Source organism: Coregonus lavaretus, assembly GCF_964263955.1.
Source record: "Coregonus lavaretus genome assembly, chromosome: 20".
Taxonomy (NCBI): Eukaryota; Metazoa; Chordata; class Actinopteri; order Salmoniformes; family Salmonidae; genus Coregonus; species Coregonus lavaretus.
The window spans coordinates 11,410,931-11,555,109 of NC_140007.1; the positions used below are offsets into that span (position 1 = coordinate 11,410,931).

At 44.2% G+C, this 144,179-nt stretch overlaps 6 protein-coding genes and 1 pseudogene across 10 annotated transcripts; 1 reads left to right on the forward strand and 6 right to left on the reverse strand.

Annotated features, from left to right (window-relative positions):
• Nucleotides 1–4,715: 4,715 nt before the first annotated feature.
• Nucleotides 4,716–23,986, reverse strand: LOC311147328 (acylamino-acid-releasing enzyme). Of its 2 annotated transcripts, none has more exons than XM_084184016.1 (21): nucleotides 23,511–23,986; nucleotides 21,713–21,845; nucleotides 21,443–21,530; nucleotides 21,252–21,327; nucleotides 20,894–21,045; nucleotides 20,529–20,666; nucleotides 20,216–20,307; nucleotides 20,044–20,081; nucleotides 19,773–19,894; nucleotides 19,435–19,495; nucleotides 19,139–19,233; nucleotides 19,004–19,055; nucleotides 18,815–18,903; nucleotides 12,696–12,831; nucleotides 12,504–12,587; nucleotides 12,207–12,287; nucleotides 12,028–12,116; nucleotides 11,660–11,868; nucleotides 11,340–11,442; nucleotides 11,082–11,188; nucleotides 4,716–5,014 (listed from the first exon to the last, which is right to left on the reverse strand). In XM_084184016.1, exons 1-21 carry the CDS (start codon nucleotides 23,635–23,637, stop codon nucleotides 4,906–4,908), a joined length of 2,181 nt encoding a protein of 726 aa, XP_084040142.1. In that variant the 5' UTR covers nucleotides 23,638–23,986; the 3' UTR covers nucleotides 4,716–4,905. The 2 variants fall into 2 exon arrangements, with proteins under 2 accessions (XP_084040142.1, XP_084040143.1); XM_084184017.1 differs by having other exon boundaries at nucleotides 20,529–20,663; nucleotides 23,511–23,711.
• Nucleotides 23,987–24,303: 317 nt separating this feature from the next.
• ifrd2 (interferon-related developmental regulator 2) lies at nucleotides 24,304–43,061 on the reverse strand. Of its 2 annotated transcripts, XM_084184159.1 has the most exons (13): nucleotides 42,621–43,051; nucleotides 41,214–41,276; nucleotides 37,829–37,945; nucleotides 36,014–36,104; nucleotides 28,614–28,738; nucleotides 28,087–28,244; nucleotides 27,921–27,974; nucleotides 27,601–27,779; nucleotides 27,234–27,342; nucleotides 26,816–26,950; nucleotides 26,519–26,647; nucleotides 26,218–26,310; nucleotides 24,304–25,095 (listed from the first exon to the last, which is right to left on the reverse strand). In XM_084184159.1, exons 1-13 carry the CDS (start codon nucleotides 42,658–42,660, stop codon nucleotides 25,015–25,017), a joined length of 1,374 nt encoding a protein of 457 aa, XP_084040285.1. In that variant the 5' UTR covers nucleotides 42,661–43,051; the 3' UTR covers nucleotides 24,304–25,014. The 2 variants fall into 2 exon arrangements, with proteins under 2 accessions (XP_084040285.1, XP_084040286.1); XM_084184160.1 differs by lacking the exon at nucleotides 41,214–41,276 and having other exon boundaries at nucleotides 42,621–43,061.
• A 217-nt stretch (nucleotides 43,062–43,278) lies between these two features.
• LOC311147295 (aminomethyltransferase, mitochondrial-like) lies at nucleotides 43,279–57,342 on the reverse strand. The gene is made up of 9 exons (XM_084183981.1): nucleotides 57,135–57,342; nucleotides 55,260–55,427; nucleotides 55,086–55,166; nucleotides 54,852–54,983; nucleotides 54,666–54,744; nucleotides 51,594–51,739; nucleotides 51,233–51,413; nucleotides 47,597–47,752; nucleotides 43,279–44,879 (listed from the first exon to the last, which is right to left on the reverse strand). The coding sequence occupies exons 1-9, from the start codon at nucleotides 57,258–57,260 to the stop codon at nucleotides 44,701–44,703; spliced, it is 1,248 nt and encodes a 415-aa protein (XP_084040107.1). The 5' UTR covers nucleotides 57,261–57,342; the 3' UTR covers nucleotides 43,279–44,700.
• Nucleotides 57,343–59,418: 2,076 nt separating this feature from the next.
• Nucleotides 59,419–64,996, forward strand: LOC311147434 (uncharacterized protein). 2 transcript variants are annotated; one of them, XM_084184133.1, is made up of 4 exons: nucleotides 59,419–59,963; nucleotides 63,121–63,285; nucleotides 63,416–63,619; nucleotides 63,720–64,996. In XM_084184133.1, exons 2-4 carry the CDS (start codon nucleotides 63,126–63,128, stop codon nucleotides 63,854–63,856), a joined length of 501 nt encoding a protein of 166 aa, XP_084040259.1. In that variant the 5' UTR covers nucleotides 59,419–59,963; nucleotides 63,121–63,125; the 3' UTR covers nucleotides 63,857–64,996. The 2 variants fall into 2 exon arrangements, with proteins under 2 accessions (XP_084040259.1, XP_084040260.1); XM_084184134.1 differs by lacking the exon at nucleotides 59,419–59,963 and adding an exon at nucleotides 60,947–61,033.
• Nucleotides 64,181–68,609, reverse strand: LOC311147612 (hyaluronidase-3-like; annotated as a pseudogene). Its single transcript has 3 exons — nucleotides 67,980–68,609; nucleotides 67,580–67,725; nucleotides 64,181–64,252 (listed from the first exon to the last, which is right to left on the reverse strand). The product of its transcript is annotated as a hyaluronidase-3-like (transcript).
• Nucleotides 68,610–68,821: 212 nt separating this feature from the next.
• Nucleotides 68,822–76,480, reverse strand: LOC311147743 (N-alpha-acetyltransferase 80-like). Its single transcript, XM_084184514.1, has 2 exons — nucleotides 76,430–76,480; nucleotides 68,822–70,143 (listed from the first exon to the last, which is right to left on the reverse strand). Coding segments are annotated over exons 1-2 (873 nt in total). The 5' UTR covers nucleotides 76,432–76,480; the 3' UTR covers nucleotides 68,822–69,272.
• Nucleotides 76,481–76,981: 501 nt separating this feature from the next.
• Nucleotides 76,982–109,281, reverse strand: LOC311147777 (cAMP-dependent protein kinase type II-alpha regulatory subunit-like). The gene is made up of 10 exons (XM_084184554.1): nucleotides 107,851–109,281; nucleotides 87,118–87,153; nucleotides 86,554–86,690; nucleotides 83,298–83,404; nucleotides 81,804–81,957; nucleotides 80,470–80,571; nucleotides 80,298–80,372; nucleotides 80,114–80,179; nucleotides 78,645–78,783; nucleotides 76,982–77,977 (listed from the first exon to the last, which is right to left on the reverse strand). Exons 1-10 carry the CDS (start codon nucleotides 108,095–108,097, stop codon nucleotides 77,853–77,855), a joined length of 1,188 nt encoding a protein of 395 aa, XP_084040680.1. The 5' UTR covers nucleotides 108,098–109,281; the 3' UTR covers nucleotides 76,982–77,852.
• Between the last annotated feature and the right edge of the window lie 34,898 nt (nucleotides 109,282–144,179).

Below are 144,179 nucleotides of genomic sequence, written 5' to 3' on the forward strand. Positions count from 1 at the left end.
TAGCATCACCTTGAGGGCTGAAGTGGCCCTAGCTAGCACAAACTCCATATGGCCCCAGTGAGAGAGAGAGAGAGAGAGTGAGAGAGTGAGAGAGAGAGAGAGAGAGAGAGAGAGAGAGAGAGAGAGAGAGAGAGAGAGAGAGAGAGAGAGAGAGAGAGAGCGTGAGAGAGAGAGAGAGAGAGAGAGAGAGAGAGAGAGAGAGAGAGAGAGAGAGAGAGAGAGAGAGCGTGAGAGTGAGACAGAAGTATGTGACCCATTATTGACCTATTGAACACAAAGCTGAGAATCTCTCATTCTCCGACTGGGAATTCTTAACACATGCATCTCTCTTGCTGTTAAAAACCTTATATTACCCACCCATCCTCTATGTCCCTCAGATGAAAGATGCTACATTCAGGTCAGAGGAAACACAACTATCGTGAGGCTGGCACTCACTGGTTCCCCTCGGGTCCTCTCTGTATTACAGGTGGTCTTGCTGACCGCCTGGTGACCCTGGTCAGCTGGTCCAAAGGCAGTATGGGTTCACAGGCATCCTGTTATGTATAACTTCTGACCTCACAGTGGGTTGGGCCTCAGATGTGTGGACGAGCTACAGGGAGCTGGTCAAAGGTCCAGTCTTCACAGAGCAGTGCTGTGAACCTGAATCAAACTAGGTAGCTGCTGCCCAGTTCCCATCACACTGGCCTTCAAGGCTTTATTGTCACACAGCCCCTTTGGAGAAGCCCACTCTCCCAGCCACACACACAGGAGTGTCTGACTCTACAGTATCTCTGACAGTGCGGTTGGTGTATAAGTAGAGAATACAATGGAACAGATTACTGTGGTGTGGAGTTGTGTAGAGAGACCCTGTGGTCATTTCCACAGATTTCTGCCCAGCTAGCGCATAACGTTCTGAGAACCATATGTTTCTTAGAGCTTGGTGAGAGTGTGGTTGTCCTATGGTTATTTTGCACACAATCTTCCCACAAGTTCTGGGAATGGTGCCGCATACCCAGCTAGCACATAACATTCTGAGAACCATATGTTTCTTTGGTGGGTCATGTTCTCAAATTGTTCCGAGAACATTAAGAATCAACGTTTTCTGCAGGATTCCTCATGGTTCTATTTAAAGTCATGTTCTCAGAACATTGTGAATTTCAGAGCTTCAGCATAGTGTTTTCTGCAGGTTTCCCCATGATTCTATTTAAAGTCATGTTCTCAGAACATTATGAAACCTTTCCATACAAACCACAAGAAAATATTAGTAACGTTCAAAGAACGTTCTAAGAATGTTATTTAAAAACATATACATTCCGTTCTCAGCGTCAACAAAACTCTATCCTCTATCTTGTAAAATGTGTTCAGGTGTGTTTGCAGTGCCCACTAATTGGCCACACCTAATATTAATGATTAATCAACCTAAAAATGTACGTTCCCAGAACAGGATAAATGTTCACTTCCGTTCCAGAAAAAAAAAATGTAAGTTCCGTTTTACCGGTCAGGAAACTTATGTCTTCATTCGCAGAACCAATAGGACACCAAAAACATACTTTCCCACAATTTCCAAGGACATGTGCTAGCTGGGTACAGACTAAGATTCTGATAAACAATGAGTAACAGGCAGGGAGGTATACAAAAAGACACTATGACATCAACACATGTACATGACACACAATACACCACAGCAGAAACAACCCTCACACAGGCCACCACTGAAATACAGAACAGTAACACAAAGGCCAGCATAAAACAGCCATATTTCTACAGATCGGCCCACTTCTCTCGCTCTTTGCCACTCCTGTCCCCCTACAGTGCTTGTGTTTCCTTCTGCCTGCCTCTCTCTCTCTCTCTACTGGGTTCTGATCTTATGTTTTAGCCATCAGGGTACTACTGCTACCTCTCTGCCTCCCCTCGCTCTCAGCATGGACACCAGCCAACGTCAACAGCAGAGGTGAGGACACGATGATGATTTAGCCATGCTGCCATCAGCACCACCACCCAGTACTGCTCTCTGGTGGTGGATACCAGAACTGCACTGTATTCCACAGGATGGTAAATTGATATCCGGTTGGATAGATCAGATTATTAACCAGAACCACATGTTTACAGACGACCATGAAATATGGTTAAGCGATGGCGGCTTGGGTTCAACCCATCTTAAATGATAGTAATCTAGAAGTATTGTTGTTTTAGCCCAACAGTAACATTAAAATTCATATTCAATTAAATTTGTCATGAGGAAAATTTTAAACAGGAGTACATTTTTAAAACAGCTTTTTTCCCCCTCCTCAGATTCTGTGACACATTGTTTTGAGTTCTTTCAATCTCACAAAAGGAGGGCTGAAGTATTTGATTCTACACCATCTGCCTGAAACAGACTACTTTACCATGAAGAGAGAGTGTCAGTTCTACCTTTATACCGAGTGTGAATGGTATCTATGAAGGTGTGGTTGTGTCACATGTGTATGTTACATTATCTGTTGAGGTGCCACTGTTCCCTTGTGGGAGTGAGTGTTGTCTGAACACAGCAGGTATATGTTTTTGTCTGCAGTTGACTATGGTGTTTTGCAGTGTTGGGGAGTAGTGAACTAAATTCAAATCTAGGTAGTGTTTTAAGTAGTTAATTCCTTTTTTTTGCCATGTAGCTAACTACTGAAACGACACTACTTTTTTTCACACAAAAATTAATATATATATATATATATATATATATATATAGGTGAAGTAGGCAATCATTTCCTTTCTTGTTCGGCATCAGACCTGCAGGTAACACTTTACTTGACACCCAGCGTCATAACACGTTATGACACAGTCATAACTATGTCATTATGTCATAACAGCAGACATAACTTGTCAAAAGCTGTTATAATATGGTCATAACACTGTCATGACACATATATTTAGACCTGTTATTGCACCTACATAGAGTGTCAAACCCACAAAACCCTACCACACAAGGCAAAACATTCCATTACATCATTTTTTTTTATTGACCGTATGAAATTATCATTGCAATTGTGCACATTAATGTCAGACATGCACCTACCCCAATGCTCTGTTGCTGATGACCGGGATGAATGCAGGAGCAGATTTCAGGAGACACCCTCTTTGTGACTGATGACTGACATAAGGGCATGTATGTGATAGGCCTATCTGGCTTATATGATTATATGATGGTCATAATGCTTCATGACAGTGTCATAAAGTGTATTTTCTTAGTCCAAGTAAAGTGACACAGGATGGTCAAAATGCTTCATGACAGTGTCATAAAGTGTATTTTCTACAAGCTATTTAGAATATGACGTAAAAAAACATGACCGTAAAGAATTCATTACAACAACAACAAAGGATTTAAGAAACAAACTTTCATACAAAAGGACAATTCTTGGCGGGGAAAAAACTAATTTGAATAAATGTGGGTTTTGACACTCTTATGTAGGTGTCATAGCCAGCCATAAAATAATGCAATATATGGCACAACAGGTCTAAATATATGGGTCCTGACAGTATTATGACCATATTATGACAGGTTATGATAAGTTATGTCAGCTGTTAGGAAATATTATGACATGGTTATGACCGTGTCATAAAGTGTTATGACACTGGGTATCAAGTAAAGTAATAATAATAATAATAATATGCCATTTAGCAGACGCTTTTATCCAAAGCGACTTACAGTCATGTGTGCATACATTTTTGTGTATGGGTGGTCCCGGGGATCGAACCCACTACCCTGGCGTTACAAGCGCCGTGCTCTACCAGCTGAGCTACAGAGGACCAAAGTGTTACCGACCTGCCTAATTCTCACTTGAAACATTGTTGTTGTGTTTAATAAGATCAATTACACATTATTTTAACATATGACCACAAAGTGGTCTGTTCTTGCAATTTGTATATGACATTTCAGATTTTCATATGATAATTTTCACGAAGTAGTTTGGATATAGCGAACTACCCAGCTAGCACATAACGTTAACGTTCTGAGAACCATATGTTTCTTAGCGCTTGGTGAGAGTGTGGTTGTCCTATGGTTATTTTGCACACAACCTTCCCACAACTTTCTGTGAATGGTGCATTTACAAACATACATTACGTTCTCAGAACGTTAATACAACTTTCCATAAAAACCACAAGGAAACATTAGTAACATTGAGAGAACGTTCTAAGAATGTTACAAAACGTTCTCTATCCTTCATCTTGTTAAGTGTGTTCAGGTGTGTTGGCTGTGCCCACTAATTGGCCACACCTCATCTTAATGAGTGTTTGTTTCCTTTGAAATGGGGTCTGTTTGAATAGACTAAAATGAACAGCCTTGCATGAGTTAAAAAACATGGCACGCTAGCTCCATTCTGGAGATGCAGTGGACTAATTCCATGGATAGGGAACAGAAGATCATAGGTTTGAATCTCACTGACGCCATGTCACAATAAATAAATACATGTGTTTGCATGATTAATGCCTAAGCAAATTAATTTCCATGTGTCCCATCTGTGCTTGGAGTTCAAAACAGTTAAGTAAACTATGTTTTGCTTTAGTGTAGCTTAACTTCTTCCAGTGTGAAGTAATGGGTAGCTTGGAAAACTATATTTTTAGAGTAGCTTCCCCAACACTGGCGTTTTGGATGCTTCCCAGACAAATCCACAGGAATCCACATCTGCAGTTAAGTAAATCATCCACTGCCTCATGGAGCTCACAGAGGGTTGTGCACAATTTACAATCAACGCAAAAGGTTGTCATATATTCAACAAAACATTTATTGTTGGCATGATAACATGATGCAACCATAGAAAAAGAACACACCGGAAGAACCTGGTAACAATGACGTTCTCAACTGAACTGTACAACGTGAGTACACTACACAAGTGTGGATGTCTTAATTCCACAGTTCACTTCTTTGTGTGTGTGTCCAGTCATACCAGTAGAGGCTCAGTGCAGGTGGAGGTGCTGCTGGAACCACAGCACCAGGTTGAGAAAGCAGTCAGCCTGAGTGTCCACACGGGCCAGAGAGTGGCCGTCCTCCGCAAACCACAGCAACCTGCAGGGGGCAACACAGTTCTATTGATTAGTGCACACCGTAGCAAAACGTTTTGCCACGGAACACAAAAACAAGCATTTCTTATTGTTCAGGTCCCTCCCTGTTTCAGTTTGTTTTGCTTCCATTTGGTGCCTAATGAATATGGAGTTCACACAGGTCCACGAACCATCTAATAACATTGCTAAACTAGGATGGCGCTGAAGTGGATGGCTTCCATCTTACGGGCTCCTGACCAATTCTGCTATTTTGTGTGAATTTTTTTCCCGCTGATCTTAAACTTTTTGTGTACATAATGTTTCCCCCATAATTTTCTTTAACCGAAAACAGCTTCTGGACATCAGAACAGCAAATCACTAACATCCATTTGGATGAAGATTTCTACTTCAACGAGTCGGCAGTTCTGGATGTTTACCCCGGACCTGGCCCTGATCCCCAGGACTCGAAAGAGGAAGCAGCGGCGAAAGAGAGGCAAGCGAGGCGTCTTCATGATTAGACTATGTCGGCGCGCATCTAGACCGCCATTGCCGTCTGTTTTGTTGGCGAACGTTGGAGACTATCCTATCAACGGGACCTGAAGAACTGTAATATCCTATATTTTTCTCTGAGTCTTGGCTGAACAAGGACAATACACCTCGCTGGCAAGATCGGACAGCAGTCTCGGGTAAACTGAGAGGGGCAGGAGTGCGTCTCTTTGTTAACAACAGCTTGTGCGCAAAGTCTAATTTTAAGGAAGTCTCGAGTTTTTGGTTGCCTGAGATAGAATACCTCATGATAAGCTGCAGACCATACTATGTACCAAGAGAGTTTTCATCTATATTTTTCGTAGCTGTCTATTTACCACCATAAACCAATGCTGGCACTAAGACCGTACTCAATGAGCTGTATAGGGCCATAAGCAAACAAGAAAATGCACATACAGAGGCTTCTCGTGGCCGGTGATTTTAATGCAGGGAAAATTACCTAATTTCTACCAGCATATCACCTGTGCAATTTGAGGCAACAACACTCTAGATCACCTTTACTCCACACACAGGAACGCATACAAGGCCCTCCCTTGCCCTCCCTTTGGCAAATCTGACCATAACTTGATCCTCTTGATTGCTGCTTACAATCAAAAACTCAAACAGGAGGTACCAGTGAGGCGCTCAATATGGAAGTGGTCCAATGAAGCGGATGCTAAGCAACAGGACAGTTTCGCTAGCACAGACATCATCCCCACAGTGACCGTACATATCCCAACCAAAAGCCATGGATTACAGGCAACATCTGCATAGAGCAAAACATATAGAGCTGCTGCTTTCAAGGAGCGGGACACTAATTCGGACATCCCGCTATGGCCTCCAATGAGCCATCAAACAGGAAAAGCGTCAATACAGGTAACAACATATCCGCCAAGCTGACCCTCAAAACGGGGGCCCCTCGGGGGTGCGTGCTTAGTCCCCTCCTGTACTCCCTGTTCACCCATGATTGCATGGCCGCGCACAACTCCAAAACCAGTAGGTTTGCTGATGACACAACAGTGGTAGGCCTGATCACCGACGACGATAAGACCGCCTATAGAGAGGAGGTCAGTGACCTGGCAGTGTGGTGCCAGGACAACAACCTCTCCCTCAACGTCAGCAAGACAAGAAAGCTGACCACGGACTACAGGAAACAGAGCGCCAAGCACGCCCTAATCCACATTGACAGGGCTGCAGTGGAGCAGGTCGAGAGCTTCTAGTTTCTCGGTGTCCACATCACTAGGGAATTAATATGGTCCACACACACCAACAAAGTCATGAAGAAGGCACGACAACGCCTCTTCCCCTTCAGGAGGCTGAAAAGATTTGGCATGGTCCCTCAGATCCTCAAAAAGTTCTACAGCTGCACCATTGAGAGCATCTTGACTGGCTGCATCACCGCTTGGTATGGCAACTGCTTGGCATCGGACCGCAAGGTGCTACAGAGGGTAGTGTGTACGGCCCAGTACATCACTGGGGCTGAGCTCCCTGCCATTCAGGACCTCAACACCAGGCGGTGTCAGAGGAAAGCCCGAAAAATTGGCAAGACTCCAGCCACCCAGGTAACAGACTGTTCTCTCTGCTACCGCACGGCAAGCGATACCGATGCACCAAGTCTGGAACCAACAGGACCCTGAACAGCTTCTACCCCCAAGCCATAAGTCTACTAAATAGTTAACCAAATAGCTACCCGGACTATCTGCATTGACCCTCTTTGCACTAACTATTTTTACTCATTGCATACGCTGCTGCTACTGTTTATTATCTATCCTGTTGCCTAGTTACTTTACCCTTACCTACGGTGCATTCGTAAAGTATTCAGACCCCTTGACTTTTACGTTACAGCCTTATTCTAAAATTGATGAAATTCTTATTTTTGTCTCATCAATCTACACACAATACCCCATAATGACAAAGGAAAAACAGGTTTGTAGACATTTTTGCAAGTTATATATTTTTTAACTGAAATATCACATTTACATAAGTATTCAGACCCTCTAGGAAAAGTATTGGTGGTTCTAAACTTCTTACATTTAAGAATGATGGAGGCCACTGTGTTCTTGGGGACCTTCAATGCTGCAGAAATCTTTTGGTACCCTTCCCCAGATCTGCGCCTCGACACAATCCTGTCTTGGAGCTCTAAGTACAATTCCTTCGACCTCATGGCTTGGTTTTTGCTCTGACATGCACTGTCGACATGGGACCTTATATAGACAGGTGTGTGCCTTTCCAAATCATGTCCAATCAATTGCATTTACCACAGGTGGACTCCAATCAAGTTGTAGAAACAACTCAAGGATGATCATGGAAACAGGATGCACCTGAGCTCAATTTCGAGTCTCATAGCAAATGTAAATAAGGTATTTCTGTTTTTTATTTATAATACTTTTGCAAAAGATTCTAAAAACCTGTTTTCACTTTGTCATTATGGGGTATTGTGTGTAGATTGATGAGGAAAAAAAGTAATTTAATCGATTTTAGAATAAGGCTGTAACGTAACAAAATGTGGAAAAAGTCTAGGGGTCTGAATAAATTCCAAATGCACTGTATATGTACATATCTACCTCAATTACCTCGTACCCCTGCACAGCGACTCGGTACTGGTACCCCGTGTATATAACAAAGTTATCATTACTCACTGAGTATTTATTCCTTTTGTTATATATATATATTTTTTTTGTTGTACTTTTACCCCTTTTTCTCCCCAATTTCGTGATATCCAATTGGTAGTTACAGTCTTGTCCCGTCGCTGCAACTCCCCTACGGACTCGGGAGAGGCCATGCGTCCTCCGAAACAAGACCCTGCCTAGCCGCACTGCTTCTTGATGCATCGCTTAACCCGGAAGCCAGCCGCACCAATGTGTCTGAGGAAACACCATCCAGCTGGCGACCGAAGTCAGCTTGCAGGGTCCCGGCCCGCCACAAGGAGTCGTTAGAGCGTGATGGGACAAGGAAATCCCGGCCTGCCAAACCCTCCCCCAACGACGCTGGACCAATTGTGCGTGTGGCAAATACAATTTGATTTGATGATTTGATTAGTAGGGCAATCAGTGCAGTATTGGAATTTAAAAGAAAAATTAATTCCATTCACCCACATGAAAAAAATACTATAATATATTATGGTATAAACTATAGTATTTACTGTAGTGACTGAAGTCTGCTAAAACACTACAGTGAATACTGTAGTATTTACCGTAGTATACTGTAGTATTTACAGTTAACTATAGTTTAAATACTGCAGTCAAAGAAAACTGTAGTATATACTATAGCAATTAATGTAGTGTTTTTACAGACTTTAGTATACTGTAGTGTTTACTGTGTCTTTGCGGGCATTACTGTAGTATTTACTATGGTGTTTTAGTTTTATTTTCTTTGACATAGAAGTGGAGGCTTTCTCTTTGAGGAAATCTACTTGAGAAATACCAAAAGAGCAAATTTTCCATAACCTGTAAGTACAGTTGAAGTCGGAAGTTTACATAGACCTTAGCCAAATACATTTCAACTCAGTTTTTCACAATTCCTGACATTTTATCCTAGTAAAATTCCCTGTTTTAGGTCAGTTGGATCATCACTTTATTTTAAGAATGTGAAATATCAGAATAATAGTAGAGAGAATGATTTATTTCAGCTTTTATTTATTTCATCACATTCCCAGTGGGTCAGAAGTTTACATACACTCAATTAGTATTTGGTAGCATTGCCTTTAAATTGTTTAACTTGGGTCAAACGTTTCGGGTAGCCTTCCACAAGCTTTACACAATAAGTTGGGGGAATTTTGTCCCATTCCACCTGACAGAGCTGGTGTAACTGAGTCAGGTTTGTAGGCCTCCTTGCTCGCACACACCTTTTCAGTTCTGCTCACACATTTTCTATAGGATTGAGGTCAGGGATTTGTGATGGCCACTCCAATACCTTGACTTTGTTGTCCTTTTTGCCACAACTTTGGAAGTATGGTTGGGGTCATTGTCCATTTGGAAGACCCATTTGCAACCAAACTTCTTGACTGATGTCTTGAGATGTTGCTTCAATATATCCACATAATTTTCCATCCTCATGATGCCATCTATTTTGTGAAGTGCACCAGTCCCTCCTGCAGCAAAGCACCCCCACAGCATGATGCTGCCACCCCCGTGCTTCACGGTTGGAATGGTGTTCTTCGGCTTGCAAGCATCCCCCTTTTAATTCCAAACATAACAATGGTCATTATGGCCAAACAGTTATATTTTTGTTTCATCAGACCAGAGGACATTTCTCCAAAAAGTACGATCTTTGTCCCCATGTGCAGTTGTAAACTGTAGTCTGGCTTTTTTATGGCGGTTTTGGAGCAGTGGCTTCTTCCTTGCTGAGCGGCCTTTCAGGTTATGTCGATATAGGACTCATTTTACTGTGGATATAGATACTTTTGTACCTGTTTCCTCCAGCATCTTCACAAGGTCCTTTGCTGTTGTTCTGGGATTGATTTGCACTTTTCGCACCAAAGTACATTCATCTCTAGGAGACAGAACGCGTCTCCTTCCTGAGCGGTATGACAACTGCGTGGTCCCATGGTGTTTATACTTGCATACTATTGTTTGTACAGATAAACGTGGTACCTTCAGGCGTTTGGAAATTGCTCCCAAGGATGAACCAGACTTGTGGAGGTCTACAATTTTCTTTCTGAGGTCTTGGCTGATTTCTTTTGATTTTACCATGATGTCAAGCAAAGAGGCACTGCGTTTGAAGGTAGGCCTTGAAATACATCCACAGGTACACCTCCAATTGACTCAAATTATGTCAATTAGCCTATCAGAAGCTTCTAAAGCCATGACATCATTTTCTGGAATTTTCCAAGCTGTTTAAAGGCACAGTCAACTTAGTGTATGTAAACTTCTGACCCACTAGAATTGTGATACATTGAATTGTAAGTGAAATAATCTGTCTGTAAACAATTGTTGGAAATATTACTTGTGTCATGCACAAGTAGATGTCCTAACCGACTTGCCAAAACTATAGTTTGTTAACAAGAAATTTGTGGAGTGGTTGAAAAACTAGTTTTAATTACTCCAACCCAAATGTACGTAAACTTCTGACTTCAACTGTAGGTAGGACTGGGATCTGAACAGATAGTTCAAAGCTTCTGCTCTTTTCTATAACCAGTAGGGAACACATTATATGGTCTATACTTTGCATGTAGGTTTCTCACTTATGGGTGGCACAAATTGGGATATAGGGAGGGGAATGGGTAGGGTATATGCAAATTAGATACTGTCGTTTTTACAATAGTTAAAAAACTGTAGTGTTTTTGCAGACTGTAGTGTTTTTGCGGACATTACTGGAGTATTTACTACAGTGTTTTGTTTTGCGGATAATACTGGAGTATTTACTATAGTATTCTACAGTATACTACAAAATTCTACAGTAAGTAATACACATGATCGAGGGATACTACAGTGTGTAGTATAGTGTTCTACAGTATACAACAGTTTACTACAGAATGCTATGGTAAGTACTGTAGTATTCTATAGTAATCTGAAGTATTTTTTCATGTGGGCTGGATGATGATGGATAACATAACAAGCGGTTGTCACCTGACGGGGGAGCCCCTGCTCTTCAGAGAGCGGTACAGCTCCAGACCTTGGTGAGGGGACACTCTCCTGTCTTTACCCCCCAGCATCAGGAGCACTGGGGCCTTGATCTGGACACACACAGAGGAAACTAAATGATATGGTTGTCTCATTGACAGCTATAGGGGAGCCCTTTAAACACACTCGGTCAATCTACTGCAAGGTGCACAGTCAGTGTATGTGTGTGTATTTGTGTGCATGAATGTGTGCGTGCGCTCAAACCTGAGGTGCGTGGGTGATGGGGGATTTCTGGAGCATGGTAGTGAGAGCCTCTGGGGTGGGCAGCTGGTCATAAGAGTACTGCATCCCCACACTGGAATAACGCCTAGGTAGAGGGAGACACAGGATAACTATCCATCAACTAATCACATTGTATTTGCATAGTACTTGTATTTTTTAACATCTTTTATTTTTTACAGTCTCTTAAATATACAGTGCGCACACTTTCCGTCCCCCAACTAGTGCACTTCAATTAGTGTTTTAAAGTCTCCACTCTCCAGTCCTATACACTGATAGACAGAGACAGACAGAGTCAGTCTCACCAGTCCACGATGTCACTGGTTCCCAGTAAGGTGGCAGCGTTGATGACTGGGTTCCTGACAGCACACGCCTTGTAGAAGTCTGGGTACTGGCCAATCAGGTGGCAGGCCAGGAAGCCCCCGTGGGACCCACCCATCACCACCACTTTATCAGGGTCAAGGGTCACGAGCTTCTCAGCAGTTTGGTCAGCGAGGGCAGTTAGCACAGCCCTCTGGGAATGATATTTAGGAAGAGGTTAGTTGAACCAGATGTGTTAGTAGTATTGAGCTAGAACAAAAATTAGCAACCTGACTGGCACCCTGGGTTGAGAAACACTGTTGTATTGAAGGTTCTGGCTGTAGTTATTTTCAGCTGAGAGCTCACTCGGTACCTGTACATCCTTGACGTCTTGGCTGCCGATGTTACCGGCCAGAGAGAGGATGCTGTCCTGGCCAAAGCCAGTGGAACCCCGGTAATTCACTACAAAACACAGAGAGAGAAACAATATTATATCAGTGGATGATAACAGTGTGTGTGGGTGTGAGCCAAGGAGGAAGTCCACAATCTTACCCATGAGTACAGCAAAGCCAAGTTTGACCAGGACTGCTGTGGTGACATTCCACTCTGTAAAGAACTGGGAGTGCGGCCCACCTGGGAAAGAACACAAATAAGCTTCAGTGAGTCTTCACTGATCTCTTTCATAGATCAGGGCCCATATACATAAAGCGTCTAAGAATAGGAGTGCTGATCTTTTATACAAATTAAATGATATATACAGTGAGGATATGATCCTAGACCAGCACTCCTACTATGAGACGATTTATGAATACGGGCCGAGGAGCTAGATTCTCCAGAGGTTTCTCTCACCATGGACAAACACCACCAGAGGGACCTTGGTGCCTGAAGGAAGGTGGTCTGATGTAACCAGCAGGGCCCCGAAGTCTAGACCAGCTGCATAAGAGACACACAATTTACTTCATCAGCATACATTTATTGTTTTCTCAAAGACAAACAGATATGATGACCAGACAAGTTCTGAACCACCATTGACTGACTTACAGTACTCTGGGTTCTCCTCCTGGGGCGTAGGGCTGATGTCCAGATTATCTACGATAGCACCATGCAGACACGACTCGTCCAGAGGGTCCCAGGACACCTCCCCCTCCCCCCCGGCCGACGGAAGAAAAGCCACTGCCTGCAATGAACCAATGCCTATATGGTAATGTACTGTAACTGTAGATGATAGGACATGACCAGGTAACCTGAATGACCAGAGCGTTGTATAGGGGTAACCTGACTGACCAGAGCGTTGTATAGGGGTAACCTGAATGACCAGAGCGTTGTATAGGGGTAACCTGAATGACCAGAGCGTTGTATAGGGGTAACCTGAATGACCAGAGCGTTGTATAGGGGTAACCTGAATGACCAGAGCGTTGTATAGGGGTAACCTGAATGACCAGAGCGTTGTATAGGGGTAACCTGAATGACCAGAGCGTTGTATAGGGGTAACCTGAATGACCAGAACATTGTATAGGGGTAAACTAAATGACCACAGTGTTGTATAGAGGTAACCACAGTGTTTTCCACAAGCACATGGAGTAGCCAGCCAAATGTAAAAGTAGCCAGCCAGGATCCCCCGTTTAAGTGGTTAAGAATTTTCTGCCAAATAAGCTCTATTTTGGTGGCCTATAGTACATTCTAACGCCTTGATTCCATTCTAAATACTCAGCGAAATTATTGAATACATTATTGAGTTTACCTCCCAGTTTGGAAACATTTGTTGTGGTATTGTGTTTAACATTTTAATTACTGAAAATGTATGAATTCAGTGCATTGTTAGTTTTTTGGGATATTGTCTAGGCCTAGGTCTATATGATCAGGACTATTTTCTAAATTAGAGAACATTAAACCTTTAACATTTATCCTCTTCTCTTGAGATTTGTCACGATCGTCTGAAGGAGCGGACCAATACGCAGCGCGTGGAGTGAACATGATGACTTTATTAATAAAGCAACCACGAAGAAAACAACAAATGACGATACGTGAAGTTCAAAATACTGATACAGACTAACAGAAACAATAACCCACAAAACAAAGGTGAAAACACACAGAATATATATGGCTCCCAATCAGAGATAACGAGCCGACAGCTGACACTCGTTACCTCCGATTGGGAGTCATTAACCAATCACCACTAAATACAAACAAAATGAAACTCACCCATCCCCAACACCACCAAATGAGATACACCCTGGCTCACATATACAAGTCCTAGAGCCAGAGTGTCACAGTACCCCCCCCTAAAGGTGCGAACTCCGGGCGCACCAACATCAGGACTAGGGGAGGGTCTGGGTGGGCGTCTGTCCATGGTGGCGGTTCTGGCCCCGGTCGTGATCCCCACCCCACCACAGTCACAACCTGCTTCGGTAGCCTCCTCCCAATGACCACCCTCCAACTAACCCCACCTGGACTAAGGGGCAACACCGGACTAAGGGGCAGCATCGGGATAAGGGGCAGCACCGGGATAAGGGGCAGCACCGGAACAAGGGGCAGCACCGGACTAAGGGGCAGCACCGGACTAAGGGGCAGCACCGGGCTAAGGGGCAGCACCGGGCTAAGGGGCAGCACCGGGCTAAGGGGCAGCACCTGCCTAGATGGCGGATCCTGGCTGGCTGGCTCTCGCGGATCCTGGCGGGACGGCTCTCGCGGATCCTGGCGGGACGGCTCTGGCGGATCCTGGCGGGACGGCTCTGGCGGATCCTGGCGGGACGGCTCTGGCGGATCCTGGCGGGACGGCTCTGGCGGATCCTGGCGGGACGGCTCTGGCGGATCCTGGCGGGACGGCTCTGGCGGATCCTGGCGGGACGGCTCTGGCGGATCCAGGCGGGACGGCTCTGGCGGATCCCGGCGGGACGGCTCTGGCGGATCCCGGCGGGACGGCTCTGGCGGATCCCGGCTGGACGGCTCTGGCGGATCCCGGCTGGACGGCTCTGGCGGATCCCGGCTGGACGGCTCTGGCGGATCCCGGCTGGACGGCTCTGGCGGATCCCGGCTGGACGGCTCTGGCGGATCCCGGCTGGACGGCTCTGGCTAGACGGCTCTGGCGGATCCTGGCTAGACGGCTCTGGCGGATCCTGGCTAGACGGCTCTGGCGGATCCTGGCTGGACGGCTCTGGCGGATCCTGGCTGGACGGCTCTGGCGGATCCTGGCTGGACGGCTCTGGCGGATCCTGGCTGGCTGACGGATCTGGCTGCTCATGGCTGGCTGACGGATCTGGCTGCTCATGGCTGGCTGACGGATCTGGCTGCTCATGGCTGGCTGACGGGTCTGGCTGCTCATGGCTGGCTGACGGGTCTGGCTGCTCATGGCTGGCTGACGGATCTGGCTGCTCATGGCTGGCTGACGGATCTGGCTGCTCATGGCTGGCTGACGGATCTGGCTGCTCATGGCTGGCTGACGGATCTGGCTGCTCATGGCTGGCTGACGGATCTGGCTGCTCATGGCTGGCTGACGGATCTGGCTGCTCATGGCTGGCTGACGGATCTGGCTGCTCATGGCTGGCTGACGGATCTGGCTGCTCATGGCTGGCTGACGGATCTGGCTGCTCATGGCTGGCTGACGGATCTGGCTGCTCATGGCTGGCTGACGGATCTGGCTGCTCATGGCTGGCTGACGGATCTGGCTGCTCATGGCTGGCTGACGGGTCTGGCTGCTCATGGCTGGCTGACGGATCTGGCTGCTCATGGCTGGCTGACGGATCTGGCTGCTCATGGCCGGCTGACGGATTTGGCTGCTCATGGCTGGCTGATGGTGCTGGCTGGGCGGCTGGCGGTGGAGGCGGACCCCAGCCTCGGATTGCAGTCATCACCTCCAGCAGGGCGGCTCCCATCTGCAGGAGCTGCTCTTTCTGGTCCCGAACCTGAGCTTCCAGTCTAGTATGGGCTGCGTCGGCTCCTGCTGATTCCATAGCAAGTGTATGATTCTGTCTGGCGGAAGGCTCTAGCGGCTCCTGTCTGGCGGAAGGCTCTAGCGGCTCCGATCTGGCGGACGGCTCTGAAGGCTCATGGCAGACGGGCGGCTTTGCAGGCTCAGTACAGACGGGCGGCTTATGCAGCGCTTGGCAGACGGGCAGTTCAGACGCCATAGGGCAGACGGGCAGTTCCAGCGCCGTTGGGCAGACGGCCAGTTCAGGCGCCGTTGGGCAGACTGCCAGTTCAGGCGCCGTTGGGCAGACGGCCAGTTCAGGCGCCGTTGGGCAGACGGCAGACTCTGGCCGGCTGGCGACGCACCCCGTAGGCTTCCTGCGTGGAGCAGGAACAGGCCGGGCCGGGCTGGCGACGCACATCGTGGACCTGGTGCGTGGAGTAGGAACAGGCCGGTCCGTACCGGGAACACACACCACTGGCCTTAACTGGGGATCAGGAACGGGCCGGACCGGACTGGTAACACACTTCAGTCTCTCATGCCGTGCCACAACAACTTCCCTCCTTCTACTCGCCAATGACTCCCGTACTCCGTTAGCCTTCTCTCCTTTTCTCCCTGTGGCAGCCTCCTGCTGCTCCGTCGCCCAAGCCATGTGCCCCCCCAAAAAAATTTCTTGGGGTTGCCTCTCTTCCACGGGCTTCCAGCCTCGCCTTCGCGCTGCCTCCTCGTACCACCTCCTCTCGGCTTTGGCTGCCTCCAGCTCTTCACGAGGGCGGTGATATTCCTCCGGTTGTGCCCAAGGACCCTTTCCAGCCCGAATCTCCTCCCATGTCCAAAAATCCTTAGGAGGCGTCCATAACTCCTGTGTAGGTAGGTCCTGTTGCCGCTTGTTACGCTGCTTGGTCCTTTTATGGTGGGTTATTCTGTCACGATCGTCTGAAGGAGCGGACCAATACGCAGCGCGTGGAGTGAACATGATGACTTTATTAATAAAGCAACCACGAAGAAAACAACAAATGACGATACGTGAAGTTCAAAATACTGATACAGACTAACAGCAACACAGAAACAATAACCCACAAAACAAAGGTGAAAACACACAGAATATATATGGCTCCCAATCAGAGATAACGAGCCGACAGCTGACACTCGTTACCTCCGATTGGGAGTCATTAACCAATCACCACTAAATACAAACAAAATGAAACTCACCCATCCCCAACACCACCAAATGAGATACACCCTGGCTCACATATACAAGTCCTGACAGAGTGTCACAAGATTAAAGTATTTTACTGCAAGATATGAATTGCCACAATTATGTTTGTTCTTCAAATGATGTATTTATTAAGTAAATAGCCCAAATTATCTTGATTTTTTAAAATTAAAGATTACATTTAAAATTAAATAAATGGTGTGACGTGCACTTTTTCAAATGTAAAAATAAACAGAACAGATGCTCAATTAAGTTCTGGGTCCATACATGTTAAGAGAAGATAGAACGGTATCAGTTCAATTAGTCTAAGAATTTCAATTGCAACTCTTTGTGAATTGCAGTATGTTATTTGCTCTAAAAAATACTTGTTTAACAACCGATCCACAGATTTCTTCTTAAATAATCTTGTAAGAGTCTGTTGACTTCCACAGGCTTCAAGCTTCATTTTAAAAGGCATTTTCTCAGCTATCTGCAATACAGGTATAATTGAAGAATGAAGCAGATGTTAATCATGGGCTTTGCTACATAGAAAGCAGCAGTTCACTACTCCATTGTCAACACTGAAAATAACATATAAGTATCATTAGCTTTGAAAACAATTCAATCCGTTTTCTTTCATCATATTTTGGACCAGAGTGAGGCTATTGTTCCACTAGCCTACCTATTGTTCTGTAGTGAGGAGGATTCACCATCCTCATAGAATGTTTTCAGAATTTATCTGCAGTTAATCACCAAAAAGCCTATTAAGAAAGCAAATTAGGAAGCCAAATAAACGGCTCTCTAACTGATGCGATTCGGGAGGCTACTGACGAGTCACTCACTTTAACGTCACTGTCTGGCAAGTCCTGATAGAGTTCATATCAAAAATACAAATGAGATCTTTAGTTTACTTGTCCCGATACAATACCATGGACATATTACTACGTTGTATGATTTATGAATGGCAAGGATATATGAGATCGACTTAATTCAGTCAGTTCGACACCATTTATAAACTAGTCAAGCTTGCTGTTCATCAATCAAATCACAGTAAGCCTATGCTCCAGCACTTCGTGGCTGCACATGAAACACGCAAAAGAAAATAAACAAATGTGCCAGAAAATAATATGCTAAGTGGATTTCGACTTATCGTTACCTCATTATATGGGAGGTGCAAATTGACCCACATAGACGATGAAGGAGCATCATGGAATGGAATAAATGGAACAGTATCAAACATATGGAAACCACATGATTGACTCTGTTCTATTCATTCCATTCCAGCCATTACAATGAACCTGTCCTCCTATAGCTCCTGCCACCAGCCTCCTCTGTGCTCTCTCCCTCCGTGTAAAAAAAATATGACTGCAACTACAGTGTACACAACACACACAACCCAGGTACCGGGAGGTGTGACAGACAGCAGACTGTCAACCCAGCAGTGTCTCCATGTCACCGCTCACTTTGTGACTGACATGTGCCTGTCCTATCAACAGATTGCTAGAAGATAGATATCGTTCATTCTAGCGGGAGGGGGCGAATTGTAAAAAAGTAGTGTAGTTAATTTAAGTGGAAAAAGTACCCGGCTGAAAACGTTAGTGGAAAACACTGTAACCAGAATGACCAGATCGTTGTATGGGGGTAATCTGAATGACCAGAGCGGTATATAGGGGTAATCTGAATGACCAGATCGTTGTATGGGGGTAAACTGAATGCCCAGAGCGTTGTATAAGGGTAACCTGAATGACCAGAGCGGTACCCCCTGTATATAGCCTCCCTATTGTTATTTTATTTTACTGCTGCTCTTTAATTATTTTAAATTTTTTACTTATCTATTTTTTACTTAAACCTTTTTTTTTTTTTCTTAAAAACTGCATTGTTGGTTAAGGGCTTATAAGTAAGCATTTCACTGTAAGGTCTACACCTGTTGTATTCGGCGCATGTGGCAAATAAAATTTGATTTGATTTGATATAGGGGTAACCTGAATGCCCAGAGCGTTGTATAGTGGTAACCTGAATGACCAGAACGGTACATGAATGACCACAATGCTGTATTACCAGGCGTGGGGCCTCATTCAGATGGGAACAATGGACCACCATCAGGTCTTTCTGGATGGTGAGCAGCTTCCAGCTCCCAAATTTCTCAGCTGAGGGGAGAGAGAAAGATTGAGCGGTTTGCTACAGTTCTGACTAGTTTCAGTTTGAGAGGCCTGAGACTAATAATCATATAAGGAGAGGAGAGCTTACGGTCAGACATGCGGGTTACTCTCCTAGTGATCCTGTCCACTACAAAGAGGTCCTGGGAGAGAGGGAGAGATGAGAAAGTGAGATCATAGAGTATGAAGTTAATTGCATCCGCTTGTGTGCGTGTTTGTACTATACCCTCCAGTTCCTCCGGGCGCTACTGAAGACCACTCTCTGGCTGTCTGACGCCCAGCAACGAGGTGGCAGAGCCTCATACAGCCCAGCAAACTCATCTAGGGACACAGACAGTGAAGGAGAGTGAGGAGGAGAGCACGGGAACGGGAGGGAGAGATTGGGAAAGAGGGAGGGGGATTGATAGATGGGGTCCGGGGAAGGAAATGGGTGAGAAGCAAGAGATTGAAAGTGCAGTAAGAATGGGGTGCCACTCTCTGTCAAGTTCCCAATGTTGCGTTAAAGTTATTCAAATTCTGTACCTTTCTTTGGCCTATTGACTACGTCCACCAGCACCGAGATCTTCCTTGTCTCCAGGTCATACTGTGGACAGAGATAAGATAAGGATATAACAGTATGTGTGTTGCAGAATACCACCAGCGAAGTATAAGCAACATTCCCAAAGCAGCACTCCCCACTGTCCTCCAGAACATCCTTGCTTCTTCTCTGATAAGGCGGTAACGGCTCCTTGTTTAAAGGGCTGGGCAGCGGTCAGGAGGTAACGCTGAGGACTAGGGGCTAGACTGGGAGCGGGGGTAAGGGTCTGGACAAGGGTCTGGGAGTTGGAGGCTGGAGGTCGGAGGTCGGGCTGGGGACTCACCTGCTGCATGCTGAGACACTGGCTGTGGGGCCCAAAGACCTGTCCCTGCAGGTACACCAGGTAGCGTCCATCAGGGCTCAGACGGGGGGACGAGACGGAGCTGGTGTCCCCAGACAGACACTCTGTGTAAGGAAAGACAAGAAGGGGGTGCAGGATGGAGGTTTGAGAGGAGGAGAGAGAAGCTTTGTTGTTAATTCGTTGTGAATTCATGGTGAATTAACAAGTTGTTTACCATGACAATGAACCAATCAAGAACACATAAAACCCTCACCACAGTTTCCTTCCAGGTCCAGACAAAACAGAGCTGACCTGAAACCAGAATTTCAAAGAGTTATCATTCTAAATAACACATAAGGGCATATCTTGATCAGTCCAATATTACTCTGATGATACTGATTAATGAGATGACGTAAACATAGTAGACTACACAGGCTGTTCCTCACCTCCTATTGGAGCAGAACCTCAGGCCCAGTCTGAAGGGCTCATGCCACCAGCCCACAAAAAACACACCCTCGCCATCATGGGCCCAGAGACCCTGTGTTAACCAGAAAAACAATCAGCATGACAACAATTACTGTACATTACATTTCATGGCATAACACGATATTACATAGAATTACATGACTACAAGACATGTCATGTGACTGGTGATCCTTACAGTGAAGTTGCAAATACCATAGGATGCTCTGCCAATGCCTTTATTGGTGTGTGTGTGTGTGTGTGTGTGTGTGTGTTGGAGGTCCTGTTTGTGCTCACCTGGCCTGGGGACACGTATGAAGGGACACCCTGCAGCACTGTTACCGTGCCCTTGGCCACGTCGGCCACACACAGCACTGGGACACTCTTACTGGTCAAGCCTTCACCCCAGTCCTCCCAGTACACACTCTTGTCCTGCTGCACAACAGGGGAAAGGAAGGGCGTTGAAGCCATGAAAAAAGCACTAATCATGTTTACACAACATAATAGTCATCCTAAGAGTACTTCCAAAACCACCTAAATGCAACTTTAAGGACTACGTCCAATTGAATTTATGGCTAAACATACAAAGACAATTAACATTACATTACATTTACGTAATTTAGCAATTAATACAGGAGAATTGATCAGGGTGTTTCTGATACCTTCCCAGAAGGGCCTCCTGAGGGCCCTGCTGTTGGGTCTCCAGCTGATGGGCTGGACGCTGAAGCTGATGAATCTGCTATAGACCTTTTCCCCTCAGCTACATACAGCACCCTGCTCTCACATGCAGACCAGGCCAGGCAGCCAAACTGAGCTGCACACACACACAAACAGACAGAGACAGATGGAGAACAAGAGACAGAGAAAGACAGACAGACAGACACAGAGACAGACGGAGAGAGAGCGTGGCTGATAAATTAAAGCAAATGGCCCTGATTAGGTCCCCAGTGGACAGGTCTAGCATCAAACAAAATACACAGAACACTGTAGGCATGTAAATCACTCAAGAAAAGGCCTTACCATCCTCATACACTCTCCCATGTTTGTTGAGAGCTGTGAGATGGAGGATTTTTTTTAAGCCATAGTTGCTCCATACCTGAAAAAGAACAAACCATATAAAAGTTAAAAGCAAACCAGTACGTATTGTATCAGGGTGGGTGAAGGAATTGAGCCAAATTATGACTGACACACCCAGACCACTCCATCCTTACCTCTAGGAACTGATGTCCCGCACCCTGACTGCTGGTTTCCCTGACAACCGCCTTCAGCGCTCCAGACGGGGAATAGGAACTCAGCAATCTATTTGAGCAGGAAGGAAAAAAGGAAGGCTTGAAAACTGCAGCTTAGAGAAGGACCTATCCTATCTTTAATAATACCTCCACTATATAATCATCTTACACACATTACGTCGTCAGCACCAGACACAGGGATGGTGAATGAGTGAAGTGGGGGAGTGTCTGTCTATCTGTCTGTCTACTTACTCTCCGTGTAAAAGGCTGCAGGGGCTTGGTGGTAGGATGTCTATGTCTGTCTCTTTACTGTAGTTTTGAATCAGTGTCCACTGCTGGGCATAGTGCAGTCTGGCTCCCCGGACTGTCTCATTCTGACTCCACTCTGAGAGGTGCAGGTGAAGGAGAGTTTGTAATTATGATTTTTTATCAACACATTTAAAAGTAATTCAAACGGAACATTTTTTTAACCAAGCAAACATAATAGCATACATGCAGTCAAAAAAGAACAAAATACACATAAAGGTTTATAAATATCACAAATCAGGGAGAACTGCTTGTGCGCATATGTTTTTTATGGGTACCAATTTGTCTACTGTTCAGTGTTCTTTAGTGTGTGAGTGAGTGTGTGTCATAGAGATGTATGGAGGCCTAGTGCCCAAAAGCCTGTTTTAGCATGGGCAGCACCACTGAGGACTTTCACCATTTTTAAGTAGTCAATTTGGTGGGACTTCCTATGGGTTAAGGGAGGATCACATAATTCCATCCAGGTCAGGAGCAAACATTCCATAACTGCAGGTGGCAGTAAATCGCCAACCTTGGCTTTATCTGTTCAAACAACACACTCCAGGTAGCAGCCATAGAGAATTATAGAGGCCTCTAGTGGCCAAAAGGCAATTTTAGCATGGGCAGCGCCATTGAGGGCTTCCACCATTTTAATGTAGTCAACTGGGTGGTACTTCCAACTTCATTGGCTGATCCCTCCTGGTGACCCTGTTGGAGTCATGTCCAACCAGGTCATCAGGAGGGTTCAGCCAATCGTGAAGAAGAAAATTGACTACTTCAAAATGGAGATAGCCTCAATGGCGCTGCCCATGCTGTCACAGACGCTATAATCACAGATAGAACAATGAGTCAGATATTTCACTGGATGTATAAATGTGAAGCATCCGGTTGGCATTTCCACTCACTACCAAATATGGTGATGTGAGGAAGCCAAGTGGCCGGCAGTGGGAGAAGATGGAGCGAGATGGATTTTGGCCGACATTTGGCTACTTTCCTCATCAATGAAACATTGATCTCCATACAGTTTCCTGTTTCCAAAACTAGAATCTGTAACAAACAGAGTGGACTGCATTTTGTAGACTTTACCCTTTGCCAAAGTTGTAAAAAATGACATTGTTTAGAAGGAGTCCAAGGGCGAATTGAGTTACTGCACACGCGCCCATCACGTTCCCTAACGGAAATATGCAAATAAATACTTGAACGCCCCAATAGGATCTCACTAGCTCGTGCTTCGCTCTGCAAACCTCCTTGCTTGTTCTGCCCACTATGATTAATTTACTCCCATTGGAAATGACAGGCTCTGGTCGATCTTGGGTTAGTTATAGAAATCTTCGCTATAATTGCACAGACACAAAGATGGATCCTCTATGTATCTCTATGGTAGCAGCAGAGACCGAAGAGGAAGCGAGACACCCCACTCCCTAATTTTTTCTGGTTACATTACAGTAAATGAACTAAGCAGACCAAACCCAGCTGCTATTGCATTGGTGTCTATGGGACAACCCAGTTAAGCAGACCGGAACTGACCATTTCTTTCAATGGTAAACGGCCTGAGTGAACTATATTCGTTTATCCACCATCTTTGGTAGCAGTATACACCCTTTCAGTTTGTTTCACAATTCAAAAGTAGAAGAAAATTGACTACTTCAAAATGGAGATGGCCTCAGGCGCTGCCTGTGCGCTCACAGATGCCATAATGGGACAGTTACAACGTTGCGATCTCTATACATCTCTATTGTGTGTGTGTGTGTGCGCAGTGTCTCACCTGTCGATAAAGTGAAACTCGTGCCGTTTAATAGTGCCATGTAGTCATTCGCCGTCACGAAGGCAGAAATAGGGGTGGGATACCCACTATACTCGCGGTACAAAGTGCTGATAGCATCGGGTTCCATTCGTGCCTAGGTGCAGTAGCGTTAGCTAGACCTGCAGCTGTCGACTGTTTTTGGAAACACTTTTACAGTGCATTAGCTAGCTAACTAATCACATTTATCGATTACAGTGGGAACACAGGTGAAATTAAAGCCATGTGACTGCATGCATGTAACGAACGAACATCGATGTATCTGCTTAACTTTAAATGTTAGAGAGAACTGACTAATGTTAAGATTAACATAGATGGAATAAAAGTATCAATTTTGTGCGAAATGTTTACTTATAAATCTTTTTTTTTTATGTACGAATAGTTTGACGTCTTTTACCAGGAACTCCATGTTGACACGGCGGACGATACCATTTTAGATTGAGCAATACAGGGGTTGATGGAAGAGACCAAATGTAAGGCGGCAGCAGCAACACATGAAGCCGTTAGTAGGATTCACAAATTGAAACGTTTAATGGATCCTTGGGACGTCACCCCATTGAAGTTGACATTTAAAACGGTAGGGAGGTCCAAAGGATCCCAGAATGCAATAACCATTCACAAAAAACAATTTGAATCACGCAACGATCCATAATTGGGACCATTTCATGCCTTGCCTTTGGTATTTGCATTACAATGTCAACATATATATTTTTAAACCCACTTAAGGAAAATAATTTAGGACAACAGATACAACAGCCTTAGTGTGAGTGTTTATTACATTTAATGTAGCCATAATTAATTTGCCTTACCCTTTGGGTTATTACATAGCATTGCTTGTCAAAATACATCTCCATTCTTCAATGCACTCCTTGAATACATACATTTGTATTTGTATATACATATGCATGATTATATGCACAACCTGCATAAAAATATACATTAATGACAACTCTTAATTCTTAGTCCTCTTCCCATATTTTAAGTCTGTAAAAATAACTTACTTTAAAAATCATGTACTGTTCTCCCACTTTCAATAAATTAGAAAGTAAAATACATTACCAGAAATGGTTTAGATGTTCTTCCAAAATATTAATAAAAAAGGTAAAATAAACTACCTTTTTGTTTTATTGTGGTGTTAAATGAAATAAAAACACACATTTGAATTATCTGCAAAGTCCCTGGTTTGGCAGCAGCCACTGGGTCCTGTGAGACGAGGGGTTGGGAGCAGGATGACAGTTTGGGCCGGGGGGCTGGACAGAAGGGTGCAACGTTACACTACAGAAATGTACTGTGTAGAACAGATAGGATTGTCTGTCATTTGGAATAGGAAATCATGTCAGCTCTATTCATTACATTGGTCTGCAACATTCCAAACATTTTGGCTCAATGAATACACCCCTGTATTCTTTTCACCGGTCTTCGTCCTATTTGGCCACGGCACGTTCCACCAATTCCTCTCCTCCAGTCCTCACATCACATCTGCTCGCTTGTCCTTCACTTTGTTCCTTAGTTTAGTCCTGGCTTTGAATGCCGCTGAGTTGAACAGATGCTGTGAGAGGAAAATAAAATCAAAAGGTCAGACTTACACCCTTCAAAATGAAGAATGCCAACATGGAGGGCTGGTTTCTATCGAGTCCTGTGAAGACTAGGCAAACACGTAACATTTCATGGTACTGCTAAATCAAAATGGACCAGTACGTTTAGTTTAACCAACATGTATTTTCACTGAACAAAACTATAAACGCAACATGTAAAGTGTTGGTCCCATGTTCATTGAGATGAAATAAAAAAAAATCCCAGAAATGTTCCATACGCACAGAAACCTTATTTCCTCAAATGTTGAGCACACATTTTTTTTTTATCCCTGTTAGTGAGCATTTCTCCTTTGAAAAGATAATCCATCCACCTGACAGGTGTGGCATATCAAGAAGCTGATTAAACAGCATGATCATTACACGGGTGCACCTTGTGCTGGGGACAATAAAAGGCCACTTTAAAATGTGCAGTTTTGTCACAACACAATGCCACCGATTTTTCAATTGGCATGCTGACTGCAGGAATGTCCACCAGAGCTGTTGCCAGAGAATGTAATGTTAATTTCTCTACCATAAACTGCCTCCAACTTTGTTTTAGAGAATTTGGCAGTACGTCCAACCGGCCTCACAACAGCAGACCACGTGTAACCACGCCAGCCCAGGACCTCTACATCCGGCTTCTTCACCTAGTGGATCGTCTGAGGGGGGTTGAGGGGCTGCTGAGGAGTATTTCTGTCTGTAATAAAGCTATTTTGTGGGGAGAAACTCATTCTGATTGGCTGGGCCTGGCTGCCACGTGGGTGGGCCTATGCCCTCCAAGGCCCACCCATGGCTGCACCCCTGCCCAGTCATGTGAAATCCATAGATTAGGACCTAATGAATTTATTTCAATTGACTGATTTCCTTATATGAACTGTAACTCAGTAAAATCTTTGTTGCATGTTGTGTTTATATTTTTGTTCAGTATAATTAGACAGTGGAGAGCTCACATGGTATGCACCATGTGGTTGTTGAACCGGTATGTGTCAGGTTAAGTGGGTATTTTCTGGTGGTAGAGCAGTGGTTATGGTTTTATGATGAGTGGTTATGTGCTGGTGGTAGGTGGGTTTGCAGACAGTCATAGGCCATGGGGTCACCTTCTCGAAACGGGAGATCTTGCTGGATTTGACAGAGGAGTCCAATATCAGAGGGGGTCCCAGGCCAAATATGTCCCTCAGCAGCGGGTTAAACTGGAGAGACAAGACCAGGCACACCATTTATATCATAGCGACCTGGTAACTAGCCATTTCCAAAGGATAAATAAGAGGCAAGCAAGCATCAAAAACCTTACAGAAAGATTTGATCAGAACATTACTGATTGCAGAGATGGTTGATACCTAAGCTATAAAAAGACTATATCCTACCAACACAGTTATAGACTTAGATGTTTGTTCAAACCTGAAGATGGTGTCTCACTCCAGACTCCAGCACCTCTTTGAAGGCGTCGTAGACCCTCCTGCGCATCCAACTGTCGATGTAGATGCCCTCCACACCAAAGCGGATCTTCTCCTCCGGGAAGTCCTCATTCTGCACGATGTTGGGCAAGAATGTCATTAGAATCAACATTACATATTTCTCGCACCAACCGACCAATGGTCTCCAGTTACAGTGACTGGTCTGGTGTGATTTAAAAACTCTTGAGCAACATTAGAACCTTGTGCCGGTTAATGTTCAGAGTGACTTGTGGTTCTTTACCTCGATGTAGTGTAGCACCTCTCTGAATATGGTGCGCTGTTTCCTTCTGTCGTTCTTGGCACGGTGTTTGTTCCCGTCGGTGGCCAGGCCCTTTAGGCACTCACACAGCGTGTCGCTGTCTTCAAACGCAAATTCCTACATAGAAAAACACACAAGGATCAGCAGGGATATTTTCCCCACTTCCTCTCCATGGGATCTACATTGGCTCCATATTGTGTTTGAGCTGGTGAGCGAGTAAGACCACGGCCTGTATTTACAAAGTGTCTGAGAACATCGGTGCTGATCTAGGATCAGGTCCCCAATGTCCATGTAATCATATTAATTGTGATCTAGAAGGCAAAACTGATCCTAAATCAGCACTCCTACTCTGAGATGCTTGATACATACAGCCCCTGGTTGTTCAATAGGCAAAACATACCCTGTCTATATCTCTTCCCAACTCAACCAGCAAGGCTATGGTCTCCCCAACAGCTATCCTGTAGTTCACGTCGCTGCTCTCCAGGCAGGCCTGTAGCTTAGGTAGATGTCTGAGCACAAGAGGGGACAGAGGACATGAGATGGGCAACACGGCAGGTTATAGTCACTTTTTATTAAGGGTGCCATCTTGCTCTTCTTCCTCTTAAATGGCAAGATCCCGGCTGTGTCTCAAATAACACCCTATTCCCCATGTAGTGCCGTACAGTGCACTACTTTAGTCAAATATGCAGTACAGTACTACTGCACTAAATAGGGAAAGGGGGTGTCATTTGAGACACAGCCCGTCTGTCTGTCTGTGTGTCACTCACAGGTCTAGCAGCACAGTGAGGCGGGAGGCGGGGCAGAGGGTGACGAGCAGGGCCCAGGCATGCAGGGCGGCGCTGTGGAGCCCAGGGGCACCGGCGTTAGGGGTGGGCAGGATGCCCTCACGGTTGGGATACGACATGGTGAATACACTCTCCAGGTGACTGATGGATTTCACTAAGTCCTGCCACAGAGGGAGACAGGGAAAAATAATGACAGAGAGAAAAAGCGCACGAGAGATAATTTTTGGAACTTGATTTTCCATACTACATCTCTTTCCCAGCTACAGAGAAATAGAATGAAAAGGATTTCTAGAGAATCTCACCTCTCCGTCTTCCGCAGCAGAAACGTAACAGCACATACCCAGAGCTCTGGCACACTGCAAGAGAAAGAGGGATGAACAACTTCAACTGTGACTTCCAAGAATGCACTCTTAGTGGAAAACTGCAGTCGACAACAGGAGTGTGATGAAGGCCAATGGTGACACTCACGCTCTGGCGGGCAGCCACACTGGCACAGCCGTCAATCATGATGGCGCTGAGGACAGGCCGTAGGATTTTGAAGCCCTCCTCACCCTCGTCCCCCCCGCCTAGCTGCACACACAGCTGGGCACACACTGTGGCCGCCGCAGCCTGCTCCTCTCCACCTCCTGAGAAAGGAGAATGGTGAAAAGGGACAGAAACAGAGTAGAGGGATGGAAAAGGGTAGAGGGGAAGATACCTTTTACAAGATCAACAAGAGAAGTCAGGCTATCATGGAACTTGGTCAATTAGAAGAACTGAATTCATAGAGCCTAAAATCAGACTTGACGAAGGTCCATTTTGGATGGAAATATTGTTAATTTTCCAGCCAGATAAAGGTATGGTAGAGTAAGTGTAGGTCCTGCTCATCTTTTAAAGTTTGTCAGGCCAGCACCACCTAAAGTGATGTACGTTTGACTATATTTACCACCATAATTCATAGAGCCATCGTTCCTTTCCCAACCACAACCCCCACACACAGTGCCGTGGTGTCTCACCCTTGCGCAGGCTCCTCTCCAGGCAGTCGCTGATGGTGAGGCGTCTTTCTATCAGGAAGTCATAGAGCAGCCTGGAGGAAAAGGCCCCTCTCAGAGAGTCCAGGGCTGCCAGGCGCATCTTTGCACTGAGAGGGACAGGAGGAAGGGCCACGTCAGTATGTCTCTACACATCTCTAATGCTGTAGTTATGAGAGGACAACTACACCATTGTTGAAGCTGATCTTCGTGCCTTCAGAATGTATTCACACCACTTTTTCCACATGTTGTGTTACAAAGTGGGATTCAAACGGAATTAATTGTCTTTTTTTGTCAACGATCTACACAAAATACTCCAGCATTTGCAAAAAAATTATTGAAAAAATAATAAAATAAAATACTAATATATCTTAACTAGATAAGTATTGAACCCCCTGAGTCAATACATGTTAGAATAACCTTTTGCAGCGATTATAGCTGTGAGTCTTTCTGGGTAAGTCTCTAAGAGCTTTGCACACCTGGATTGTACAATATTTGCACATTATCTTTAAAATTCTTCAAGCTCTCTCAAGTTGGTTGTTGAGCATAGCTAGACAGCCATTTTCAAGTCTTGCCATAGATTTTCAAGCAGATTTAAGTCCAGACTGTAACTAGGCCACTCAAAAACATTCATTTTTGTCCAGTGTATATTTGGCCTTGTGTCCAACAGGCTGACCAGACCGCCCGTGTTGCATGCGCTGCAAAATAAATGTACACATACATGTTATTCAATCATTGCACCCACACTGCTCGCGCACATCTGCGTAGCCAGGCTCTAAAACAGAACTTGGTTCTATTTGTGATGCTTGACGCGCTGCAAGTCCCGCCTCTCCCATCTCCTCATTGGTGTTTAGGAGCATACAGTGAGGGAAAAAAGTATTTGATCCCCTGCTGATTTTGTACGTTTGCCCACTGACAAAGAAATGATCAGTCTATAATTTTAATGTTAGGTTTATTTGAACAGTGAGAGACAGAATAACAACAAAAAAATCCAGAAAAACGCATGTCAAAAATGTTATAAATTGATTTGCATTTTAATGAGGGAAATAATTATTCATCCTAATCTCAATCAGAAAGATTTCTGGCTCCCAGGTGTCTTTTATACAGGTAACGAGCTGAGATTAGGAGCACACTCTTAAAGGGAGTGCTCCTAATCTCAGTTTGTTACCTTTATAAAAGACACATGTCCACAGAAGCAATCAATCAGATTCCAAACTCTCCACCATGGCCAAGACCAAAGAGCTCTCCAAGGATGTCAGGGACAAGATTGTAGACCTACACAAGGCTGGAATGGGCTAAAAGACCATGGCCAAGCAGCTTGGTGAGAAGGTGACAACAGTTTGTGTGATTATTCGCAAATGGAAGAAACACAAAATAACTGTCAGTCTCCCTCGGCCTGGGGGTCCATGCAAGATCTCACATCGTGGAGTTGCAATGATCATGAGAACAGTAACTACAATCAGCCCATAACTACACGGGAGGATCTTGTCAATGATCTCAAGGCAGCTGGGACCATAGTCACCAAGAAAACAATTGGTAACACACTTCGCCGTGAAGAACTGAAATCCTGCAGCGCCCGCAAGGTCCCCCTGCTCAAGAAAGCACATATACAGGGCCGTCTGAAGTTTGCCAATGATCATCTGAATGATTCAGAGGAGAACTGGGTGAAAGTGTTGTAGTCAGATGAGACCAAAATCGATCTCTTTGGCATCAACTCAACTCGCCGTGTTTGGAGGAGGAGGAATGCTGCTTATGACCCCAAGAACACCATCCCCACCGTCAAACATGGAGGTGGAAACATTATGCTTTGGGGGTATTTTTTCTGCTAAGGGGACAGGACAACTTCACCACATCAAAGGGACGATGGACGGGGCCATGAAAACCTCCTTCCCTCAGCCAGCGCATTGAAAATGGGTTGTGGAAGGGTATTCCAGCATGACAATGACCCAAAACACACGGCCAAGGCAACAAAGGAGTGGCTCAAGAAGCACATTAAGGTCCTGGAGTGGCCTGGCCAGTCTTCAGACCTTAATCCCATAGAAAATCTGTGGAGGGAGCTGAAGGTTCGAGTTGTCAAATGTCAGCCTAGAAACATTAATGACTTGGAGAAGATCAAAAGTGTGGAACAAAATCCCTCCTGAGATGTGTGCAAACCTGGTAGCCAATTACAAGAAACGTCTGACCTCTGTGATTGCCAACAAGGGTTTAACCACCAAGTACTAAGTAATGTTTTGCAGAAAGGTCAAATACGTATTTCCCTCATTAAAATGCAAATCAATTCATAACATTTTTGACATGTGTTTTTCTGGATTTTTTTGTTGTTATTCTGTCTCTCACTGTTCAAATAAACCTACCATTAAAATTATAGACGGATCATGTCTTTGTCAGTGGGCAAACGTACAAAATCAGCAGGGGATCAAATACTTTTTTCCCTCACTGTATACCTACGTTGGTGATCGAAAGATGAGCGAAGGTCCACACTCCAGTCCAGTTGGTGGTGGTAATGCACCTTAACCTCTACGGGATTGGTGTCCCGTATGGGACGGTTGAGCTAACGTGCGCTAATGTGATTAGCATTACTTTTGTAAGAAACAGCTAACTTTCCAGGACATAGACATGTCTTATATGGGCAGAAAGCTTAAATTCTTGTTAATTTAATTGCACTGTTCAATTTACAGTAGCTATTACAGTGAAAAAATACCATGCTATTGTTTGAGGAGAGTGCACAACAAAAATCGTATCACAGCAACTGGTTTGATACATTTACCTCTAAAGGTAAATAATGTACTTACATTCAGTAATCTTGCTCTGATTTGTCATCCTAAGGGTCTCAAAGATGAAATGTAGCAGTTTAGTTTGATAAAACCCATTTTTATATTCAATTGTAGGAACTAGGTTCTACTGTTTGAACCCCTGCTGTCTCTAGCTCCACACCCACCCCGCCTGGCCATCTAGATGTGTGAAAGTTAGTGTATAAGCTAATGATCCATCATGTATGACATTCCTGGGAGTGTGTAAACTTGGTGGTCAAATCAAATCAAATGTATTGGCCACATGCGCCGAATACAACAGGTGCAGACATTACAGTGAAATGCTTACTTACAGCCCTTAACCAACAGTGCATTTATTTTTTATAAAAAAGTAAAATAAAACAACAACAAAAAAAGTGTTGAGAAAAAAAGAGCAAAAGTAAAATAAAATAACAGTAGGGAGGCTATATATACAGGGGGGTACCGGTGCAGAGTCAATGTGCGGGGGCACCGGCTAGTTGAGATAGTTGAAGTAATATGTACATGTGGGTAGAGTTAAAGTGACTATGCATAAATAATTAACAGAGTAGCAGCAGCGTAAAAAGATGGGGTGGGGGGGCAGTGCAAATAGTCCGGGTAGCCATGATTAGCTGTTCAGGAGTCTTATGGCTTGGGGGTAGAAGCTGTTGAGAAGTCTTTTGGACCTAGACTTGGCACTCCGGTACCGCTTGCCGTGCGGTAGCAGAGAGAACAGTCTATGACTAGGGTGGCTGGAGTCTTTGACAATTTTGAGGGCCTTCCTCTGACACCGCCTGGTATAGAGGTCCTGGATGGCAGGAAGCTTGGCCCCAGTGATGTACTGGGCCGTACGCTCTGTAGTGCCTTGCGGTCGGAGGCCAAGCAATTGCCATACCAGGCGGTGATGCAACCAGTCAGGATGCTCTCGATGGAGCAGCTGTAGAATTTTTTTAGGATCTGAGGACCCATGCCGAATCTTTTCAGTCTCCTGAGGGGGAATAGGCTTTGTCGTGCCCTCTTCACGACTGTCTTGGTGTGTTTGGACCATGATAGTTCGTTGGTGATGTGGACACCAAGGAACTTGAAGCTCTCAACCTGTTCCACTACAGCCCCGTCGATGAGAATGGGGGCGGCGTGCTCAGTCCTCTTTTTTTTTCTTGTAGTCCACAATCATCTCCTTTGTCTTGGTCACGTTGAGGGAGAGGTTGTTATCCTGGCACCACACGGCCAGGTCTCTGACCTCCTCCCTATAGGCTGTCTCATCGTTGTCGGTGATCAGGCCTACCACTGTTGTGTCGTCGGCAAACTTAATGATGGTGTTGGAGTCGTGCCTGGCCATGCAGTCATGGGTGAACAGGGAGTACAGGAGGGGACTGAGCACGCACCCCTGAGGGGCCCCCGTGTTGAGGATCAGTGTGGCAGATGTGTTGTTACCTACCCTTACCACCTGGGGGCTGCCTGTCAGGAAGTCCAGGATCCAGTTGCAGAGGGAGGTGTTTAGTCCCAGGATCCTTAGCTTAGTGATGAGCTTTGAAGGCACTATGGTGTTGAATGCTGAGCTGTAGTCAATGAATAGCATTCTCACGTAGGTGTTCCTCTTGTCCAGGTGGGAAAGGGCAGTGTGGAGTGCAATAGAGATTGCATCATCTGTGGATCTGTTGGGGCGGTATGCAAATTGGAGTGGGTCTAGGGTTTCTGGGATAATGGTGTTGATGTGAGCCATGACCAGCCTTTCAAAGCACTTCATGGCTACAGACGTCAGTGCTACGGGTCGGTAGTCATTTAGGCAGGTTATCTTAGTGTCCTTGGGCACGGGGATTATGGTGGTCTGCTTGAAACATGTTGGTATTACAGACTCAGTCAGGGACATGTTGAAAATGTCAGTGAAGACACTTGCCAGTTGGTCAGCACATGCTCGGAGTACACATCCTGGTAATCCGTCTGGCCCTGCGGCCTTGTGAATGTTGACCTGCTTAAAAGTCTTACTCACATCGGCTACGGAGAGCGTGATCACATAGTCATCCGGAACAGCTGGTGCTCTCATGCATGCTTCAGTGTTGCTTGCCTCGAAGCGAGCATAGAAGTGGTTTAGCTCGTCTGGTAGGCTTGTGTAACTGGGAAGCTCGCGGCTGTGCTTCCCTTTGTAGTCTGTAATAGTTTTCAAGCCCTGCCACATCCGACGAGCGTCAGAGCCGGTGTAGTACGATTCAATCTTAGTCATGTATTGACTCTTTGCCTGTTTGATGGTTCGTCGGAGGGCATAGCGGGATTTCTTATAAGCGTCCGGGTTAGAGTCCCGCTCCTTGAAAGCGGCAGCTCTACCCTTTAGCTCAGTGCGGATGTTTCCTGTAATCCATGGCTTCTGGTTGGGGTATGTACGTACGGTCACTGTGGGGACGACATCATCGATGCACTTATTGATGAAGCCAGTGACTGATGTGGTGTACTCTTCAATGCTATCTGAAGAATCCCGGAACATGTTCCAGTCTGTGCTAGCAAAACAGTCCTGTAGCTTAGCATCTGCGTCATCTGACCACTTTTTTATTAACCGAGTCACTGGTGCTTCCTGCTTTAGTTTTTGCTTATAAGCAGGAATCAGGAGGATAGAGTTATGGTCAGATTTGCCAAATGGTTATACATAATGTATGTTCTCTATAGTTATGTACTTGAAAATGTATCAATATACCAATTCGGCACATTTGGCCAGACTTGATACAAAATAGTCCAGTATTGCAATGCTTCACTGGATAAATCTGAAACTTTGCACACACACTGCTGCCATCTAGTGGACAGAATCTAAATTGCACCTAAACTGCAATATTATATTGTGGCCTTTCTCTTGCATTTCAAAGATGAAAAAATAAATAATAATAACAATACGCATGTTTTTTGTTTGTATTATCTTTTACCAGATCTATTGTGTTATCTTCTCCTACATTCATTTCACATTTCCACAAACTTCAGTGTTCCCTTTCAAATTGTATCAAGAATATGAATATCCTTGCTTCAGGTCCTGAGCTACAGGCAGTTATATTTGGGTATGTCATTTTAGGCGAAAATTGAAAAAAAGGGTCCGATCCTTAAAAGGTTATAGTTGGATGCCAACTGCCATATAAAGTCCAAAGAAGAAGAAGAAGCCTGAAGGAGGAGAGAACTAGAAACTCACTCAGTTTACCCTTTTATCTGTGGATTAATTGTCGGCGTAGAGGACCTTGTGCATTTCAGGTAAAATAACAACCCAATGTTTATATCCCATGACAAATTAGCTAGCAACAGCAAGCTAGCTAGCTAAATTGTCATACATGTTTAATGGTTTTCGACCTGTCCCAAAGTTAATATAGTTGGTTCAGAGTTCGTTTTGACATTCCAACCTGCGTGTCCTGATCGCGTCTGGTGTGGGTGGACAAAATCAACATGCACGCGATGGTGCGCATGCGGTCTGGTCAGCATGTTAGGTTATTGGTCCTGCGGAAAGGTGAATTTGTCTCCCGGTGTCTGTTGGAAAGCAACAGACTGAACCAGGTTTTCCTCTAGGATTTTGCCTGTGCTTAGCTCCATTCCGTTTCTTTTTATGCTAAAACCTCCCTAGTCCTTGCCGATGACGAGCATACCCATAACATCATGCAGCCACCACCATGCTGGTACTCAGTGATGTGCTGTGTTTGCCCAAACATAATATGTTCAGGACAAAGTCAATTTCTTCGCCACATTTTTTGCAGTTTTACTTTAGTGCCTTATTGCAAACAGGATGCATGTTTTGGAATATTTGTATTCTGTACAGGCTTCCTTCTTTTCACTCTTTCATTTAGGTTAGTATTGTGGAGTAATTACAATGTTGTTGATCATCCTCAGTTTTTTCCTATAACAGCCATTATACTCCGTAACTGTTTTAAAGTCACCATTGATTGGCCTCATGGTGAAATCCCTGAGCAGTTTTCTTCCTCTCTGGCAACTGAGTTAGGAAGGCCGCCTGTATCTTTGTAGTGATTGGCTGTATTGATACACCATCCAAAGTGTAATTAATAACTCCACCATGCTTAAAGGAATGTTCAATGTCTGTTTTTTTGTGTTTTTTTTACTCATCTACCAACAGGTGCCTTCTTTGTGAGGCATTGAAAACCTCCCTGGTCTTTGTGTTTGATTCTATGTTTGAGGGACCTTACAGATAATTGTATGTGTGGGGTACAGAGATGAGGTAGTCATTCAAACATCTTAAACACTATCATTGCACACAGTGAGTCCATGCAAATTATTATGTGACTTGTTAGGCACATTTTTACTCCTGAACTTTTAGGCTTGCCATAACAAAGGGGTTGAATACTTATTGACTCAAGACATTTAATTTAATTAATTTGTAAACATAATTCCACTTTTACATTATGGGATATTATTGTGTGTAGGCCAGTGACAAACAATCTCAATTAAATTAATTTTAAATAATTGCTTTAACAAAATGTGGAAAAAGTTGAGGGGTGTGAATACTTTCTGAAGGCACTATATGTTCCTAATGTCCACGTACCCAAGTACTAGCAACTTTGGTGGTTGTAGTTTTTTGTGCTGTTAGAATGTATACAGTGAGTCCTTCTGTAAAAACATTTTAAATCCTGTGAAACCCACCTCTTGTCCATCAGGTTATCTATGCATTGTTTCAGCTTGTCTTCTGTCTCCTCCTGGGCAGTCTGTTCATCTACTGGTTCACCACCTCCTCCTGTGCTGGACAAGACACACAAGTCAATGATGCCAACTGCATGGTGTGACTTTCCTGTGTGTGTGTGTGTGTGTGTGTGTGTGTGTGTGTGTACAGTTGAAGTCTGAAGATTACATATACCTTAGCCAAATACGTTTAAACTGTTTTTCAAAATTCCTGAAATGTAATCCTAGTTAAAATTCCCTGTCTTAGGTCAGTTAGGATCACCACTTTATTTTAAGAATGTGAAATGTCAGAATAATAGTAGAGAGAATGATTTATTTCAGATTTCATTTCTTTCATCACATTCCCAGTGGGTCAGAAGTTTACATTCAATCAATTAGTATTTGGTAGCATTGCCTTTAAATTGTTTAACTTGGGTCAAACGTTTTGGGTAGCCTTCCACAAGCTTCCCACAGTAAGTTGGGTGAATTTTGGCCCATTCCTCCTGACAGAGCTGGTGTAACTGAGTCAGGTTTGTAGGCCTCCTTGCTCGCACACGCTTTTTCAGTTCTGACCACACATTTTTTATAGGATTGAGGTCAGGGCTTTGTGATGGCCACTCCAATACCTAGACTTTGTTGTCCTTAAGCCATTTTGCCACAACTTTGGAAGTATGCTTGGGGTCATTGTCCATTTGGAAGACTCATTTGTGACCAAGCTTTAACTTCCTGACTGATGTCTTGAGATGTTGCTTCAATATAGCCACATAATTTTCCTTCCTCATGATGCCATCTATTTTGTTAAGTGCACCAGTCCCTCCTGCAGCAAAGCACCCCCACATCATGATGCTGCCACCCCCGTGCTTCATGGTTTGGATGGTGTTCTTCGGCTTGCAAGCAGCCCCCTTTTTCCTCCAAACATAACGATGGTCATTATGGCAAACAGTTCTATTTTTGTTTCTTCAGACCAGAGGACATTTCTCCAAAAAGTACTATCTTTGTCCCCATGTGCAGTTGCAAACCGTAGTCTGGCTTTTTTATGCCGGTTTTGGAGCAGTGGCTTCTTCTTTGCTGAGCGGCCTTTCAGGTTATGTCGATATAGGACTTGTTTTACTGTGGATATAGATACTTTTGTACCTGTTTCCTCCAGCATCTTCACAAGGTCCTTTGCTGTTGTTCTGGGATTGATTTGCACTTTTCGCACCAAAGTACGTTCATCTCTAGGAGACAGAATGCGTCTCCTTCCTGAGCAGTATGACGGCTGCGTGGTCCCATGGTGTTTATACATGCGTACTATTGTTTGTACAGATGAACGTGGTACCTTCAGGTGTTTGGAAATTTCTCCCAAGGATGAACCAGACTTGTGGAGGTCTACAATTTTTTTCCCTGAGGTCTTGGCAGATTTCTTTTGATTTTCCCATGATGTCAAGCATAGAGGCACTGAGTTTGAAGGTAGGCCTTTAAATACATCCACAGGTACACCTCCAATTGACTCAAATTATGTAAATTAGCCTATCAGAAGCTTCTAAAGCCATGACATAATTTTCTGGAATTTTCCAAGCTGTTTAAAGGCACAGTCAACTTAGTGTATGTAAACTTCTGACCAAGTGGAACTGTGATACAGTGAATTATTATTGGAAAAATTACTTGTGTCATGCACAAAGTAGATGTCCTAACCGACTTGCCAAAACTATAGTTTGTTAACAAGAAATGTGTGAAGTGGTTGAAAAACGAGTTTTAATGACTCCAACCTAAGTGTATGTAAACTTCCGACTTCAACTGTATGTATGTGCGTGCACCCACCTGTGCCCTCGTCCAACACGGAGGCGCTCTCGCTGGCACTGCTGTAGTGACTGAGCACATCAGACGCCAGGTCATCGTCACTGGCAGCTGACTCACCCTTCACCCCATTCCTCCCCCCTACGAGAATGAGAGAAAGAATTGAGGAGAGAAAGAAGGAGGAGAGGAAGTGAGAGCAGGAAAGAGGGACCGGAGGGGGGCAGGGGAGGAGGAGAAGAAGAGTGAGCTAGAAGTTAACTTTATCTCTGTCAGTGGCTCAGCTGTTGGTGTCGTCATGATACCCCAGGAACCTCTCCTTATAGAGAGCAGGGTCTATTCTCTCCACAGTGCTGACACGTGCACATCACACGTAGCTAAACTGGGAACGCTAGTCGCGTGCGCTCGCTGCCCACAGGGTAATCCTTCAGACACAGCCGAGCCCACTGACCATCTGGCTGGAGTGTTCACAGACATATTCAATCTCTCGCTCTCCCAGTCTGTTGTCCCCACTTGCTTCAAGATGTCCACCATTGTTCTTGTACCAAAGAAAGTGAAGGTAACTGAACTAAATGACTATCGCCTCGTAGCACTCACTTGTCACCATAAAGTGCTTTGAGAGGCGAGTTAAGGACCATTTCACCTTCACCTTACACCCTAGACCAGCGGTTCATAAACTTTATCAGCTCGGTACCCAAATGAAAAGTTGACCATCCTCCCGAGACCCAAATCATCCTTCATAAACCCAAATTAAGACGAAATATTGTGTGATTATAGATGTATTCTCATAACTCGTGACCCACCTCTAACATGCCCAAGGCTCACTTTGGTTCCCTAACCATAGTTTAAGAAATCACGCCCTAGACCGACTTAATTTGCATATCGCCCCAACAGATCCACAGACTACGCAATCGCCATTGCAGTGTACACTGCCCTATTCCACTTGGACAAGATCAATTCCTATGTAAGAATGCTCTTCATTGACTACAGCTCAGGCTTCAACACCATAGTGCCCTCCAAGCTCATCACTAAGCTTAGGGCCCTGGGTCCTGGACTTCCTGTCGGGACAACCCCAAGTGGTGAAGATAGACAACAACATCCTCCGCCACGCTGAACCTCAACACGGGGGCCCCACAGGGGTGCGTGCTCAGCTGTACTCCCTGTTCACCCATGACTGCGTGGCCACGCGTGTCTCAAACACAATCGTCAATTTTGCTGACGACAACAGTGGTAGGCCTGATTACCAACAATGATGAGACAGCCTACAGGGAGGAGGTGAGAGCCCTGGCGGAGTGGTGCCAGGAAAATAACCTGCGATAAAATCTGCAAATCTGTGTACACAAACAATCAACTTTTATCTGATTTGACTGGCACTGCCAGTAGCACAGCTACCTGACTGTGGCCCTAACCTGACAGGTGGCAGAGACACCATAGTCTCGATTACATTATTAGCATTTTACTGGTTCTGCACTGACAACTGTTGGGCAAATGTATTGCATTAATTGAAAGTGTGGGATGGCTCTATAGGTCAAGCTCTTACAAGTCTCTCAACTTGTAAATGTGCTTCAATTAAATCCACAGCATTTCTGGTAAATGGGATAACATTTGACATGTATTTTTCTATCTTGATTTGACAGTTTGTCTTCCATGGAGGGCTTTACGGATATCAATGAGATCCATGACCTCACTGGCACTGATACAGGTATGACCTTTCCTCTTCATACAGTACTGTTCCCTGTAGACGCCATAGCTTCCATGTTCCACAGTGAGGTTGTAACCTCTGGGTCACACTGACACGACCTGCCTGACCCGCACATCACACACAATGACCGGCCGCTTCTCCTCACAGACCATGTGACTGGCCCACGGTAATCCTGACAACATTAGAAAGCCCTGAGCCAGCATGGGAGCCTAACCCAGTCCTGGCCAGGATGACCCAGCCCCAGCTCAACCCCCCCCCACTCCTACCTATATCTCTGTCCCACTAGCCCAGCCAGTCATCTGGCCTGCCCTGCCCCCAGCAGAGAGCTTTACTGGGGGAAAGTTCACCGGGCTGACAGACCTGGAGGGAGGGAATCCAGCGATACAATCCCCTTCCTGTTCAATGGCTAGGGCTAGGGGAAGCCTTTAAAATTACAGGGCTGAGAAAAACGTCACTAAAAACACAGGAAGAACTTTGAGGCATGAGCTGACGACAACAGTACTGTAGTGTCCTCAGGCTTATATAATAGTATGACCACCTTTACTATGAAGTCCACAGATAAACAATGGGTTCTAGGAAACATGTCCATTAATTTAGTTTATATTCTACAATGACTGCCATTGATCAAATTCAATAAGTGTTGCTCTCATTCATTCCCATTCTCTCCTCTGTTCTTAGTGATCATACGGTACCTGAGTGGGCCCTTATCAGTCACGTGACTTACTGGTGAGCAACCTTGACCCCCAGGCAGTGTGTGCCTGTGTTCCAAACCACCATACACGTGTCAGCCTATAGTAATCACTCAACGTTTCCACAACTATCTGCAGTGCACCTCAGTCATGCCAAGGGGAGGCGCTTGAGAGTGGCAGGGCTATTCTTCCCTTGATATGTCCAGTGAGAGGAAAGGGCGGGACCTCATTGTCGTCACCGCCTCCCCCTTACTGGGGACCATACAGTCTCGCACATACCAGCATGGGCTTCCTGTGCCCGCATATAAACGTAGTCTTCGCCAATTGGGTCTTTAACGCAGCATTTCATTAGCAACTTCCCGGCTGCTCAAGGTTAAAAAACTAAGTCAGATTCTGGCACATCACAACAGGACTGGAATTACAAACTGATTTCTCTGAAGAAAGAACCTGAAGCATAGAGCATCAATACAAAACACAACACAGGGTGTATGCGATAGGAAAGCTGACGAATGGTAATGCTATGGTTTTGAGAGAGTGCCATGCAGCATTCTGAATAAAGCCTCTATGAGAAGAGTGAGGTCAGTGAGTTGGCTAACATGACATCACAATCAGGGGAGGGGTGGGGTGCAAAGGGGAGGGTGGAGCTAGGAGTATCCATCTGGTGATACAGCGTTAGCAGGACAGAGGGGGCGACAATGCTGGGAATCCTGGGACATGGGACCAGCCGAGGTGATGTGAGGCAGGGAAAAACATATGGCAGTGAACTCCCAGAAGACATGGTTTGGAATGGTTGAAAGTAGCTACTACACCTGTAACGTCATTGGCATGACCCATGCAAGACCATATTAATTGTGACAATGACCATCTAATGGTAAAGAGGAGTTAATAGGGTGGGGAAGTATTGGGATGTGATGGTCAAACAGGAATAGTTGACAGATGGCCATAGGCAGAAAATGGGTCCAGGTGACAAATGAGTAATAAGGTTTGAAGCAGGCCAGGGTTTGGAGCTCTGCTGCGTTACCTTTAAGAGACAGGGGGCCCTTGGACGACAGCTGCAACTGTAGAACCTCCTGTCGGAGACAGCCTGTAAAGGGGTTCAGGTGGAGAAGGGAGGAATGGTTGGATAGCAGGTTGGCCATGGATGGAGGAAGAGACTATTGGACAGACACTAAACCTCTACTTCCTCATGTTGCTTTCAGAAATGCATCTCTTGCTTTCCCCAGAGAGTCTTCTCTGTAAACCTGTTGGGACCTTTTCTACAGTTTGATCATTCTCATAAATTGAACATCAATAAAATGAATTCTGCCATCTTTAGTATTGTCATATGGAGAGCTCTGTGTGTAAGTGTAATATCTACTATAATGAGATTAGTCAGTGGTTGCGATAAACCTGGATTTTACTTGGAGATAGCTAGCTAGCTAATGCATTCTAGTTGAGCAGAAGTTCATTATGATCTGTAATTTGGAGGTTTCTACCACTACTGACATTTGGCCACCTGTACATCTGGCAAAACTGAGTTTCAGCATTCAGCAGTCTGACACAGGGAAGAGCTCAATGGCATACTCCTCTTCTCATCATATCCTTTTCAAGATCCATTGGATGAGAAAGCCAGGAGGTCCCGCACCTCTGATCTTCTCCTCCAATGGGTTTTGAGAAGGAGACGAGGAGAAAGGAGGTGGGGAGTATGCAATTGAAATCTCTGCACAGTCCACAGGAGACGTGTTGCGTCTGCACGTGATGTGCACTACCCACATCAAACCACAATTGACGGGGGCGGCGAGTAGAACGCCCTACTAGGTACATAGCTACAAGCTCTGACAAACCTACGGTTGGCACTAAATATGTATAACGAAAAGCACACACAGTCCTCAAAAGAATTGTAGCGATATGTCCCTCATTCCGATCTAAACGTGTGAAATCTGACAGCACAGCCGGTCAAAGGCCCAGGCTCGTGTCGTGTTGGCCCATCACAGGCAAATGACTGACACGAGCCCTGCTAAAAAGAATCTCAGGGACAAGCGTTTTACCATTCATTCGTGTCTAGCTTTAGAGCAGACGTTATGTTACACTATGTTGTAATGTCACTTTGAACGATCAAGTGGTAAATTATACAAACCCAAGTTATTTAAGGCAACCTTGCTTGCAAATGTACTGGGCAAGATTAACAAATTGGCTAGTTAGGAATGCAAACATAAAACATTGCATAGCATACAAATATGTCTTATAGCAGTTATGTGTTAGTTTCAAACAAATTGCCATTCTATAAGAAAGTAGCTAGTAACTTTGTTCCATATGTAGATCAGTTCTGGCAGTTGCACAACACTTAGCTAGCTATGTCATCTTAGATTGTGCTGTAGATAAGATATATTAGCCCTTCTGCTACACATGATCGATCATGTGTTAGTAAAAAAGTTAGCAGTTAGCTTACCCTTGTTTGGACCACGTTTCCCTTTTTTAATCCTTGGCATGTCGCCAGTCAGTTTTCTTCTCCACTTGTCAGCAGGGCACCCCCGGTGTCAGTCTCTTGAACACAACCCCAGAGGATACGATGTATTCAAGTTCTTAGTTTGTGCGATGACACCAGATTTCCAAAACAAATATAGACAAAACTTGGCTAGCCAAGCTAACAAGACCCCCCCCACGTCGTGTTTTCAGTGGCACCACCGCAGATAATATCGTGGAGTTGGCTTTACAACTCGATGAATGTCGTTTTCGTCAATATTTCAGAATATATTATCTGTGATTGTCTCCGGGTAAACGATATCTAATGCCAGGTTGAGATATAAAATATTTTTCAAAGTGTTTGGGATGGAGTATCGAGCACGTTGCTGTTCCAAATTCCACCATCTTCTCCTCGGTAACCGCTTTCAGACCGGACAAGCTCCACCTCTTTTTAGATATTGTAGGCGAAACTGGGTATTGTAGTCATATGATGATTCTCATTCAAGTACCCAAAGCATGAATTCATCTTCGATTAAACTACAGTACCCACAATACCAGAAATCTAATCAAGCTTTTGGGGTTTTGTTTGGGTTGTCTTCTCTGAGGAGTTGTGTAGTGAGGAATGGAAATTACACTAGCAGTTTGAAACGAATTTCTTGGTTTATTTTGTGCCTTTTATCGTGTTTAATCATTTATATACTAATGTATAAACAACACAATCTCAATTAAAAGGACAAAACACAGTGCATTAATCAATCTCCATTGATTAATGCATGCATAAAAAGTGAATATAGTCCAAACAAATATGGTAATTGTATTCCCAGTTAATGAGCGAATTTTGGCAAATGGGATTAATGAAAGATCATGTTTAACTTGGATCTAGTGGAGTCATATGACATGAAAATAGTGACCTCCAAAAATGCAAAGCAATTTCTACAAAGTTAGGGCATTCCACAACAAAGGCAAAGGTGTAATATATTGTGAATTACAACCTATATTACAAGGAAAATATAAGGGTGCTAGATACAAAAACTATATAATTACCTAGTTATACAACTTAAGGCATTCACATGTGAATCTCAAAACATTGAGACAATAGTTCAGTAGTACAGGGGATATGCAAGACCACAAACACCTCTAAGTTACATTCCAATAGTTCCACTTCTAGTTTCTAAAGTTTTCTTGTAAGAAAGGTACTGATTTTTGGCCACACGTTACTGCATATCATCAGTGAGTTAGTGGTTAAAAAAAATAGGTGAAAAAAGTAAAGGTCTCTATACTTTCAATTAATTTTTCCGTAAAAGGTGCGTAATTTGTTGAAGAAAAAAAAAAGAGGATGAACTGTGTTTACTTGCGTTTACCTGCCACTACATACCATGTATTGTATTGTTTAGTTTTAGTTTGTTGGGAATGTGACAACTAGGATCATTGTAGAAGCCTAATGACAAAATATCACAATTTGGAATCATATGGAGAGTTTGGTCCTGCTGATATATAGTATTTCAGTTAGCAATTGGTAAACATTTATGTAACACACGTCATTGTGTCACTAAGCCTGCAAAATGCACGTTTAGATTCAACATCTAATTAGTATTAGAAAGGAAAAAACACATTTTTCACACTAGTCCTCTACATGTGACATCCTGCTTTGTCTCTTGGTTTACATAGCATGTTATGCTGCTTTTGTGAGTCAGTGATTTCCCTGTCCTTCAAACCGTATGGCTCATTCACACAACTCACTGTGGTCTAAAGACCATGAACAAGCTTCAGATAACAGGAGTGAAAAGCCTCATCGTCAAGGGTGTAGCTGTATTTATAGTTGTGTTGAGTTGTGGGTGCAGGCAAGGCCACACACACTCATAACCCATTCTCTATTGCTAAAGAAGCCTTGCAGTCCTTCAGGTTTGAGTGTCACTGATCGAGGTAAACACAAGGGGCAAGCATTGCTCTGATAGACTGATAGACTGATCTCTGGTGGTCAGTGGGAGAAGGTCTGTCTGTTCAGGTCACTGTCCACTGGCAAAGCAGGCTGATCTCATAAGCTGGGTGTCCATTGAGAGACAGATCTACTGGCCAGAGTAGTAGTTTGTAGGCACGAAGGGCATCTTGGTGACCACTGCCTTCACTGCCTTCTTCCTCACCTCCACCTGAATGGGAGTTCCATTCTTGGCATACGGCGCATCCACGTAACCCATGGCAACGTTCTGCTTCAGGCAGGGGGAGGGGCAACCACTGGTGACCTCACCTGATGAAAAAAAACAGATGAAAATAAAGTTGAATTTAATCTCAAAAGCAATCCACACACAACTGCATTTCAATGGAACAGTGTCACAGTTGGGCCTAAATAACACTACAGTGTAGGCCTACTGAAAGATAAACAATAACCAAAAATCATCAGAGGTGGTATCCTGATCCTAAGTAGGTATAATACATTTGTTATGTATGATTATGATGGTTTTAGACCCCATCATAGCACTGAGACTGCACTTGTGAAGGTGGTAAATGACCTTTTAATGGCGTCAGACCGAGGCTCTGCATCTGTCCTCGTGCTACTAGACCTTAGTGCTGCCTTTGACACCATCGATCACCACATTCTTTTGGAGAGACTGGAAACCCAAATTGGTCTACACGGACAAGTTCTGGCCTGGTTTAGATCCTACCTGTCGGAAAGATATCAGTTTGTCTCTGTGAATGGTCTGTCCTCCGACAAATCAACTGTACATTTCGGTGTTCCTCAAGGTTCCGTTTTAGGACCACTATTGTTTTCACTATATATTTTACCTCTTGGGGATGTTATTCGAAAACATAATGTTAACTTTCACTGCTATGCGGATGACACACAGCTGTACATTTCAATGAAACATGGTGAAGCCCCAAAATTGCCCTCGCTAGAAGCCTGTGTTTCAGACATAAGGAAGTGGATGGCTGAAAACTTTTTACTTTTAAACTCGGACAAAACAGAGATGCTTGTTCTAGGTCCCAAGAAACAAAGAGATCTTCTGTTAAATCTGACAATTCATCTTGATGGTTGTAAAGTCGTCTCAAATAAAACTGTGAAGGACCTCGGCGTTACTCTTGACCCTGATCTCTCTTTTGACGAACATATCAAGACTGTTTCAAGGACAGCTTTTTTCCATCTACGTAACATTGCAAAAATCAGAAATTTTCTGTCCAAAAATGATGCAGAAAAATTAATCCATGCATTTGTTACTTCTAGGTTAGACTACTGCAATGCTCTATTTTCCGGCTACCCGGATAAAGCACTAAATAAACTTCAGTTAGTGCTAAATACGGCTGCTAGAATCCTGACTAGAACCAAGAAATTTGATCATATTACTCCAGTGCTAGCTTCCCTACACTGGCTTCCTGTTAAGGCAAGGGCTGATTTCAAGGTTTTACTGTTAACCTATAAAGCGTTACATGGGCTTGCTCCTACCTATCTTTCCGAGTTGGTCCTGCCGTACATACCAATACGTACGCTACGGTCACAAGACGCAGGCCTCCTAATTGTCCCTAGAATTTCTAAGCAAACAGCGGGAGGCAGGGCTTTCTCCTATAGATCTCCATTTTTATGGAACAGTCTGCCTACCCATGTGAGAGACGCAGACTCGGTCTCAACCTTTAAGTCTTTACTGAAGACTTATCTCTTCAGTAGGTCATATGATTGAGTGTAGTCTGGCCCAGGAGTGTGAAGGTGAACGGAAAGGCTGGAGCAACGAACAACCCTTGCTGTCTCTGCCAGGCCGGTTCCCCTCTCCACTGGGGTTCTCTGCCTCTAACCCTGTTGCAGGGGCTGAGTCACTGGCTTGCTGGTGCTCTTTCATGCCGTCCCTGGGAGGGGTGCGTCACTTGAGTGGGTTGAGTTACTGACGTGATCTTCCTGTCTGGGTTGGCGCCCCCCCCTTGGTTTGTGCTGTGGTGGAGACCTCTGTGGGCTATACTCGGCCTTGTCTCAGGATTGTAAGTTGGTGGTTGGGGATATCCCTCTAGTGGTGCGGGGGCTGTGCTTTGGCGGAGTGGGTGGGGTTATATCCTTCCTGTTTGGCCCTGTCCGGGGGTTTCTTCGGATGGGGCCACAGTGTCTCCAGACCGCTCCTGTCTCAGCCTCCAGTATTTATGCTGCAGTAGTTTATGTGTCGGGGGGCTGGGGTTAGTTGGTTATACCTGGAGTACTTCTCCTGTCTTATCCAGTGTCCTGTGTGAATTTAAGTATGCTCTCTCTAATTCTCTCGTTCTCTCTTTCTCTCTGAGAACCTGAGCCCTAGGACCATACGTCAGGACTACCGGGCATGATGACACCTTGCTGTCCCCAGTCCGCCTGGCCTTGCTGCTATTCCAGTTTCAACTGTTCTGCCTGCGGCTACGAAACCCCTACCTGTCCCAGACCTGCTGTTTTCAACTCTTAATGATCGGCTATGAAAAGCCAACTGAGAGACCTGAGCCCTAGGACCATACGTCGGGACTACCGGCCGTGGTGACTCCTTGCTGTCCCCAGTCCGCCTGGCCTTGCTGCTATTCCAGTTTCAACTGTTCTGCCTGCGGTTATGGAACCCCTACCTGTCCCAGACCTGCTGTTTTCAACTCTTAATGATCGGCTATGAAAAGCCAACTGAGATTTATTCCTGATTATTATTTGACCATGCTTGTCACTTATGAACATTTTTGAACATCTTGGCATGGTTCTGTTATAATCTCCACCCGGCACAGCCAGAAGAGGACTGGCCACCCCTCATAGCCTGGTTCCTCTCTAGGTTTCTTCCTAGGTTTTCGCCTTTCTAGGGAGTTTTTCCTAGCCACCGTGCTTCTACACCTGCATTACTAGCTGTTTGGGGTTTTAGGCTGGGTTTCTGTACAGCACTTCGAGATATTAGCTGATGTAAGAAGGGCTATATAAAATAAAATTGATTGATTGATTGATGGTTCTTGTATCTTGTAATAGCTAGTAGAGATGCTCTAACTGACCTATGACCTTTCCCTCTGGGCTGAGGATGGGGGTGTGCTGTCTGACAGGGGGTCCCGTGGACACCAGGCCCACACGCTTCCTCGCCGTCTTCGTCTTTATCTGGGGGACAATGATCTCCGCACCGGGGAAATCCTTCGCCTGACGCCGCCGCTTTCCTGCAAGTCCATCAAACAACCCAATTAACACAAACAGAGACACAAACACAGACATACAATACCAGTCAAAAGTTTGGACACACCTACTCATTCAAGGGTTTTTCTTTATTTTTACATTGTAGAATAATAATGAAGACATCAAAACTATTAAATAACACATATGGAATCATGTAGTAACCAAAGGAGTGTTAAACAAATCAAAATATATTTTATATTAGAGATTCTTCAAATAACCACCCTTTGCCTTGATGACAGCTTTGCACACTCTTGGCATTCTCTCAACCTGGAATGCATTTCAATTAACAGGTGTGCCTTCTTAAAAGTTAATTTGTGGAATTTCTTTCCTTCTTAATGCGTTTGAGCCAATCAGTTGTGTTGTGACAAGGTAGGGGGGTATACAGAAGATAGCCCTATTTGGTAAAAGACCAAGTCCATATTATGGCAAGAACAGCTCAAATAAGCAAAGAGAAACGACAGTCCATCATTACTTTAAGACATGAAGGTCAGTCAATATGGAACATTTCAAGAACTTCAAGTGCAGTTGCAAAAACCGCTATGATGAAACTGGCTCTCATGAGGACCACCACATGAATGGAAGACCCAGAGTTACCTCTGCTGCAGAGGATAAGTTCATTAGAGTTACCAGCCTCAGAAATTGCAGCCCAAATAAATGCTTCACAGAGTTCAAGTCACAGACACATCTCAACATCAACTATTCAGAGGGGACTGTGTGAATCAGGCCTTCATGGTCGAATCGCTGCAAAGAAACCACTACTAAAGGACACCAATAAGAAGTAGAGACCTGCTTGGGCCAAGAAACACGAGCAATGGACATTAGACCGGTGGAAATGTGTCTTTTGGTCTGGAGTCCAAATTGGAGATTTTTGGTTCCAAACGCTGTGTCTTTGTGAGATGCGGTATGGGTGAACGGATGATCTCTGCATGTGTAGTTCCCACCGTAAAGCATGGAGGTGGAGGTGTTATGGTGTGGGGGTGCTTTGCTGGTGACACTGTCTGTGATTTCTTTAGAATTCAAGGCACACTTAACCCTCCCGTTGTCCTGGGGTCAAAATGATCCCTGGAGAATTACTGTGGTGTGTTTTAGTGTTAGTTTATTTTGTAATGTATGAAAAGTGACAGACTTTGCTTTGTCGACATTCCTGACCATGTAAGGAGGCTGTGGGGAAACCAAAATATACTAATACTGCGGTAGGTAGAGGTCCAGAGCCATCCTCCCCCCTCCCCCGGTCCGCCAAAGAAGACAGGCTGCATTGACCGGCAAGCCAAGGCGCCCGAAGCGATGAGTGTCCGTTTGTTCACCGCCGAACAGGTCCTACAGCAGATATGTTCATCAAATGTGGAGCAAGAAGAAGACTACTGCGATTCCGGCGAGGAGGAGAAAGCATAAGACGTGTCAGAAGAGGAAGACTGCAAGGAATACAACCCTGAGCACAATGACGCGTCGTCCTCGTGTTCAGAGGAAGAGCGAGAGGAGGAAACGGGCGAAGGCGAAGGAGCGACATCAAATGGCCAAATCAAATGGTCCTCGGTGGCATATGAGAGACCGGGCAGGTTGGCAGAGAACGAGACGACGGTGGCGACCCCCAACCCCGGCGGACCTACACCGTACGCAGTTGGGCAGGGCTGCGACATTGCGTCAACGTTCCACCAGTTCATCACACGAGCAATAGATGAAATAGTCATGGACATGACAAATCTGGAGGGGGTTCGAAAATACGGAGACGACTGGAAAGGGATGGACGAGACCGACCTGCTTGCCTACATAGGGCTGCTGATCTTAGCCGGCGTGTACAGGTCACGCGGCGAGGCGGCGGCTAGTCTGTGGGACGCGGAGAGCGGAAGGGCGATATTCCGTGCCACCATGCCGCTCAAAGTGTTTCACACGTTCTCGAGACTGCTACGGTTCGACGACCGCCAGTCGAGACCCGCGAGACGTGCGACTGACAAACTGGCAGCCATAAGAGAGGTGTGGGACAAGTGGTCTCTACAACCCAGGGCCTGAGGTGACAGTGGACGAGCAACTGGTTTCATTCAGAGGTAGTGTATACGTAATAAAAGTATTCTGTTTGTTTCTTTTCCCCCACACACCACTGTTCACTGACCATCACCTCTGTGCCTGTGTTCTGTGACACACCGACACTCGTAATAATAGTAGCACTTGGCGACGACGATTGCTAACAATCTCTTCTGTCCCATTCCCCCCTCCCAAAGGCTGTTGTCCTTTCCGGCAGTATATGCCAAGCAAGCCGGCGAAATACGGGATCAAGTCATGGGTGGCCTGCGACGCAAAATCCAGCTACGCCTGGAAGATGCAAGTCTACACCGGCAATACCACCGGCGGAGGCCCAGAGAAGAAGCAGGGGCTGCGGGTCGTGCTTAACGTGACCGAGGGACTTAGGGGCCGCAATGTGACATGCGACAATTTCTTCACCTCTTATGAACTCGGACAGCAGCTCCTCCAGAGGAACATCACCATGGTTGGCACGGTTCGAAAGAACATACCTGAGCTCCCACCTGCACTGCTGGCGTCAAAGGGACGAGAGGTGTTCTCGTCCAAGTTCGCCTTCATGCCCACCATCACTCTGGTGTCCTACCTGCCAAAGAAAAACAAGAATGTGGCACTTCTGAGCACACTGCAGAGTAAGAGGTGTCAGATCTGCCCACCCAAGAAGGACTCCAAAACACACATGGTGTGCTGCAGGTGTAACAAATATATCTGCAAAGCCTGTGCACATGCATACTGTCCCACATGTGCTAATTGGGGCTTCATTGAAGGCGGGACAGTTCGACCCGGAGGACACGGGGTGTGTACAGAATATGAGGACAACGGGAGGGTTAACCAGCATGGCTACCACAGCATTCTGCAGCGATACGCCATCCCATTTGATTTGGGCTTAGTGGGACTATCATTTTCAACAGGACAATGACCCAACACACCTCCAGGCTGTGTAAGGGCTATTTTACCAAGAAGGAGAGTGATGGAGTGCTGCATCAGATGACCTGGCCTCCACAATCCCCCGACCTCAACCCAATTGAGATGGTTTGGGATGAGTCGGACAGTGAAGGAAAAGCTGCCAACAAGTGCTAAGCATATGTGGGAACTCCTTCAAGACTGTTGGGAAAGCATTGCAGGTGAAGCTGGTTGAGAGAATGCCAAGAGTGTGCAAAGCTGTCATCAAGGCAAAGGGTGGCTACTTGAAGGTATCTCAAATATAAAATATATTTTTATTTGTTTAACACTCCTTTGGTTACTACATGATTCCATATGTGTTATTTCATAGTTTTGATGTCTTCACTATTATTCTACAATGTGGAAAATAGTCAAAATTAAGAAAAACCCTTGAATGAGTAGGTGTGTCCAAACATTTGACTGGTACTGTACACACACACTCACACACACACACACACACACACACACTAATATGCTCTATAAGGGAGTGTATAATATTGAGGAGTCACCTATAGTCCACACCAGGGTTGCCTCCACAGGGGTAGTAGTCTCATCGATGTCGTTGCCATAGAGACAGAGGCCTGCCTCCAGCCTCAGACTGTCTCGTGCCCCCAGTCCGGCCAGCTTGACCTCACTGTTGCCCAACAGGTGCTCCGTCAGGGCCACCACGCCAGACTTAGGCACTGAGATCTGAGCAGGAGGAGGAGGAAATGACTAATACTACAAAGGTTGCAACACAGGGAAACAAACACATTATTGTTTACAAAGGCCTATTACTTTCAGACAAAGGATACTTGAAAGAAATGCACAGAGCACACAAAAACATCCACCTCTACTGAAGTACTAAGAAAGAGAGAGTGAAAGACACACCTCCACTCCGTCCTCTCCGGTGTAGCCACACCGGGTCACCCTGCAGCCCTGGATCCCAAACACTGTGGCCAGGGTGCTGGTCATGAAGGTCAGCTTGCTGAGGTCATCTGTCAGACCCAACTGGAGCACCTTGGCCATGGAGGGACCTGAGGAGGACATGTACAGGGTTGTATTCATTAGTGTACACTGTAGCAAAATGTTTTGCAATGGAAAAAGTTTCTTATTGGACAAGTTCAGGTAGTCGCTCCCTGTTTCAGTCTGTTTTCTTCCATTTGGTGCCTAATGAATACAACTCAGGTCAAACACTACTTTAACACAGGGCCATGTTCAGGAGGGCACAACGTTGTGGAACCTTCAGATGTAAACATACTGAGTTGAACTGTTGCCATAAGAGCAGTGCTTAATTTGTAGTGTTAACTATAACCTGGGTGTCCTCTTTAGCCTTGTCTACAAGGCTTGCTGCCACCAAATGTGGCTTGGTTCAGGCATATTCAAAAACCTTTCTTCTGAGGGTTCTTTTTTTTTTTTATACGTCTGATGCATAGGATGTTAATTTACTGTACGTTCCACCCACTCTTTTGCTAGTTTAATCCCTCCAGTCGTTTCTAGACCGAAGCTCCCTACCTTTCTGCATGTTGTACAGCCCAACTTTGAATTCTGCATGACAAGCCAGGGGTTATATGTTTGCTTGTTCTTGAACTGCAAATTGCACCTGCTCCAAGCACTTCGTCAGTGGATGCACTGCCCCCCTCCCCCCAGCTCCCAGTCTTCCTCTCCCGCTGAGTCTGACTCGCTAGTAGGCCTACTAGCTAGTGGAGGTGCCGGTGGTGATGCTGAACTGGCGGGATTAGCATCTCCATCAGGAACAGTTTGCCCCTCACTCCTCTCCTCCGGCACTGACAGTTCTCTGGCTCGTTCTGGGTTCGATTCACCATCTTTCTCTGGATTTTTGGACTTGAAAAATGTCAAACTCGATTGCCTTTTCTTATACATTTTTTGGGGGGGCTTTCCCATTATTCAAATTCAGTAGAGAGACGACTAGACTAGGCTACGTGACGTGATTACGTATGGACCTCTTCACTAGCTGACCACCACTACCAAGACCTGTGTCAAGATCAGCTACTTACCCCACTGGCCCTCCCCCCATAACCTCTATGTACAAATACAGTGGGGGAAAAAAGTATTTAGTCAGCCACCAATTGTGCAAGTTCTCCCACTTAAAAAGATGAGAGAGGCCTGTAATTTTCATCATAGGTACACGTCAACTATGACAGACAAAATGAGGAGAAAAAAATCCAGAAAATCACATTGTAGGATTTTTTATGAATTTATTTGCAAATTATGGTGGAAAATAAGTATTTGGTCAATAACAAAAGTTTCTCAATACTTTATTATATACCCTTTGTTGGCAATGACACAGGTCAAACGTTTTCTGTAAGTCTTCACAAGGTTTTCACACACTGTTGCTGGTATTTTGGCCCATTCCTCCATGCAGATCTCCTCTAGAGCAGTGATGTTTTGGGGCTGTCGCTGGGCAACACAGACTTTCAACTCCCTCCAAAGATTTTCTATGGGGTTGAGATCTGGAGACTGGCTAGGCCACTCCAGGACCTTGAAATGCTTCTTACGAAGCCACTCCTTCATTGCCCGGGCGGTGTGTTTGGGATCATTGTCATGCTGAAAGACCCAGCCACGTTTCATCTTCAATGCCCTTGCTGATGGAAGGAGGTTTTCACTCAAAATCTCACGATACATGGCCCCATTCATTCTTTCCTTTACACGGATCAGTCGTCCTGGTCCCTTTGCAGAAAAACAGCCCCAAAGCATGATGTTTCCACCCCCATGCTTCACAGTAGGTATGGTGTTCTTTGGATGCAACTCAGCATTCTTTGTCCTCCAAACACGACGAGTTGAGTTTTTACCAAAAAGTTCTATTTTGGTTTCATCTGACCATATGACATTCTCCCAATCCTCTTCTGGATCATCCAAATGCACTCTAGCAAACTTCAGACGGGCCTGGACATGTACTGGCTTAAGCAGGGGGACACGTCTGGCACTGCAGGATTTGAGTCCCTGGCGGCGTAGTGTGTTACTGATGGTAGGCTTTGTTACTTTGGTCCCAGCTCTCTGCAGGTCATTCACTAGGTCCCCCCGTGTGGTTCTGGGATTTTTGCTCACCGTTCTTGTGATCATTTTGACCCCAAGGGGTGAGATCTTGCGTGGAGCCCCAGATCGAGGGAGATTATCAGTGGTCTTGTATGTCTTCCATTTCCTAATAATTGCTCCCACAGTTGATTTCTTCAAACCAAGCTGCTTATCTATTGCAGATTTAGTCTTCCCAGCCTGGTGCAGGTCTACAATTTTGTTTCTGGTGTCCTTTGACAGCTCTTTGGTCTTGGCCATAGTGGAGTTTGGAGTGTGACTGTTTGAGGTTGTGGACAGGTGTCTTTTATACTGATAACAAGTTCAAACAGGTGCCATTAATACAGGTAACGAGTGGAGGACAGAGGAGCCTCTTAAAGAAGAAGTTACAGGTCTGTGAGAGCCAGAAATCTTGCTTGTTTGTAGGTGACCAAATACTTATTTTCCACCATAATTTGCAAATAAATTCATTACAAATCCTACAATGTGATTTTCTGGATATTTTTTTCTCAATTTGTCTGTCATAGTTGACGTGTACCTATGATGAAAATTACAGGCCTCTCTCATCTTTTTAAGTGGGAGAACTTGCACAATTGGTGGCTGACTAAATACTTTTCTTCCCCACTGTAAGAGAGCAGGTCTGGAATCAGTCTGGCAGGATAGGATGATTACATAGAAGGATCACCACGCTTTTACATGATGGTCTTTCTGCGGGGTGGGAGAAATAACGAGGAGGCAACTTGATTTAACGCTGATCGCTTTTATTAGAATGTCTACAGTGCGAACAGTGAAATAATTAATAAATCATGCCGCGAGAGGTACTGGATTTGGCCAAATTGGTGCCGGAACAAACTTTGTCAAATCTGAGAGGTGCCGGATCCTGTTCCGGCAGGATCCGGCTCAAATTAAGCACTGCATAAGATAACTTACCTTGAACAGCAATTAAACATTCCTCCAGAAACTCCAGATCCACATCATGGCCAGCAGCTTTGAACTCTGCCAATCTAGCCTACAGCAAGCACAGAAAGTATCAGATACATGAAACACATACAGACATGACATATTATCAAAGGATTACAAATCCATCCAAAACTTGGATGTTTGCAGACTACTGACTTTCATGTTGGCGGAGTCTTTGTCTGCACAGCCAGCGTTGGACACCACGTAGAGGTAGCCTTGGTCTGTCTTGGTGACGATGAGATCATCATTAATTCCTCCCTTGTCATTGGTGAAGAGGGTGAGCGTGCCCTGGAGATAAAAAAGTGGGCGAAGAGTGAGTGTGTGTGTATGTGCTTGTGTCTGTGTGTGGCCATGCATGTGTGTGCCTTTGCTTTCAGACATTTGTCTCACCTGGTTGTCCTTCAGCTCTGCTATGTCTCCAACAATCATAGACTCCATGAATTTCACTCTGTCTCTTCCATGGACTTTGCTCTGATAGAGAGACACAAAATGGATGCTATAGCCAATACAATAAGCACCGGATGTCTGACAGTTCCCAAATCTGCATAGTGAAATCCCTCTCACCTGTAACATGTGGCTGACGTCGAAGATGGAGCAGTGCTGGCGAGTGTGCATATGGGAGTTGATGTGGCTGTCTTTGTACTGGACAGGCATGCTCCATCCAGCAAACTCCACCATCTTACCTCCCTGGTCCAGATGGAAGTCAAACAGAGCAGTCTTCCTCATAGAGGCCTGGTTCAGAAAGAAAACACTTGTTATTGTTGTATGATCTGCTGTCACTGCTATAATGCCATTACTGTAATGTTATCAGTCATGTAAAGTAATGGAAGTTCATGTAACTGATACATACAACTGATTATCATATCATTGTAGGTGAGAACATATAACTGTGTGGAGGACAGCAGCAGGTCTGACTGGAAAGATTAATGTTATTATCATAACCATAACATAACCATACAAAAATACAGGTCATCGTCCTATAATATATAACAGTAATAATGTCGGTGATAAATGAGTCTCCTTCAGCAGCCACAGTGTACAGTATGAGTCTGGTGCGCGATTGTAATAAATGCACCCAGGTTATTATGTAGACTTCTTCTACTCTATTCTACTGTCACCTTTGACCTTTAACCCAGCCACTGTTTGCTCTTATTACTGGGCAGTGAGCAGTGCACTCTGGGGGCTGATGTTGGCCTGCTTACAGGTCTTTTGCGAAACAAGTCCAAGTCACCTCTCCCTAACTCTCTCTCTGCAGTCAAAACGAACACTGCTAATCTCTACTGCTTGATAGGTACGATGTGCTCAGTGTTCAGGATGCCTCTCTACCTCCTCTTATGCATCTACTGTAAAGAGTGAACAATAGGCCTACATACATTATTTACTACAGTAAATAGCTGTGAGAGGTGTAAACCAGGTCTAAATAAAATACTATATGCCACTCTTAAAACTGATTAGTACTCAACCCCTAACTTTTTTACAGGGATACTATTATCCAAGGTGAATTTCGGTGAAGGACCCTGACTTGCAGTGGGGTGCTGTAGCCTTGGAGAAAGACATAACATTCTATTACATTTTACAATAAATCTTCAGCAGCCTAAATTATGAAATGAAATCTCACTAGAACTGAGAATCGGAGTATGAATGGGATGGAGTGTTCATTCAAAAGATTCGTTCTGAGATAAGGGATCTGAGGCAGGGCTATCTATAACCCAATGACAGAAGCCACTACTCTCATGCTTTTAATAAAATCATAATCTGCAGCAGCCAGTCAAGTGAGGGGATCTGTGCAGGCTCGGGGGTATTCTGCTGGGACAGATGTAGATTTGATTTGCATGACCAAGTGTGCCACAAATAAGAGGGGGAAACAATATGGAGCAAGAAAAACATATAATATAATATGCCATTTAGCAGACGCTTTTATCCAAAGCTACTTACTTTTACGTATGGGTGGTCCCGGGGATCGAACCCACTACCCTTGTGTTACAAGCGCCATGCTCTACCAATTGAGCTACAGAGGACCACATGATCACTGTTCTGTCATATTGCAATAGTTTATGCATCAAAATAAGAACAAAATCAAAGTTTGATAACAAAATACATCGAGATCTTATATATGGCGGCAGGTAGTTTAGTGGTTACGAGCGTTGTGCCAGTAACCGAAATGTCGCTGGTTCTAATCCCCGAGCCGACTAGGTGAAAAATCTGTCGATGTGCCCTTGAGCAAGGCACTTAACCCTAATTACTCCAGTAAGTCGCTCTGGATAAGAGCGTCTGCTAAATTATTAAAATATGAAAAAATTAACCAAAAGAAGGTTGAAATTAATATTCAATCTTTCTAGCACAAGGCCAACTGCATATACAAATCCTTTAGAATTGTAACGTTTTGGGTGGCTTTTAGTGAGCTGTAGAAATTTGCCCTGCAGGTTGATGGAACAGTACCTCTGAATTTGAAGCATGCCTCTCCCGCCTCTCCGCTAATCCGAGTCCAGCGCTCTGTAGACACTCCCTCGGAACTCGGAAACCGAATCCGAACCTGCGGCCGCCAGACAGCATCCGAGCACACATCGTATCTTCCTTGCAGACGAAATCACGTTCCAGAAACACTTCGCTGTCGCCAACACTTTAGACTCCGTACTCAGAATTCTGCTTTCTCTGCAAAACAGCGACCCTGGTCAGAGCAATGTATTTTGGGAAATGTAGTTTATTAAGTTAGACATTCTTCAAACATGGAGAAAAACACTACACAGGCGGGGCTGTAAACTATTTGTTTCTACACTTGTATTTTTTTTTCTTTATATTCATAAATATGATGCATATTGTAATAGTTTATCAGGAAGTGTATAGGTGACTAGAAACCGTGGATAGGGAGGATGTGGCAGTAACAGATGAGGAGAAAGCAGAGATGATGGCCAAAGCATTTGTCCAAGTGCATAGCTCCGCAAATCTGTCAGAGGAGGGGCAGAGGGGTAGAGAGAACACAAGAGAGGAGCATCCTGGAGTTCTGGATAGGAGGGAGGATGTAAATGATGCGTTGAATGCACCATTTACCAGGGCAGAGGTGAAAAGAGCAATAGGTAAGGCTGGGTAAAGATGAGGTGTGCTGTGTTATGTTTTCCCATCTTAGTGATGAGGCACTGGATAAGGTATTGGTGTTGTACAGCAGTGTGGGAGGAGGGGAAACTACCAGGCAGTTGGAAGGAGGCAGTAGTGGTACCAATCCGGAAGCCCAGGAAGGACCCACGATGCCAACAAGCTATCGGCCAATAGCTTTAACATCGCATGTATGTAAGATTATGGAACGTATGATTACGGAGAGGCTAACTTACTTCCTGGAGAGCAGAGGGCTAGTATCGCCACATCAGAGTGGGTTCAGGAAGGGTAGGGGAAATATGGATCGAGTGCTCTGCTTAGAAGCAGAAGTCAGGAAGGCTCAGTTGAACAAGGAGACTGTTGTAGCTGTCTTTTTTTTATGTGGAGAAGGCGTATGATATGATGTGGAAGGAGGGGTTGTTAATCAAGCTTGATATTATGGGGGTAGGAGGAAGAACGTACAACTGGATAAAGGATTTCCTGTTTGGAAGGTCTATCCAGGTGAGGGTGGGGAAGTCTTTATCAGGCAGCTACTTGGTGGATAACAGTACACCACAGGGGAGCGTGATTAGTCCTCTGTTGTTCTCAATCATGATCAATGATGTTTACTCTCAAGTACAGCCGGATATAGGGAGGTCGTTATTTGCAGATGATGGGGCCTTATGGAAGAGGGGAAGAAATGTGCCATACATAGTCAGGAAGGTACAGGAAGCAATTGATGAGGTAGAGTGGTGGGCATTAATGTGGGGATTCAGGTTCTCTGTAGAGAAAACTCAAACAGTGTTCTTTACCAGGAGGAAGGTGGGAGATGAGGTATGCTTAAGGTTATATGGGAGAAACTTGGAGAGGTGGATGGAGGAAGTCAAACAAGACAGAGTAGTTATTTGCTCTGATTCATGTGCAGTGTTAATGAGTCTCCAGTCCTTTAGCTCACGTAGCAGACAAGACCTGCTTTATGAGGTGCTACAAACCAATGGCAGGATTAAACAGATGGGTATTCAGATAAGATTTAGTTGGGTCCCAGCCCATGTGGGGGTGGAGGGGAACGAGGCAGTAGATGAACAGGCTAAACAAGCACTTAGTAGTGGGGATGTTGATGTTGAAGTTTCAATGAGCAAGGAAAATACAAAAATACTGATATATACAGTGATGGTGCAGAGATGGCAGGAGCAGTGGAATAGAGATAATAAGGGAAGGCATTTATTTCAAGTACAGAGGAAAGTCGGGGAGGGGAGGACGGCAGGAAGGGACAGAAGAGAGGAGGTTATTTTGGGACACAGCCAGTTGAATAAGACATTAAATGTGATAGGAAAGCATCCAACAGGAAAGTGTGATTATTGTCAGGAAACAGAGACCGTGGAGCATGTATTGTTACAGTGTGGGCAGTATCAGAGGGAAAGAGAGAGGATGAGATCTAGTATGAGGGAGAAGGGGATACAGGAAATTAGTTTAAAGAGTATATTGAGTAGAACGTCATTAGATATAGTCTCAAATATTTTGTTAGCTTTTTTTAAAGCAACGGGGCTGGCAGGTAGGATTTAGTTTCTCCCTGTCTCTGGCCCACACTCCAGTACAGTAGGTTGCGGTAATGCACCATAACTTTGGATGCCAACCGCCGATAAACCCCACTGAAGAAGAAGAAGAAGAACCGTGGATAGATGGCAGCATTCGCGCAAAACTGAAAGTGCGAACCACCGCATTTAACCATGGCAAGGTGACTGGGAATATGGCAGAATACAAACAGTGTAGCTACTCACTCCGCAAGACAATTAAACTGGCAAAACATCAGTATAGAGAAAAAGTGGAGTCGCAATTCAACGGCTCAGACACGAGACGTATGTGGCAGGGTCTACAGACAATCACAGACTACAAAAGGAAAACAGCCACGTTGCCGACACCTTCTTCGCCTGCTTTGAGGATAACACAGTGCCACTGACGAGGCCCACTACCAAGGACTGTGGCCTCTCCTTCTCCGTGGCCGACGTGAGTAAGACATTTAAGCATGTTAACCCCCGCAAGGCTGCCGGCCCAGACTGCATCCCTAGCCGCGTCCTCAGAGCATGCGCAGACCAGCTGGCTGGTGTGTTTACGGACATATTCAATCTCTCCCTTTCCCAGTCTGCTGTCCCCACATTCTTCAATATGGCCACCATTGTTCCTGTACCCAAGAAAGCAAAGGTAACTGAACTAAATGACTATCGCACCGTAGCACTCACCTCTGTCATCATGAAGTGCTTTGAGAGACTAGTCAAGGATCATATCACCTCTACCTTACCTGTCACCCTAGACCAATTTCAATTTGCTTACTGCCCCAATAGATCCACAGACGATGCAAATCGCCATCACACTGCCCTATCTCATCAGGACAAGAGGAATACCTATGTAAGAATGCTGTTCATTGACTATAGCTCAGCATTCAACACCATAGTACCCTCCAAGCTCATCATTAAGCTTGAGGCCCTGGGTCTAAACCCCACCCTGTGCAACTGGGTCCTGGACTTCCTGACGGGCCGCCCCAGGTGGTGACATCTCCACTTCGCTGATCCTCAACACTGGGGCCCCACAAGGGTGCGTGCTCAGGCCCCTCCTGTACTCCCTGTTCACCCATGACTGTGTGGCCAAGCACACCTCCAACTCAATCATCAAGTTTGCAGACGACACAACAGTGGTAGGCTTGATTACCAACAATGACGAGACAGCCTACAGGGAGGAGGTGAGGGCTCTGGGAGTGTGGTGCCAGGAAAATAACCTCATACTCAACGTCAACAAAACAAAGGAGATGATCGTGGACTTCAGGAAACAGCAGAGGGTGCACCCCCCTATCCACATCGACGGGACCGCAGTGGAAAAGGTGGAAAGCTTCAAGTTCCTTGGCGTACACATCACTGACAAACTGAAATGGTCCACCCACGCAGACAGTGGGGTGAAGAAGGCACAACAGAGCCTCTTCAACCTCAGGAGGCTGAAGAAATTTGGCTTGGCACCTAAAACCCTCACAAACTTTTACAGATGCACAATTGAGAGCATCCTGTCGGGCTGTATCACCGCCTGGTACGGCAACTGCACCGCCCGCAACCGCAGGGCTCTCCAGAGGGTGGTGCGGTCTGCTGAACGCATTACTGGGGGCAAACTATCCACCCTCCAGGACACCTACAGCACCCAATGTCACAGGAAGGCCAAAAAGATCATCAAGGCCATCAACCACCCGAGCCACTGCCTGTTCACCCCTCTATCATCCAGAAGGCGAGGTCAGTACAGGTGCATCAAAGATGGAACACTAGTCACTTTAATAATGTTTACATATCTGGCACTACTCATCTCATATGTATATACTGCATTCCATTCTATAATATTCTACTGTATCTTAGTCCATGCCGCTCTGTCATTGCTTGTCCATATATGTAGATATTCTTAAATTCCATTCCTTACTTAGATTTGTGTGTATTGGGTATATGTTGTGAAATTGTTAGATATTACTTGTTAGATATTACTGCACTGTCGGAGCTAGAAGCACAAGCATTTCGCTACACCCGCAATAACATCTGCTAAACACGTGTATGTGACAAATATCATTAGATTTGATTGTATAGTAATGAAGATGTTATAACAAAATGTTTGCACGCTCTGTCTTACTGTCTTTGATCAAATAATTGTAATGTTTTAAATTTGTTTTCTACTCAGTCGGGGTCTTAACTTACTGTTGCAAGTAAGAATAGTAGAATACACAAGGTACAATTTCAAAATTTGGTTGCGCATCAACAGTTTTTCTCTTGTTACTGAGTCACTGATAGTCAGGCAATTAGCCCATGTCAGCATTTTTTTTTTTTTAGATTGGTAAGTTAGTCTAGTAGCCAGCTGTATAAATTTAGTAATTATGGTCGAATTACCGGCAGAGAGCCTCCCATTGATTTTGTTAGTCAGTCTCACTCAGATATCATATTAAAAACTGCAAACTCCACCCTATGGCAAAATGTGTAGAATTGCAGGAAATTAGCTGTAGAACAGCACATTTTCCTCTCCACCCCATGGCAAAATGAGTAGAATTGCATGAAATGAGTTGTAAAATTGCTCAAACTTATCTCCGCACCATGGCAAAATGTGTAGAATTGGAGCAAACTTAATTTAAAACTGCAACATTTCTGGATCTGGGTTGATCGTAGCCTACCTCTCAAGCAGTAGCAATGTGTTCCAGTCCATTGCACCTCCTCATCCACTTCAATATAGCCTGCTGTGTCTCACATTGAATAGATAAACTGTTAGCTTTAAACTGTCATTAGATCACTTGTTGAATTGCATATTAATAACATATTAACACACTAAAAAGCAGTCTTTTTATATTCGGGGACCTTTCACTTTGCTCTGGGTTCTGTTGCTTACTGTATCTCCTCTGCCCCTGTTGGATAATTGAATGAACCTATGGCCCAGTAGCAGCTATTAATACCACCTTCGTTCCAGCTTCTATTTTAGGGTAGACGCTGTTAGGGTAGGGGCTAGCAGCAGGGAGCAGGGCAGGGTTTGGGGGCACAAGACACAGACACAAAACACTGGGACTCGACTCGACTCGCTTCCATGTGACAAGGCAATATTTCAACCTGGACTCTCTTCAGAAGGCTAATACAGTTGTGATGAATATTTTGTTTGTGTGTATCATGATCCTGCATTCACCTGACCTTTTCCATCATTTGTTGTTGACACGTATTGGGAACGTATTGAAAGCAGCTTTGTGTTCTTGAGGAGACACACACAGAGACACGTGAATCCAGTATCTTTCTCCTCTGTTTTATGTTAACAGAAGGTAAGAGCAGAGAGAGGGAAGAAGGCAATGTGGCTGACTTGGTGGATGGCACTAGCTGGACACTTGATTGATTGTGTGGAGAAAACTCATGGATATTGTGTTTTTTGGGTGAAGCCTGGATACCAGAATAAAAAATGGGGTAGAAGTGTCTGGTTTGATGAATCATGCATGTGTTTTTGTGTGTAAGAGAGTATTTGTGTCCCTTATATCAAAATAATAGTGACTGCCTATCAATGCCAATATGTAGCAGCATAGTGTGCTTATAGCATTATTGTACAGTACATTTCTTCTGATATCAACTAGGCTGCATGGCTGAAATGGCTTCTTATTTTGGCATGACATGTGGAAACAATCAGTCAGACAAAGGGCCTGTTCTCAATCACCTCTCCACTGGTCTTGGCCCTGAGTCCAAATTCCAAGTTCCTGATAACAGTTTTATTTTGATTATCAGCAATAACATTTAGAAACCTGGTGTCTACGACAGGCCATGTGACTTCAATTTTGTCACCCTCTTCTCTCTCTCTCCCTCCTTCCCTCCAGGGTAAATGGCAAAACCCCCTCCATCCCCTATCACTTCAGTATCATCCCCTACCACTCCAGTATTTTTTACTCGGATCAGTGATAGGGACCTGACTGAGATCGAGCTACATTCCGTGGAGTCCATCAACGACCTACACCGCACCCACCCAGTATACAACCACAAAGGTACCAGACATTGCCAGGCTGTATCGTGTAACTATAGACTTGCATCCAAAGGCACCACTGAAATGTGCTGCTCATTGCTCCCCATTGCTTATAGTCGCTATAATCTCCACTGTCTCTATGGTCTCTTCAGGCAGCAGACGACCTCCTCTTCCTCCTGCTCCCTCCACCAATGGGAACCTCCATCTCAGGGACAGACCGATTGTCTGTCAGACAGGGCATCCAATGAGAAGTCGATGGCAGAGTACGCTCCGAGACCTGTTGACGCCCACCTCGTTTCGATACACCATGATAGCACTGATGCTATTGATGCTGCTTGTTATCTTCTATTTCTTAGGTAAAGCTATTCACTTACTCTTTCATGATCTGAAATCCAACGATGCACGTTTTGCCTTGGTGTCCCTTTATGTGACTGTGTTTCTGCGTCCCCCCTCCAGTGCAGCAGGGCAGCGCTCTCCGGTCCCTGACTAAGGCAGTGATGGAGAGACAGGCTGCAGCCCTAAAGATCTCCCAACTCATCCAGGAGCTGCAGGCGCTGCGCCATAACCTCTCAGCCATCACGGGAGGACCCTGAGGAGCAGAGGTCACCGAAAGGAACACCCTTCACCCCCTGGCCCCTGAGGGACCTGTCCTAGGGGCCCCTGGACAATGAGACTGTTACACCAACTGTTACACTACATGTCCCAACATCAAGTCAAATCCCTTCCCTGCACATGGTATTGGAACTTGGGTCCGTCCAGAATCAACCCCTGGCCCCTACTCCCATATGAGCAGAGCCCGGGTGTTAGAAAACCCACAGAGAATTTCCATATACTGTATATTTATAAGTTGTTTGATTTGCTAGGCAAATCTCACAAAGAATAGACTCATACAGTATGATTGTAGGGTTCTGAACACTTTATAGCATCTTTAGGGACTTCACAGCACAAAGGACCACACTCTTGAACTGACAATGAATGTACTCAGACAACTGCACAGGGACACAGAAATGGTTGAGGTTCGAGATGCCCATGTGATCTGTGACTTACACAGCTGTAACTTTTAGAAGTGGTATTCTTTTACATGTATCCATTTGACAGGAAATGTATGATGAAATGTCACAGCCATTTTGTTACTGAAACACTTTGCCGATTTGGGAAATTCTGTCTGACTATCAAAACTTAAACATGTCACGAGTGGAACTGAATTGTATAGAATGAATACGCTGAGGTAGTGCCTTAGCACGTTTTCAATTTGATACACTTGGTGGAATTGCAATGATGCCACTGTACACCAACTAAATAAACAAAAGAGGTGATATTCAAATAAAATTGTATTTGTCACATGAGCTGAATACAACAGGTGTAGACCTTACTGTGAAACGCTTACTTACGAGCCCTTAACCAACAATGCAGTTCAATAAATTGAGGGGGGGGGTCAATGTAAATAGTCCGGGTGGCCATTTTATTAATTGTTCAGCAGTCTTATGGCTTGGGGGTAGAAGCTGTTAAGAAGCCTTTTGGACCTAGACTTTGCATTCCGGTACCGCTTGCTGTGCGGTAGCAGAGAGAACAGTCTATGACAGTTGCCATACCAGGCGGAGATGCAACCGGTCAGGATGCTCTCGATGGTGCAGCTGTAGAACTTTTTGAGGATCTGGGGACCCATGCCAAATCTTTTCAGTCTCCTGAGGGGGAAAAGGTGTTGTCGTGCCCGCTTCACAACTGTCTTGGTGTGTTTGGATATTATATATACAGTATCTCACAAAAGGGAGTACACCCTCACATTTTTGTAAATATTTGAATATATCTTTTCATGTGACAACACTGAAGAAATGACACTTTGCTACAAATGTAAAGTAGTGAGTATAACAGTGTACATTTGTTGTCCCCTCAAAATAACTCAACACACAGCCATTAATGTCTAAACCGCTGGCAACAAAAGTGAGTACACCCATAAGTGAAAATGTAAAAATTGGGCCCAATTAGCCATTTTCCCTCCCTGGTGTCATGTGAATCGTTAGTGTTACAAGGTCTCAGGTGTGTTAAATTTGGTGTCATCGCTCTCACACTCCCTCATACTAGTCACTGGAAGTTCAACATGGCACCTCATGGCAAGGAACTATCTGAGGATTTGAAAAAAAGAATTGTTGCTCTACATAAAGATGGCCTGGGCTATAAGAAGATTGCCAAGACCCTGAAACTGAGCTGCAGCACGGTGGCCAAGACCATACAGCGGTTTAACAGGACAGGTTCCACTCAGAACAGGCCTCGCCATGGTCGACCAAAGAAGTTGAGTGCACGTGCTCAGCGTCATATCCAGAGGTTGTCTTTGGGAAATAGACGTATGAGTGCTGCCAGCATTGCTGCAGAGGTTGAAGGGGTGGGGGGTCAGCCTGTCAGTGCTCAGACCATATGCCGCACACTGCATCAAATTGGTCTGCATGGCTGTCGTCCCAGAAGGAAGCCTCTTCTAAAGATGATGCACAAGAAAGTCCGCAAACAGTATGCTGAAGACTAGCAGACTAAGGACATGGATTACTGGAACCATGTCCTGTGGTCTGATGAGCCCAAGATAAACTTATTTGGTTCAGATGGTGTCAAGCGTGTGTGGCGGCAACCAGGTGAGGAGTACAAAGACAAGTGTGTCTTGCCTACAGTCAAGCATGGTGGTGGGAGTGTCATGGTCTGGGGCTGCATGAGTGCTGCCGGCACTGGGGAGCTACAGTTCATTGAGGGAACCTTGAATGCCAACATGTACTGTGACATACTGAAGCAGAGCATGATCCCCTCCCTTCGGAGACTGGGCCGCAGGGCATTATTCCAACATGATAACGACCCCAAACACACCTCCAAGACGACCACTGCCTTGCTAAAAAAGCTGAGGGTAAAGGTGATGGACTGGCCAAGCATGTCTCCAGACCTAAACCCTATTGAGCATCTGTGGGGCATCCTCAAACGGAAGGTGGAGGAGTGCAAGGTCTCTAACATCCACCAGCTCCGTGATGTCGTCATGGAGGAGTGGAAGAGGACTCCAGTGGCAACCTGTGAAGCTCTGGTGAACTCCATGGCCAAGAGGGTTAAGGCAGTGCTGGAAAATGATGGTGGCCACACAAAATATTGACACTTTGGCCACAATTTGGACATTTTCACTTAGGGGTGTACTCACTTTTGTTGCCAGCGGTTTAGACATTAATGGCTGTGTGTTGTTGTTATTTTGAGGGTACAGCAAATTTACACTGTTATACAAGCTGTACACTCACTACTTTACATTGTAGCAAAGTGTCATTTCTTGAGTATTGTCACATGAAAAGATATACTCAAATATTTACAAAAATGTGAGGGGTGTACTCACTTTTGTGAGATACTGTATATATTGGTGATAGAGGCTATCCTTTCCTGACACTCCTCACCCGCCCAGCCCTGATAGCACTGGCACAGGAAGTTAGTGAGAAGGCGACTGAGGTCATGACAGGGGTCAGAAAGGGGGATCATGTGGTCAGAGTATGGGTCCTGTCTGGCACAACGATCGTTGCCATTGGTTCGCTCTTCGCTGCACCCCTCTCTTCAGGGTGCTTATGTACTCTCCCAGTTTAGAATGAATGTAGTCCCTCAGTATCACACACTTACGCTGTGGAGAGGAGGGAGAGAGAGAGATTAATTTACAAATACTAAACATAAAAAATTATCTAATAGAAACTGAACTGCATACACAGTCAAGGTAATAATGTCTGTAGAGGTATTTATGTGTATAATATGTGTATATTATAGTGGATGTACATGTACAGACTGAGGTCTATAGGATCTGACCTTTGACTTAGCGAACCCCACAGGAGGTTGGTGGCACCTTAATTGGGGAGAACGGGCTCGTGGTAATGACTGGAGCGGAATAAGTGGAATGGTATCAAATACATCAAACATGGTTTCCAGATGTTTGATGCCATTCCATATGCTCCGTTCCAGCCTTTATGAGCCGTTCTCCCCTCAGCAGCCTCCACTGACACACACACACACACACACATCAACCAAATACAAAAATGCATACACACTGGAAGACGTAAGAGGGACAGAATATCTTTCCCGGAGTGTGCTGGCATCTCCTGCCAGGTGTGCCCATATGTCACTGTCAACATGCCCAGATTAATGGGATACCAGCTTGATTACTTTACCTAAAACTTAGGTTCTAAGTGTACAGTATTCCACAAAGCCATATAATCCATGAGAACAGTACATTGTGCCAGGTATTATATCAAAGACTGTATAATATTCATAACATAAGTGCATCAGTGGTAACAGTAATGTTATACTTTATACTTTACCTTGTTGAGTAAGTGGAGGGTGTGGGCGAATGCCAGTCTGGCATAGGGCAGTACAGGAGTGGCATGGATGGCAGTGGGGTATTGGTTCGCCACCCTCAGGGCTTCTAGGAGCCTATGCCTGACCAGGAGGGTGACATCAGAGGACCCTGTCAGCCGCTGGGGTAGGTAGATACCGGGGTAGAGGGAGGTGGACTGTCACCACAGCCATGCTAGCTGGTCATTCTTCTGCCTGGTCTTGGGATGGCGGTGGCCTGTGTAGCTGTGTCCTTTCTGCTTCCTGTGGTGGTTGAAGCATTCAGGGATGTGCCCTTGAGCAAGGCACTTAACCCTAATTGCTCCTGTAAGTCGCTCTGGATAAGAGCGTCTGCTAAATGACTAAAATGTAAATGTAAATGGAAGCCGTAGAAACCCCAAAGTCCCCTCGGTCGCAGGCACACTCCTAACCGCAGCGTCCAATACATGAAGGCCCTGTTGCCCCTCTCAAACTCCTTATGGGCCAGGGAGTTCCCTTCCGGTTTGGTTAGCTCTGGGTATTCACGCCTCACTAGTGATTTAGACAGCCGGCGGTACTCCAGCTTCATGCCAAAGCCCTCAACCACAGGGGGCGCAACTCCTCCCTGTTGACAGAGGCCAGGCCGTTGAAGCCCGGCCTGAGCAGGGCTGAGATCTGAGTCTGGGCCAGGGCCAGGTGGGCCTCCAGGTCGCCCCTCTGGGGAACCCCTCCGTTGACCTGAAGACCTTCCTGGGAGATGTAAGCGTAGAGCTCCAGCTGGTTGCGGTAGAAGATGCTTATGTTCTGGCCCTTGAAGTTCTAGTGGTGGCTCTCCACAATGTCGAAGACCCCCAGGTCCAGGTGGATGCCGTAGCATTCCTGGGAGCGCGCTGTGGGAATGTTCCAGACCATTGTGAAGGGCATGACCTGGACCACTAGCCCTGTAGAGAGGCTAGCCTCACCAACAGCCCCCCACTGGGGAGTGACAGGGATGGTGGAGAGGAGGAGGATGGTGAGAGGGAAGTTGTGTAGCAGCATGGCTGTTCACTGGCTAATGTCTTGTCATTCCTAAAGAGAACAGACAGATAGACAGATTTCTGTTCAAACTAAATTCAGTAGTGACCGATGTTAATAGTTAAAGACCCTTGGAGATTGTCTACATAGAAGCTTTCATTTTATGCTTTTATCAGCTGATCACTAGCAATTAGCAATCTTAAATGGTGACTCATAGAAAACACGTAGCAAGACACTTAAATACACTGTTCTTTATTTCAACACCAAAATGAATGAAACATTAGGCACAAAATATAGCTCCAGAGATAATTATTTAGTTTGATCAGGCAAAATGAACCGTTCAATTCATACATTTTCAATTTCAGGACAAGAAGAAAAACTACTTTGGCACTTAAGGCACATCTGAGCACAAACATTTGGTTTGGTATTATCTGGTCAAGTATTATCTCAGTCTACAGCAGCAAGTATATCTCTGTCAAGTCTCAGGGACTACACAGTTCACTTGAGAGCCAGCCAGACCATTAAAATATCCTTCCTTCTCAGTCTGTCAATCCCTACAGGATGTGCTACTAGATAGGCCAGAGGGACTGACCTTTCCCCCATGACCTTTGACCTCTGTCCTGAGCATGTGTGTGTGAGGCTGAGTGACATGGGTGACATGGCCTGTGGTCAGCCAGGCCCTCAGACTCAGATGTCCTTGTGCATCCAGAAGATAGGAACTCCTTTAGCGTCTCTGTAGGGCGTCTCCTCAAGGGTCTGAACCACCAGCCGGGCCGGACACTGAGTAGGAGGAGGAGGAGGAGGAATAGAGGGAGGAGGAGGTGGAGGAGGTAGACAAGAGGGAGGAGGTGGAGATAGAGCAGAGGGAGGAAGGGGAGGGGGTGGAGGAGGGGGTATAAAGGGAGGAGGAGCTGGAGGAGTGGAAAGACTAGAAAGAGGAGGAAGAGGGGGAACACTAGAAGGTGTGGGAGGAGGAGGAGGAGGCGGAGGCACTACAGAGGAAGGAGGCCGCTGGGGTGGTGATGGTGGGCCTCCCTGTACTTCACCCTGGGTGTCGTCTGTCCCTGGGAGCCTGGAGAACCTCTCCAGCACGTCCATGGGCATGAAGGACCCCATGACCCCAGCGTTCTGCACAGGTGTGGACAGCACATAGCCCAGGTGGGTGTAGAAGTGCTGCTTGTCATGGGTGGTCAGACACAGCCTCTTGAACCCTCGGGTCTTAGCGTAACGCTCCGTCTCTTGCATCAGCGTACGGCCGTAGCCCTTCCCCCTCTGGGCCTTCGAGACCACCACAGACTCCACAAAGAGGCTCCCGGGGCGGGACACCACACGGGACAGCCGGACGTGCCCCAGGAGGGACTCCCCGTCCCCACCGTCCCTGTTCCCAGAGCCCTGCAGCAGCACCAGGGCCACAGGGAACTCCTGGCAGGACTTCTGGAGGGTGTGGACCCGGGCACCGCGGCTCCGCTGCCACTCGCTGTTCACCAAGTCAGCACAGCGCTCCAGCAGGTCTGGGCGCTGGTGCAGAGGGATCGCCCGCACCCCCCTGCCGTCACACCTGTGATTCCCCCCAGACAACAGGGGACAGCCAGGGTCAGAACACACAGAGGAAGGGGATCCATCTTCATGCACATGCACCTGGTTACATCATCAGACGACTGCACTTGAACTACTAAATACCCCAGCGTGTCACAAAGTACAGTTACTTATGACACAGCATTTATTTGATAGACCAAAACCAACCTAATTTCAAAACAATATTGCAAAAACAACAATGTGGTAATTTCTTGGTACAGAACATCACCTAAAATACAAGATGATGTGAACACTATTGTCATTATAGAAAGCTCACAATCCTAGCCTAATCCTCAATGAATTATTCTAGATTTCCTATATCATTGTTAGAAATTCTGCTAGAATGATGATAATGCACATTTTCTACTAGTTTTATCATTTATCAGAGCAGCATCCTTCACAACTTTGCAAATGACTATTTCAGACAAACTAATGACTTGACATAAGTCTATGATCTGGTATGTTATCAAAATCTGTGGCTCCCTTACACAACACTCAACCTGGTCTCAGAGCATTTCGTATTATTCTGAACGTAAATGCGAAACACTCCATTTAGTATGATATATAATGTTTTGTATGGTATGTATTAATTTGTGGATATCCATCATCCATTTAGTTTGATATGTTATGAATTACAATTTGTATGATATGATACGAATTGCATTTCGTACAACACGGACACGAATGATCTGCTTGGCGTGTTGACACACTGGTGGTTTGTTGTGGCCGAGTATTGGTGCTAAACCGTGTTGTTGGAGGCTGGCATGCTAATTTGCTGTGGCGTCATAGGATTCGGTGCCCTGGACGGTTTTCACAGAAGAATACTGTACCAAGTTAGCTAGCTGAATAAACTAAGTTAGTCTATTCCTAGAAAACATTGAACCGCTGTAGTTTACAACAATTATAGTTTCTGAGGTGGAAGTTGGGAGAGTTATATTTGGGTGTTTCAGTGAAACGTAAGTGAGGGAGGCCCCGCTCTCTCGCTTTCCCAGATGTTTAGTTCATTTCATTCCGATCTCCTTTGCATTATTGTAGCCATTTTCTGTAACCTGTCAACTATATGTCTATCCCTGTTCTCTCCTCTCCGCACAGGCTATACAAACGCCTCACACCACGTGGCTGCTGCCACTCTAACCTGGTGGTCCCTGCACGCACGACCCACGTGGAGTTCCAGGTCTCCGGCAGCCTCTGGAACTGCCGTTCTGCGGCCAACAAGGCAGAGTTCATCACAGCCTATGCTACCCTCCAGTCCCTCGACTTCTTGGCGCTGACGGAAACATGGATTACCACAGAAAACACTGCTACTCCTACTGCTCTCTCCTCGTCTGACCATGTGTTCTTGCATACCCCGAGAGCATCTGGTCAGCGGGGTGGTGGCACAGGAATCCTCATCTCTCCCAAGTGGACATTCTCTTTATCTCCCTTGACACAGATCTGTCTATCTACTCATTTGAATTCCATGCTGTCACAGTCACTAGCCCATTCAAGCTTTACATCCTTATCATTTATCACCCTCCAGGTTCCCTTGGAGAGTTCATCAATGAGCTTGACGCCTTGATAAGTTCCTTTCCTGAGGATGGCTCACCCCTCACAGTTCTGGGTGACTTTAACCTCCCTACGTCTACCTTTGACTAATTTCTCTCTGCCTCCTTCTTTCCACTCCTCTCCTCTTTTGACCTCACCCTCTCACCGTCCCCCCCTACTCACAAGGCAGGCAATACGCTTGACCTCATCTTTACTAGATGCTGTTCTTCTACTAATCTCACTGCAACTCCCCTCCAAGTCTCCGACCACTACTTTGTATCCTTTTCTCTCTCGCTCTCCTCCAACACTACTCACTCTGCCCCTACTCAGATGGTAATGCGCCGTCGCAACCTTCGCTCTCTCTCTCCCGCTACTCTCTCCTCTTCCATCCTATCATCTCTTCCCTCTGCTCAATCCTTCTCCCTCCAATCTCCTGATTCTGCCTCCTCAACCCTCCTCTCCTCCCTTTCTGCATCCTTTGACTCTCTATGTCCCCTATCCTCCCGGCCGGCTCGGTCCTCCCCTCCTGCTCCGTGGCTTGACGACTCATTGCGAGTTCACAGAACAGGGCTCCGGGCAGCCGAGCGGAAATGGAGGAAAACTAGACTCCCTGCGGACCTGGCATCTTTTCACTCCCTCCTCTCTACATTTTCTTCCTCTGTTTCTGCTGCTAAAGCCACTTTCTACCACTCTAAATTCCAAGCATCTGCCTCTAACCCTAGGAAGCTCTTTGCCACCTTCTCCTCCCTGCTGAATCCTCCTCCCCCTCCCCCCCTCCTCCCTCTCTGTGGATGACTTTGTCAACCATTTTGAAAAGAAGGCTGACGACATCCGATCCTCGTTTGTTAAGTCAAATGACACTGCTGGTCCTGCTCACACTGCCCTACCCTATGCTTTGACTTCTTTCTCCCCTCTTTCTCCAGATGAAATCTTGCGACTTGTGACGGCCGGCCGCCCAACAACCTGCCCGCTTGACCCTATCCCCTCCTCTCTTCTCCAAACCATTTCCGGAGACCTTCTCCCTTACCTCACCTCCCTTCATCAACTCATCCTTGACCGCTGGCTATGTCCCTTCCATCTTCAAGAGAGCAAGAGTTGCACCCCTTCTCAAAAAACCTACACTCGATCCCTCCGATGTCAACAACTACAGACCAGTATCCCTTCTTTCTTTTCTCTCCAAAACTCTTGAGCGTGCCGTCTTTAACCAACTCTCTTGCTATCTCTCTCAGAATTACCTTCTTGATCCAAACCAGTCAGGTTTCAAGACTGGTCATTCAACTGAGACTGCTCTTCTCTGTGTCACGGAGGCTCTCCACACTGCTAAAGCTAACTCTCTCTCCTATGCTCTCGTCCTTCTAGACCTTCTAGACCTATCCTTCTGCCTTTGATACTGTGAACCATCAGATCCTCCTCTCCACCCTCTCCGAGTTGGGCATCTCCGGCGCGGCTCACTCTTGGATTGCGTCCTACATGACAGGTCGATCCTACCAGGTGGCGTGGCGAGAATCTGTCTCCGCACCACGTGCTCTCAACACTGGTGTCCCCCAGGGCTCAGTTCTAGGCCCTCTCCTATTCTCGCTATACACCAAGTCACTTGGCTCTGTCATGTCCTCACATGGCCTCTCCTATCATTGCTACGCAGACGACACACAATTAATCTTCTCCTTTCCCCCTTCTGATAACCAGGTGGCGAATCGCATCTCTGCATGTCTGGCAGACATATCAGTGTGGTTGACGGATCACCACCTCAAGCTGAACCTCGGCAAGACGGAGCTGCTCTTCCTCCCGGGGAAGGACTGCCCGTTCCATGATCTCGCCATCACGGTTGACAACTCTGTTGTGTCCTCCTCCCAGAGTGCAAAGAGCCTTGGCGTGACCCTGGACAACACCCTGTCATTCTCTGCTAACATCAAGGCGGTGACCCGATCCTGTAGGTTCATGCTCTACAACATTCGCAGAGTACGACCCTGCCTTACACAGGAAGCGGCACAGGTCCTAATCCAGGCACTTGTCATCTCCCGTCTGTTTTACTGCAACTCGCTGTTGGCTGGGCTCCCTGCCTGTGCCATTAAACCCCTACAACTCATCCAGAACGCCGCAGCCCGTCTGGTGTTCAACCTTCCCAAGTTCTCTCACGTCACCCCGCTCCTCCGCACACTCCACTGGCTTCCAGTTGAAGCTCACATCTGCTACAAGACCATGGTGCTTGCCTACGGAGCTGTGAGGGGAACGGCACCTCCGTACCTTCAGGCTCTGATCAGTCCCTACACCCAAACGAGGCCATTGCGTTTATCCACCTCTGGCCTGCTGGCCCCCCTACCTCTGCAGAAGCACAGTTCCCGCTCAGTCCAGTCAAAACTGTTCGCTGCTCTGGCACCCCAATGGTGGAACAAGCTCCCTCACGACGCCAGGACAGCGGAGTCACTCACTACCTTCCGGAGACACTTGAAACCCCACCTCTTTAAGGAATACCTGGGATAGGATGAAGTAATCCTTAATCCTTACCCCACCCAAAAAAAAAAAAAAAACGATTGTAAAGTGGTTGTCCCACTGGCTATCATAAGGTGAATGCACCAATTTGTAAGTCGCTCTGGATAAGAGCGTCTGCTAAATGACGAAAATGTAAAATGTAATGTTTACGAATTACAATTCGTACAATATGTTTTGAATTTGCCAAACATAAAATATGTTACAAATTCGCAAAATGTATATGTTACGAATTCCAAATTGTTGTGGCTAACATTAGCTAGGTGGCTAATGCTAATGCTTGCTAGCTGGCTATCATGAGCTAGGCTAGGGGTTAGTGTTAAGTTTAGGAGTTAGGTTAAAGGGTTAAGGTTAGGGTTAGCTAACATGCTAAGTAGTTGCAAAGTAGCTGAAAAGTAGTAAGTAGTTGAAAAGTTGCTAATTAGCTAAAATTGTCCGTGATTAGATTCGAACACGCAACCTTTGGGTTGCTATACGTTCGCGTTATATGCCCACCCTCCTTTCATTTTTGCGTTAAGTAACCATACCTATGTTATGTGTAGTCTATGAGACCAGGCTGCAACACTGGGTAGCATTGAACAGGAGCCCTGCCATCCCTTAAATCAGCGTTTCCTAAGCACAGCTGATTCAAATAATGAACTAATCATCAAGCTTTGATTATTTGAATCAGCTGTGTAGTGCTAGGGCATGAATCAAAACGTGCACGCCTTGGGGTCCCGATAACAGAGTTTAGGAAACGCTGCCTTAAATGCAGAGTATTTGCTGAGCATTACATATTATAGACAACATGGGCTAAGGGAAAACGTATGCTGCTATGCTTAAACATTTTACATTTGCATCCATATAGAAAAGACTACTAAAACCGGCTGAGAAACACATATTTGTACTATACTAGGCCTATCACCAAGCAATATACAAAAGAAACAGCACGCCCTAGCAATGGCCAGCATCTTACCTGGAGCCAAGTTCTACTAGCAAAGATGACTAGTGAAGGGCAGGAAGAGAGGAGAGAGTATGCCAATAGCTTAATGACATGACACTGAACATACTACTGCAGACATTAAAAAACAGGAAATACATGAGTTATGACAGCCGCTCAATCACAAACTCATTATCTCATTAAGTGTTAAATAACACACTTCCTTAGTGACAAACATAGCAAGAGCTGACTCTTCCAGTAAATTGTTAGTGGGTTAATGTCTGCTGATACATAGTTACAAATTAGATGTTTAAACAAGCACTGATAAATTGTGGGCCTATACTTTTCCAAATAATGTGGAATTTAGTGGGGAGATGTAATTATGCCCATACAAGAAAGATTGCAGTTTTGAAAGTGCAGTCGACTGTGGTATTTTGCACGCAGTAACACTGCAAAATTACTGCAGTAAAAAAAAACAGTGTTATTTTGGACGCAGTAGTTGCATCATACTGCAGTTATACCGCACGCTGACTGCAATCTTTTTTCTTAAGAGTGATCTGTACACTATTTGGTATTTTACAATAAAGCCACTGCTGCAGTTATCTAAATTGTATGTGGATACTGGTTTTGATTAACTGGGCGGGCCCCTGGTTTACTGCATCAAAGCATTATGAAGTGGAGCTTGTCTTTGATCTGCTGTATGACACCAGTTGCAAAATAGTATTTTCTTTGAAACACTGTTCTGATCTCAAGCTATCACTCACTGGTTCCAATCTAAAAGATTTCACCACCGCCAGAGCCTTATGTCCACTACTATGGTCAATCTTTCTCAATTGGTTTTAGTATTGGTGTTGTTTAAGCTGCAGGTATGACATTGTTGTCTTGAAAACTGGGTGTTGGAAAATAAAACATACAACTTAAAACTGGGTGAAATAATGAGAAACATGGTCTACTGAAAGATGTCAGGATGATTGGCGCAACACAGAACACAGTGTAAACTGCCACCCTTCACTTCCACTACCAAATATGGGCAGATTTAAAAATATGTGACAGCGCTGACACAATGTAATCGTTTTTTGTCCTAAATGCATTGCGTTTACAGTACAGAATGCAACAAATAATTTTGTGGCCATCTCTGTGAACGACATCAAAGGCAACATAAATCGTGCTGCTTCGGTAGTCTGTTTCTGAAAGTGCACTGACACACTGACTATTCTAAATGCCGCCTCGACTTCAAGCATTCATCCAGAAAACTTTCTTTCAACATATTTCCAAATATCCAAGACCTATTGTGCGAAAATGTATGCTCTTATAGCCTAATGCCACAGCTAATACCTACATTCTCAGGGTTTCACGCTTCTCCCGCTGAAAGTGGTCTCGAGACTGAGACGCGCCGTTCCTGGATCGGTTTTGGTTTTCTTTGATCAAACTAATCAGGATATGGTTCAGTCGCTTTCACTGGTCTGCGATCAGGATTTAACCATTTAGTGCACTGCCGGGAAACATTGACCGTTTTTGGCTGTGAGCACTGGTTCCATGTGGACAAGAAACGTAATTCCTCCACCCAGCGTATGGGAGGTATCATAGCATATTTTAGAAAACGACTGGAACTAGGCCATATACAGTAAATCATTGGATATCTCCCATGTTTATCTCAATGGATATTATCTCAAGGGATTACATAGGATTGACAGTCCCCCACCCCCCATATCAAACAATAGCTATTCCATAATCAGGAAACCATAACATGTATTACATGTATATTTTCCATCTTTAGTCAGGGATAGAGAATGGGAAGAGCTGGAAAGCCAGTAAAGAAACACTTCCTTCAGAATCCAACTATCCCTCAAAACCATAGATCCCCAATACCACCAACACACTGACACAGCAATATAATAAAATGTTTGCTTTATTCTTATCCAGGACAACTCATTCAGGATGATCAAGGAGAAATAAGCACAATATTTTTGTTTTACATTGTCGGAGATGGTGTTTTATCTGAATTCGTCAAAGTAAAACAAAATAATGAATATATAATAATACATTAATCAATACAACATGTGTGGATTAATGATAACAATAGCCCTGAAATTTAGGGTCTTCTGTGGTAATCACCGGCACTAACTGAATCAATCAACAACAGTAGGAGAGCTTTCAGAAAGGACTCAATCCCAATGAGGAAACACTTTACTTAAATCATATTTTATCAAAGCTTCTGTTTATCTTCATAAAATGTTTCTAAAACGTATCTTTAAACTTTTTCATTTTTTGTGTGCATTTGTAACTTTTTATTTTGCTATTTTTACATTTATTTTCTTTTTCACCAGGTGTCTGTTTTTTCAAGTGTGGGTGGTAACTATGTGTGTGCATGTGTCCTTGGTTGAGGTTTGTTGGTGTGTGTGTGCATGTGTGAGAGAGAAAGGACAAGCCTGCATGTCTGGGAGAGCGAATGAGTGTGTGTGTGTGTGTGTGTGTGTGTGTGTTGTATGTCCTTGCTGTGCTGTGGCGGTGTCAGGGTCGTAGCAGCAGGGACGTTGCTTTTTCAATTCATACAGAGAGCCTGAAGCAGGTTCAAGCAACTGCAAGAGTGTCTGTGTGATATTTAGGGGTGAGTAGAAAGTGTGTGTACACCTATGAGTGTTCAGCTAGAAATTCTGTGTGTCAGGGTGTACTTATACTATGTAAGTGGGTGTGTCTGAATGTCTATGTATCTGTTAATGAATGCAAATCTGCGTTTGTGTGTAAGGCACGGAGAAGGGTGGTCAGTCTCTCAGGTCCATGCTGGAGCCAAACAGAGCTACCAGCTGCTCCTCATAGTGGGTGATGTTCCTCTTCATGATCTCCTTACAGGAACCCAGCAGACGCTCAAACGCCTGAATGTCTATTACTGAAAAACACAGAGACACATCACTCACACAGCTGCACAACAGAGATGGAGACATGGGTCATATTCACTAAGAACAAAACGGAAGCAAACAGGCCAAAACGGGGAGGAACTACCTGAACTTGTTTTCGTGTTCCATTGCAAAAAGTTTCGCTACGGTGTGCACTAATGAATATCACCCTGTTGTAGCCTATGCTCCTGTATAGTTTATTTCTGACTGTTCTTTGCTATGCTTAGCTTAATCACCACAGACCTTTCAGTCGAAACATTTCAATAAAACTATAGCGGAGCATGCTAAAAGGTTGCTAAAGTATTTCTACTTCTTTCATATGACAATTTTGGTACCCTAACCATACACCTGGAGAATTGTGAGAAGTTCAAACACTTTTGAAGTCATAAGAGAGCTTAACCCTTTCACTAGTATGTCTGAGGGAACAGCTTTGCATCTATGCGTTTAGGGGGGAGATACTCCTCTAGAACACTTACTAGCTAGTAATCTACCATTAAGAGATTCAGGGAGACACAACAAATATAAAATATCTATCTGTCACGCAGATGGACACCCACCCATGCGTGTGTCTGTGTCAAATTAAACACAAACACACGTGTACCCACACACGCTTACACGCACACACACACAAATATCTGTAAATGTATGGAGGGGCCTTACCCAAGCACTTGACCTCTCCCACAGCGTACACTGATGCAGCGCGGGGCTTGTTGGTGACCAGGGCCAGCTCCCCAAAGTACTGACCCCTGCTACAGCGGGTGATCTCAACCTCCACATTATCCTCTTGGTTCGCCTTTGTCTGGGGGAGAGGGGATTCAATTTGTTTACTCTGATTTGAATAATTTGTAGCGGATTCAAATCTTTGGTTGCCGATTCGAATATTCAAAAAATTATGTTTTAGCATGGAGCACGAGCCACGGAGTGCCAAGGAAGCCCAAACGTGTTGTTCACTAGGCTATAGGCCATGTCTGCTGCAGCGGGACAAGACAGAGCCAGACCTGGGTTCAAATACATGGGTATTTGTAATTTAAATACTTATTTTCTATGTATTTGAGTATTTTCAAATAATGTGGCCAAATCAGCTACTTCTATTTTAAGAAAGTATTTTCAAATAACTTCCTATAAATAGCTGAAAGTATTTTCAAATCACTTACTATAAATAGCTGAAAGTATTTAACACTTTTTTTTTCAAAATAAATGTAAAGTTTAAATGCATGGTGTATTTAAATATATGTATTTGAAAGCACACTTGTCTGTGTATTTGAGTATTTTCAAATACATGCCAATACTTTCCAAGTGTACTTTCAAATAGAATTCCAATATCCAGATGCTTGTAGAAAAAATATAAAACTAAATATCATAGAAGAAATATGAAAATACTTACTTTCAAAAAGTCTTAGAAAGTAATTGAAATACCCTTAATAGTATTTGAACCCAAGTCTGGACAGAGCCATGAGAAAACTCACTTTATTGATTCCCAAAGGGGAAATTTGACTGCACCAGCTAATACATACAACACCAATAAATAGACAATAAAGGACATGCAGACACTAAAAGCAGCACATCAATGCGTTATGAAAACTAAATGTTAAGATTAAAAAGACTCATAGCAGAAGGTAGAAAGGATCTGGAAACCTTCTGTCTTGCACCGTTCTGTCTTATATAAAAGTGGTGGAAACAAATGGTTGGCTCACCATTTACTAAGAAGTTATCAGATGGAGAAGCTATTAGGATGAGAAGGAGTTTTGGGCACAGGTACAGCCAACTAGCGCTAGCTAACGTTAGGAACCATAGCTACTTAGCTAGCTAAAACATTGAAATAACATTTTGCGGATTGTGATTGACAAATATTCTGATTCGAATCACAATTGTTTTCAGATTTTTTCAAAAGGATCGCTGTGCTCAACTTATATTATTATTCATATTAATAATTTTACTACAATTCATATTATTAGTCATACCATCTTTGTCTTTGGGTGCAGGTTTGTTATGACGTACATATGAGAAAAAAGGAGAGAAACAAAAACAGGGTGACTTGAACATAAAATAAAGCCATTTTTGAACATTATCTGGTGATGAGGCACAGACAGAAATGAGAGGAGGATGAGAAAAGAAGGAAGTAGACTTACTTTGCTCTTCATCATAATCTTCACTTCTCCGGACTCCACAATGTAGAAACAATCTGCCCTGTCCCCCTAAAAATCAACCCAAACCAACAGGAACAGTTACAACTCTTCATGGTCATCATTACCAGTCAGCTTTACAGTAAGGCCAAAACAACCTTCATTATGTTAACAACGGAGAAAGTCCTACCTGCATGATGATGCGTTCTCCATCGGAAAACGTCTTCATTCCTAATACATCCACAATTTTCATCCTCTCAGATAACTAAGAGAGGTAAAGATGTTTGATAAGGAAAAGCAAATTCATATCAAATTAATATCAGTGCTACATTTTTCACCTCCATCCATCTTCCCCTCCTCACCTCCAGAGACTTCAGTAGAGGCACAGACTCCACAAATTGCTCGTACAGCCTCCTCTTCTTGGCATTGTTCTTCACAATGAGCCTACGGAAAGTGGCCCGGTCCTGGTAGTGTCACAGACAGCATCGGTCACGGTCACACAGACAGGCAAGAGGACACTCAATCGCACCGACACAGGCTACACACACAGACAGGCTATTTCCATCTCATGTTTGACATATCTAGTGGGGGAAAGGTATGGATATATCTACCGTAATATCTACTAATCTTCTATAATATCTACAATTATGATCTAATAATATAAATAATGAATAATTGAATCAACTTTTATAGCACTTTTCATTACATAAAAAGTCTTAAAGCACAAATAAATCTCAAAGCACAAAATCTAAGATATATCTACTACACATTAAAAAGACCCACTCCAGCCTCCCTAGCACCTAATTTATCACCCGATTACTTAAAAAGGTCCAATGCAGGGTTATTTATTTTTATCTCAATAGCAAATCATTTCTGGGTAACAATTAAGTACCTTACTATGATTATTTTCAATTAAAATGGTCCAAAATAAACAAAAATTGCTTCTTAGCAAAGAGCAATTTCATAAGCAAGAATTTTGCTAGGACTGTTTGGGAGTCGTCTGAGTGGGGAGGGAAAACGGAAAACTAGCTGTTATTGGCCGAGAGGTTTGGAACTCTTTCTTATTGGTCTGTTAACTAATTTACTGCCTGGTGATGTCACCAGGCAAGCCACAACCATCCCACTAAAAGAGGCTGAAATGTCAGGCGGTCTTTTCAAACAGCTCTTACACTAAAAGGGCATTCTAATAATTTTCACAATTTCACAGTGTGGAAATATATGTAAAACACAGGAAAATCACATGTTTGACTGCACTGGGCCTTTAACAAAAGGTGCATTTCAGTAGCTGGTGCAGTGGTTCTCATGACATGGCACAAGTAAGGGGATGGGCCTTTCCTCTTTTGTCCTCTAATGTTCCCGCAAGCAAGGGGGAGGCCTATGACAGAGTGGACCCATCAGACCAACTACTTGAACTGTCAACTCCTTGAATCTAGAAACACTATTTTGCTCAAAATATATTGTTTTGTGTGTGTACTTTACTGTATTTATACTTGGAATATCGTTATTCAACAGGAAAAGTTCAAAAATAGCTGGAATGGGTCTTTAAAAACAGAACAAAACAGTAAATTTTGCATCTCTAATATATGTCCACTGTGTTATTATTCTCTGTCCACAGGGAGGTGCTGTGGCTGGGCACAGCAGCATGAACTAGAGGTCAAGGGTCAGGACATTGTGTGTGTGTGTGTGTGTCTCTCACCAGGCCCCAGAGCGCCCCCTCCTGGGTGGCGATGATAGTGGCAGCGCGGGGGGTGTTGTACATCAGCGCCAACTCCCCGAAGCTGCCTTTGTTATCATACTGGCCCACACACTTCCCTACGCCATCAATCAGCACCACTATGTCATAGATTCCTCTGGAAGAAGAAGAGGAGGAGAGAGAGAGTGAGAGAGAGAGCGAGAGAGGAGGGGTGGGGGGGAGATAGAGTAGAGAGAGACAAAAATTGTCTAATAATATTTGAGAACTCAAACTATATTGAGTATAGCAACTACATATGAGATATTTGGAAGCCATGCATACTATTCTTCATCTACAATAAAGTTGATCACTGATCTAAATCTCTAATCTGTAGCTTGGAGCTGCATGCAGTACGCAGTTAATTGTTTTTTTAAGACCAGTATTAGGCTCCACTCTTGGGATTGACCAACCAGGGGGGAGGGGGGACTAAGGGTACTACGAGTTCAGTTCTGGGAATTTACTTTGTGGTCGCCGGTGGAGCATTAACTTTGTTTGGGCGGATTAGTATGATGATCACATGGCTATGTAGGTTTCCCATGATGCTTTGCAAGGCAGAGCGTAGGGAGGGAATAGGTTTAACATGCTTATGACGTGCATCTAGCCCTAAGCCTCCCAGGCTGAGGCACTAGCATGACGGAGGAGGAAGCTTAAGGTGCAGAGAGAATAAGCCCACTCATAGCCCATGTCCCAAATGGCACCCTATTCCCTATGTAGTGCACTTCATTTGACCATAGGGCTCTGGTCAAAAGTAGTGCACTATATATAGGGAAAAGGGTGCCATTTGGGACACAGCCATGGAGCATATCTCACTGGTCATCCCCAAAGCCAACACCTCCCTTGGCCGCCATTCCTTCCAGTTCTCTGCTGCCAATGACTGGAAAGAATTGCAAAAATCTCTGAAGCTGGAGACTCTTATCTCCCTCACTAACTTTAAGCATCAGTTGTCAGAGCACCTTACCGATCACTGCACCTGTACATAGCCCATCTGAAATTAGCCCACCCAACTACCTCATCCTCATATTGTTATTTATTTTGCTCATTTGCACCCCACATCTATCATTCCAGTGTTAATACTAATTGTAATTATTTTGCACTATGGCCTATTTATTGCCTTACCTCCATAACTTGCTACATTTGAACACACTGTATATATATTTTCTGTTGTATTTTTGACTTTATGTTTTACCCCATATGTAACTCTGTGTTGTTGTTTTTAATCGCACTGCTTTGCTTTATCTTGGCCAGGTCGCAGTTGTAAATGAGAACTTGTTCTCAACTGGCTTACCTGGTTAAATAAAGGTGAAAAAAATAAATAAAAAAAATAGGCCCAGAGGATCAGGCACAAGGGGGGCTTGTTGGAAGACTAGTGATGGTGTGTTTGTTATGAATGCTGCTTTCTAGTGAATACCTAGATTGTTAGGATTCCTGAGTAACTGCGCACACGCACACCACACCCACCTCTCGATAACGTAGAAGTTGTCTCCGTCGTCTCCCTGGTCGATGACATGCTCCTGGGGCTGGACGCGCAGTTCAAACATGGCGTCCAGGACTTCTGAGAACTGCTCCTGTGAGGGGGAGAGGGGAGGGCAGGGCAGGCAGGAGAGGAGGGGGTGATTAACATCCGCCACCTGCCAAATGCAGGTAGATTTTGGCATTGGCGTGTAGATGTCTATTTCACCAGCCACGTTGGCAGGTGGTCAGGGCTCCACAGTGCGAGCATTTCACTCGCATTTGTGGGTTCTACAATATGGAATTGTTTTAAGATTGTCATACCAAGGATCATTTAGCCATTTGATTTTGAGTTTTAGGCCTCCTTAAGGTATCCCCCCCCCCAGAATATATATATATATATATATTTGATGAAACATAGAATTTGGCCTTACTCACCCAATTTTTTTTAGATGCATGCCAGCAAAGCCACTAGACAACACAACACTAAGCAATACATTAATTGCACTATAACAGTGACAAACGGAGCCCACAAACTGTTAGGGCCTACATAAAGCTGTCCCAACAGCGGAGCTTTCCTTTCAGCACCATGGAGTGAATCCTTACCACCGCTATACTTGGTTATCACCAGGGCCTCGTCTGGCAGCGAAACTGTTCTTTTAGCCTCATTTACTGCCTTTTTAAAAACCACAGCTGATACGGCTGACATACGGTTTCTGACTCCTTGTGGATTTGAGTAACTCGATAAGAACCACATTCTCCTTCAATAATAACGAATGCCGACATGAGTTTTGACCTTTGAACCATACACAAACATTATTACATTTATGGAATGCAAACGAGCTACGACGAGGTAGGCCTATTCGTTCAGCACTTTCAAAATGGACAGCGACAGAAATTCAGGTAGACGTTAGTTCAGATAAATTCAGCAAGATGTTGAGCCCTTAACTTTACTCTTCTTTAAGTCACCACACACAAAGAGAGAGACACAGCACTCAGAAAATCTGGCCCAACCAAATCATCACAAAGCAACAACAACAAAAATATATCACCTACTGGAAAGACAACAAAAAAATCAAAGTAAACTTCAATGCTATTTGGCTCTAAAACAGACAGTACATGGTGGCAGACTATCTGACCACTGATAGAAAACGGAGGAAAACACTGACTAGGTACAGAATCAGTGAGCACAGTCTGGCTATAGAGAGCGGTCGTCACAGGCAAACCTGGCTGCCCAGAGAGGACATGCTGTGCTCACCCTGCTCCAGGGGAGCGGTAGAGACAGAGCTGCATTTCCTATTACACTGTGATAAATACTCCGACCTAAGAGAATCTTTATTTCCCAAAATTATAATTCAGTACATAGAAATTGAAACTATAAAAGTCGAAGAAAAAATATAATATTTATTGGGTGAAAAGCCAAATATGTGTCCTCCTGCCACAACCTGAGGGACAGCCAGTGAAAAGTGCAATGTGATGTCAATAATATTTCCCATTTTGTTTTGTTTTGGCTTTCATATCATGTCATGTGGCTTCTCAGTCATGTTGAGACTGGTCTACTACTATTGCTTTAATGTATTGTTATTCTCATTAATATTGTTGTTGTAGTTGCTGTTAATGGTAATCACATTTCCACAACTACTATTATTGATGCCTTATTGCTGTTGGTCCTACCATTTTTTGTTATATGTATACTTTGACAATGTAAGTAATTTAACTTTCCATGTCAATAAAGTCCACTGAATTTAATTGAAAATTGAGAGCGCGAGAGAGAGAGAGAGGAACGCAGTTAGCCTACCATTTGAAGTATTTTATTAGGCCTACGTGTTCTAAAAAGTAAGGAAAACACAATCACGAGGATCCACATTTATAGACAATATACCGACGCACAGAGAGCGCATTGGACAAACAAAACAACCCTCGCAGTATCAACTGGAATTACATTGGTGTTTTCCTGAACCTTTTGTTTAAAAAAAATGTTTGAATGGGAAGAGACTGACTGGCAAACATGGTTACAGACCAAATAATATTATATTTCTCCTCGTGGAGAAAAGCACATGAGCTAATTATAATACACAAAGTAAGCAAAACAATGAAATGCATCATTCCAACATTGGCTAAAATGATTAATAAGATACTAATGAGATAGACCTATATAAGTAATATACACTATATATAAAAAGGTATGTGGACACCCCTTCAAATGAGTGGATTCGGCTATTTGAAAATCGAGCACACAGCCATGCAATCTCCATAGACAAACATTCACAGTAGAATGGCCTTACTGAAGAGCTCAGTGACTTTCAACGTGGCAACGTCATAGGATGCCACCTTTCCAACAAGTCAGTTCGTCAAATTTCTGCCCTGCTAGAACTGCCCCGGTCCACTGTAAGTGCTGTTATTGTGTCTAGGAACAACGGCTCAGCCGCGAAGTGCCAGGCCACACAATCTCACAGAACAGGACCACTGAGTGTTGTTGATGTTTTTAACCCCTTATTTTAGGCACTAAACTATCTCCATATATACTTCTATAAATTTGAAAAACTGGTACCCAGCTACCTTCAGACTAGCAAAACAACCGACGCGTATGTGTTCATGAGAGACTCGGCTTTCCATAGAGTAAGCTTGTGGGGGGGGCGTAGTGCGAAACGGAGAACACCATCGTGTCCGTGGGAGTCTCATCTTTCCATAGAGGGGTCATAATAGTTTGTAGGCCAAACCGTTTGGCCGCTACAGACGTGAGAAGACCGATTTCCGGGATGTCTCATGGTCTGACAAACACCGCTCTAGCTCTGCCACCTTTCAGCGCAGGTGAGACATCGGCGGATGCGGTGGATTGAGTCGCAGCCCATGCATAAAAATCAGATACTGTATCTCTAGCTTAAACTGACGGATTTTGATGCTGATTTTTCTATTATGCTAATTAGATTTCCGTGGACATCGACTCTAGGGGGTTAATGATAGAAGGTGTGAGTTGTGCCCGTCTGGCAGCTTGTGTATTAATGTGTGTTACTGAGTGTACCAGGAAATAAACAAACTAAATACTAGGATATATAGATGGGAGCAGTAACCATTTATTCCAAAAGACTGAACGACTCATTGCAATACTTTTGAATTTAATGAGTGTTCTATTAGGTGGTGAATGTGCTGATGTGAACTACAACCTATTAGAACAGAAGCGCATATGACTGTGTGGCTCATTATAACCTCGAATAATGTGAAGGGGTTTCCCGTCACTGTGGTTACGGCGTGTCTGTCTTCGTACCTGTTCCAGGGTCTTGAACAGTAGAATATCTTTGCAGGCGTCCTGCAGTCGACAGCGCTGCTCGTCTGTTTTGGGATGCACCACCCTCGGCTCCTCCACCTCGTCATCGTCGTCTGGGTTAAAGGCCTCCGCGCACACTAGTGGGGAACACTTAAATTGTAACACAATGCTGGAGGGGGGAGTGTAACACATACTGGGGGAACAATATTACTGTAACACTTACATTGTAACAAAGACTGGGGGTGGGGGTGGTGTTATACTGTAACACACATATTGGGACCAGAATCAATTCACCTAAAGAGTCATAGTGCTAGTCACAACGAGTGAACACATTGTAAAGCACACTTCAGGGGACTAATACCAGTGTGACGCACCCTGAGTAGTTATCAGCATACAGTGATGCACTAAGACAACCAGTAGTGACTTAGTGTCAACACCAAAGGAGGCATAAGGAGGGCCGGTAAGATTGCACCAGAGCAAAGATCTCCGGCTACACCCACTTAACATGCAAAACGTCACTGCTGCAGATTACATTAGGGAGTAGTGACGTCAAACAGAACTCACCTGACACTCTGCGGTTGTATCTGCTGGGAGGAGGGGCTGGAGGGAGGGAGGGGGGGGGGGGGGGGGGAGAGAGAGAGAGAGAGAGAGAGAAGTTAGTAGTGAGCATTCTCTCCTGTTCACAGTTCACACGTCGCTGCAACTGTAGAGCCTGTGGTTACGACCTAGCATAGCGCTCTCGAACCGGCAGAGAGAAACATCTCAAACACATGAAAGGAGACCTGACCGACACACACACACACGTTTATGTATCCACACTCTACACTGCTATAAAGCCAGACAAAATATATCACACAAAATAAAAAAAGCACACCACCAAACCCACACATTTCCCAAATTCCCAACGCACAGCCTGTTGCGTGGGTGTCTTAGATGCAGACTCTTAGGGCTGTGACAGTAGGGTCGACAAACAGCGGAACATGGGTTGCCTGGAAGGCCAGTGTTGATCATGAATATGTATCCAGTGTACTCCGGTTGTGAATATTAATGTTTAATGAGTGAAGGGAGGAAAGCTACTGTAGATAGAGATAGAGGCCTGTGATGCGAGTGTGTGTACTGTGTGTGTGTGTGTGTTCTGTGGGGTCCGTGAGGGGGGTGGCAATGACAGGACAGTGTCAATACCACAGCCTTGGGTTTCCATCACTCTGTCTCCCTTCACACTCTATTACCAAGCTGTCAGCAACCTTTAACTGGGCCATGTGAACGCAGGCCCGAGGGAGAGGCACACATTTCAACCCCCTCACCTATCCCTTTCTCTCCCTCATTGGGACACACTTCATAGTTTATTCCCTAGGGTCCAAGGCCTACAGCTTAAAGACGTCTTCCAGCTATTTTTGAAAAGCAACGTCGCAAGTATAAAAACAGCAATGTACACACTCTTAAAGATGCACTCTTAAACTTTTGTATAATTTCAGCCAGTAGTTTTGAAAGTGGTGCTCACGATCCAAAAGTGGTCCCTGTTTTTTTGTGTACTAAGTCAAATTGTGTACTACGTCATCCATTTCGTATGATGTTACGTCCCGCAATTTATTTTTTGCAATTCGGATGATATGTTACGAATCCAATTTAAGCACATTTGCTGTGCTTAAGATCCTGGAGAGCATCTTTAAGGGTAAAAAAAAGTTGTTTTTTTTGACAACTTCAAACTTCAAGGAGTAGGCCATTTAAAGAGTTGGTGTGATGGTGCCCACTGATATCATCGGTCTCCCCCCTTGCTTGTGGGAACAATAGAGGAGCAATAGAGAACAAAAGAGGAAAGGCCCACCCCCAGGGTTAACACCCGGAAAATGTGGGTAGATTTTGGCATTGGCGGGTAAGAATATATTTCACCAGCCACGTTGGCAGGTGGTCACTGAGCATTTGGGAACATAAAAAAAAAAAATTCCAAAGCTCACATTGGTCGAATTGACCCAAAAGGCTACTAAAGTTTGTCCATGTGTTTCTTGGCTAGTTACATTGTTTTGTTCACACGCTAGATTGTTTTTCAATATTACTTTACGTTTTCTGCAACAGTCTGCTGTGATCCTCTGACAGACACAGAGTGCCCTGTTCCCACGGTAACGGCCCGCCCCTTAAAGGTGCATTTAAACATCGTCTCACCTAATGACTCAAATATCTGGGGGTACATTGTGGTTGATTGAGCATGGAACACTCCACAAACCTTTTATTCATTAACTTTTAGTCATTTGTCCTCATTAAAACACACCCAAATACTTCCATTGTGCTCCTAAATGTATGTGTGCTCCTAAAATGTCAACTAATGTACTCCTTGTAAAAGACAAATCAGAGTAGAGCCCTGAACTGTAATAATACATAGTCTAGCTGTATATTACTCAGCATTTTGTGGGAGGGTAGGCACTTCGTCGATTCTTGATGTTCATTTGTAGAACTGTTTATCTGTTTTGACTATTGTATCTAAATTATTTATTTGAACAAACATTGGTTAAAAGACTCAGGTCACAAAAATGAAATTGAGCAATATACCACATTACTTCTTCTTAATAGCAATACATTTCTTGTTTTAGAAACATTACAAAGCATGCTCATCCGTTAGCGATTTGTTTGGTGTAATTATGGCGAAAAAGTTTTTTAGTTAATTTTTTTTAATCTACCTGCCACAGTGGCTAGTTCATTTCCTCCCCTCCCCATGAGGATCCCTGGAACACCGACTGAGATGTGCCTTTTGTTATGGGTAATTCCACGGTAACAGGGTGATGCTGAGACGCTGATTTTTCACTTTAAAATGTATGTCAAACAAAAACCAATGATTGCAAAGTTAAAACAAACCACACAATAACAATTTCCACAGAATATTTTACAAACACATTTACTTGAAGAACAGTGCAGATGCAAAGTTTGGTAACAGAATGACTGTTTGTGCTGTCATTCTGTTACCAAACTTTGCATCTGCACATTTTTTAAAAGTCATCCTTGTGCATAGAGTTTGTTTAACTATGCAATCATTGGTCGTTTGGCATACATTTTTAAGTGAAAAATCGGAGTCAGCGTCACTCTGCTACCATGGAATTGCCCATAAGTAAATCAGGTGATAATTAAGGTGAAAAGGAGACTGGAGTAGGACTTTAATTGCCCTAGATCTGTCAGTCTTTAGGACAGTCAGTCACACAACTGGGCCTCAGAGTAGGAGTGCTGATCTGGGATCAGGTCCCCTCTTGTCCATGTCACATGCAGATGTAATCGCAGGGTACAGTGAAATTCTTATGCTACGAGCGCCAACAGTGCAGGCCCAAGTTTTTAAAAGTTTTTTAAGTTTTTAAAATTGTGATCCGAAAGGCAAAACTGATCAGAGATCAGCTCATCTTACCAAACCCTGAGCACAGACTGAAAATTGTGTGTACAATGGGATTTTAGAAAATATAGGCATGACTACGTAACTTTTTAAAAAAAACAGATGACTTGTTACTTCACTTTAGTTAAATAAAGTAATGGCCAGTGTGGCCTTCGCCAGAATCTGGCACAAAGGGCATCAGCTGGCCAGGCATACATTTTAATAAGTGATTTATCATGTGAGAGGGAAAGGTGAAACAGCAGGCTAGTGCCAGGCTACTTTATGCATTTTCAATCTGTATCGTTTTATTATGTTTATTGATTTATATTAACATAATGGTTGTTTCAGGGTGTGATAATCATTATACTAAAGTGCATTTCTGGGAAACGGGTAATGAGTGTAGACTAAGTGTGCCATTGTGCAAGGACGTGTGTTTGCGTGCGCTGCAAGGTTTGTAAGTAGAGTGTGTGAAGTGCTCTCGCCTGTCGTCACGTATGGGGGATATCAAGTGCCTGAAGTTGCCATGACAACAAAATACAAGGAAGACCTCATTGCCATAACAACCCCCCCCCCCCCCCCCCCCCCCCCCCCTCCTGAAACTACCTCTTCCTAAGTGCCAGATTAACCCTCTATATCTCTCCCCCCTCCCCTCCCCTGCCCCAATGATGAAGGGAAAAAGAGCAATTCATATTAGGCAAGTCATGACAATATGTTGCGCTGGCTGACGTCTAAATTTATTTCTATTACACGTTATCACGGTCTGCTGGCCCTGCTAATTGCAGCTAGAGCTGAGGATGATCAAAGTGGCACTGCTCTCCTCAGCCTGCCCACGTGAGAGAGCAGAGGGGAGCAGTCAGAGAGCACTTCCAAACAAATAAACATTGGTGTGAGTGGTTTGTTGCATCTCACTGTTCAGTACAGAGCATAAACAAAAAGGTGATAATGGACTGTGTGAATATTGACCAGACCGGCTGTGAACTGACTGTCCTGCTGTTCGTTAAGCAGGCTCCCCTCACCCCTCCCTCCTTAATGTTGCCCTCACCGTCTTTCTCTCCTCTCAATCCCCACTCCCACTCATTGTCTGTCAGTCTCTCGCTCTCCCTCTTACTCCATTTCTTCCTCCCCTCCCTGTTTATCTCTCACGTACTCTCTCCCCTCCCTCCCCTCTACCCAGTGTTATAGTCAAGGCCTGTCTGATAAGCACTGGGTCACATGAAGAGCAGCCCGGGGAGGGAGCGGTGCGCCTCACGTGTCTCCTCGGCGACCACAGACTCAGAGGGCGTGGCTTTGTTGTTGATGTGGAGTGGAACACTACTAACGGGGGGGGGGGGGGGGGGGTGACATGGTCATCAAACATGGGTAGAGTCAGTGGTTGGTTGGGCTCACTGGTTGCGTTCTTGCCAGTCTTTGACAGCCCCGCTGTGCAGATGATAGGATCTCACAACGCCTGGAAGAGTGTTTCTCTTGGCACCACATGAACATGATAGAGTATTATCTTATATGCGCAGACAGAGCGACTGTTTATAAAAGACAGGGCTGTGAGGTAGCAACCAGTGTCAATGGGCCCTATTGGGCAGAGCAGGAACACACAAGGACATTAAGAAGGGAAGTGTTGTTGTGTGGCTGTAGGGCAAGAGACTAGGAGGGGATTGGTTGTTAAGTCAGAACACACTCAGTTGGCATACTGTTGTGCTTAAGAGTGCCGCGGGAACAGGGCATCCGTGTCTCCAAACGAACATGGCCGACCTTGCCACCGGGGCGGAGCCAGCCATGAAAGCAGTAAGGACAACAGAGGGGACTGGCTGGGAGTCCACTCTTTCGCTCTCTCAGATACTGCCACAGCTGTATACGACTGACTCACCATTCAAATAATCTTTATTGTAGTGAAGGCTGTCACACTGCTCAGATTATCAGATCTCACAATGCCTGGAGAAGTGTATAATGACTACAGGAACCACCACATTAATAAGATTTATTCCATGGCATTGTTGAATACTTGTTTCTCCTTCTAAAGCGTGCATTATTTCCCTATAACGCACAGTATAATTCAATGGCTATGAAGTTCATTCTTACATGTTAAATTGTTTAGCTGCTTTGAAAGCAAAAGTCAAATTGAAAACACTATTGGCATTGTTGAATTCGATTTTCATAATAGCAAACTAGGATGATGGCTTGGTTAGCTACATTAGCAAGTCTGTTTGGTTACCAAGGCAACTACTGTAGCTAACTTTCTAGTTACTTCGGTGGATGTTGTCACATTTCTAGCAGAAAATATGTTAATTTATAGCCATGGTATAAAAGAGAATCAACTCCAGGGCTCTATGCGTTCTCTGGAAAATAATGCCTGCTCTGTGGAAGGTCAGTTCCACTTTGCTAACACGTCATGGAATACACCTTCCACATCATGCACTATTTTCCAGAGAACACATAGCCCCTCGTTGATTATCCCTTACGTAGCTTATAGCCTATGGATTAATATATCCTCGGAGATACGCGGCAGCACAGCAGCAATAGACGAGCTGGAAGGCGGGCCATTGGTTGCGTCTGAAATGGTTTTCCCGTTTCCAAATCAGCCATAGTGAATTGGGCGCCGTTTCAGACGCAGAAATTGTTCTGTCTGCAAGCTTGTTGCTAATGCTCCTCTGTGCTGATGCTGGACATCTGCTAAACTGATTGTTTTGACACAACCTCTTAACCAGTGATCAGTGAGGACCAAGCCAAGGTTAGTCTTAACTCACTTCACTATGTTACTCTTTTATACACGTTATACACATGCATACAGTCACTGACTCTCTCAAGAGGGCACAACTGTGTGTGTTTCCTCTGTATGATTATAGGCCTGTCATTTGTATTTATTTAGCCAGGATAGTCTACTTGGTAACAATTGCCACCGTTTTCCAGCAAGTCCTGTCCAATTTCAGCACTGCTGTTCTTCTTCTCACATAACACGCACACACATCTCTGTTTAATGCAAACATGTTCCAAACAGTCCTGATGATGGGCCAAGGAACGTTGCAGTTCTCTTCATTCACCCCTATAGTCCTCCATGCAATCAATAATGTGCTGCATTTACATTTACAGACGTCACAAGTCAATGTGGCCCTTCCCCAAAGAGCACCGCTCAGCACTTTGACAGCACTGTATAGACTAGTCACTAGGCTGAGTAAATCCGGTCACACACACACACAGTCTAATCCACCATTTTCCCTGAACATCAAGATGGTGGTGTGGCGAGGAGGCGTAGATAAGTGATCACGGCGAGTGAGACGGTGCATTTCCTGCCGCTTTAGAAACCTCTCGTCATGTGAGAGTCATCTGTGGATGCCGAGTTTGTACATAAAAGCCGGTGATAAATTGTTGTTTTGGTACCAAATTGTAGAGGCCCTGGACACACACACCACAACGAGCCATGCTAAGCAAGGAGTGCTGAAAATAATTGATTACATTTTAGTCATTTAGCAGACTAAGAGTGACTTACAGTTAGTGCATTCATCTTAAGATAGCTAGCTAGGTGGGACAACCACATATCACTGTAAGTACATTTTTCCTCAATAACGTAGCTATCAGCAAAGTCAGCGGTAATAAGAAAAAATTTAAGTAAGAGGAAAAGCATTTATGGTATGGTACGTCAGTGAAATTGCTAGGGCAGGCCAAATGCTGGGAAAACATGTACTCAAGTGTCTCCTTTTCCCACACCCATCACAAGTTTAAAGTGTGACAGAGAACATTACACATACATTCCACACACAGGCAGTTTGGATTTCCACTACATGCTGGGGTACAAGAGATTACTCCGAATTTTCAGCTCTTCTTCAACTGTGGTACTAATGGAAATTCATTCTATTTTTTATCTCCCCATGTCTTTTCCGGCTTTCCCTCTCCCCTGTCAATCTGCCTCATTTACTATGCCCAACACTCGCTCTTCCGCACTCCACATTCCCCCCCCCCCATCTCATTCTCCAGACTAAAGTCCTTAAAAGGAAGTGGCCCTGTCCTGTTTAGTGCTTGCGTTGTTAACCCCTTCATGTCGGAGCGGTCTGGGTGCCAATTTTATGGCGGATGCACTAGCTAAGACTTTGGCCAACATTGGTAGACTATAGCCTAAGTCAAGTGGAAGCTTGTTGTGTGGTCCGAGAAACAGCGGTGACACATTTGAGGGTCTAACAACTGCCATGTTCAAACCTAGTCCTGTTGGTGGTAACATAAACAGCACTTACTCACATGTGCCCATTTACAGTAACAAAGCTTTCTACTTATGTTTAAACTTCACAATTGAAAGCGTGTAAACCAGTGGTCATCAACCGGTCGATCACGATCAACTGGTCGATCTCCAAGGCATTCCTAGTCGATCACCAAACATTTCTGTAAAAAAACCAACGATAAAGACTTGCGTTCCCATTTTTTTGATTTGTTTCGTGATGTTGACGGAGGGTATACTTGATTCAGCAGCCCTAGCGCCGGGAAGGCAGTGTTCCGATTTTGAACCATTTAAAATGTGTCTGAAGATAGAACTCCGCCTACCCGGCAGGCCCAGAGAGCAAATCAAGTGCACCTACAGGCCTACCGCTGGCCAATCAGATAGCTCAGATCACCGTGTCTGCAGTTTCCTCGAGCCATAGACTGTAAAAAGAAGCCTTGAGCGCACAGCATAGTTGATACTGTGAGATTTCAAAAAAAATTTAAACCATGACATGAGACTCAACGAATACAGCAAAGCACTGCTGTTTTATGAGTAAACTCATGTTTACGTTGTTATTTCAGTACTGTCAACACTTTGTTCAGCACTTTTCTAAGCCATAAAGTGTGTGTTCTCCCTACTTCCACACATGCTACAACGTGTGTACTACAGGGTTTCGATAAGCTTGCATTGTTATTATTAGCGGCTTGTCTCTTTTATATGGAGCAATATTTCACTTTATCTGGAAATCGGATTAACAACATGAATTGGCGCATGAGGCACAAATAATGCATTGCGACTTGAGTTTCGCCATCAGCTGGAAGTCTGTGTCCCCTTTTCTCAGCGGAGGGAGAGAGAGCGGAGGAACGGTGAGTCGGGTGAGAGGCAGCCTCACCGCTGCTCCCTCCCACTATTAAGACTGACCATCAGATACAGGCCATCAGTCCAGTAAAAATAAAAAATAATTATGCTCACTTAGCTGTGCCTCAAGTAATACAACAAATAATCTATTACCAGTGTGATCATATCTACAATTTTGAAATATAATTTCAAAATGGTCTGAGAAGAACAACATTGGCAGGGCAATTCAAGCATAGCCAATATGCAGTGATAATGTATTGGGCCTATAGACTACTACACAAACCACATTGCTACAGAACTGTTTTTAATAGGTGGTTGCTTAGACTTACATAAAATCTGAGCGGTAGATCTCGGCTTGCATTTTGATTCAGAAAGTGATCTTGACTCAGACAAGGTTGTTGCCCACTGGTGTATCAAAGGAATACTAGGGGCTCTATTTTTGGTAAGGTGGCACAAGTGTCAAATGCACGTTCATTTGTAAAAACTGGCACGCTGGCATTTTCCAGCCCTTAGGCCAGGTTCAGCATTGTACCCGTCTAACATCAGCTTGTTGCGCTGAGGTGAGAGGGTTGGAAATACTTTAAGTGTGTCCTTAAAAATATGCGCCAATATTCCAATTTCACTGAGCGCAACTAGGGATATTTAAGACCGACCAAAAGCCGGTCTTAGCGTTAACGCAGTTGGTTATGGAATAGATTTAGCCAGCGGAGGAACACACAGTAGCCTTATGTACATCACCAATGTTTTATTAAAATATCACAAGCAGAAAAAGTCAGACATTCCCCATTTTTTATTTATATTGGACATTATTTTTGTCCAGCTTCTGTGAAAAGTTTGGACTCATTATGTGCGATGCCCATTGCATGAAAGGTGTCAGTGACTATAGGAAGCATGTTTAGGAACATCAAGTTATTTAAAAAGGCTGCTTATTGTATCTTCTACTTTCTCCTGTTGGACGTAACTGTCAAATCGTGGTAATTCCGATAACTGTCCGTGGTACTGAATTCGCTTGTCAGTTATATTTGCCTGTTTGTTTAGCTTTCACGTGGCAAAGTCGCTACTGGCCATATTAACGCAGATGGTAGGCTATTAGGGACGATACCAGTATCGTGATAGCGTTAGTATCATGGCTAAGAAACAAAACATGAAGCGGATTCACTTATTTAGGAAACAAACATCATTATGTTGTCATCCAAAGTCATATTTATTTATTTCCCTGTGGAATACTTTTGACACCTTGTAGAGTCCATGACCCGAAGAATTGAGGCTGTTCTGAGGGCAAAAGGGGGTGCAACTCAATATTAAGATGGTGTTCCTAATGTTTTGTATACTTAGTGTATATTTGGGAGCAGTAACAGAGACTGGACATTCCCCCTTTCTCTTTATATTGGATCTTTTTCAAGCTCATGTGAAAAGTTTGGATGTGCGTAAAACACTCCATAGTCTACATTGTTTTAGGCCTAATAATATGCCCACGGGAGCAATTATAGTTTCTATAACTGTATTTAGACATAGCATATTTAAAACAAGTTGAAGCAACCAATATTTTTTGCCATGGAGCACATTCTGATTGGCCAGTGAGGAGTCAAGCCTCGACACACCTTTAACTTGTTCATTCATCAAAACCCAGCCGTTTCGTGCCACCGCCGCTAATTCTGATTGTGAAAATTGAAAGATTATTCTGACACCAGAATACCGCCAGCGCTTAGATTTAACATTGCGTTAGGTTTGTTAAAATAGTGCCCTAGGTGGGTATGGGATTGAGCGGAATGCCTAGCAACCAAATAAGAACATATTGGCCAGGACAGAGTTGGGTAGACTAGACTTGCTCCTGGAAATAGATAATCAGTGTGGTGCTGGTGCCCTTTCAGATAAATGATTGAAGCTATGCAAAAACACTGGTATCAAAGCCACTTGTGGATGGCTGAGGAGGGTGTTTTCACACTTGGTCCCGTTCAGACTGTTTGTGAACTCAGTGCGGTTCGCTTAATTTTTTTGCACAGTGTGAACACTCCAAAGGAACTCAGACCCCTCAAAAGAGCCCCTGAAGCAAGGCCTCAGAACGGTAATTTTAAAGAGGACTATGTGAAAACACCCTTAGTGAACTACTACTGAACCCCTGCGCTTATCTACTGTCTGATTAGGCAAGGTCGCTGCCTGTCCACTTTATTCTCACTAATTGGTTTAGAGTGAGGACAGGGCCGAGGTTGCGGCCTGGACAGTATTCCCTCTGCTTTGACAGGACAAGGTCGTTTCAAAGAAAAACCTGGAAAATGTTAGTCAGACATCTTCCATGTCTATTTTCATGTATTGTAGCCAGTGTTTGGGAATTAACTAAATTTTGCAGTAGCTTGGTGGTGGTTGAACTAAATTCAAATCTTGGTAGTGTTTTCAGTAGTTAATTACTTTTTTGCCATGTAGCGGTGTAGCTAACTACTGGCACTGCAATACTTTTTTTGCAAAACATAAAATATGGTGAAGTAGGCAAGAATTGTCTTTCTTTTTCACTATAAGCCCCGTCTAATTCCCCCTCGAAACAGTTTGTGTTTAATAGGCTAAATTACACACTGTTAACATCCGAGTGCAGAGTGATCTGTTCTTGCAATTTGTAGTCTATTAAATTTCTGATTTAGATATGACAATGTATCATGAAGTTGTTTGGATGTAGTGAACTGCTTTTTCAAAGTAACTTGAGTTAAGTTAACTATATTTTTCTTTAGGGTAGCTTTAGTGTAGCTTAACTTCTTCCTGTGTTAAGTAATTGGTAGCTTGGTTAACTATATTTCAGTAGCTTCGCCAACACTGATTGTAGCCTATATTATATGCCTACTCTACAAAAATACCATACATATATTGGTACTGGGGATGTATAAAAATATACATTTGTTAGAGAGAGCAAGGCGATAGCCCCCTCGGTTCCAGTACCTTTCCAGTGACCCCACCCTGACAGCCTCTATGTCTCTGTCCCGTTAAACCCACTCTCCCTAAATCAGTGTTTCCCCAACTCCAGTCCTCGAGTACCCCCCCCCCCAACAGCACACATTTTTGTTGTAGCCCTGGACAAACTCACCTGATTCAACTCATTCAGGGCTTGATGATTAGTTGATAAGTTGAATCAGGTGAGTTTGTCTGGGGGGTACTCGAGGAGTTGGGAAACACTGCCCTAAACCACCTTGTATAAACAGATTGAGAAGCTATCCCGTCACACCCAGTGCAGGGAGTGTAAGATCTGTGTGTGTTAATCCTGATGGCTATTGCGTGAGTGAGTGAGTGAGTGAGTGAGTGAGTGAGTGAGTGAGTGAGTGAGTGAGTGAGTGAGTGAGTGAGTGCCAGGACCAGAAAAGAGTCAGGGAAGGACAGTCTTGATGGTGTGTTTTCAACTTGATTTCATTTTCACCGTTAATGATATTACAGTGGACCGTTAGTATTAAATTAATGTCAGGTTATCTGGGGCACAAAGGCACAGATTATTAACTACATCAGTGAGGAGGCATTTATCAAAGCATGCAACAAGAGAACCTTTCTGCAGTCTCATTGGTAGCTATGTCAGAGGTTATTATGCATTCCATAACAATATGTACAGTACACTGAACAAAAATATAAACACTACTGAGTTACAGTTCATATACAGTTGAAGTCAGACGTTTACATACACTTAGGTTGGAGTCAAAAACTAGTTTTTCAACCACTCCACAAATTTCTTGTTAACAACCTATAGTTTTGGAAAGTCGGTTAGGACATCTGTGTGCATGACACAAGTAATTTTTCCAACAATTGTTTACAGACAAATTATTTCACTGTATCACAATTCCAGTGGGTCAGAAGTTTAAGTTGACTGTGCCTTTAAACAGCTTGGAAAATTCCAGAAAACGATAGGCTAATTGACATCATTTGAGTCAATTGGAGGTGTACCTGTGGATGTATTTCAAGGCCTACCTTCAAACTCAGTACCTCTTTGCTTGACATCATGGGAAAAGCAAAAGAAACCAGCCAAGACCTCAAAAAAAAAAATTTGTAGACCTCCACAAGTCTGGTTCATCCTTGGGAGCAATTTCCAAACACCTGAAGGTACCACGTTCATCTGTACAAACAATAGTACGCAAGTATAAACACCATGGGACCACGCAGCCGTCATACTGCTCAGGAAGGAGACGCGTTCTGTCTCCTAGAGATGAACGTACTTTGGTGCGAAAAGTGCAAATCAATCCCAGAACAACAGCAAAGGACCTTGTGAAGATGCTGGAGGAAACAAGTACAAAAGTATCTATATCCACAGTAAAACGAGTCCTATATCGACATAACCTGAAAGGCCGCTCAGCAAGGAAGAAGCCACTGCTCCAAAACCACCATAAAAAAGCCAGACTGTGGTTTGCAACTGCACATGGGGACAAAGATCGTACATTTTTGAGAAATGTCCTCTGGTAGAACTGTTTGGCCAAAATGACCATCGTTATGTTTGGAGGAAAAAGGGGGTGCCATGCAAGCCAAAGAACACCATCCCAACCGTGAAGCACGGGGGTGGCAGCATCATGATGTGGGGGTGCTTTGCTGCAGGAGGGACTGGCACACTTCACAAAATAGATGGCATCATGAGGAAAGAATATTATGTGGATATATTGAAGCAACATCAAGACATCAGTCAGGAAGTTAAAGCTTGGTCGCAAATGGGTCTTCCAAATGGACAATGACCCCAAGCATACTTCCAAGGTTGTGGCAAAATGGCTTAAGGACAACAAAGTCAAGGTATTAGAGTGGCCATCACAAAGCCCTGACCTCAATCCTATAGAAAATCTGTGGTCAGAACTGAAAAAGCGTGCGCAAGCAAGGAGGCCTACAAACCTGACTCAGTTACACCAGCTCTGTCAGGAGGAATGGGCCAAAATTCACCCAACTTTTGTTGTGGGAAGCTTGTGGAAGGCTACCCGAAACGTTTGACCCAAGTTAAACAGTTTAAAGGCAATGCTACCAAATACTAATTGAGTGCATGTAAACTTCTGACCCACTGGAAATGTGATGAACGAAATATAAGCTGAAATAAATAATTCTCTCTACTATTATTCAACTGACTTCAACTGTAAGGAAAACAGTCAATTGAAATAAATTGGATCTATGGATTTCATATGACTGGGCAGGGGTGCAGCCATTGGTGGGCCTGGGAGGGCATAGGCACACCCACTTGGCAGCCAGGCCCACCAACTGGGGAGCCAGGCCCAGCCAATCAGGAGTTTTTCCCCACAAACGGCTTTATTACAGACAGAAATACTCCTCAGCACCCCCTCAGGTGATCCCGCAGGTGAAGAAGCCGGATTTGGAGGTCCTGGGCTAGGCGTGGTTACAGGTGGTCTGCAGTTGTGAGGCCGGTTGGACGTACTAAACATTTTAAAGTGGCCTTTTATTGTTATTGCCCCAGCACAAGGTGTACCTGTGTAATGATCATGTTGTTTAATCAGCTTCTTGATATGCCACACCTGTCAGGTGGATGGATTATCTTGGCAAAGGAGAAATGCTCAATAACAGGGATGTAAACAAATTTGTGCACACAATTTGAGAGAAATAAGCTTTTTGTGCATATGGAACATTTCTGGGATTTTTTTTTTTTCAGCTCATGAAACATGGGACCAACACTTTACATGTTGCGTTTATTTTTGTTCAGTGTAATTAGAATGATGAAAGAGGATGGCCAAGCCGCATAAGGTCCATGAACAAGTGACAACACAGTGACTGCTCGTGTTCAACATGGTGACTTCATAGTGCACAACCTGGCATGTGAGCGCCGGCCGTGTGAACTGCAAATAAAAGCGAGGATGGGCTTTTCTTCTGTTTCCTCATTTTTCTGCCACAGGAGATGGGCACGGAATCAGGAAGTGGCAAAGTGCAGATGCTTTTCAAAACATTACTGAAAATGCAGCAGTAAACTGCTCCTCGCAATAACAAAACACTACTCCAAGGTCAGTGAGGAAAGAACGAAATATGCAGAAAAGTTAGGGGGCTATTGGTTCAAATGAGCCATAATGGCACTTCTACTTCGTTGACAATATTATTGGAGGCAAGTTATTATTATTATTATTATTATTATTGACTATATATTAATTCCTTTTAAAGGCGCTACACATAGAATATCTCAGAATTTCACCGCTATGTGGAAGCTAGGTTAATTGAAACAGCACTAGGCTGCATTCAAAACAAATCTCTCCCACATCCCATTTCCCCATAACATGGTGGAGACTCACGCTTGAGCCTTTTACTTTTGGTCCCCAGCTGTAAATTTTTTTAGTTATTGAAAATATATTTCACTGCGATTTAGATGGTACAATGATTCCCTACAATATTCAGTGCTTGTTTTCTCACATACACTGAAATTGAGCAAAGTGTAGAATTTTAGCAACCAGGAAATGACAGAAATTTCTACATTGTCACTAAATAGTCAAAACAGCTTTCCCATTTTGACAACAGATGCCACTCCGGCGGGAGAAATCAATAGGTGAATAACACAGCCAATCACAACACTTGCGGGTAAGTAATACTGTGAAACACTCATTCCACTGTTAGCGCCAGATATATAATGGTAATTCTCTGAAATTACAAAGCAAAAATACTCAAAAATCCTATGTGTAGCACCTTTAAGTAGCTTGAAGGGGCAAACTGCAGTTCAAACAATAACAAAGTGGTCACCCCTAAGGGCTGGAGAAATGTAACCACTCAAATTCATACAGAGCTATGGATGCAAGGACTGACCATCCATGAATTCAAAATGACAGTTTTAACCATGTCAAACAAGCATATTTTGGGACAACTGAACTTAGCTCAAGAGGCATTTATATTCTTCAAGAATCAAAATGGGTATATATCATGAATTTAGTCAATAAATGGATGTAGCAATCACAGATTGCCCCTTTAAGTATGGAGCTGAATATTACTTCAGCTACGGTCGATTACACAATAAACAAGATATAAAACTTGATTATGCCCCTCAATGTGTCAAGTTCGACGATGTGAACCTCCATTATCATGAGGACCAATGGTCTGCCATAATATGCCAATAACATTTTAAGAAGTGTCCAAGCGTGTCAGTGGCTGAGAGTAGTTATGTGTTATGCATGAGTGAGGGTTTCTACACTAAGAGAGGAATTCTCAGCTTGAATGTCGGCCCACCACCTCAAGCTCAACAAGACTGAGCTGCTCTTCCTCCCGGGGAAGGCCTGCCCGCTCCAAGACTTCTCCATCACGGTCGACAACTCTACGGTGTCTCCCTCCCAGAGTGCAAAGAACTAGGGCTGGCCGATATGACCAAATAATCATACAGATTTTTTTCAACGTTCTCTAAATAAGTTGTGTTGCACAATTAAAAGGTAAATACACTGCATTTCAAACAGTAAGGAATAATCTACTGAATTCAGGGCTTGTGAAGTTATACCTAGGCTAAATATAAGCCTTCCACAACGAGGAAGAGCTCGGATTTGTTGTTTTGAAAGTGTATTGGGAAGTTCTTAGTAGCTAGCTAACTTTTTAGTTTGGATCCCGCGACACAGTTGGCATCAGTTGCTGGGACTGCTAGTCTCTGTCCAGTGATCCTGCCAACCAAGGACGGGTCTGAGGAGCTATTTGGCGTTGCAGCTAGCCTAGCTGCTAGCTAGCAGCATATCAAGCTAGCAGGGTTTTCTTGAGGGCTTGAACGCAGCCCGTGACGCGGTTAGCCATTTTGGCTGGGACTGCGGATTGTCCCGGGTTTGTGGCGGTCTAGATCCCTGCTGTTTGTTGTTTTCAATCTTCCCTGTGACCTGCCCTGTCTGGAAATGTGAGGAGTAACAGCGTAACCTACGTTGCTAGCTACCATGACAAAGACCAAAGCCGGCGGGAGTACCGTTGTCGAGGACAGTGGTGTCTATCACACGTGAGGGATCATTTAAACAAACAAAGAGTTCTACAAGCAGTTGTTACAACAACAAGAAAATCGCTTCAAGTGCTTTTTCCAAATACTGGTGTATTCGACTAATAAAATAATGGAGCGAGGTCCAGGACCTAAAGAACAGTTCGGCCCAGGCCGATAGTGGTCAAGATCCTGAGGTTCAAGGACAAGGTAGCTGTTCTGGAAAGAGCCAAGAACTTGAGAAGAACGGATATCTTTCTCAACAAGGACTATTCTGAAGCTGTGCACCAGAAGAGGAAATAACTTATCCCAGCCATGAAAGCTGCCAGAGTGTGTGGGGACATTGCTTATATCCGCTATGACAGGCTCATTGTCCACCCTCCCTCCCAGAAGCCTGGAAGGGATGAGAAAGCCAGGCCTATGGGTTCGTAGCTTCAACCCTGCAGCGCACACACCAATTGATTTATGGAATGCTGAATGTAATTTTTTTATTTTTTTATTGCTTTGTTTGCTCTTTTCAGTATTACGTCCATCTCTGATAAGCTACCCAGGAAAGGGCTGAAAATAGCCCATACTAATATATGTACAGTGGCTTGCGAAAGTATTCACCCCCCTTGGCATTTTTCCTATTTTGTTGCCTTACAACCTGGAATTAAAATATATTTTGGGGGGGGGGGTTTGTATCATTTGATTTACACAACATGCCTACCACTTTGAAGACGCAAAATATTTGTTATTGTGAAAAAAAACAAGAAATAAGACAAAAAAACTGAAAACTTGAGCGTGCATAACTATTCACCCCTTTGTAGAGCCACTTTTTGCAGCAATTACAGCTGCAAGTCTCTTGGGGTATGTCTCTATAAGCTTGGCACATCTAGCCACTGGGATTTTTGCCCATTCTTCAAGGCAAAACTGCTCCAGCTCCTTCAAGTTGGATGGGTTCCACTGGTGTACAGCAATCTTTAAGTCATACCACAGATTCTCAATTGGATTGAGGTCTGAGCTTTGACTAGGCCATTCCAAGACATTTAAATGTTTCCCCTTAAACCACTCGAGTGTTGATTTAGCAGTATGCTTAGGGTCATTATCCTGCAAGACTGAAACAGCTTTCCCTCAAGAATTTCCCTCTATTTAGCACCATCCATCATTCCTTAAATTCTGACCAGTTTCCCAGTCCCTGCCGATGAAAAACATCCCCACAGCATGATGCTGCCACCACCATGCTTCACTGTGGGGATGGTGTTCTCGAGGTGATGAGGTGTTGGGTTTGCGCCAGACATAGCGTTTTCCTTGATGGCCAAAAACCTCAATTTTAGTCTCATCTGACCAGAGTACCTTCTTCCATATGTTTGGGGAGTCTCCCACATGCCTTTTGGTGAACACCAAACGTTTGCTTATTTTTTTCGTTAAGCAATGGCTTTTTTCTGGCCACTCTACCGTAAAGCCCAGTTCTGTTGAGTGTACGGCTTAAAGTGGTCCTATGGAAAGATACTCCAACCTTCACTGTGGAGCTTTGTAGCTCCTTCAGGGTTATCTTTGGTCTCTTTTGGCAGGTTTGTTGTGGTACCATATTCATTCAATTTTTTAATAATGGATTTAAATGGTGCTCCGTGGGATGTTCAAAGTTTCAGATATTTTTTTTATAACCCAACCCTGATCTGTACTTCTCCACAACTTTGTCCCTGACCGGTTTGGAGAGCTCCTTGGTCTTCATGGTGCCGCTTGCTTGGTGGTGCCCCTTGCTTAGTGGTGTTGCAGACTCTGGGGCCTTTCAGAAAAGGTGTATATATACTGAGATCATGTGACACTTAAATAAAGTCCACCTGTGTGCAATCTAACTAATTATGTGACTTCTGATTTAGGGGCTTCATAGCAAAGGGGGTGAATACATATGCACGCACCACTTTTCCGTTATTTATTTCATTTCACTTCACCAATTTTGAATATGTCCATTACATGAAATCCAAATCGGAAAAACGCCAAGGGGGCTGAATACTTTTGCAAGGCACTGTAGCCTTAGAAATAAGGTTCATGAAATCAATAACTTGCTAACATCAGATAACGTTCATATATTAGCCATTTCTGACTCACTTAGATAATTCATTTGATGATACAGCAATAGCAATACAAGGATATAACATATATATAGGTAAGCATTTCACTGTAATGTCTGCACCTGTTGTATTCGGCGCATGTGACCAATAAAATTTGATTTGATTTGATATAGAAGAGACAGAAATGCTTATGGGGGAGGTGTTGCTATATATATATATATATATATATATATATATATATATATATTTATTCAGAGCCATATCCCTGTAATGCTTAGAGAAGATCTTATGTCAAGTGTTAATGAAGTGTTGTGGTCATCTGATGAAGCACTCCATCACTCTCCTTTTGGTCAAATAGCCCTTACACAGCCTGGAGGTGTGTTTTGGGTCATTGTCCTGTTGAAAAACAAATGATAGTACCACTAAGCGCAAACCAGATGGGATGGCGTATCGCTGCAGAATGCTGTGGTAGCCATGCTGGTTAAGTGTGCCTTGAATTCTAAGTAAATGACTGACAGTGTCACCAGCAAAGCACCCCCACACCTCCTCCTCCATGCTGGGAACCACACATGCGGAGATCATCCATTCACCTACTCTGCCTCTCACAAAGACACGACAGTTGGAACCAAAAATCTGAAATTTGAACTCATCAGACCAAAGGACAGATTTCCACCGGTCTAATGTCCATTGCACATGTTTTTTGGCACAAGCAAGTCTCATCTTCTTATTGGTGTCCTTTAGTAGTGGTCTCTTTGCAGCAATTCGACCATGAAAGCCTGATTCACGTAGTCTCCTCTGAACAGCTGATGTTGAGATGTCTGTTACTTGAACTCTGTGAAGCATTTACATTTACGTCATTTAGCAGACGCTCTTATCCAGAGCGACTTACAAATTGGTGCATTCACCTTATAGCCAGTGGGATAACCACTTTACAATTTTTATTGTTTATTTTTTTGGGGGGTGGGGTAAGGGGGGGGGTTAGAAGGATTACTTTATCCTATCCCAGGTGTTCCTTAGGTGGGGTTTCAAATGTCTCCGGAAGGTGGTGAGTGACTCCGCTGTCCTGGCGTCGTGAGGGAGCTTGTTCCACCATTGGGGTGCCAGAGCAGCGAACAGTTTTGACTGGGCTGAGCGGGAACTGTGCTTCAGCAGAGGTAGGGGAGCCAGCAGGCTGTTAACTCTAATTAACTTATTCTCTGCAGCAGTGGTAACTCTGGGTCTTCCATTCCTGTGGTGGTCCTCATGAGAGCCAGTTTCATCATTGCGCTTGATGGTTTTTGCGACTGCACTTGAAGAAACTTTCAAAGTTCTTGAAATTTTCCGGATTGACTGACCTTCATGTCTTAAAGTAACGATGGACTGTCGTTTCTCTTTGCTTATTTGAGCTGTTCTTGCCATAATATGGACTTGATCTTTTACCAAATAGGGCTATCTTCTGTATACCACCCATACCGTGTCACAACACAACTAATTGGCTCAAACGCATTAAGGAAAGAAATTCCACAAATTAACTTTTAACAAGGCACACCTGTTAATTGAAATGCATTCCAGGTGAATACCTCATGAAGCTGGTTGAGAGAATGCCAAGAGTGTGCAAAGCTGTCATCAAGGCAAAGGGTGGCTACTTTGAAGAATCTCAAATATAACATGTATTTTGATTTGTTTAACACTTTTTTGGTTAATACATTATTCCATGTGTTATTTCATAGTTTTGATGTCTTCACTATTAATCTACAATGTAGAAAATAGTTTTAAAAAATAAAGAAAAGCCCTGGAATGAGTTGGTGTGTCCAAACTTTTGACTGGTACTGTATGTTACTGCTCAACTAAAACAATCTTGGTCGACCAACAGCCTAACGACCAAACAATCGACTAATTGGTGTCAGCCCTAAAAACATTATTCAACCAAGCTTTATAGGCATACAATTTGGCAAGCACAAATTATTAACAATTTTAACCATAACTTTGTATTATTGTGTCTAGAAATGTTTAATTGATGGTTAAAGCAATCGACCCATTGTCAAATGCACCATTAAATGATTCAACAATTTAAAATATTTTTTTTTAATTGTAAAATTGTTTCTAAACCCGTTTTTGCCATCAGACTCCAGAGCCTCCAGACTCCATAGCCCTATATTGCAGAGTGGTAGGTTTTCAATTGGCTAACACTTACCATGTGGTTTGTGCAGGCAGAAATATTGTGCAGTGGGAGGCTATAGGACACTAACATTTTGTAACAAGCATGGTAACAAGCATTCTTTGTTACACCCCTATAATTAGACTGCAATTACCACCAGTTAAATGTTATTACATTGTAATTACATTATTACAATTAATTACAATACGTGTTACAGTGTAATTACATATGTTCATAAGGACCCCTTAAAATGAAGTGACACCAAAAATTACAATTAAAACAATTTCAATCCCACTTGAAACGCAACAAAATATGAAAAGTTCAAGAGGGTGTAGATTACTATACGCACTGTATATTTTTTACTTTGAATTAGTTATACTATTTTGATATTGATTACTGTACTGTTGGGTAGAGCTTGCAAGTTAAGCATTTCACTGTACTTGTGCATGTGACAATACAATTTCAACTTGGCATCTTATGTCCGGCCAGGGCTGGCAGACATTATGCAGGCCGCATTTTTTTTTCTTCTCCTGTAAATATGGTTTTCATGGCTTGGGTGTGTGGTGCATGCACTTATGTCATCATTGAAGACAATTAACCAACCACATAAGATCAGCAGTGGCATCTAATATAACATGTGTAGCCTATAGGATGTCACAGACAGTTGGCAGTCATAAGACTTACTAGTTTAATTAAGGTTCTCCAACTACAGTCCTGAAGTGCTACCGGGAGTGCAGACTTTTAGTCCATCTGTACTCATCTCTATCACATCTGTTTGAAATGACCAACTAAGCATGATCGTATTCAGTCTGGGCCATATTAGGTGGAAGGCCTTATCAGGCAGTAACTTACGCTCGAAATCAGACTCGTCGGACCCGTCTTCGTCTCCATTTGACTCTGTTTGCATCGGCTCCCCATCAAACATCACTCCTTTCCCGAGCTTGACAGCAGCACCGGCCCCATCCTGGCCTCTGGTGTCCCGCAAGCGCGTGAAATATTGCACGGCGAATTCCACCAGGTCCGGTGGCCTCTGTCGAAGTACCTCCACAGTGTAGCCTTGCAGCAATTCCGTCAATCCCACCGGTATCTCGATACTCATGACTGTGTTTAGATGGCGCTATCTAACTAGAAATATGTTCAGGTATACTGTGTTTTTCGTACAAAAATAGAAATGTACCTAGCTACGAATTCAATATCTGTCCATGTGTAGCACGCTAGTTAGCTACTGCTACCGGGAGATAGCTGACACTGGCAACAGCTTCACAGAAACTGGGTTAGCTTGATGACATTGATGAGCAGTTCACTGGAGAGGTTGCAAATGTTCTTAGCTAGCTAGCTAACAATAATGTCCAAGCAAATAGTGACACTTCTTTGTCGAAGGGAGGTCGGTCTTGTGTAAAGAAAGAAATATGACCAGTGACGTTAACGTTAGTTTATAATGTTTGAGCTGTCAAGTTGGATAAGTTAACGTTAGCTAGATAGTTGCTGTTATGACAGCTGACCCGTTAACATTAACACAAATAAACGGCCTCGGTGGCCTCCCTGATCTCTTTATTTCGCCTCTTTTTCGCCCGTCTCTTTGCCAGGGTAGCGACTAAACCCCGCCAGCTAATGGTATATCCTATCAATATCAACAGCACTGAATAACTTACCTTGCTAGATAGCTAACTATTTATATCCAATCTGAGTTAAACTAGCTAGTTTGCTGATTAGCAAACAGACGACGTAGCTACCTTACTACACCAGCTAGCAAACTAGCCAGCTAACTTAGCATATAATTAATGGTACTTTGGAGGGTGGGACTTGTGAATGTAACAGTTAACTTTAGCTAGCCAGGTTAGCTAACTAAACTAACCTGTTTGTTCCGAGAAAGAAGCTAACTAGAACATCTAATTAAATACCCGAGGGCTGACTTAGTATTATACGCATAAGTAACGGCGGTAAAAGCTAATCGATCACGTTACTTTAGCTAGTTACCGGTAACTAAACTACTCAACAAACTGGCTAGTTAGCGTCTGATGTAAGATTGCTGAGTTCAGACAATCCGAAACCGGCGTATCCCAAGATCTGTAAACAAGCAGCGGCAAGGACAACCCAGACGTTACCTTGAATCCAAATTATCCAGTTTTTCAACAACGTAAAATAAAAATGTATGGTATGTTGGTAGCTTTACTCGTGATATTCGGTAAATCCGTTTCTGTCTGCAATTGAGGCTCTTCTTTTTTGCTCCACCACACGAGCGTTATTTCGGGGGCGTGGTCACTATACAGTGGTGAACGTAGACACGGTTGATCTACCAATCCCCTCGAAGACTCATGACATGAAAGGTTTTATCGCATTCGTTTTAAGGCCGAAGGGGCGTGCACAGAGGAGGGATGATAAAGGAGGGGCGACAGACGTGGCCAGTGACGTCTTTCTGAATGGGCGCGTTCGACATTGCAGCCGACTTTAAAGGCGAGTAAAGATTGACTAATCTACAAATCACCGTGCATCATAAATAACTACTCAATATTATTTGTAGATCACTCAGTCGGTCACAATTTACCCATGATACATAATGGTTTTGATGCTCTCGAACACGGCCATTGAGTGGAGCGCAAAGCAAATCAAAGGGAAGGGATTGGGAACACAATTGTATTATAATCGATATACATTTGGTCAATGCATTTCAATAAGAATACACAGTGTATTTGTATTTCTTTCAAGATAACAGTATTTTGTATTACCTGTAGTTGGCCCTGTCTGTTTTATTGGGTTCCAACCGGTAGGCCCTGTCTATTTAGGCCCTATATATTTTGACCATATTTGGCCTATATGGGCCAAATCAAACAGACCCTAGTTATGGCCTTTCTTAGAAGAACTGTGTTAAGAAAATCTCCCCACATAATCACCAGAGCCAAATTATGGATGGCTTTCCCACATGCATGTAACAGGTTGTAGGACAAATATATTGCACGTATTCCTGGTCTCCCTTACCTCAGAGGCATAAGTAAAGCCGTTGCCATGATCACATTGGACCTGGCTGACTTTAATTCTTCAGACTAACCAACCACTTGTAGAGAGTCTTGCCTTGAGTCTCCCTCTGGTGGATAAAGTAGTACTACAGCCAAAGAGTATACAGTTATGCTACAACAACAGTGTCGTTCTGAACAATATTCCCCAGGCCATGTAAAATGAGCTACATAATACTAGTGGTTAATCTCTATGGTAAAACAGTGATTCATTCCCTGGGGAGGTTAATCTTTTGGCACAGGCTATGTTTTTTTTTACTGGGTAAAAATGATGCAGCCCTGAGAATGATTGACAGTGACAGATGGGGATCCAGATGTTTTGGACCCCTCCAATTGGCTCACAGCACTTATTTTTAGGAACAAGGTTTGTCATTACAGTAATGTGGGTCCCAGCAGTCTGTGTATATAGTGTGACATTATGGCCTGGCTATTTATAACTGTGTTTGTTTGTTGATTGAAAGAGAACCAAACAGTGGAATAAGGGGGACACAGCCAGACTTACTAATGGGTTTGGATTTCATGCTGTGTTCATCATCACAGACATCCATTCTGAATTCACCATTCTATTGGGCTCCCAATATGGCATCAATGGTGTCAACCCCATATCATGAAATGACTGGACAATTCACAAAATCGCTTTATGAAACACAACAGTTCTGTACGTTGATATGGCATGTTACAATATGATAGATTTGTATGTATTAGTTTCATGTTTTAAATGTTTATCTATGTGAGTTGTTTACAGAAGTCCAGAGAGGACATATGAATAAAACAGAAATTCCCTAGTTGTGTCGAGATCACAAGATCATTTTCTCATGATCACTACATAACAAAAGTTGTTTTGTCGAGATCATGAGATAAACTCTATAAACAGGAGTGGATGCATTGATAATAGATTGACAGTATGGCTGAGGCAGCAGAGCCCATGGTGGATCAGCGCGTATGTTTTTATTGATTGCTAAACTACGGGATGGTACATTTCATGCTAACATCATGCTTTCATTTGTGTTTGGAGCTCATTATCAGTTTATAAGTTAGAATGTTAGCAAGCTAAATGTCCCTTACCATGAGCTAAGAGCTCTTGGGGCGTCTAAGCCCTCGTGGGCTTAGACGCCCCAACCAGACTAAATAGCCTTGGTTTCTCAAATGACTGCCTCGTCTGGTTCACCAACTACTTCTCAGATAGAGTTCAGTGTGTCAAATCGGAGGGCCTGTTGTCTGGACCTATGGCAGTCTCTATGGGGGTGCCACAGGGTTCAATTCTTGGGCCGACACTTTTCTCCGTGTATATCAATGATGTCGCTCTTGCTGCTGGTGACTCTCAGATCCACCTCTACGCAGACGACACCATTTTGTATACATCTGGCCCTTCATTGGACACTGTGTTAACAAACCTCCAAACGAGCTTCAATGCCATACAACAATCCTTCAGTAGCCTCCAACTGCTCTTAAACACTAGTAAAACTAAATGCATGCTTTTCAATTGAACGCTGCTGGCACCCGCCCACCCGACTAGAATCACCACTCTCGACGGGTCTGACCTAGAGTATGTGGACAACTACAAATACCTAGGTGTCTGGTTAGACTGTAAACTCAACTTCCAGACTCACATAAAGAATCTCCAATCCAAAGTTAAATCTAGAATCGGCTTCCTATTTCGCAATAAAGCCTCCTTCACTCATGCTGCCAAACATGCCCTCGTAAAACTGACTATCCTACCGATCCTTGACTTCGGCGATGTAATTTACAAAATAGCCTCCAACACTCTACTCAGCAAATTGGATGTAGTCTATCACAGTGCCATCCGTTTTGTCTCCAAAGCCCCATACACTACCCACCACTGTGACCTGTACGCTCTTGTTGGCTGGTCCTCACTACATGTTCGTCGTCAAACCCACTGGCTCCAGGCCATCTATAAATCACTGCTAGGTAAATCCCCGCCTTATCTTAGCTCATTGGTCACCATAGCAGCACCCACCCGTAGTCTGCGCTCCAGCAGGTATATCTCACTGGTCATTCCCAAAGCCAACACCTCCTTTGGCCGCCATTCCTTCCAGTTCTCTGCTGCCAATGACTGGAACGAATTGCAAAAATCTCTGAAGCTGGAGACTCTTATCTCCCTCAATAACTTTAAGCATCAGTTGTCAGAGCACCTTACCGATCACTGCACCTGTACACAGCCCATCCGAAATTAGCCCACCCAACTACCTCATCCCTATATTGTTATTTATTTTGCTCTTTTGCACCCCAGTATCTCTATTTGCACATAATCTCTTGCACATCTAGCATTCCAGTGTTAATACTATTGTAATTATTCTGCACTATAGCCTATTTATTGCCTTACCTCCATAACTTGCTACATTTGCACACACTGTATATATATTTTCTGTTGTATTTCTGACTTTATGTTTTTTTTTTACCCCATATGTAACTCTGTTGTTTTTATTGCACTACTTTGCTTTATCTTGGCCAGGTCGCAGTTGTAAATGAGAACCTGTTCTCAACTGGCTTACCTGGTTAAATAAAGGTGAAATAAAATAAATAAATAAAGTGGGGCATTTAAGCCCTGAACATGCCTGACGGGCAGCACTGTCTCCCAGGCTGTATGCCACCCCCAAGACCACAGCCAATCGCATGCAAGCAAGAACGCAGCTACAGTGCCTTCAGAAAGTATTCATTCTACACACAATACCCCATAATGACAAAGTGAAAACATGTTTTTAGAAATGTTAGCACATTTATTGAAAATGAAATACAGAAATATCTCATTTACATAAGTATTCACAATACTTTGCAGAAGCACCTTTGGCAGCAATTACAGCTGTGAGTGTTTCTGGATAAGTCTCTAAGAACTTTACACACCTGGATTGTGCAACATTTGCCCATTATTCTTTTCAAAATTCTTCAAGTTTTGCCAAATTGGTTGTTGATCATTGCTAGACAACCATTTTCAGGTCTTGCCATAGATTTTCAAGTAGATTTAGGTCAAAACTGTAACTCGGTCACTCAGGAACATTCACTGTCTTCTTGGTAAGCAACTCCAGTATAGATTTGGCAGACTGAACCAGGTTTTCCTATAGGATTTTGCCTGTGCTTAGCTCTATTCCGTTTCTTTTTGATCCTGAAAAACTCCCCAGTCCTTAACGATTACAAGCATACCCATAACAGTATGAAAAATGTATGCACTCACTAACTGTAAGTCGCTCTGGATAAGAGCGTCTGCTAAATGACTAAAAATGTAAAAAAGGATGCAGCCACCACTATGCGTGAAAATATGGAAAGTGGTACTCAGTAATGTGTTGTATTGGATATACCCCAAATATAACACTTTGTATTCAGGACAAAAAGTTAATTGCTTTGCCACATTTTATGCAGTATTACTTTAGTGCCTGGTTGCAAACAGGATGCTTGTTTTGGAAAATGTTTATTCTGTAAAGGCTTCCTTCTTTTCACTCTGTCAATTAGGTTAGTATTGTGGAGTAACTACAATGTTGTTGATCCATCCTCAGTTTTCTCTTATCACAGCCATTAAACTCTTAAACTGTTTTAAAGTCACCATTGGCCTCATGGTGAAATCCCAGAGCGGTTTCCTTCCTCTCCGGCAACTGAGTTAGGAAGGACGCCTGTATGTTTGTAGTGACTGGGTGTATTGATACACCATCCAAAGTGTAATTAATAACTTCACTATGCTCAAAGGTATATTCAATGTCTGTTTTTTCCCCCATCTACCAATAGGTGCCCTTTGCGAGGCATTGGAAAACCTCCCTGGTCTTTGTGGTTGAATCTGTGTTTGAAATTTACTGCTCGACCTTACAGATAATTGTATGTGTGGGGTACAGAGATGAGGTAGTCATTAAAAATTAATGTAAAAAATTGTTATTTCACACAGAGTGAGTCTATGCAACTTATTATTTATCTCTCCTGAATATATTTAGGCTTGCCATAACAAAGGGGTTGAATACTTATTGACTCAAGACATTTCAGCTTTTCATTTTGTATTAATTTGTAAAAATTTTGAAAAACATAATTCCACTTTGACGTTATGGGGTATTGTGTGTAGGCCAGTGAAAAAAAATCTCAATTTAATCAATTTTAAATGCAGGCTGTAACACAACAAAATGTGGAAAAAGTAAATGGTTGTGAATACTTTCTGAAGGCACTGTAACTTGGCTAGTCTTGTTAGCTAGCTAGCTTGTTATATATGCTGGTTGTTAGCTTGCATAACTGATATGTTTAAGGGACACTTCATGTTTTATGGATAATATTTACATTTACAGAGTGGGTGAGCTCCATTCCTGACAGGCTGATCAGATTCAATTTCAGCCTCAAAGCTTGATCAGATTCAATAGCAGGCTCGGAGGCTGATAAATCAGTATTCTACCTTGTAGGCTGTTTCATAGGTAAAGCTCCTTGCAGGCAGATTATCGGTGCCTTATGTATATGATCAAGACTGGTGCGCTCTATTCCTGGCAGGCTGATCCGATTCAATAGTAGCCTCAGAGGCTGATAAGTCAGGATGCTGCCTAGTAGGCTGCCTGCAAGGAGCTTTACCTATGAAACAGCCTATTAAGCAGCATCCTGACATCAGCCTCTGAGGCTGCTATTGAATCTGATCAGCCTGCCAGGATTGGAGCTCACCCCCTGGATCAGATATGCATCTGCCTATAAAGCACTTTGACAGCTAATCTGCCTGCAAGGAGCCTTACCTATGAAACCGCCTCCAAGCCAGCATCCTGACTTATCAGCCTCTGAGGCTGAAATTGAATCTGATCAGCCTGTCAGGAACGGAGTTCACCCACTGTAAATGTAAATATTATCCACAAAGCATGTAATTAAACACATATCAGTTATGCAAGTTAACAACTAGCATAGATAACTAGCTAGCTATCTAACTAGACTACATAGCTAACTAGCTAGCTCGCAAAGTTAGCTGCGTTGTTCCTTGCATGCGATTGGCTGTGGTCTTGGGGGCGGCACGCAGCCTGGGAGACGGTGATGCCTGTCAAGCATCATTCAGGGCTTAAATGCCCTGCATTGTGTTACATGTTATTGTTTTTAAATGTATGTAAATTGTAAAGTATTTTGTCTGTAATATCTTTTTAGTTATGTGTCGGACCCCAGTAAGACTAGCTGTTGCCATTAACGTAGGCTAATGGGGATCCTAATAAATAAATACAATTGTGATCTACGCAGCCACAGGGCTCCTTGATGAAGTGGTTATCATGCATCTGAACAAATGAATGGCTAATGCGTGGTACTTTTGATTATCTCGTGATCTCGACAAAACAACTTTTGTTATGTCGTGATCATGAGATAAATAAATTGTGATCTCGACATAACAAGGGATTACAATTTTTTTTTATATGTCCTCTCTGGACTTCCGTAGTTGTGTCCTCTGTTGAGTTAGAATCAGAAATGCCAGACAGAGCCCTTTACATGGCTGGGAGAAATGTGGCATTATATCGCCATCTACTGGCCAATGTGGAATATCACATGGCACCTACAGGGACCTTTATGTTCAACTTGGATATTTAATGATAAATACTGTAAATAGGCAATTTTGTCAATCTACTATAATAACCTACTTGCTGATGCCTGGGCTATCCTTGATGAGAATATCATAATAATTTCCCAGCTATCAAACAGACAAGCATCTCTCACTTCCCACCATCCCCATAGTGACAGACCTGATTGTGATCACAGTCAACAGTTTAGAAAAGGAAACAAGGCAAGGTAATAGCTCAAATCTGATAGTTCAACAGTCAAGGTTTTTTTGTAATATTGTTTGAATAGGTTTTAGCTAGTTTAGTAAATTGCTTGTTTTTCAGTGGTCACAAGTAATTTCAATATATATCATACAACATATACAGCAGTTAGTTTTCCAAACATTTTCAGTTTGAGGAATACAAACGACAGATAATTAATCAGTGTTCCAACATCTTTCATCAGTCTCTCATCAACGTCTTGTACGTAACCAAAACCATCATAGCACCAGACCTAGGTCAAATACATACTGTATATCCAATACTGTATTTGAGGTGCACTCAATTAACTTGGAGTTTGCACTTTTGGGACTATTGAATTGATTCCATTGTAGGTAAGCCAAATCAAGTGCAGCTAAACTATTTTAAAATATTTATCTATTTGACCTAGGTCTGCAGAGAAAACCTACTGTATGAGGTGATTCAACAACAACTCTTTTGATTGGCTCAAGCCTCTGTCTAGACTGACTGCTGCGTGGCATGGCTGATTCTAATGGGTCACATGAGAATGTAGCTTAAGCCCTTCAGGAATGTATTGTCAGTTTTAAGTGACCAAGGAGTAAAAGTTATTTTCACACAGGTCATGGGAATAAGGCACAAAGCAACACGAATCACTTACCAAAATAAACTATACTTTTCATGGAAATGTGGTTTGTTCAAGTGGATTCTTGGTCAGATTGGGTTCCAAGGCTATTTTCTTAGAAACAGACGTTGAGTCTTTGTGTACGCCACAAGCACACACTTGAGAATCAGAAGAATGGCAACATTCATGTGGGCCATTCCACAAAAAAAGTGCCTTTGATAATTTAAATAGAAATTGTGCACCAATATACACTACCAGTCAAAGGTTCGGACACACCTACTCATTCAAGGTTTTTCTTTATTTTTTACTATTTTCTACATTGTAGAATAATAGGGAAGACATCAAAACTATGAAATAACACATATGGAATCATGTAGTAACCAAAAAAGTGTTAAACAAATCAAAATATATTTTATATTTGAGATTCTTCAAATAGCCACCCTTTGCCTTGATGACAGCTTTGCACACTCTACTTTGGCTACTTTGAAGAATCTCAAATATAAAATATATTTTGATTTGTTTGATTTATATATATATTTATTTATTTAGGGGGTATATCAGCTTTAATATTGCAGATAGATTGTAGCTTCCATCAATGTAATTGTCTGCATCATTTCCAATCCCCCATATATTTTTTGTATATATATATATTGTGAGAGTTCAGTGACCGGCTGGAGGAAGACGACATGACAGCACCCTCCTCAGGGGATAGGTACTCAGTGTAAAGCCAATTAGTACACAGCTGGGCCCACTAATTGTGTGGTGTCTCCCTCTATATAGGTGTGCCAGGAGGTAAACTCGGGGCTGGGAGCAGACACGGGGACCTGTGAGGACGTTGTACATTCCTACTTCAGAGAAAGCGTCTTCATCTGATGCACCTTGGCTCTCTGTTAAACAAGGCAGGCTATAGGTAGAGAGAAGCGTTCCCCCTGTAAATATTATGTGTAGACGATAGTTTAAAGACGGGTGAAGCCTTTTGTTGTTTTGTTTTCCCTTTTTGGCCACGGCCTTTTGGTCAACTGCTTAGTTTATTTTTTATTCATTTTTTTCCCGCTGTTGTTTCAGCATTGGACGCTATCCTGTACTGTAATCATTTTGTTGGGTGAAAGAAAACCCATTTATTGACAATACAAAAGAAAAGGAACCACAACCACTACCTCCGGTCTGTTCATTTCATGCCTCCCACCTATGTTAGGGTGTTTCGGACAAGCTGATCCATCACAACTGGTGGAGAATGCAGGCACCTTGAGGCAAGACCACAATCAATCCCCTTTCCAGTGGCTGTGATAATTTTTTATCTTTCGGAAGCCCACTACACCCGCTGATAGGCATGAGCGAAGAGTTGCTACATCAGCTAACGGCCTGCGCCATCGCCCAACAGGAGACCCTAGACCTCCTCAGGTCCAAGCTAGCAGACCGCCTGTCTCCCAGGGATCGTAGGAGGCCCAACGTCAGCGTGCTGATTCCACGTTTGTCGGAGGACAACGATGTGGAGGCCTATCTTCTGGCCTTCGAACGAATGGCACAGAGAGAGAGAGATGGCCTCAGGACGACTGGGCGGGCCTCCTGGCTCCCCTGCTCACAGGCAAAGCACAGGCAGCGTACTACAACATTGAAGAAGGGGCTGCCGCGGATTACGAACGTCGGAAGGCGGAGATTAAGTCCCGCTATCAGCTGAACCCCAGAGACCGGGCCCAAAGGTTTCATGCCTGGAAGTACGCCGAAGAGGAGACACCGAGGGGCCAGCTCTACCAACTTATCCGTCTAGTAAACCACCGCCGAAATCTTAGAAACCCTGGTCATAGACAAGTGTTTGAGGGAATTACCAGTCACCATGCAGAGAATAGTCAGTCAGGCAAATGCAGTTACAGTTGACCACCTAGTCCAGTGCATCGAGTTATACTTGTCTACTAAAAGCCTTGCTGCCGTTAGCAGGGGCGAGAAGACCACTCCAGTGGTACGTCCCATGGCTAGCCGGAGGGTCGACAAGGCCTGCACCCAGCCCCATAGGCAAGACTTTTAGTAAGGCCATGCCTCAGGGCCCTATACAGGGTTTCAATTGCAACACATATGGTCATATGGCTACACTGCCCACTGAATCATCAGCCACCCCCGCAACCAGACGGAATGTCCTGCGCCACAGGTATGTTGGCACACAGAGCTGGCCCCAGCTCGGAGTGTGCTGGTGCGCGTAAGAGGAACAGACTGGGAGGCCTTCCTAGATTCGGGAAGCATGGTGTCTCTGGTACTGGAGGAGATCCTGTCCAACGCGCCCCATCTCGAGACGGAAACTGCTGTATCCTGCATCCACAAAGACACCAAACGCTACCCCTCAGCCCGAGTCAGCTTCCATACCCCTGCCAGGAAGACCACCCTGATCGTCGGGGTTGTTCCCCAAATGAAGGTACTGTGGAGGAAGGCGGGGTGAGGGAGTGCCCCCGATAGGAGACGGAGACCGAACAACCCTAATCGTCAAGCACTGGCGCACCCAGAGCCCACCTGGAGACGCACTCGAAAGCGCACACCGTAGGGGAAGGGATGGGATGAAGCCAAGGAGGCGTGGCAGGGCAACCGGGATTCCTCATCAGGCCGGGGGGAGAATGAAACTCTCTCAATGACTGACTGAGGCACTTGTTCCAGGAGACCACGGAGGAGGACACCTGTGGGGGGTTCGAGAGCGACCGGGCGAGAGCCGGATCTAACCAGACACCAGTCCTGAGTCCAGTCAATGAGCTCCAGAGGGAGCAGTCAAATGGAAATTCTAATCAAGTGAGAGAGACTTTGTCATTTCTTCAAACAATCAATCTTTATTTGATATCGATTAATTATTGCAATAATGGAGCTGGTCAACGACCCACCTGTAGGTGATTCGTTGAGAGCCCCACGAACAAGAAATGCTGACGTCTTATATAGTGGACCTAAAAATGCTTAGTCATGGCTGGTTCCAACCCTCCCCGGCAGATCAGGAGCTACCTTGTTTTCTTCTTGTGGCTATGTGTATCGGGTCATATCTCCACACAGCTGTGCCCTTGGAAGATAGTAAAAGACAGGAGGAACTGAAAAACTGTGGTCACTCTGAGGCTCTTTGTCTTGACAGTGTGACCAGGTTACAAGGAAGCTTCAAGAAATGGAAACAATACAGGTCTATCTGTTCCTCAAGTTTATCTCCATCCCATGTCCTTGACTACAGCCCAGACCAGCTGCAGGGAGCTAGAGGGAACCATCCTTTCTCAGAAGCACAGCATTTGCACTAAATAAATGTCTCTACTATTGTTAAGCATATTAATTGTTAACTATTAATATTAAACAAATCAGGTAAATACGTGATTTTTCTCCCACATTCCCCTCTTAGAAGATTCTATTTTCTATAAAATAATATGACAAATTCACACCATATGTAATTTTTTTTTTTTTTTTTTAACTTCCAGATGTGACATATGACATGTATATCATCCTTATGAGGAACCTCCCTTCGGGTTACTGAGTCTCAAACCTTTTACCTTCTACACATACCATATACAGTTCTAACTAGCCAGTGTCTGCTGATGATTAGGTATAACAAAGATAGCCAAGTGGATTCTTTCTCAGTAAAGCGTTTGCTCCAACAGTGCGGCTGCTCAGGAGAGAACACCTGGCAATCACAGCGTCTGGGCGTTCAGCCAATATTCCACTCCTACTGAGCCGACCTTGTGAGCAAACCTCTTTCTACAACAGGCGAATCTAACTATGCAACAGGTCAAACATCACTGTCCTCAGCAGTAAAAGGTAGCTCAGCTAATCCTTCATATCCTGTATTCTGGCCCTGGTCATGGCAACATTTAACATTACATTTGGCCTTGAATTTGTTACCAGTTTTAAGACATATTGCAGCAAAACTTTAACATGAGGATGAGCAGCATAATCAATACTCTGTCCTTGTCATGGTCCAAATCACACATAGGACTATTGCTAAATTACAAACTTTTTCCTAATCATTAGTGTTTACCCTGGACCGTCAGACAATAGTTAAAGACATTTCAGATAATTTGTGTACCAGGTTTACATTGGGTTTTTCAGTACATTTGTTATCAGGATAATCTACATGTGTGCAACCAAAACTCTGGCAAAAGAAACTTCAGAAAATGTAATTTATGTGCCCTTTAAGGTGTATCATTTCTAACCTGTGAAAAATCCACTAAACCAAAAAACACACACAATAAATCAAACACGGTATTAACACCATTAACAAATATTCATAACATAAACATTTCATTAGTTTTCCCTTTACCAAATCTTAATCAGTCTAAAATCATTTAAAATGTGAATTCTTACTCTCTAATTAACTTCACCTTCACAATGTGCAAAACATTCTTAAGGGAATCATTTAGACAATTAAAAAGTTATACAGAAGTAAGCTCTTCATCTGTACAAGGAGGACAATCATCATTTGTTGCATCGATCTCAGTCCTCTTAAACAATGGAGCGGCTATCATTTGCTGGACTCCTGTCCTGAGCCTGCCATTGGCTCGAGCTGGAGCGGCAGTTATTTAAGCCCCGCCGTGGGACTATGCTGGTATTCTTCAGTTACATTGTGGCCACTTCTCCCAGGGCCCATACAACATCTGCAAAGAGAAGACTGACCACGAAAGCAACAAACATGATGCGCAGAGTCCAGTCCTGGTCCTTCCCTGGCCACATCGTCTGGGTTGTGGGGCACCTACCTGCAGTGGCTGACATGAACCCACGTCGACCTCTCTGCAACCGTCAGGAGCACCTGGAATGGACCAGTCCAGCGCTGTTGGTGCCAAGTCTTTCTGTGGAGGTCTTTGATGACCACCCAATCTCCTGGCTGCAATTTGTGGAGTTGTCTTCCCTTTGGTTCAGGCAAAGCCGCTTTTATCCTGGGGAAAATAGACTTCAGAACATTGTTATGTGCAGCACAGTAGTTTACCATTTGATCCTCGCAACCCATCAGTGTCAATCTGTTCTGTAGGAAAGGGGTTTACACATTTTGCACAAAATTGCTCCTCAAATACAGGAAACTTCCCACTACTCCTCTCTTTGACACATGGGAAACAGGACCTAGGCAAGGCCGGCAGGACAGTAAATTTTGTAGACTACAGGTCAGACACATCCTGTAAAGAAGACGTGTTTTTAACAGAGAGAGACAGGAAGTGCAACAAAATAGCCTCCAACAAGTTTTCAACCAATTTAGAATGTGAAATTGTCTCACCAGATGACAGGCCTCCTGTAGCTCAGTTGGTAGAGCATGGCGCTTGCAACACCAGGGTTGTGGGTTTGATTCCACGGGGGGGCCAGTATGAAAAATGTATGCACTCACTAACTGTAAGTCGCACTGGATAAGAGCGTCTGCTAAATGACTAAAATGTGAGGAACCCCCGTTGTTTCCAGAGTGTACCGAAGTCATGCACAACCCCAAATGCATACCTGCTGTCAGTATAAATCATAACAGTTTTATTCTTAGCCAAAATAAGAGCAAACTATTCTGCAGCCTGAGCTGACAGATGGGGTGGTATTTTAGCACTTTCTAAGGTAGTGGCAGCCGTGGTTACTGCATACGCCACTAATGGTTCGCCTTGAGGGGATTTTTGAGCGGAACCATCAACGAATCGTTCCAAATCAGCATTCATTAAAGGCACGTCAGATAAATCGGGGCGTGGCTTACAGATCTGGTCAACTAGGACAGCACAATTATGGGGCTCACCATCATCGTCAGTTAGTAGGGACATGGCACATTGACATTGCTACAGCTCTGAGGCAACGCACCAACCCTCTCACCACACTGTCAAGTCTCTTAGAGTAGTATGCAACGGGCCGCTGCTTCCCACTGTGATCCTGTATAAGGACAGATGACATAAAAAAATATATATATATTTTTTTTCAAACACCAAATGATTAAATGGTTTAGAATGATCCGGCAAACCTAAACAAGGAGAAAAGGTCAGCAACTGTGTCAAATTTTGTCAACTGCCTGCAAACCCTCAGGAGTCCACTTTATATTGTCCTTCATCACCATCTTGTGGCCATGGGTGAGATCAGAAAATGGTTGAGTGATTTCCATCATTCCTGTAATAGTCAACATGAGTTAAACAGTTCAAATCAAATCAAATCAAATTGTATTTGCCACATGCGCCGAATACAACAGGTGTAGACATTACAGTGAAATGCTTACTTACAAGCCCTTAACCAACAATGCAGTTTTTAAGAAAATAAAAAAAAGTGTTAAGTAAAAAATTAAAAATAGCAAATAATTAAAGAGCAGCAGTAAAATAAAATAACAGTAGGGAGGCTATATACAGGGGGTACCGGTACAGAATCAATGTGCGGGGGCACTGGTTAGTCGAGGTAATTGAGGTAATATGTACATGTGGGTAGAGTTAAAGTGACTATGCATAAATAATAAACAGAATAATAAACAAAGCCTATTCCCCCTCAGGAGACTGAAAAGATTTGGCATGGGTCCTCAGATCCTCAAAAAATTCTACAGCTGCACCATTGAGAGCATCCTGACTGGTTGCATCACCGCCTGGTATGGCAACTGCTTGGCCTCCGACCGCAAGGCACTACAGAGGGTAGTGCGTACGGCCCAGTACATCACTGGGGCCAAGCTTCCTGCCATCCAGGACCTCTATACCAGGCGGTGTCAGAGGAAGGCCCTCAAAATTGTCAAAGACTCCAGCCACCCTAGTCATAGACTGTTCTCCCTGCTACCGCACGGCAAGCGGTACCGGAGTGCCAAGTCTAGGTCCAAAAGACTTCTCAACAGCTTCTACCCCCAAGCCATAAGACTCCTGAACAGCTAATCATGGCTACCCGGACTATTTGCACTGCCCCCCCACCCCATCCTTTTTACGCTGCTGCTACTCTGTTAATTATTTATGCATAGTCACTTTAACTCTACCCACATGTACATATTACTTCAACTATCTCAACTAGCCGGTGCCCCCGCACATTGACTCTGCTCCGGTACCCCCCTGTATATATAGCCTCCCTACTGTTATTTTATTTTACTTCTGCTCTTTTTTTCTCAACACTTTTTTTGTTGTTGTTTTATGTTTTACTTTTTTTGTTAAAAATAAATGCACTGTTGGTTAAGGGCTGTAAGTAAGCATTTCACTGTAATGTCTGCACCTGTTGTATTCGGCGCATGTGACCAATAAAATTTGATTTGATTTGATTTGAGTAGCAGCAGCTTAAAAGAGGGGGTGGGCTGGGGTGGTTAGCTGTTCAGGAGACTTATGGCTTGGGGGTAGAAGCTGTTAAGAAGCCTTTTGGACCTAGACTTGGCGCTTCAGTACTGCTTGCTGTGTGGTAGCAGAGAGAACAGTCTAGGACTAGGGTGGCTGGAGTCTTTGACAATTTTTAGGGCCTTCCTCTGACAGTTCATCACTATGCAATCATTCATTCACAATCATTCTGTTGTTGTGTGCGTCCACACATTATTTAATGGGGTTATATATAGCTATCGCAGGTGCACCTTACTATTTTATACCATATCATTTCAATGCATTGCTACTCATTTTTTATAGAGTTTTTCTTTCCTTTAACGGCAGTACCACGCAGGACTCAGTTTTGTTAATTAAATGACAGTACCACGCAGGACTTCATAGAGCTTAACGACAGTCTCCGTAAGACTTCGTCTTTTTTATTAAGTGGCAGTCCCCTCGGGACTCCAAGTAATTATTTTACCTTTCTATCAATGACAGCTCCCCTTAGGACATCATAGTTCATAACGACAGTCTCCGTAAGACTTCGTCTTTCTTAATTGAGTGGCAGTCCCCTTAGAACCCCAAACAATTATTATAACTATCTATGACAGCTCCCCTTAGGACTACATATATTCTTAACGACAGTCTCCGTAAGACATCGTCTTTCTTTAATTAAGTGGCCTACCCTTAGGACCCCAAATAATTATCCATGATGGCACCCCGTAGGTCCACATAGAATCACAGAAGCCCCCTTAGGACCATGTGATTTCTTTATCAATTGTTTCTGAGAAATGTCAGTCTCACCGTTTATTTTTCTATGTTCGAGATCCCGTATTCACCCGCCAAACACCCCTCTCCTTGAACCTTAGGCAGGTATCAGCTTCTCCTCAGTGGAGTGTGAGTTTCCTTGATTCACTTTGGTGTAACCCCTGTGCACAGTTTAACCCAGGTCCTCAGGAGTGGTCAGCAGGTGAAGGTCGGGATCTCCTTCCTCATCGCCAATAATGTAGTGGAAATTCTAATCAAGTGAGAGAGACTTTGTAATTTCTTCAAAAAATCCATCTTTATTTGATATCGATTCATTATTGCAATAATGGAGCTGGTCAACGACCCACCCATAGGTGATTCGTTGAGAGCCCCACGAACTAGAAATTCTGACGTCTTATATAGTGGACCTAAAAATGCCTAGTCATGGCTGGTTCCACCCCTCCTCGCAGATCAGGAGCTACCTTGTTTTCTTCTTGTGGCTATGTGTATCGGGTCATATCTCCACACAGCTGTGCCCTTGGAAGATAGTAAAAGACAGGATGTGGTCACTCTGAGGCTCTTTGTCTTGACCGTGTGACCAGGTTACTCTGAAGCAATGAGAAATGGAAACAATACAGGTCTATCTGTTCCTCAAGTTTATCTCCATCCCATGTCCTTGACTACAGCCCAGACCAGCTGCAGGGAGCTAGAGGGAACCATCTTTTCTCAGAAGCACAGCATTTGCACTAAATAACTGTCTCTACTATTGTTAAGCATATTAATTGATAACTATTCATATTAAACAAATCAGGTAAATACGTGATTTGTCTCCCACAGCAGTTACGCCAGGTGTTTCAGGAGTCATCGAGAAAGAGCACCTGGAGGGGGTTTGGCACGGAGTCATCCGACCCCGACCAGGAGTGCCCCCTCCCTCACCCCATCACGCACAACTTGACCCTGTCGGAAGAACTAATGGGCCAATTCGGAACCGCCCAACACCGGGACCCCAACCTTCACCAGGCTATGCGGAAGGTGAAGAGGATTGATGGGAGGAGTATCGGCTCGGGAGGTGAGTTAACTACTCCTTATTACGTACTGGGTGGACGGGTTTCTTCGTTGGCAGAAAGAAATGGCTAGCTAGTATGCTAACTATTCTAACTAACTAACTGGCTGAATAAGTTGACGACGGACTCTCTCAAGCTGTCGGGACTAACCCACAACGTTAGACACGGACAAGAATGATCTGCTTGGCGTGTTGACACACTGGTGGTTTGTTGTGGCCGAGTATTGGTGCTAAACCGTGTTGTTGGAGTCCGGCATGCTAGTTGGCTGTGGCGTCATATGACTAGGTGCCCTGGACGGATTTCACGGAAGAATACTGTACCAAGTTAGCTAGCTGAATAAACTAAGTTAGTCTATACCTAGAAAACATTGAACCGCTGTAGTTTACAACAATTATAGTTTCTGAGGTGGAAGTTGGGAGAGTTATATTTGGGTGTTTCAGTGAAACGTAAGTGAGGGAGGCCCCGCTCTCTCGCTTTCCCAGATGTTTAGTTCATTTCATTCCAATCTCCTTTGCATTATTGTAGCCATTTTCTGTAGCCTGTCAACTATGCCTCTGTCTATCCCTGTTCTCTCCTCTCTGCACAGGCTATACAAACGCCTCACACCGCGTGGCTGCTGCCTCTCTAACCTGGTGGTCCCTGCACGCATGACCCACGTGGAGTTCCAGGTCTCCGGCAGCCTCTGGAACTGCCGTTCTGCGGCCAACAAGGCAGAGTTCATCTCAGCCTATGCGACCCTCCAGTCCCTCGACTTCTTGGCGCTGACGGAAACATGGATTTCCACTGAAAACACTGCTACTCCTACTGCTCTCTCCTCGTCTGACCATGTGTTCTCGCATACCCCGAGAGCATCTGGTCAGCGGGGTGGTGGCACAGGAATCCTCATCTCTCCCAAGTGGACATTCTCTCTTTTTCCCCTGACCCATCTGTCTATCTCCTCATTTGAATTCCATGCTGTCACAGTCACTAGCCCATTCAAGCTTAACATCCTTGTCATTTATCGCCCTCCAGGTTCCCTTGGAGAGTTCATCAATGAGCTTGACGCCTTGATAAGTTCCTTTCCTGAGGATGGCTCACCCCTCACAGTTCTGGGTGACTTCAACCTCCCTACGTCTATCTTTGACTAATTTCTCTCTGCCTCCTTCTTTCCACTCCTCTCCTCTTTTGACCTCACCCTATCACCGTCCCCCCCCCCCTACTCACAAGGCAGGCAATATGCATGACCTCATCTTTACTAGATGCTGTTCTTCTACTAATCTCACTGCAACTCCCCTCCAAGTCTCCGACCACTACTTTGTATCCTTTTCTCTCTCGCTCTCCTCCAACACTACTTACTCTGCCCCTACTCAGATGGTAATGCGCCGTCGCAACCTTCACTCTCTCTCTCCCGCTACTCTCTCCTCTTCCATCCTATCATCTCTTCCCTCTGCTCAATCCTTCTCCCTCCAATCTCCTGATTCTGCCTCCTCAACCCTCCTCTCCTCCCTTTCTGCATCCTTTGACTATCTATGTCCCCTATCCTCCCGGCCGGCTCGGTCCTCCCCTCCTGCTCCGTGGCTTGACGACTCATTGCGAGCTCACAGAACAGGGCTCTGGGCAGCTGAGCGGAAATGGAAGAAAACTAGACTCCCTGCGGACCTGGCATCTTTTCACTCCCTCCTCTCTACATTTTCTTCATCTGTTTCTGCTGCTAAAGCCACTTTCTACCACTCTAAATTCCAAGCATCTGCCTCTAACCCTAGGAAGCTCTTTGCCACCTTCTCCTCCCTGCTGAATCCTCCTCCCCCTCCCCCCTCCTCCCTCTCTGTGGATGACTTCGTCAACCATTTTGAAAAAAAGGTTGACGACATCCGATCCTCGTTTGTTAAGTCAAATGATACTGCTGGTCCTGCTCACACTGCTCTACCCTATGCTTTGACTTCTTTCTCCCCTCTCTCTCCAGATGAAATCTTGCAACTTGTGACGGCCGGCCGCCCAACAACCTGCCCGCTTGACCCTATCCCCTCCTCTCTTCTCCAGACCATTTCCGGAGACCTTCTCCCTTACCTCACCTCGCTCATCAACTCATCCTTGACCGCTGGCTATGTCCCTTCCGTCTTCAAGAGAGCGAGAGTTGCACCCCTTCTCAAAAAACCTACACTTGATCCCTCCGATGTCAACAACTACAGACCAGTATCCCTTCTTTCTTTTCTCTCCAAAACTCTTGAGTGTGCCGTCTTTAGCCAACTCTCTTGCTATCTCTCTCAGAATGACCTTCTTGATCCAAACCAGTCAGGTTTCAAGACTGGTCATTCAACTGAGACTGCTCTTCTCTGTGTCACGGAGGCTCTCCGCACTGCTAAAGCTAACTCTCTCTCCTCTGCTCTTGTCCTTCTAGACCTGTCTGCTGCCTTTGATACTGTGAACCATCAGATCCTCCTCTCCACCCTCTCCGAGTTGGGCATCTCCGGCGTGGCTCACTCCTGGATTGCGTCCTACCTGACAGGTCGCTCCTACCAAGTGGCGTGGCGAGAATTTGTCTCCGCACCACATGCTCTCACCACTGGTGTCCCCCAGGGCTCAGTTCTAGGCCCTCTCCTATTCTCGCTATACACCAAGTCACTTGGCTCTGTCATATCCTCACATGGCCTCTCCTATCATTGCTACGCAGAAGACACACAACTAATCTTCTCCTTTCCCCCTTCTGATAACCAGGTGGCGAATCGCATCTCTGCATGTCTGGCAGACATATCAGTGTGGATGACGGATCACCACCTCAAGCTGAACCTCGGCAAGACGGAGCTGCTCTTCCTCCCGGGGAAGGACTGCCCGTTCCATGATCTCGCCATCACGGTTGACAACTCCGTTGTGTCCTCCTCCCAGAGTGCAAAGAGCCTTGCCGTGACCCTGGACAACACCCTGTCGTTCTCCGCTAACATCAAGGCGGTGACCCGATCCTGTAGGTTCATGCTCTACAACATTCGGAGAGTACGACCCTGCCTTACACAGGAAGCGGCACAGGTCCTAATCCCGGCACTTGTCATCTCCCGTCTGGATTACTGCAACTCACTGTTGGCTGGGCTCCCTGCCTGTGCCATTAAACCCCTACAACTCATCCAGAATGCCGCAGCCCGTCTGGTGTTCAACCTTCCCAAGTTCTCTCACGTCACCCCACTCCTCCGCACACTCCACTGGCTTCCAGTTGAAGCTTGCATCTGCTACAAGACCATGGTGCTTGCCTACGGAGCTTTGATGGGAACTGCACCTCCGTACCTTCAGGCTCTGATCAGTCTCTACACCCAAACGAGGGCATTGCGTTCATCCACCTCTGTCCTGCTCGCCCCCCTACCTCTGTGGAAGCACAGTTCCCGCTCAGCCCAGTCAAAACTGTTCGCTGCTCTGGCACCCCAATGGTGGAACAATCTCCCTCACGACGCCAGGACAGCGGAGTCACTCACCACCTTCCGGAGACACTTGAAACCCCACCTCTTTAAGGAATACCTGGGATAGGATAAAGTAATCCTTCTAACCCCCCCCTTACCCCACCCCACCAAAAAAAATTAAAAATTGTAAAGTGGTTATCCCACTGGCTATAAGGTGAATGCACCAATTTGTAAGTCGCTCTGGATAAGAGCGTCTGCTAAATGACGTAAATGTAAATGTAAATTGCAGCCCAAATAAATGCTTCACAGAGTTCAAGTAACAGACATCTCAACATCAGCTGTTCAGAGGAGACTGCGTGAATCAGGCTTTCATGGTCGAATTGCTGCAAAGAAACCACTACTAAAGGACACCAATAAGAAGATGAGACTTGCTTGTGCCAAAAAACATGTGCAATGGACATTAGACCGGTGGAAATCTGTCCTTTGGTCTGATGAGTTCAAATTTCAGATTTTTGGTTCCAACCGCCGTGTCTTTGTGAGAGGCAGAGTAGGTGAACTGGATGATCTCATTTTGACATGTCCCTCCATGCACTCTCTGTGGCTTCTAGAAGATTTTAACCCACTTAACCCCAAAATGTCTCCAATATTTCACCATCATTGTAAAGCCCTAGTTTTTTTGTTGCTTTGACAAAGTTATTCCTGAAGATGATTATTTATTTTATATGATTAGTGATTAATTTACGTCTGTCCCTCATTTTAAGGTCAACCCTGTTATGTGAACTGAACTCTTGTTTAAATATGGTGAAACGATTCCTTTTGAAATATTTTTTTCATAAGAAACATTGAACATCTAATAGTCAAATCATAGTGTTTAAACAGGTGAGCTGGTTCTACTCTTTTGGCCATTTCCTAGTGTTTTCTAGTGTTTTGTGAATTTCTGGAATTTCTGGTAACCAGAAGAAAAAAACCTGTTCCCGACCCTCCTCCCGCTGCTGTTTGCCTTCGCAGATTCTTCCGTTAAGCTTCTGAAGTTGCCGGTAATAGGCTACACCAGTGGTCGGCAAACTTTTCCATTTGGAGTACTAATTTATCTTACCATTTCTACCAATCTGCGTGCCAGTTATGATTTTCATATGCATAGTTTAATTTCATTTATAATAGTCTTTGTATCTCAAAATCATTGTCTGTGGTTAATCTACATTCTATCTAAATCTAAATGAAAATTATACAAATCAAAAAGTAACTTTTATTGCCATTGCCAACTATGTAAAAATAACCTACATAAAGCCAACACATAAAAGCAGCCTGCAGGTAGAAAATATCCGGATAAAAATAAAGATCCTATAAATCACATTGGCTACGCAGGGCCTGTCTGCAATGAACTGAAACATTGTATCAACTATCAACTGGGTCGGCCGAATCTCGGGCTAGAAAACTTGACACATTGTATAGAATATAGTGTCCCGCTCAAGTGAGCTCGGGACAGACACAGCTGTAGGATATTTGTGCAAGGGATAAGAAGTAATCAGGTATTTTAGGACGTTTCCACTGGATCAGAGCATTACATTTTTCCCTTTCATGCCGAGTGGTTATCGAAAGGGAGAGAGCTGGAAATATTGTTCTAAAAACAGACTTGCTGTTCGAGGTGAAGTAAAATGAAGTTGAGAAGCTCCACAGCTCATTCATTAGTGGTGGTGAGTTAAGAAAATCAGAAATACTATCAGACATCCCCAACTGGGCACATTTATAGGCCTAAATGTGTGCACAGGCCAGGTAGACTAGTCCTACTTCTATATGCGTAAACAGGTGCGCGTCCTTACTCAACAATGACAGGAGCATTTCAAACAAAAGATGATCAATAAATTGACAACTCATAAATGGAATGAAATAACAAAAACGTGTTTCTCACAAGTGTAGCATAGGTTGTGAGTTCTGCAAAACACATGTCCAATCAGACAATGAGAACAGTAAATAACTGTAATAATAATACAGTGAATGCATTAACAGAAATTACCGTAACCAATCAAACATTGCAGATGAGAAATTATGGGAATTAACGGTAAATGTAGGCTACTACTGGTGATATACTGTATGTAATGGGGAATTGATAGACACAGCAAACAATGCACACAATAAAGTTATGAAACAATGAATACCCACGAAATGGCAGGAGAGAACGCATTCTGGAGAGAGACGTGCCTTGTGCATCTGAGCCACAATCCCCATATTCTTGGACCCTGTCATCCCAGTGGCCTTTGTTGTGTCGAGAAAACGTTGCTAATTATGCTGTGAGACCAAGGAAATCCGCTGACGCTGTACTTCGATCATAAAGGTTTATTATATCAGAGTATTCCAGCTTCAATTTATGGATGTCTGCAGACACCCGGAGAACAGCCGACCCAAATTCAAATATGCTATTCTCACCGTCCTTTGTCCCAAACCATAGTATATATCCTATGTAATCTGATATGGGTGTTTTCCCCTACAGACCACTCCCAGGAGTCCACACAACAGACTTCCTCTGCTTTAGGGTACTCCTATAGAACTGCTCTCCAGATGTCTCCCTGGGCCAAATCAACATTCTCTAAGCTACCATTTGCAAACATTAACAAAGTCATAATTCCTCATATACTACACCTTCTCAATGGATTAGTCCACTGAGAGACGCAAATCAGACAGTTTCTCGTGTGCCATAAAAAAACATATATCTATTTGCAACTGCTGGACTAAACAAATCTCGTTTTCAATACAGACCCCTTTTGTCATACAGTATTCCATATAAGGCACCCAGACCTTATTAAAGTTGCACAGTATACCCTTAATCTTGTAATAAATCAAATCTAGTGATACATAACTTGACATTTCTGCCATCCATTGTGACATTCCAATAAATGGCAATGCATTTCTTAGCCGCTATAAATGCTAGGTTACATAGTTTCTTCTGATAAGTCTCCAGTATCAACATTTCCAAGCAAACAAAAACAGGGAGAAGGGAGAATCTGTACACATGCTGAGATAAAATAGCATACTCTTTGACAGAATTCAGCCAGCCTTCACAAAATCATAACATGCAAATATGTCCCCTTTTGTGTTTTACACCTTCAGCAGAGGAATTACATTTCTGAGTGCGTGATATTCAGTTTCACTGGTACAGTGGGGAAAAAAAGTATTTAGTCAGCCACCAATTGTGCAAGTTCTCCCACTTAAAAAGATGAGAGAGGCCTGTAATTTTCATCATAGGTACACGTCAACTATGACAGACAAATTGAGATTTTTTTTCTCCAGAAAATCACATTGTAGGATTTTTTATTTTACATTTTAGTCATTTAGCAGACGCTCTTATCCAGAGCGACTTACAGTTAGTGAGTGCATACATTATTATCTTTTTATTTTTTTTCATACTGGTCTCCCGGTCACGGCCGGCTACGACAGAGCCTGGATTCGAACCAGGATCTCTAGTGGCACAGCTAGCACTGCAGTGCCTTAGACCACTGCGCCACTCGGGAGACCTATGAATATATTTAATAAATTTATTTACAAATTATGGTGGAAAATAAGTATTTGGTCACCTACAAACAAGCAAGATTTCTGGCTCTCACAGACCTGTAACTTCTTCTTTAAGAGGCCCCTCTGTCCTCCACTCGTTACCTGTATTAATGGCACCTGTTTGAACTTGTTATCAGTATAAAAGACACCTGTCCACAACCTCAAACAGTCACACTCCAAACTCCACTATGGCCAAGACCAAAGAGCTGTCAAAGGACACCAGAAACAAAATTGTAGACCTGCACCAGGCTGGGAAGACTGAATCTGCAATAGGTAAGCAGCTTGGTTTGAAGAAATCAACTGTGGGAGCAATTATTAGGAGATGGAAGACATACAAGACAACTGATAATCTCCCTCGATCTGGAGCTCCACGCAAGATCTCACCCCGTGGGGTCAAAATGATCACAAGAACGGTGAGCAAAAATCCCAGAACCACACGGGGGGACCTAGTGAATGACCTGCAGAGAGCTGGGACCAAAGTAACAAAGCCTACCATCAGTAACACACTACGCCGCCAGGGACTCAAATCCTGCAGTGCCAGACGTGTCCCCCTGCTTAAGCCATTACATGTCCAGGCCCGTCTGAAGTTTGCTAGAGTGCATTTGGATGATCCAGAAGAGGATTGGGAGAATGTCATATGGTCAGATGAAACCAAAATAGAACTTTTTGGTAAAAACTCAACTCGTCGTGTTTGGAGGACAAAGAATGCTGAGTTGCATCCAAAGAACACCATACCTACTGTGAAGCATGGGGGTGGAAACATCATGCTTTGGGGCTGTTTTTCTGCAAAGGGACCAGGACGACTGATCCGTGTAAAGGAAAGAATGAATGGGGCCATGTATCGTGAGATTTTGAGTGAAAACCTCCTTCCATCAGCAAGGGCATTGAAGATAAAACGTGGCTGGGTCTTTCAGCATGACAATGATCCCAAACACACCGCCCGGGCAACGAAGGAGTGGCTTCGTAAGAAGCATTTCAAGGTCCTGGAGTGGCCTAGCCAGTCTCCAGATCTCAACCCCATAGAAAATCTTTGGAGGGAGTTGAAAGTCTGTGTTGCCCAGCGACAGCCCCAAAACATCACTGCTCTAGAGGAGATCTGCATGGAGGAATGGGCCAAAATACCAGCAACAGTGTGTGAAAACCTTGTGAAGACTTACAGAAAACGTTTGACCTGTGTCATTGCCAACAAAGGGTATATAACAAAGTATTGAGAAACTTTTGTTATTGACCAAATACTTATTTTCCACCATAATTTGCAAATAAAATCATAAAAAATCCTACAATGTCATTTTCTGGATTTTTTTTCTCATTTTGTCTGTCATAGTTGACGTGTACCTATGATGAAAATGACAGGCCTCTCTCGTCTTTTTAAGTGGGAGAACTTGCACAATTGGTGGCTGACTAAATACTTTTTTCCCCCACTGTATATAGTATTTTTGTTCTATGGATGGTCTTAAACTGCAGTAATTTATGTCTGAGATTATAAGAACATGACTGGGCATTCAAACATATCTGTATCCATTCATCATCATCAATAGCGTCTTTCAGGTCTTCCTCACATTTTTGTTTTACATGTTGTGTTTCATCGGGAAAAAACTATATCAACCCTTGATTCAGTTTCAAAATCAACTTTAGGGGTTTGTCAGACTGCCTTAAAATTGTTTCAATCTTTGAAGCTTCTGGCTTGTCCAGTGTTTGCTGCACAGAGAGAATAAAGTGTTGTATCTGCAAAAGTTCACCTCTGCACCATCACAGACTGGACTTCCCTGGTTGCCTGACCCTGCTGAGACCCCTATCACCATCTGATCCTGCTCAGATGAGGCATGACAAAGAATGATCTTGATGTACATTTATACATTATATTATCCAAGAATAGAATCAATGGTTCAATTATTGAAATGACCATTATTCCCAGATCCCAGACTGTAGCCCACCCATCAACTCAAGATGGAACTTTGTATCCATTCACTGATTGTTATAATAGACTGCAAAATTCACCTGAGCTCCGTAGACTGGTCTTCCCTGGCTGTCTGACCCTGCCGGGACACCTGTCACCATTTGATCCTGCTAAGACATGATGAGCATAGTACTGTGTACTGACTGTGCACCATGACAGTGTAGCCTGTAGAGCTCTTGATACCATGTCAGTGTGAAAAGTAGGGAATTAGCTAGAGAAACTGACAGATCAATAACGTTACATTGCTATACTGACTCTAATAAAAACGTACATTGCGCTGTCAAAACACGTCAGAATATCGGTCTTCAATCGTTTGATTCAGGTCTAGTGTGATTGAAGCAAAAATAATAGCTAAAGTTAGTGAGCTAGGTAGCTAACGTTAGCCAACATTTGGCTAGCTCTAATGGTACATCAATTGACGAAAACTAGCCAAGTGAATTTACTTCTGTGCAAACGGGACAAAAAGGCTACAAAACATTTCCATACACACAACAGCTGTTAGATAGAGCTACCTTACAGATAGCTAGAGACTAGAGCTGAACTGGCTGTGGTAGCTACTAGCTAGGTAGTTCATTCTCAATAGACAGAACTTCAGTCGAGAGGGGATGAAACATTACTTTAGCTAACTTTACATTTCCATTACACTACTTGCACCCCTGAATTTACTGTTGTTCTTCTTCAGCCCTGTTTTGTTGGGTGTGAACCCAAATAATTAGTGTGGGACAGGTTGGTGTGCAGGCTTGGAATTCCATGTGTTTCCCTCTGACTGGACTTGTGTTGGGTCTGGATCCAATGTTTTCTTCCATGCCAGCTGCTCGTTCTCTTATTTGTGCAGTGTCCGGCTGGCCCACTGCTGCAGTTTGGATGGCTCACGAGGAACTGCAACACTACCCGAGGAGACGTCCTCAGCCATGTTCAGTGGCTTGAGAACAGTAGGAGCACCAGGCTTGGGGTTGTCAACCTCCCCCCAGGTGAAGCACTCATTCTCAGGAGGAATGACAGTTTCCTATCAGTAGACTGGGGATGGTGTATAGAATGGTACTGGTACTTGGAGCGGAGTTGTTACCTGTAGTTGAAGCTCTGTACGTGGCAGGGCTTGGGGACCTGGAGCATTGTATACGGAAATGCCCATCCTTCCCACATTGGTAACAGGTGGCTCTGTTAGGACATGGGGACCTAAATGTCACTCTGCCCTGGCTGGATCCCCTCCTTCCCCTCTCAGAAGCTGCTGGGGCTGGGAAGCTGTTGGGGTTGGAGATGGCTACCTTGTAGGGTGCAGGGGGTTGTGTAAGACTTTTCAGTTCCACCCACATCTGTTTCACCTCTTCCAGCACCGACTCAAACTTGTTTTGGTGACATACGTGGGCCCTTGAACTCTGTATGTTGTTGGTGGCTCATCTGAGTCAGACCAGGATGATATTCGTCGAGCCCTGAGTTTTGAGTCACTGTCACGGCCAATGGTAGACTTGATGTAGTGCTCATGTACCACCACAACCTGCTGTGCTTGAGCCAGGGTTCCAGGGTCATGGTTTATCACCTCATATGCTACCTTTTGATTTTTAAGTCCCTGATTTTTAAGTCCCTTAAGGAAAGCATCGGTGGCAAGCTAATCCTGAAGTACCAAGCCAACACCAGGATAAGCAAGAGAAACTAGGCGGTTGACCTCCTCGGCAGACTCAGCATATGTTTCCATCCCCTGCCTAAACTCCCCTAGCTTCCTACTCACAGTTGTGGGTGGTTCGCTCTGTCCAAAACCTGGTCTGCAGGTGTGCGACAAGTTGATCGTAGTCTTCCCTAATGTACTCAGAGAGGGAGCACACAAAGCGAATGGTGTTGGCACTCAGACACTCGTGCAGCCTTTCAACTTTCTCCCCCAGTCCCAGTAGTACTTGCGTGTTAGGGGCTCAAGGAGAATTATGAACGAACCTTAGTCCTCCCCCTCGAATGTAGCCAGCTTGGTCTTCGGACCATCACCTCCATAGAAGTGACCCTCGTTACTCATGGGGGTGCTGTGCATGGGGCCTGCACCCCTCCTATGTATGTCCCTCCTCTTCCTGCTGACTGACCACGGGAGAAATGGAAATGGGCCTGCGGGTACTGTCCGGGGCATGCCCAGCCATGGTGTGTTCAAAGTCCACAGGGGGGTTCTGTATAGGCCTATGACTGGCCCCTCGGTCTGACTGAGGGTTTCGGGGAACCTGAACTGTGGTCAATGACATGTAGTTCAGCTGCAAAGGGACGGAGAACATTGGAGGATGATATTTGGTAGAACCCAACTGAGAGAGAGGCCAGCTGCAGCACCATGGTAACTGTGTTTAGGTGGAGCAGACTCATGTGACCTCAGGAAGACATCCATATTCCTGTCCATCCTCTTTTCCATTTGGTCGCACCTCTTGGTTGCTTAGCTGCCGGCGGTTCTCCTCCAACCTGTCGTTTATCTGCTCCATCAGCAAACATAGCCGCGGGAAGTAGCAAATTCAGTGTACAGTGTGCATTGATTTGTACAATTTGTGTCCATTGATTCGTACAATTTGTAAGACTCATCTCCTGTCCGAATGCTTGACAAAAACAATACAAAATAACAAAATGTGATATATCGTGTAAAGGTGAATTACTTAGGCTTTAGGAAATGCAAGCAACTACAGACAATGATGGGGAGCAGGAGAGGAGGGGGATCCATGTACCCCGCTTCAATCAAACAGGCTTCAGTCACTCACTTGGCTTCAGTCACCCCCAAGATTGAAGCGGGAGACAAATCCAGCTATGGCCTCCTCCTTGTCAGGCCTCTCTCACTGGGCAGACAGGGGTCCTGGGATGGAAAGCTCGCACAGCTTCCCCACATACAGCGCTGGATCAAGGGTGACTTCGTTGAAGAGGAGATCCAGGAGCCTGTCTACGTAGCCTGTAATGTTTTTGGAAGGGAAATGTTTGTTAAATGGGTAGTGAATTACATTTCCTTTTATTTACTGTTCTGAGTTATGATGCTATCAATTCATTGATGTAGTGATCTACTCATTCTACAATGTGTTTTCTGGTGTTTTTAAGTACTCCATTTGGAATATGCAATATTTGGTCATGCACTTTTTGGTGAAACTTTTTAATGTTTCACCAAAAAAAAAAAAAAAAAAAAAAAAAAATTCAAAAAAAAAATAATAATAAAAAATATAAATAAAAAAATCATTAAAAAAAATTATTTTGTTTTTGGAATTTTGGTGTGCCTGAAATAACTATGGGTGTTTCTCGAAATGCATACTACTGTGCTCCGAGCACGCAAATTGGAGCACGGGAGGGTCGGAGTATGAGTCCAAATCAAAATACGTGAAACGGAGCACGGAGGGCACTTCTCGAATGCGTACTCCGTTTGTACATAATTTGAAGCATGTATCGATGCAAGCTTAAATGGAAAGTATGCAAAAAAAATATGACGCAACATTTCTTGAAATCATTGGCGGCCATTATTTGAGCTGAAGCAAGACTCCGACTTGTGCCTATTCACGTTGCCTGACTACAATATTTGATCTTGATACGTTAATAAGTACATGCTGTGTTAATTTTGGCATGTTTACATCCCTACATACCGTATATCGCATGGCCATAAGTCAATAGGGCTAACTGGCTAGCTACTAGTACTGTTAGCTAGCCAGATAGCCATGAAGAATTGACACATACCTTGGATAACATTAGTTTTAGGTAATTGTTGCCTGTTTAACTAGCTGGCTAGCTAGATTATTACGATTCACATATCTAGCTGATAATTATGAAGTAAAATGTTTGCTTTGTGTATATCTTGTTTCGTCTATTGTCCTGGCTGGAAGAAGGTTCAGTGAAGCAATACAGTAGTGCTTCTCAAATTTACATTTTAGTCATTTAGCACACGCTCTTATCCAGAGTGACTTACAGTGGGGAAAAAAAGTATTTAGTCAGCCACCAATTGTGCAAGTTCTCCCACTTAAAAAGATGAGAGAGGCCTGGTCTGTCATCACAGGCTTCACAGCATATCCCCCTTCTTTGGTCTGTCATCACAGGCTTCACAGCATATCCCCCCTTCTTTGGTCTGTCATCACAGGCTTCACAGCATATCCCCCTTCTTTGGTCTGTCATCACAGGCTTCACAGCATATCCCCCTTCTTTGGTCTGTCATCACAGGCTTCACAGCATATCCCCCTTCTTTGGTCTGTCATCACAGGCTTCACAGCATATCCCCCTTCTTTGGTCTGTCTTCACAGGCTTCACAGCATATCCCCCTTCTTTGGTCTGTCTTCTCAGGCTTCACAACATATCCCCCTCCTTTGCCTTGGGAAAGCTGATTTTGTATCACACCATTCCTGCTGTGGTGGTTGGCTGGGAAGCTGTGCAGACAGAGTAGATGTTGAATTTTCTAAAATGTCTATCATTACAGCTTGATGATAGTGGAGAGACAAAAGGAGATGGAAAGTTAAATAATAATACCCCCCCATATGCACAAAATGCTTATTTCTCTAATTTCTTTTGACACATTTGTTTACATCTCTGTTAGTGAGCATTTCTCATTTGCCAAGATAATCCAGCCACCTGACAGGTGTGGCATATCAAGAAGCTGATTAAACATCATGATCATAGGGCCTCCCGAGTGGCGCAGCGGTCTGCATCGCTGTGCTTGAGGCGTCACTACAGACCCGGGTTCGATCCCAGGCTGTGTCACAGCCGGCTGTGACCGGGAGACCTTTGAGGCGGTGCACAATTTGCCCAGCATCGTCTGGGTTAGGGGAGGGTTTGTACAGCCGGGATTTCCTTGTCCCATCGCGCTCTAGTGACTCCTTGTGGTGGGCTGGGCGCCTGCAAGCTGACTTCGGTCGCCAGCTGGATGCTGTTGGTTTCTGGGTTAAGTGAGCAGTGTGTCAAAAAGTAATGTGGCTTGGAAGTTTCAGAGGAGGCATGGCTCTTGACCTTCACCTCTCTTGAGCCTGTAGGGGAGTTGCAGTGATGGGACAAGACTGTAACTACCAGTTGGATATCATGAAAAAGGGGTAAAAAAAAATTTAACTGCATTATTATTACACAGGTGCATCTTGTGCTGGGGGCAATAAAAGGCCACTCTAAAACATGCAGTTTTGCCACAGATGTCTCAGGTTTTGAGGGAGAGTGCAATTGGCATGCTGACTGCAGGAATGTCCACCAGAGCTGTTGTTCATTTCTCTACCGTAAGCTGCCTCCAAAGTTGTTTTAGAGAATTTGGCTGTATGTCCAACCGGCCTCACAACCGCAGACCAAGTGTAACCACGCCAGCCCAGGACCTCCACATCTAGCTTCTTCACCTGTGGGATCATCTGAGACTGCACAACCGAAGAATTTGTACACAAACTGTCAGATATCGTCTCAGGGAAGCTCATCTGCATGCTCGTCGTCCTCACCAGGGTCTTGACTTGACTGCAGTTCGGCATTGTAACCGACTTCAGTGGGCAAATGCTTACCTTCGATGGCCACTGGCACGCTGGAGAAGTGTGCTCTTCACGGATGAATCCCGGTTACAACAGTACCGGGCAGATGGCAGACAGTGTGTATGACGTTGTGTGGGCGAGCGGTTTGCTGATGTCAACATTGTGAACAGAGTGCCCCATGGTGGCAGTGGGGTTATGGTATGGGCAGGCATAAGCTACAGACAATGAACACAATTGCATTTTATCGATGGCAAATAGAGATACCGTGACGATATCCTGAGGCCCATTGTTGTGCCATTCATCCGCCGCCCAGTAGCGGTGCATGGGTAAAATCAGTGAGGAAGCCAAGCCAAGCCAGTAAAAAAGCCATATTACAACCTATGTTGTGATAATTGCGTTGTTTGCTCTATAACCCCATTAGTTCATATGCCACCGTGATATACAATAAGGACGTGACAACAAAAAGGCAACAGTCACACAGTGGCAGAATAAATTCAACTACACATAAGTTTGTTTCATCACAAAACCGGAGAGCAACATCTGTTCGGTGAAGTCCACAAAGCAAATATTGCATGTAACAGTAATAAAAAATCAAATAAATTTTTATTTGACACGTGCCGAATACAACAGGTGTAGACCTTACAGTGAAATGCTAACTTACAAGCCCTTAACCAACAATGCAGTTTTAAGAAAGATAAGTGTTAAGTAAAAAATAGATCAGTAAAACATAATTAAAGAGCAGTAGTAAAATAAAATAACAGTAGGGAGGCTATATACAGGGGGTACCGGTTAGTTGAGGTAATTGAGGTAATATGTACATGTGGGTAGAGTGAAAGTGACTATGCATAGATAATAAACAGAGAGTAGCAGCAGCGTAAAAGAGGGGGTGGGGTGGGGGGGACAATGCAAATAGTTAGGGTAGCCATGATTAGCTGTTCAGGAGTCTTATGGCTTGGGGGTAAAAGCTGTTAAGAAGCATTTTGGACCTAGACTTGGCGCTCCGGTACCGCTTGCCGTGCGGTAGCAGAGAGAACAGTCTATGACTAGGGTGGCTGGAGTCTTTGACAATTTTTAGGACCTTCCTTTGACACTGCCTGGTATAGAGGTCCTGGATGGCAGGAAGCTTGGCCACAGTGATGTACTGGGCCGTACGCACTACCCTCTGTAGTGACTTGCGGTCGGAGGCCGAGCAGTTGCCATACCAGGCAGTGATGCAACCAGTCAGGATGCTCTCGATGGTGCAGCTGTATAACTTTTTGAGGATCTGAGGACCCATGCCATATCTTTTCAGTCTCCTGAAGGTGACTGCAGCATGGTCAAGCAAGTTAATGTTTTCGACAGTTCACTAAACAACTACTGATTTAGAACCACGGAGTTACCACAAGTCAGCACAAAGACAACAGAAGCACTGCCTCCGCTATTCCAGCACTGTTTCAATTTAAACATTTAAATATCATCTAATCAACAAGATTATATATGCTTAGTTTAATATACTGAAAACAACTTAAAGATACCAAAAACAATTTAGTCCAATCAATGTTGCTAAATATCATGTGGCTGTCCATGGCACTGATTTCTGTCTGTCTGTCTGTCTGTGTGTGTGTGCATGCGCAAGTAAAACAAAAAATGTTCACTCACCATTCTTGTAGACTAGATGAAAGCCAATGACATCGTCCTCTATTTCATGTTGGCAAAATGGTCTATGGCTCTGTCCTACAGTACACTTTATTTTTGTTGTCATAGGCTACCTAGCTAAAATGCTTGCTAGGCTAACATATTAATTTATGGTTAGATCAGAATCGCTGTCATAATCATTGGCCTGTACAGAGAATTAAGTCAAAACCACAAGTCCAAATCCCCATCTCCATCCATGGCTTAGGAAATGGCGGATTTCTAGCAAGCTAGCTACTGCAGGACATCAACACAAGCAGACCAGAAACAGACAAGTTTTTTCTGAAAATGACGTTTTGCTTGGAAGAGATTTGATTGGTGTGAAGCCAAAACCAAACTGGCCTCCATTGGGGGGCGTATATCTGCACCAAGACAACCCACAGTTGAGCTCAGCTCAACACTGATTGGCTAATTCTTAAAAATAAAAATAAATCAAGGGAGGCCAAATGCTTGCTGGCATCAATCAAGCAATTGCTGTGACGGCAACATGTTATACTCTTTTAGTCCAAACAGCATCAGATACATGGCCTACACATAGTGAGACAGAGGGGCGCTGTTTCACTCGCTCAGGCACTTGCGAATTGACAGAAGATTATGAAAACAGAGAGACTAAATTTGAATTGTTTTATTGGTCAAATATTTGGGGAAGCTTGGCTTCCCTTGGCATCCATGAACACACACCACTGCCGCCGCCATCACCTCATGTTTCAGCATGATAATGCACAGCCCCATGTCGTAAGGATCTATACACAATTCCTGGAAGTTGAAAATGTCCCAGCTCTTCCATGGCCTGCATACTCACCAGACATGTCACCCATTAAGCATGTTTGGGATGCTCTGGATCGATGTGTATGACAGAGTGTTCCAGTTCCCGCCAATATCCAGCAACTTCGCACAGCCATTGAAGAGGAGTGGGACAACATTCGACAGGCCACAATGAACAGCCTGATCAACTCTATGTGAAGGATATGTGTCGAGCTGCATGAGGCAAATGGTGGTCACATCAGACACTGACTGGTTTTCTGATCCACACCCTACCTTTTTTTTAAGGTAACTGTGACAGACAGATGCATATCTGTATTCACAGTCATGTGAAATCCATAGATTAGGGCCTAATACATTTATTTCAATTGACTGATTTCCTTATATGAACTGTGACTCAGTAAAATCTTTGAAATTATTGCATGTTGCGTTTATATTTTTGTTCAGCGTACAAATGCTATACGCACCGCAACTCCTTTTGTGGACAAAATTCCTTCGTGTCAGCTGTGTGCTGGCAGTTCTCAGACTCTTAGGGTTTAGGGATGGAAGAACAAAACCATATAGTGACTATCGGGTGTGTTACAGAAAATATACCATTCACAAGTCAACAGCCACAGTTACAGCCACAGTGTTATACTCATCAAACTCTGATACTTACATTATGGCCAGCGCTTGCAAGATCCACTGATCCACTATCAATGATGATACAGCATCAGCCCTTCAGAATTAGTTTCCTGGCAAGTCCCATCAAATGTTCTCCCCAATTGATAAAGCAACTTAAATGTACACTGCACACATGTGACATTATAGTAATTTTTGGTGCAGCCTGTCCACCCGAAATGAAAAGCAGCCACTGCTGTCGGATTTCGGAAAATAGTTTAACGTGAAAGTGGAACTGACAGTGTTTTAACTACTTTGCAGATATGAAACAAACAGACAATCATAATATCAGTCATAACCATGTACAGACACATGCCATTCGGGATGCACTGTTTCAGTGTCAATGACTCAATATTTTTTACAAAAATGGACGACCGTAACTAAGGCTGGGAATGTCAATAGAATCAAACTAGTAAAGGCAATGATCACAAGTCAGTCATAAAGTGGCTAATAGGCTAGCGCACATGTGTCAAACACAAGGCCCGCGGGCCGAATAGGACACACAAGTGAGTATAAATGAGTTAACGTTCTTCTTCTTCTTCTTCTTCTGTGGATTTTATATGGCGGTTGGCAACCAACTTTAAGGTGCATTACCGCCACCAACTGGACTGGAGTGTGGGCCAGAGACAGTGAAGGTCTAAATCCTACCCAATAATCCCATCTCCCTAAGGAAACGAAATACATAATTAAATACTACATCCCCTGAAGATTTCCCCAGCAGTTCACTTAATCCTGGCTCTTCAACCCCATTACTCCTCAAATCTAATAACAATCGCTCCCTTTCTCTCACATATTTCTGGCACTGAAATAAAACATGTTCCACTGTCTCCATCTCCTCCTGACAATGATCACACCTCCCAGTCGGATGTTTCCCCACCACTTTCAATGCCTTGTGTGTCCCAGTCTCAGCCTTGTGATTACACTTTCCTCCCTTCTCTCTCGGCCTGAGGACCTCCCTGCCCCCACCTTTTCCTGGATCTTATACAGGTGTCTTCCCTTTCTCTCCCTGTTCCACAACTCTTGCCACTCGTTTTTAACCACTGTTCTTATTAATCCCTTAGCTTCTGCTTCACTGATTGACAATTCCATCTCAACATTAGGATGTTTAAGAGCCTGCTTGGCAATAATATTCACTTCCTCATTCCCCTCTACTCCCACATGAGCTGGTACCCAGAGGAACATAACAAATACCCCCATCTGTTTCACCCTATACAAGCACTGCAAAACCTCATACAATACATCCTGTCTACTCTGAGACACACATGAATTTAAGCTCATCAGTGCAATTTAGTTAACAGTTGAGTCATCTACTTTATGAAATTATAGCCTGATCCGCTCGCATTGGTGAATTCAATAACAATTGCGCTGCTTTCGTGTGTCCAATTTACAGCGCGCAACGGAGGGAAAGTGTACAGACACATGCCACAGTCC

Coding starts and splice junctions, on each gene's coding strand:
- LOC311147328 (XM_084184016.1), bottom strand. CDS start 23,637: ATGGAACCCGATGCTATCAGCACTTTGTACCGCGAGTATAGTGGGTAT. Junction 21,328..21,442: donor CGGGACATCAGTTCCTAGAG/GTAAGGATGGAG, acceptor GTTCTTTTTCAG/GTATGGAGCAACTATGGCTT. Junction 21,046..21,251: donor TGGGAGAGTGTATGAGGATG/GTAAGGCCTTTT, acceptor GTGTGTGTGCAG/CTCAGTTTGGCTGCCTGGCC.
- LOC311147777 (XM_084184554.1), bottom strand. CDS start 108,097: ATGAGTATCGAGATACCGGTGGGATTGACGGAATTGCTGCAAGGCTAC. Junction 81,958..83,297: donor AACTTCTACGTTATCGAGAG/GTGGGTGTGGTG, acceptor TTCTTCTTCCAG/AGGAATCTATGACATAGTGG. Junction 80,180..80,297: donor GAGAACGCATCATCATGCAG/GTAGGACTTTCT, acceptor GTTGATTTTTAG/GGGGACAGGGCAGATTGTTT.
- ifrd2 (XM_084184159.1), bottom strand. CDS start 42,660: ATGCCAAGGATTAAAAAAGGGAAACGTGGTCCAAACAAGG. Junction 36,105..37,828: donor CGTGTTGGACGAGGGCACAG/GTGGGTGCACGC, acceptor TGTCCAGCACAG/GAGGAGGTGGTGAACCAGTA. Junction 27,975..28,086: donor GTGTGGCTGCCCGCCAGAGC/GTGAGTGTCACC, acceptor TTTCTCTTGCAG/TGTGCCAGAGCTCTGGGTAT.
- LOC311147434 (XM_084184133.1), top strand. CDS start 63,126: ATGGCAAAACCCCCTCCATCCCCTATCACTTCAGTATCATCCCCTACC. Junction 63,286..63,415: donor CCCAGTATACAACCACAAAG/GTACCAGACATT, acceptor TGGTCTCTTCAG/GCAGCAGACGACCTCCTCTT. Junction 63,620..63,719: donor TGTTATCTTCTATTTCTTAG/GTAAAGCTATTC, acceptor TCCCCCCTCCAG/TGCAGCAGGGCAGCGCTCTC.
- LOC311147295 (XM_084183981.1), bottom strand. CDS start 57,260: ATGTGTGCTCGGATGCTGTCTGGCGGCCGCAGGTTCGGATTCGGTTTC. Junction 55,428..57,134: donor GGCATGCTTCAAATTCAGAG/GTACTGTTCCAT, acceptor TTTCTGAACCAG/GCCTCTATGAGGAAGACTGC. Junction 54,984..55,085: donor CAGAGCTGAAGGACAACCAG/GTGAGACAAATG, acceptor TTTTATCTCCAG/GGCACGCTCACCCTCTTCAC.